This window comes from Perna viridis, chromosome 10, assembly GCF_037379345.1.
Source record: "Perna viridis isolate PV_CMFRI_1.1 ecotype Kerala chromosome 10, ASM3737934v1, whole genome shotgun sequence".
In the NCBI taxonomy this organism is placed as follows: domain Eukaryota; kingdom Metazoa; phylum Mollusca; class Bivalvia; order Mytilida; family Mytilidae; genus Perna; species Perna viridis.
The window spans coordinates 35,287,613-35,402,460 of record NC_142454.1 but is presented as its reverse complement, the minus strand read 5'-3'; the positions used below and the strand labels follow the sequence as shown (position 1 = coordinate 35,402,460).

Genomic DNA, 114,848 nt, shown 5'->3' with positions numbered 1-114,848 from the left:
ATTAATATCCGAACCTCCTTTTTTGTCTTTAACTCAAGGGAGCCTCTTGTTTAAAGTAAAGTATAATGACCGGTACAACCAACTGTTTTAAACTATAGATATGGTCATTTCAATTATAATAAATCCAGAAAAAATTATACCAATATCATAGTTTTAAAAAAATATAGCTTTTCATATGCAGAAAATACAGATTTTAAGCCATTTTGGTACCCCAGGCAGATACAAATGGACCTCAATGTCACAGGAAAAGGACTTTTTCTTTAAAACAGATAGCTATGATGCAAGACATATAGTTTACTGGTATAAATATTATAATAACAATTGTCTGCTTTAGATACTTTTTGAAAAAATTCAGTTTTTATATGAAAAAACACCATTATTTTTCTTGCCGCATTAGAATCTGTCCATTTGAACCACTAAAAAAAGTCCACTAAAAAATTGGCTGATGACTTTTGTGACATTTCTGTGTTTAAATCAACCACACAGTTATATGGCAACTCATTTTAGCTATTTATTTGAAAGAAAAACAAAAAATAAAAAAAATATTCATTTTTTCATATATAAGAGGCAATGTATGGAAAATGACTATTTTCAAGTCCTAACCACATACTTAAAATGTGTTGTAACTTGAAAACTATCCTTTATGCAGGAGTATTACTTGCTTTAGGTTACCTGAATATAGATATGCTCATCATAAATAGTCAAGATAATAATTTTATTGAACTGATATCCTACAAATTCATGAAAACAAAATGCATTTCCAAATTTGGTCAAGATTAACCATAAATGCAAAAAACCAGAGCTACCATAAAAAATCAGGTTCAAAAGTTGGCTAATTCATCATAAAAGTGTTACCTGTATTGGGGTACTACTTTTTCAGCTGGTAAAGACCACTTGCTGAATATCCAACTTTACTTGAAAAACTGGCTTACTAGGTCTCAGTATCGTATTAATTTTCCCATAGACTTCTATAGTGAAGTGCATATTTTTAGGATTTTTTAAAAAATATGTAAATTGATTCAATAAAACTTTCACTTATGTAGCATTTCTAAGGACATGTGAAAAAATAATTTCCTGCAAAGAAAATAGGGTGAGTCCACGAAGATTGGACAGAAAAGTAGTCTTGAACTATAAATAGCCATTTTCCCTACTTTCACTTTCGTTTTGCACTCACCTAACCAACCTTTTCAGTGGAACATTTTTATGATATTATGTTAGATTTTCTTTTAAAAAAGTTCTTCATCTTACAGTGTGATGTTTGCTCTATTTTTTAAGTCATTGTTCATGTCTTTTGACAAAACATTAGTTTGTAGAGAGGCAAAAAGAAAATGCACTATATTTTTATGGCATCCATGTTTTGACGTACACCCGCTCAGGGATATGCAATACGATACTGGTACCTTTATGTAGTACCAAAAACACACTGAACCTAGACATATGCATTGTAAGTGCATTATTTGTGTGTATTATGATTAAAAGTAGTCAAAATGAAGCTGAGAATGTGTACTTTAAAATCATAATTGTAATTAACTACAAAAGTGTATGAATATTGTTTACATGTGTGAGTAATTTGCCTCCATGCTGTCAGTTAGCAGAACAGGCAAAAATGTGGATTTTCAGTATTATTTATTCAAGTAAATTTTGTGAAGAATTTCTACTATCATCGTACCATTAGCATAATGATTTTGGAAGCCTTATTTTCCCAGCTTCGCAACGGTATGCAACTTTAAGATGTCATTTGTCCTGGGAATTCACAGTGAGACTTTGAAAATTACTTTTTTAACATGTAAAGTAATGGAAACGTTAGAAGTGGTTAGTGAGACCTTAACAGGTTAAAATGAAAATTTGACCTCAGATAGATCTCATGATGCCAAGCACTTGTATCTTATGTCAGAATTTAGCTAAACCTAACGGTTTTGGAGATATATGCGAAAAAACTACTGTCTGACCCGTATGTTATAATTTTAGTAACGGCGGTCATATTTTTTCGACAAATCAAAAATCCAAACGCCAGTTCTATGCAGAATTCCCCTCGGAACATTCATACAAAGTTTACTTTCAATTGGTCAAGGAGTGTCAGAGGAGAAGATTTTTGAAAGAAAAAATAACATTGAAAATAGCTAAAAACGTTGAAAAAGGGGAATAACTCTGACATGGCTTAACGGATTCAAACAAAAAATTTATTGCGGATAGATCTCAGCATGCTAAACACTTTTATCAGGTGTCAGAATTAGCTAAACCTAACGGTTTTGGAGATATATGCGAGAAAGTAATGTCTGACCCCTATGTTCTATTTTTAGTAACAATGGCCACAATTTTTGATGGATCAAAAGTCTCCAAAACAATTCTATGCTGCAGGATACCCCTAAGAACATTCGTAACAAGTTTGGTTTCAATTGGTCGAGTGGTGTCAGAGGAGAAGATTTTTGAAAGAAATAACATTAAAATCAGCAAAAAACGTTGAAAAGGACAATAACTCCAACATAGCTTACCCTAATGGTTTTGGCCAATTTTGTCTCCATGAAGACTTTGGTAGGACTTACCATGACGATCATTTCATCATTCGAAAGTTTCATTCTATCTATTATAGTTTTCAAGATATTGACTGAAAACTGCAAAAAAAACCGTAATTTTTTGCCTTTCGAAGACAACAACTCCTATATGGAGTCGTCTGACAACTTTGATCCCTGGAGACTTTTGTAGGCCTTATAATTAGAATCATTTCATTCTATTTATCATAGTTTTCAAGATATAGGCTGAAAACTGTAAAAACAAATGTAATTTTTTCACCTCTCAAGAGTAATAACCCTTACATGGAGTCGTCTGACAACTTTGATCCCTTGGAGACTTTTGTAGGCCTTATAATTAGAATCATTTCAGCAATTGAAAGTTTCATTCTTTCTATCATAGTTAACGTTTTCAAGATATAGGCTGAAAACTGTAAAAAAAAAAAGTAATTTTTTCACCTCTCAAGGGTAATAACCCTTTACATGGAGTCGTCTGACAACTTTGATCCCCGGAGACTTTTGTAGGCCTTATAATAAGGATATTTCAGCAATTGAAAGATATTGGTCAAACCTAATGGTTTTGGAGTTACATGCAAAAATCTGCTGTCTGACCCCTATGTTCTATTTTTAGTACAGGTAACGGTGGTCATGTTTTTTTAACAGATCAAAAATCCAAACGGTCATTTTGTTAAGGATACCCTAAAAAACAAAATTTACCAACTTTCATTGAATTCTGTATAGTAGTTTTTGAGAAGAAGATTTTTTTAAAGTAATAACAATAAACAGCAAAAAACGACCAAAAGGGGCAATAACTCCAGCATGAGACAACAGATTTTCACCAAAATTTAACCACAGATAGATCTCATCATGCTGAATACTTTTATTTCGATCAGAATTTGGTTAAACCTTATGGTTTTGGAGATATATGCAAAAAACTGCTGTCTGACCCCTATGTTCTATTTTTAGTAACACCAGGCATTTTTATCAACCGATCAAAAATTTAAATGGTCATTTTGAGCGAGATGCTCTAAGGAACAGTCATTATAAGTTTCATGCAAATCTATTCAGTAGTTTCAGAGGAGAAGATGTTAATGATGACGACGGACGCCAAGTGATGGTAACAGCTCACATGGACAACAGCCAGGTGAGCTAAACAATATTTGGTTGACTTTATTGGCAAAATAAACATAAAGACTAACTATCTCTAATCAATGTCTTTTTGACACTGACATAAATGTACTCAATAACAAAAAGTTTGGCTAGTGAAAATTATACTTGGATTGGATATACATAAAACGATGTACAGAATGTAGTAGACTGTTCTGGCAATAAGTAAAGATTACAACTACATTAAAACCTGTCAACCAAATACTGAAAAATCCAAAAACCTGTCTAAACCAGACAATTTTTAAAGTCCTTTCATATCAATTTAAATGTATTCTGAACCATGATAACACAAACACATATTTAGACCTACCAAATTTAAAAAAGGGTTTCGGTTTAGAGAGGTTTCACTGTATATTAGTGGCTTCAGTACTTCATTGTTTTATAATGTTTGAGTATTATTATTTAACACTTTGAGTAGAAGTAATATTTGTAAGTACATATGTACGTCATTTATTTAAACATTATTTTAAGTGGCATATTAGGCCAGCATGGAGGTTGCTTAATGTCAACATTTCTATCATAAGTCATTTGGAGAGCGGTTTCCATCCCATGAATCATTGCAGCTCCTTTGCCATACAACTGTGTCATTTCAGAAGTTCTTCTCACACCAGGACGTTCTTTTGGAGCTTCTATAGTTGGTACTTTCTTACTTGCTGCAAAATTATTTAAAAATTACGATGAACAATTAACAGAATAAACAGTAAAAAAAAATTTTCTGCAGGGCACAGCTTGATACAACCACAGTGGCCAAACACTAAACAGTCGGGACAATATAACCATTCAAATTTGAAATAGCTTTGAATTTTCAATATGATTAGATATATGACACAGGAAAAGTGGTCACTTTTTGGCCCTTATTCCTAACTGGTTTCAGTTAAAACCAATCAAAGCAATCCTTTGGGGTATACATTTATTACCTTGTAATCTGTGGCTCTTTTGTGGCCACTTATTCTTACTAGCTCTACTCACAACTCCAAATGTTAAACCCAGTCTTCCTTTTGTTGTATGTAAGTAAAATCTATATGAGATACATTCACTTTTAACTCAAGTTATTGTTTGTACACAGGAAAATGTTTGTTTCAGGCCCATTTTTGGCCCTTTTTACAACAAGGTTCAAGTCTCAATTGCCAAAATCAATCTCAGTCGTCCTTGGTAGTATAGCACCTTGTAATACAATATCAAAAAGATCATTTCATTATAATAATCAAGTTACTGCAAGACATCAGGAAAATGCATGTTTCTGGTCCTCCCTTGTTCCCCCTTATTTCTAAAATGTTTTAAAAAAACAATCTCAATCCTCCCTTTTCCCCCCTTATTTCTAAAATGTTTTAAAAAAACAATCTCAATCTGAGTATTGTGGTGTCGACTATTGTGGAACAATATCATAGACCTTCCTTTTCTTTACTAGAATTATATACATGTACATGTAATTAAATTATATAAAATGCTTGTTTTTGGTCACTAATTCTAAAATGGTTGAGGCCATAAACCCCAAAATCAATAACAATCTTCTTTTTGTGGTTAAGAACTTTGTTATTTAACTTCTTAAAAACCAACTCACTAGTATTAGAATTAGTGCATGACAACCCAGTGTCCGCGGATGATGATGATGACAATAACAGCATCATACTGTTATATGACCGCAAAGTTTGTGCGGTTGTATTAAAAAATTATAAAATACTCTGCAGATGATTACCCAGGGATGATTTTGACCATTTTTAAATTGGTCCCCCATCGTGACAGTTTGGGATTTTTCTACAAATTGTGAATTGTCATGACTGTAAGAATCAATACTTACTAATTCAATTTTGAAATTAAATCACTGCAACTAACACTTCCCCAAGACATGCAAAATTACACACCAACATAAGTTATCGACCAGAAAATATATTCCTTAAATCTGCCTCAATGAACTTTTCACAATAGTTATAAGTTTACTGTTTTCCCCAATGAGACCCCCAACAAGGTTGTTGGATGTTGGTGGGTTACGTCCCTTTGAAAAACTTGCTAAAATGCTTGCATTTTGTAATATTAAAAACGACTATTCCGGTGAAAAATTACATGTTCCACCTACTCTTCTCTGTTCATATATGCATTGCGATTCAAAATATCAACGAAGCAGCGAAAAATGATCAAACCTTCAATAAACAATACACAGTCCCTTATCACTGAATACTACCTTGGATCATCAAGTACAAATGACAAACTGAGGAAATGACCTTGATTTTGAACAGAAGAAGGGATAAGGACAAAGACAAGAATGATGTTAAAATCCATTTAACAGATGCAGATTTGCAGTTTTATGAACAGACAATTGGACAGATATAGTTTCAAATTCCATACCAATCTAAAAGAATCTAAAACGATCTTTTGTTATATTAACATACTGTCCATTGAGATAATGCTAACAGGTTTTCTTTAGAAAAAAGCGAGTAAAACTGAAATTTTGGTATAGCGTGAAAAACTGAAAGTTAGTGTCTTTAGAAAAAATCAACAAAGCGGAACAAAATGTAAACTTGATCTGTAACTCATTAAGGTAGACTCGCATACCAAAAATTCAGCTCAATATTTGCAAGCGTTTTGAACAAAAAGTGTGTAAAACTTAATTTTTGGTAAATTATTCAAAGTTCAAGGGCCATAACTCAGACAAAAAATCAGCAGAGCAGAACGAAACATACACTAGATCTGTAACTCATAAGGGTTGCAGGGTCAGAGGAAATTCTGACTACCTTGACTGATACATGTAACCTTGACCTCAACATGCAACCCTGATCAATTTATGATTCCTTGATTCTCATGTCAGACTCAAAAGAATTATTAAAACATCCCTGTTTTGTTTATTTTTCAAAATTTTGAAGAAACTTCCATACATGGCTTCTCAAAATTTTACTATCACTTAAGGAGGCTTGCAGGTCTTATAATCTATAAAAACTTTATTGAACTTTTTCAAAATTTGATAGCTAAACTAGGAAAATGTGGGGATCCAAGCAATAAAATAACTATAGGGGGTCACCGTTCATATTTAACATCTATAGACCATGAAAAATACAGATTTTGCTTTTATAAGGTGTTTTCTCAAACAATAGAATTTACAAATATTTGAACTTTACATAAGATTTTGCTAAGATATGAGTACCAATAATTCACATTTTTTGATATTATGCGATGAAAAATGATGGGCTACCTATGATTTTTAAAATTCAAAGCCTCCTTGACAACAGCTTCAAACCAGAGAACTTTGCAGATATTGATACTAACCTTGTCCAATGTCAACTATAGAATCATTTCTTCCATCTGAAGTTTTCTTCTCTTCATCTGAAATAATGTATGCAACATTTATATTGAAGTCTGATTATATTATGAGGGGAAATTTAAATTATATACAGTAAAACCTGTATAAACTGAACCTGGATGAATCATTATAAACCAGACATCTTCTCATGTCCCTTGATTTCAGTTTCAATACCTATTAAACATGTGTAAACAAAACACTTGATTTAGCTGAAAAATGTCTCAGTCAAAAAAAAATGCCTATGTGAATCCCAGCCCCACTCCCCTATAGTCGGAAAAAATTAGTTGATTATAAAGGAATTCACTGTGCCATGACAGAGCTGCACCACCCCCCCCCTTCCATGGCCAGTCAAGATGTCCATCTTTTGAGAATCTCTAGATCCGCCTCTGAAATAGGTTAGGTTTAGACAGGTTTCAATATATTGTAAAACAGAAATTTTCCTTCAACATTAGCAACCTAAAATCAGGAAACATAAATGTGCCCCTGCTAAAATGAACATTTTATAGATACCACAGGGTTTTTACTTTAAAATTTGCTTGGAAACCCACAATAAATTTTAGTAACCAATATGTATATAAAAACAGAAGATGATGGTATGATTGCCATCCACCAAAAGTCAAGCAACGAACAATTTAACTTCTACAGGTCACCACACAATCTTCAATGATGGGCAAAACCCATACCATAAAGCAAGCTGAAAAAGTGGCTAAAATAAATTAGGAAATAAGAAAACAAAAACAAATATGAATGAACATAAAAAAACAGCAACAATCACTACAGGTTCCTGGCATAGGACAGGCACATAATGTATGTGGCAGTGTTAAACATGATTTTGAGTGCTCAACCCTCCCCCATACCTGAGATAGTGGTGAGAAAATATAACAATAAAACAAACTATAAAAATCTGTTTAATTTGGATTTATCTCTTAAAATTGCTACAGAATACAAACATTTCAACAAATAGGACAAAAGCCACCAAGTAGTATAGTTCTTAACAATCAATGCTTATTACTTAAAGGTGTGTTTTCACTTGTTGAAGACTTTCTAGTGATCTCTGAAAATATTTACTATTTTAGGATATATGCTGGTGCATTTGTTACATTTTTTTTTCTCTTGACACAGGAAATGCACAAAATCAAATTTCTGGAAATTGTGCTTTAACTCTGTTTCCAGCATGAAAATGTAATGACCCTTACAACAACCCCAGTTCTAAGCCCTAAGATCAGTATTGAAACGAAGGACAATTGAGGTATAATTTTTTTTTTGCAAATTCTGATTCTGTATTCTTGAGTATTCCTATTATGTTGTAAAAGTAAAAATAGGGAGTAACAATTTCTTTTTACAAGTAATGTTTATTGAAATCCATTGTTACCTCTTTCTTTCCTATGTTTCTCTGTCTTAGCAAAGAAATCTACCATGTCTTCAGTTATTTCCATCTCATACACTTCACTATCAGCATCAGATAATGCTGTATCATCACATGTTGTAGCTGAACTGTTAACTTCTTGCTTTGTTTTCTTTGGTTCTGATTCTATGCACTTGGCCATTGGCATTTTAAACATAGGCTGCTTGGAAGTTTTTAAATTTCTATTCTTTTTCTTTCTAGTGTTATGACATGAGTATGGTTTAGATTGTTGTGAATTACAAGTATGTCCATTTCTAAGAAGATTTTGTGCTACAGCTCTGTGGCTCTGACACCAGGCCATGGATTGTGCATAAAGTTTCCAGTATCTTTGAAACAATGGATGGAGATACCAATCCCTAGTATTCATACTTGGCAACTGAGAATCTGTTGATGTGTTGCTATGGTTACAGCTTGTACTGGTGTTTGTCCCAGTAGAGGTACATGCATCAGTAGTAATGTCACTATCAGATTTACAAGTCAATTTAATTGTTTCTGATTCTTCTGTTGATGTAAGCTGTAAAACATCAGAGGTCAGACTAGTTAGTGAACTCTCACTGGAATCTACATCAGTACTGGAGGATAGTAAATCTGAATAAGAGTCTGTCCCTGCAGCCTCTAACTTAATAGTCTCCTCTGCCATCTGTAGTATCAATTAATTATACACTGTAAATTAAAAAAAAGATGTGAATTACAGTGGTTGATAATTTTACATGACCAATAATATAAATGTACTTTAGCTACTATTGTTTAAGAAAGAATGTTTTATTAATTAAGAACTTTTTAGAGTAAAGTTGGGCATCATATGTACATTGTAGATGTGTATGAAGAAATTATTAATGTCTGATGCCTTCAAAATGCTTTAGCCTAGTCAATTTACTGGTTATTAAATCTACTACCAACTACAACACAGGTAGGTTGTCCTTCTATGCCTACATATACTCATTGCAAGTCATTTCAGCCACACTACCACCCTGGCCATAGTCACTTTGACCATAGTTACAGTATGTCAGTCACAGTATATTTCGTCCATAATTTTATTAAATATTGTATAAGGTAATAAATTTTACTTAAATTTATATTTAGGTAAATACATGATTTGATATATTAAAATTAGGGTAAATTCAATATAGTAGTTTATTGGATTTGCTTCAGTGGAAATTCTTAAATTTAAATGAACCAATTATCCGTCATTTTACATCATAAAACTGGGGTCAGATCGATCACCAGTCATTTGTTCAATCAGTCAGCGGTCATCGATCCTTCAAATAGTTGTGCCGATCGGTTTAGGGACTGTAATATACAATGTATATATTTATGAATCTAATGCAAATCAAATTACTTAATTGATTGTATATTGAAAACCATGGCCCACACGACTATGGCAGAGATGCATTATGGCTGAAAAGTACTGTGGCCAAAACGTCCTATGGCTGAGGTGACTAGAAAGCCATGTATTTGAGACCCTCAAATGAACTGTACATGAGTTTTCCTACATCCTGGCATATTGAGAATTTAATCACCTAACAATATTTCTAATACTATGTCCTTGAATGTTGAGTACCTACCATTAATAAGTCAAGGACTTGTTTATTAGTTTTCTGTATAAATAAATCTGATCTGTTCGACACTTTTGTTGTGACACACTTTTCTGATGATTGGGGGTTTGTAACGACCTTGAATACCAATACTGGTCTCTCATGGTTGATGTAAGTACAAATGTAGGTTCCATTTGTAGTAGAACCAATTGGTGTTGGTGGCGGAGCCCAGCCTTCAGGATACTTGACTGAAATACTCCGTCAAAGTATGTCAAACTATCGGCTGGGATGCTTTTTAGAAGTTCTTAGCTACTCATAGACCCCACGTGGATCTAGCAGCATTTCCCCACTCTTAACTCTCTTGGAAGTACATCTATGTACACAATTTCCAATTTGACATCTATTTTTCTATATCACTGGAAGTAGTGTATTGTTAATTCGATTAACCAATGGAATTCCACAATATGTTTTAGTAACAGTTAGTTAGGCCAAATTAATCACTTAATGATCAGTCTTGAATTTTAAAAATACATTTCCTTTAATTACATGTATCCATCAAAAAGGATATATTATTTAAACCAGTTGGTGGCAGTTGTACTAACATTTGCGTTAGCCCTAACTGTGAAATACATGGGTACTATATAACACAACCTCTTACTCTTATTGCTTTCCCTAAATGTCCCAAACAAGTTCTTCCGTTCTGATGGGATGCCTAGGACTGCTAGGACTGGGGACTGAGCTGGTGTTGACAGTATTTCCGGTTTCGCTACTTTCAGATTGCCCTTAAAATAAACTTAACATGAAAAACGTGAATCATATTCTGGGAATAATATGTATTCATGATTTTATAATGATATAACAAATCAAGTCTCCATTGTTTTTTCTTTAAGAACAGTTATAGAGTTATTCTGATATCGATGTAATGTCATGGCAAAATTTTGATTTTCCGGGTTTTAGCTAAAGAGAAAGTGATCATGTGATCGATCGGATGGCAAGGTAAACAACGTGGTAAAATTGTGTACAATTAAATAAGATATGCGTAGAACCTTTTTATAAATAGAACATTCATTTGTTTTTTGTTTTTTTGTTTTTTGTAATCTTTAAAACTAAGATAGTATTTTAAGCAATTAAGGCCATTTTGTACTCTATATATTGGCAGGCTTTTTGCATTGAACTTTACCTTAAATTGTGTTTGGCCACTTGGGATCGCGAAGCATTTTTGATAATTTCAAGTTAAAAAATATTTTCACAAGGAATATGATCACTTTTGTGTATTAATTTAAAGTTGGATGTCTGCAAAGTGGCAGGTCCAGGATTTCAGGTCATGAGCAAAGCAAGGCAAAGAGTTTGTGAAAGGGGTAAAATTTGTGAAGAATCAAGATTTCATGCTAAGGTAGTAAGAAGGAGGGGTGGTTCTACCCTACCCCTATGCATATACGTACTACACATGATTTTATATACTGGAGCCATTGCAATAATAGAATATAAAAAACCACACTGCCAGTGTACTTTAACGACTTACCAGATATTTTAACTCATCATAATCTAAGGTTCCCCGATGATAAAAAATTACTGATCAGTACTATATATTGTAAGTAATGACTCTTACATAATGAATTCAAAAAAGGTATTAATAAACTATGTGATTGGTTGGATAAGGAGGAATCACCATTGTGTGTTTGTAAATGCTGACAGATGCACTTTTGGAAGTAGTGAGAATGACTCATGATATACATGTACATGTACCAAGCTTGATTGTGATGACCAGTGTGTACAATATGTACATATTGTTAATGGAGAAAAGACTTACATGTAGGTATAACCTTCAAATCAAATCAAATATCTGAAATACACATTGAAAAAATTGGATAGAATACTAGGTATGATAAGAAAATCTTTTGAACATATGGAGAAAATCATATCAGTGTTTATACTGTAACAGGAGAGCATGATTTGACTCAGAAAAATTATATGCTGCCACTGAGGATCAAACCCTAGACTGCTCGGTGACAAGCTAGCGAAGAACCGATTCGACTAAAGAATTAATCCTTTAGCCAAGTCAGTTAACTAGCTCTTTAAATCTCACTAACTACTACAACGCAGGTAGGCCATCCTGCCACATTTCCCCCACCTTAAGAGTCTTTGTACCATGAACGACTCTTAACACTAGCTCAATAGCTAACCAAACCCTGTGGGATTTTTAGTTGGGCGCCAAATGTAATGGGAGAGCATGATTTGATTCACAAAATTATACACCGCCACCAAGGACTGAACCCTAGACCACACGTGACAAGCCAGCAACAAACCGATTCAGCTTAAGAATTAATCCTTAAGCCAAGTCATTTAACTGGCTATTTAAATCTCACTACTTACTACAACGCAGGTAGGCCGTCCTGCCACAATACAATGTTCATTTAAGTCAATAGCCAGTTTTAGTTCAGTAAATAAAAGATATTCATTTCACATTGGTATGGAACTTGAAGATGTCATTTGTCCTGGGAATTCACAGTGAAACTTCGAAAATTACTTTTTTAATATGTAAAGTAATGGAAATGTTAGAAGTGGTGAGTGAGACTATAAGCTAATTATGGCATATTTCAGAGAAATGCATAACTTGAGGAAAATTGCCTTTCCTGGTCAGTATTTCTATTTTCCCATAAAATCAGTGTAGTGATAGTGGTAATCTGGGTATATTTGAAGAGGTGCCTTGTGCAAGATATTGTAAAAAACAATATAGCAACAAGATTTTTATCAGTAAAACTGACTAGTAACTTGACATCATCCCTGAAATATGTAATGTCACTGCTTGGGATATTCAAAGTACTCAAATTGTCACACAGCAGAGACTACGTATCACACAGTGATGAAATAAGCATGATATTAATTGTTGAAATTTGTCCTTTTTCATAATGATCAATGACATTAACTACTACAACTTCTTTAATTATCATAGGTATCAGATTGGTATGACTAGTCACACGTGTTCCTAAAATTGTCATTTTAAGTAATTTAGGGAAAATATCACTGAAGAGCATGATATAAAAATGGCCATGTCTGTGTAATCCCATGTCTGATTTTGATAGTTTTTGTATTATTAGACTTGCAATACCTGAAGCTTTCATAAAATGTAAAAAAGAAAAACAGAAAATTTTCTTAAGGTCTCACTAACCACTTATGCCACAAATGGCCAGCCCATTATGTAGTACCAAAAACACACTGAACCTAGACCTATGCATTGTAAGTGCATTATTTGTGTGTATTCTGATTAAAAGTAGTCATAATAAAGCTGAGAATGTGTACTTTATAATCATATTTGTAATTTACTACAAAAGTGTATGAATTTTGTTTACATATGTGAGTAATTTGCCTCCATGCTGTCATTTAGCAGAAAAGGTAGAAATGTAGATTTTCAATATTATTTTTTCAAGTAAATTTTGTGAAGAATTTCTACAATCATTGTACCATTAGCATAAAAATTTTGAAAGCCTTATTTTCCAAGCTACGCAATGGTATGCAACATTAATGTCATTTGTCCTAGGAATTCACAATGAAACTGAAAATCATTTTTTTAACATGTAAAGGAATGGAAACATTAGAAGTGGTCAGTGAGACCTCACATGTTAAAGTCTCATTGCCTAATTCCACTGAAATTGTTCAAGGGATTTTGAGAATATTTTATAATTCTTATTGAAAGGTTGGGCACCATGGAGGAATACAATAACTGTTTAATGACTCTCTAACATGTCTTGAGGGAGATAATTTATTTGAAGGATTTTTACATTAAACTTCATTTGCAGTGGGGAGGGATATTTTTTTTGTGAGGTTGCTACAGTATTACCTATGGCATATGACTCATTCCTTTGAAATAACAAAGCATAAGGTTTCCTGCAAATCAGGATAAATTTTACTTTCTATATGCTTTAAGTAGTGTATATCAAATACATTGTAAGTTGTTTTGCAAAATTAAGAGATAGTTGTTTCCTTGTACATAAAGCAGCCAAAATGTTTCCTTTTTGGAAAGAATAAAGAAGGTAAAGTAACTACATGTACAATGAACATAATGTGATCTAACGATAGAATAGAGATGTAAGGAATAGTCTTGTTACATCGTTTGCCAGGTGGTATATAGTAATAAGTTGTGTGTGTCCTTCCATCCAAACTTCTTTCTGGCCATGCTTTTGTTTGTACTACCTCCTGTACTTCTGTTATGCAGAGCCTGGTTACACATCTCTTAAATGTTAGTCCTCCAAAACCACTGTTATGCAGAGCCTGGGTACACATCTCATAAATGTTAGCAGGTGCGGATCCAAGGACTGGCATGTCGGGCGTATGCTCCCCTAAATTTTTCATCACAAGTTTCATCCCATATTTTTTTTGCCTTGCTTTGCACAGCATTTGATTCAATTAATGCCCCCCTAAACTTAAATCCTGGATCCGCCCTTGGTTAGTCCTCCAAAACCACTGTTATGCAGAGCCTAGGTACACATCGCTTAAATGTTAGTCCTTCTTACACCACTGTTTAACCATCACTTAAATGTAAGTCTTCTAAAACCACTGTTATGCAGAGCCTGGGTACATATCTCTTGTCTGTTAGTCCTTCTACACCAGTGTTATTCAGAGGCTGGGTTCACATCTCTTGTCTTAGTCTTCCAAAACCAGCCTGTGTTCACATCTCTTATCTGTTTGTTCTCTTACACCACTGTTATGCAGAGCCTGGGTTCATATCTCTTGTCTGTTGGTCCTTCTACACCTTCATTTGGAATTTAATGATACTTTCACAGAATCTTTATTATATGTACATTTTGTACTCCCATTGTGCACCGTATGCTTTAGATTTTATATTAAATTGATTTGAAGGTTTAAATGTGGACCTTGTCATTTATGAACACAGAAACTTGGGGGTTCCCGTCCTTTATCAGTTACTTCCCCTGCACCTCTGAATAGAATTTATTGAAAATTTCACTGAATCAATATGACATATTCTCATTGTGCACCTCCTACGTTAGATTTGATTTGATTTTTTTTTTCATTTTTGGTCTCAAAAATGAATTACATTTCAAGAAAGAATAATACAAAATGTGAGGATAAATAGACATATATCAAGGGCCAATGCGATATTATAAAAGGGGCTCTAGGCCATTATTATCCCAATTTTGCCTAAATTTTGTACAAAATTAACAAAATTTTCAATATGAAGATCTACCCCCCAGAATCACTGAATTCAATGTAGTGTATGTTTTTTTTAACAGTACATATCCAAAGTAAACTTAAATGATAGATTCTCATCCAACCTTCAAAATAATATGGGGCGGGTGGGAGGATTTTATTTTTTATTTCTAACCAGACATTTGTTAGCCTAATTTTAGCCTTTTTAAGTACCGGTAAAGATATATTTTAAATCCATAGCCACATCAATATCAGAAAAGTAAGTTCAAGAAACGTCATTTGAGTCACCAAGAAATGAAAGATTTGTGTATAATAGTATCTCAATACTAGAAACTGATGCAAAAAAAATGGTGATTTTTTTGTATTTTCGTCAATACTTTAATGGCGGGAGAATCTACTAAACAATTTGGTCCAAGTGTACTTACTCGTATATAAATTTCCTCTTTTAATGATGGACAGATTTCTTGTTTTTGAGGTAAGCCTTTCAGTTAATGGATATATATTTATGGTTATTAGGCTTCTGTTTGTAAAAAAATTCAGAACCGGAAGAAATTAACTCATGCTGTCTTCCTTTTTTGTATAATTGTCTTATAAATATCACAAGGTGAAATTATTGTCCTGTTCCAGCAATAGCCTGCATATGTTGAAGGGATTAGAACTCAAATCTTTGGTAATCTGTTTTATATTGATTTACAATATAAATGCATCCATGTCTTCCTCAATTTTAAAGTTACAGAATAAATTATTTCCATGTAATGTGAAATCTAGCAGATAATCAATGTTTTCTCTTCACTTGTAATCATAATGATTACTTATAGATTACTTATGTATCCATTCTGTTGATGCTTGATTACTTTTCTTGCTGTCATAAAACTCAGTGCACAGGAGCATTTCTTTGTAGCCAATTTGATACTGGTAGGTACAGAATAATAGAATAGTCATGTAATATAAGGAATACATATTATTACGTGTACATGCAAAGAAACATGCAGATTTATGTCCTGAAGATGTATAATGTGTACAATGATCTATTTGTTCCATTTAAAACTGTCATTTTAGTTTGCTACAGCAATTGGGATAAAAATTTTGGCAATGAGACATTCTATAACATTACTTGTAAACATTTCAGATTTCAATAAGACATTTTCATTTTGAATGTGATAAATGATGCAAGACTCTCTGTAATCCCAGTCATTGTTACTGCTCCAGTAAAAATTTTAATTTAATGTTTTTGTTGGTCTCATCACAGTCAATTGAATTTTAGTGATAAAAATATTAAAAATTGTAGATAAATATGGTATTCAAATGACTGTGGTTATAGAAAGATTTGTAAATAATTTAATTGCTTTATTCATACTCTTCTAATTTATTTTTGTTTGTTCATGTATATAATGTAGACTAACTCTGATAGATGTGTTAACACACTTAACTAAAGTATACCATTTTTAACTATATACATTCTTGTTAACTTGTTATAAATGTATTCTTTAAAAAAAATATTAATCTATTGTATGCACCTCTCTGATCAGATCAAACCAGCTTGTATTAACATAAGTAAATATATAGGTAGAGTGTTTTATCAGCGATAAGATTTCAAGGTACACTAGGGAAATTGATGTGGGAATCATGGATATCCCCAAAGGGAAAAAGGTCTGTACCAGTAACTCCAGAACATATTTATAAACATGTTAATTGAACTTTGACCTTGTATTTAAGTTTGAAAGGATTTATTTGAAGAGTTCTTTCATTGTTATCTGTGACATGAGCATCAGCATAACTGATCAGTCAGGGCTATAGTTACAAAATTTAAATGTAGTTTTCAAGAATGTGTAATCTTGAACCATTTGCAGTTCTTAACAAAAGGTACACCCAATGAACACTAAAAATCCTTTATAAAACATTAGCACTTGGGTAACCATAATTTTGATTAAAAGCCTTGTAGCAAGTCTGCTTCACATGCAATTTTGCATGTTTTACTTAATTCAATCTTTCTGCATTGAATTTTTGATTATAGTGTTTTGCAATTTCTATAGAGTGTTTTTGCTTATAATCAAAATGATGCCACTATACAGGCAATAGCATAATGTACTAAGTACTTGTATGATGACCAAGGCTAGAAGTCTTCATATACAAATGTAGCCAATATAAATTAGGTTTAAATAATTTGCATATGTACTTTGATGTATTCAAGTTTTACAGCTAGGTCATTTAACATTAATTTCATTTACTTTTAGGTTAACTAGCCCTCACATTTATAACATCATGTGGAATAGTTGAGATACTGATAGAATAATGGCAAAGCAGGTAGGAGTATTACCTGCAGGGTGCCAGCCTTGGAATGTTGATGTTGTGGCCGCCAGTGGAGATAGATTTGTGTATTGTGCTACGCTATGTGTCTACATTTATCAGGTATGTCTGAATAGTTTCACAGCTCTAAAGAACTTATGCCATTTATGCTAAACCCCATCTACACAGTCATGTACATAAATTTGATCTCTTTATTATAGAACTACTGTTAGCATTGTTAGATTATATTATTCTAGTTTTTAGTTCTTGTTCTTTGATCATTTGCATAAAATATTATGATATTATTGATATCTTTACTGGCCAAGTCCAATGTAACACAGAAATCATTGCATAGTTAATAATTAATTAAGCCAATGACAGCAAAGAAATGAAATTAATATTGATTGATAGAGGATATCTTTAGATATTGAGAAAAGTAACACAGATTCAAGCAGCATCTATACACAACAGTATTACAGGTGTTTCCACTACTGACAATAAACAGAATCTTATAACCCATCTGTTGAACAATTAATTTTCAAATGTTTGACTGTTATGACTATACCCATATTATAATTATGTTGTAGATTGAGTTCCCCCAGTACCTTGATTGTCAATTTCTTTGTTAACGACAAATAAATTGTTTCTCTGAACCTTATGTAATATTGTGGTATATACTATATATTCTCCACTTCAACCTGTGCTGATTCTTCATATCTGTTTGCTATATGTTAGTATATCTAAGCTTTGTTGGAGTTTTTGCCCTTTTTGACATTTTTTGCTATGTTTTTACTTTAAAAAATCTTTTCCCTTGACACTGTTGCACCAATTAAAACCAAACTTGGTGTGAATGTTTCTTTCTGCCTAGAATTTTTTATCTGTGGAAAAACGTGGCTGCTGTTACTTAAAATAGAACATAGGTGTCAGACAGCAGTTTTTAGCATATATCTCCAAAATTGTTTGATTTAGCCAAATTCTGATGTGGTAAAAGTATTCAGCATGAGGTATCAATCTTGTATTACATATTCCTGAGCAGGTGTACATCAAAATATGGAGGCTAAAAAATATAGTGCACTTGCTTTTTGCCTTTTCCTGTTTTTGATTCGTGGCAAATGATTATCATTTTTCATCAAAACTACAGGGTAAATATCAAGTTGTTTTTAAGGAAAAACAGTATTTTCATGATAAATAATGCTTCAGAAAAGGGGTCTATTTTATGAACTCAAAATAAAAGTGAAAGAAGAAAAAGTCTATTTTTAGTTCGACCTGTCTTGGTGTACCAAAGTTCGTGCCCTTTTTTTGACATTTCCTTATTGGAAAAATGTGGTCAAAAGTTAGACTGAAACTCTTTGTCTATTACATGAAAATCGTGAAAATTTAAGGTATACTATAGAAGCCTATGGGGCAAAGAATACAAGACTGAGACTATGATGAGATCTAGCTGTGGTTAAATTTCATGTAATTTAGTTAATCCATGTAGGAGTTATTGCCCTTTTTGGACATTTTTACTCTATTTTTATTATTATTATTATCTAAAAAGCTCTTCTCAGAAACTACTGTACAGAATTCAATAAAAGTTGGTATAATTGTACCTTTGGGTGTCATGCACAAAATGATAGTTCAGGTTTTTATCTGTGAAAAGACATGGTCACTGTTACTAAAAATAGAACATAAGGGTCAGACAGCAGTTTCTTGCACATATTTCCTAAAACATTAGGTTTAGCCAAATTCTGGCACCAGTAAAAGTGTTCATAATAAGAGGTTTGTATAGATAATTTTTTTATGTGAATCTGTTTAGCCATGTTCCATTTATTGCCTTTTTGTAAGTTATTACTTTAAAAAAAAATTTTGTCAGAAACTATAAGACAGACTTCAATAAAAGTTGATTTGATTGTTTCTTAGGTATGAGCATAAGGACCTTTTATCCAAGAAAAAACATGGTTGCTTTTACAAAAATCAGAACGTGGCTTATCAAGCCAGGTGAGCAATTCGGGCTCTTTAGAGTCTCTAGTTTGAAATTGTTCTTCCAATTTGTTAATACTTACTAACATAGTCTTCCTAAATTTATAATGTTGATTTCTTTTAAGGCTAAATTTTGTTGTGTATAAGACCATTGCCAGATTAAGGTGTTGGCTGCTGTCCTGAATGTATTTTTTTCATAGATTGATTTAACTGGTAATCAATTGATTTAAAAAAAAAGATGTTCTTAACATTTTCAAAGAATCAGATAAAAGTAAAAGTTTGTTCTTTGGTTTGGCTAATTTTCTTTTAAGTTAGATTTGCTTTCCTTCTTCCAGTTGGACAAGAAATTTCAAGAGTTCAAACTTATGTCCATCATGTCAGAACACAAGAAAACAATTACAGCTATATCTTTCAATCCAAGGAACCCTGACCTTCTAGCTAGTGCAGGGGCAGACAGGAAGGTTGTTGTATGGAATGTAGCCAATCAGAAAATAGTAGCCAGAATGGACACAGTTGATACACCTAAGGCCATTGGCTGGTGTTATGACCAATTAGACACCTTGTCCTTTGCAAGTGGTAGAGGACCTGTGCAGATGTGGAAGTTTCAGGATGGGTTAATGATGAAGACCTTCAGAGAAGCTTCTGCATTTCCATCAAATATCTTATTATTACGGTGGCATCCTAAGAACACAGGAAGATTGGCTTTAGGCCATCAAAATGGTTCAATATCTATTTGTAATACAGGTACATGTATTAGCCAAAGTTTTGATTAATATATAACTACCATTATATATTGTAAAAGGGAACAATGGCCTTAAATTTACCAAATCAAACTTGTGCTTTTCCAGGTTTTATTCAGTCCCTTGCTCTCTATCTCTATTTGAATTCAATCTCAGTCATTTTGCTCACTACTTATCTTATTTGTTTAGCATTGGGGCATTTGTGCAAGAAATTTTGGTTTTTGCCAGCTTCCTGTTTGTAGAATTTGGATTTTTGAGTTAATGTAAATGAAAGCAAAGTTTCAGTTGCAAAAAGTCTCAGCTCCTCATGATGGAAATGTTTTGAAATTTGGTTTTCTGTTTCACTTCAGTGATTTATACATTGTAAGCAATTTTGGTTGCTCCCTAGTATCAACTTACTGTTAGAGGAGTGGGGCTATACATACATTAACACTATGTACAGCTGTATTTCTATTTACAGGAGGTAAAACTTATAAAGATATACTAGGACCTGATCAAACTGGAGAGGATTCTGAAACAGAAGATTCTGTATCATGTTTACAGTGGGATCCACTCTCAACAGATTATCTGATAGTGTGTAATTATAGATGTGGGGTGCGTTTGATTGATACTGAGTCCCACTCTGTTATTATGAAGTTTACCCCACCAAGTGCTGCCTCCAGTATATGTTCTATGTCATGGATAAACAATGCTCCAGGGATATTTATAACTGGGGGTAAGTCTATGGATAAACAATGCTAACTGGTGGTAAGTCTGTGGAAAAGAATTGGCGACCTATTACTCTCCTGTGTTTAGATTCCAAGATTGCAACTACAAGTTTGGCTAATAGGTTAAAATCAGTTTTAGCAAATATTATCAGTCAAACACTGACGGGCTTTTTAAAGGGTAGATATATTGGAGAATGTACTAGACTGATTTTTGACCTGATTGAAAAACTAGAAGAGGATGACATTCCTGGGTTATTACTACTGGTGGATTTTGAGAAGGCTTTTGATACTGTTGAATGGTCATTTATTGAAGAGACTTTGAAATTCTATGATTTTGGTCCAACCTTCATTAAGTGGATCAAAACATTATTCAGACATTTCTAGTACAGTTCTGAATAATGGACACATGTCAGAATTTTTTACTTTAGAAAGGTGGGTGCGCCAGGGTGACCTGCTGTCACCTTATCTATTTATTATGGTTTTAGAGTTGCTGAGTGCAGTGATTAAAAATGATCCAAATGTGTCCGGTTTCGTGGTAGGGGACTCTGAGTTCTTACGAAGTCAATACGCGGAAGACTCTTTTTTAATCCTGGATGACAGTGAAATTTCATTAGAAAATTTCTTAGATCTCTTTGACAAATTCTCAGAGTGTCCTGGTTTGAGGGTAAATATTGACAAGACAGAAGCAGTATGGATTGGTTCAAGAAAGAGATGTGGGGAGGAAATTCTTCCTCACAAAAATTTAAAATGGAATCACGCGGGAAGGTTTAAATTACTATGCATATGGTTTGAATTAACAAAGGTTGACAAAACCATTTGCAATTTTTATGATAAAATTCAGAGCATCAAGTCTCTACTAAACATATGGACATATAGAGAACTGACATATATTGGAAGTATAACTGTTATCAAGACCTTAGCTCTTCCTATTTTAGTACAGGTGTTAACAATGCTTCCAAATCTCCCTGATACCATCCCAAAGAAGATTCAAAATATTTTCTTTAATTTTCTTTAGAAGCCAGACAAGATAAAGAGATCTGTCATTATTAATGATTTTGAGGAAGGAGGTCTTAAACTTCCAGATATTGTATCATTCTGCTACAGCCTAAAGTTTAGTTGGCTTCATAAACTATTAGATCCCAAATTACTTCCCTTGGAAAATTCTCTCAAGTGATAGATTATATACAGAGATGGAGTGGTGATAAGATATTGTATGTCAGCTCTGAGGGTCTGTGTCTTGTGGCTTTGGAGAGATGTATTTATCAATTTTTTTCTATTTTGAAAGACACAAAAGATCTAAATGATATGGATGTTGATTCCATTCTTCAACAATCCTTATGGCTTAACCCATTTTTGAAAATAGGGGGAAAACTGTGCATTAAACGTAAGTTCTCACAGAATGGTTTATTTATCATAAATGATCTGATATCTAATGAGAATAGTTTTTATTCTTAGGGTGAATTTAAAAGGGAATTCAATGTAAATGTTAACTTTTTAGAATATTATGGAATTGTCAGTGCCATACCAGGCAGATGGAAAGCATTAAGTGGTAATTGTAATAAATTGTCAAACATTGAAGATTAAGTGATAGATTTTATCAAGAAAAATGCCAAAAATTGTAGATATTTTTATAAGTTATATTTAGAGAAGAAAAAAGACAATAATATTAATTCCCAACAAAAATGGGAAAATGGTTTAAATTCTGAACGATACGATTGGCGAAATTATTATTCCATGGCCTTTTTAGCCACAAAAAAAAATCCTTTTTACAAAATTTCCAGTTCAAAGTAGTTCATAGGATTCTTCCATGTAATTTTTTTTTTTATATAAATGTAACTTAAAAGAGACTGAGCTCTGTACTTTTTACTCAGAAACAAAGGAGAAACTATTTTTTTGGCAGTGTTCAAAACTTTTGGCTTTCTTTAAAAAAATGGTTTGATGAGCTAGGTATTATAATACCTTTCAATACAAAAGAAATTATTTTTGGGGTAGATGAGGAACATCCTTTTAAAAATAAGATTAACCATATGCTACTGTTTTTGAAGTATTATATATTTAAGTGCAGATGTAAAAATGTTAATCCATGTGTTAATGGTGGAATAGAATACTTACAAAATTGTATTAAGATTGATAAATATTCTACTTGTTACCTTTCCCTTATATAAAAGAGAAAATTATTACATAATGGATGCCTTTGGATGCGGTAATAGACTAAATCGATATAGCTTTAATGCATGAACTTTAAATTCTGTAGTATATAATTCATAATTATGATGATTTTCATTTCATCAATTGAACTTCTTTCTTGTTGTACATGTTTGTGTATTGTGTTTGTCTTACATGTTTTCCCTTTTATAATAAAAAATTACAAAAAAAGTCTATGGATAAACAATGCTCCAGGGATATTTGTAACTGTTGGTGAGTCTATGGATAAACAACACTCAAAGTTGTAACTGGTGGTAGGTCTATGGATTAACATTGCTCTAGGGAAATTTGTAACTCGTAATAAGTCTATGAATAACAATGCTTTAGGGAAATTTGTAACTGTTGGTAAGTCTTTGGATAACATTGCTATTGGGAAATTTGTAACTGTTGGTAAGTCTATGGATAACAATGCTCTTGGGTAATTTGTAACTGTTGGTAAGTCTTTGGATAACATTGCTATTGGGAAATTTGTAACTGTTGGTAAGTCTATGGATAACAATGCTCTTGGGTAATTTGTAACTGTTGGTAAGTCTATGAATAACAATGCTCTTGGGTAATTTGTAACTGTTGGTAAGTCTTTGGATAACATTGCTATTGGGAAATTTGTAACTGTTGGTAAGCCTATGAATAACAATGCTTTAGGAAAATTTGTAACTGGTGGTAAGTCTGTGAATAACAATGCTTTAGGGAAATTTGTAACTGTTGGTAAGTCTATGAATAACAATGCTTTAGGGAAATTTGTAACTGTTGGTAAGTCTATGAATAACAATGCTTTAGGGAAATTTGTAACTGTTGGTAAGTCTTTGGATAACAGTGCTCATGAGAAATTTGTAACTGTTGGTAAGCCTATGAATAACAATGCTTTAGGAAAATTTGTAACTGGTGGTAAGTCTGTGAATAACAATGCTTTAGGGAAATTTGTAACTGTTGGTAAGTCTATGAATAAAAATGCTTCAGGGGTACAAATAACTGGTGCTAAGTCTATGTTGCAGTTTTAAATTTTGTTTAAGAGATTGAAAGATAATTTTGTACTTTAAAAAGTTTTTTTGTGTTGGTAAATTGTGGCCTGTAAGTTCGGTAACACCTAATTAAAAAGAAAAATTATAAGAAGTTTGAGTGAGAATATACATTAAAATAGATTTAAAATGATGACATTCAAGTTTCATGGTAGATGCAAGAAGTGGAATATTAAGACTTTGGAATGTCTCCATGTCCAAACCTATAGAAACCATCAAGATAAAGAAGACAGGAATACATGCCTTACAGGCGATTACTGCAAATATTACAAAACCTAAGGTAGAGAGAGAGGGACCTGTGTCATCCACTAGTGCTGCTGATTCTCCGGCTACAGTTAACCTAGCTAACTTTGCTGTTCCTCCAGCCCAAATACTCTGTACATTTCATGATGGTGGTGTTGGCTTGTTTGATCTTGGACTCAGAAAATGGAAGTTCTTGAGAGAAGAGGTAATTGATCCTGCGAATATGAAATTTTATCCCAGTGCTAGTAAATTTCTTGGATTGTAATTGGCTAGGGACACATCTTTACAGATCCCATATCCCTGTATGATGCTAGGCCATATACCTGTGTGTTACTAACCATTTTTCTGTGGAAAATAACACGCTTTAAAGCACTAACACAATGACCATTATTACGATATCTGAGAGATAAAGATCATCTGAAGAATTTTTAGTATTATAGAAAACTGAACTAGGGATGAATTACATACATATGTTTGTATCCATATTTTACACCTTCAGTAATCTGTACACCTATTTGCTATGCCTCAGGGTTTATTTTGGTAATTCAGATGCAAAAAAATCTTTATATATGCATAGAAACAAATTATATTATGCTGTAATTTTGTGGAAATATTTTATTTACATAAGCACAATAAACTACTATGAATATATATCTTTGTTGAAATAATAACATTTGTTTTGTAGGGTCATATAGAGACAATATTTGACTGTAGATTTTGTCCTGATAATATGGACCTATTAGCTACTGCTAGCTTTGATGGAACTGTGAAGGTCTGGGATGTCACTAAAATGGCAGCTGTAAGTCATTCAATCCACCAGATTTCTACAATAATGAGATTTTTTTTTTTTGGAAATCTCTATTGAATTGTTATACAAACAATCACAAAAGAAAATGTTTGCAGTCATGAAAGATCCAATGCTTTCATGATATCAGATAAGCATCCAAAAAACTTAAGCTTTTGCCTTATAACTCAGTACACTGGTTTTATGGAACTGTGATATTTGTCTATTTGGTGAGAGAACTGTTGGGAAAACTATAGAATTTGTTTTTTTTTCATGGTTTTTGTTTTCACAAAGCTTCAGAACACATTGAAACTGATATAAACAGTATTCAAAAAGTGTTTGGTATAGCCATGTTTTTGGTTTATTCAGGGTTTGCTGTAGACAGGTTTTACTGTATATATTTAAGACCATCCCAGTTTATGAGCTTAAACAATTGTTGTTTTAGGTGAAAACTTCCCCCGGTAATGAAGGTGTAATTTACTCCATTTGTTGGGCTCCCGCAGATCTCAATTGTTTGCTTGCTGGAACTTCTAAAAAAGGTGTCTTTATATGGAATTTCAGGGAAAACAGGATCACTCAAAGATTCCATGAGGTAAACTTTAGATTTTATTGCACTGTAGCAATTTTTATAAAACAATCACAAAACATTTGACATACAGGTTTAAATAGTGGTGTTGTAAGAATTAATTTGAATATTTCATTTGTATGTATATAAGAATCAGCTGCCTTGCTGTGAGTGGCCCGTATTAATTTCTTCAACAACAATATCACAATTAATTTATTTCCTAAATTTTGAGACCTTAGCAATTTCGTATTTTTTTTTTCCAAAGGAAAAAAAATTGGGTTATTAGATTGGTGATGTATGTTGGGCAGATAGACTAGGTAGGGGTGGCCAACCTGGCAATTTCCAAACATTGTCCTTGCGATAACTAAAAAGTTTGGCAGATTCTTTCCAAATTTGTATATGATATTATAAGACAGAATGAAGGTCAAGTTTTTACAAATATTGTTTTTGTTGTTTCAGAGTGGTGGCTTTTTATGTTATGAAAGTAGGGACTTTGACCCATTATGTGCAATAACTTCAGTATATTTTAGCATATTCTTTCAAAATTTGGGTGTGTTGTTTCATGCAACAATACTTAAATCAAGTTTGATTTTTTTAGAATATTGCGTATATCTTTTTTTTTAATGAGGGCCATTTCCATTGCAAAAATACTTGGGTCAATGTCCATTCAATAACAAGATTCTTTTCAAGCTTAGAGGCCCATTTGAGCTGTTGCCATCACTTGGTGTCTGTTGTCTTTGTTCATCATCGCCGTTAACAATTTTTCAAAACTTCTTCTCTGAAACTACTTGACCAATTGGAACCAAACTTGGTATGAATGTTCCTGCATAGAACTGTTGTGGGGATTTTTGATTCGTCGAAAAACATGGCCGCCGTTACTAAAAATAGAACATAGGGGGTCAGACAGTAGGTTTAGCTAAATTCTGACACAGGTAAAAGTGTTCAGCATGATGAGATCTATCTGCGGTCAAATTTTAACCTATTAAGCCATGTTGGAGTTAAAGCCCTTTTTTAACTTTTTTTGCTATTTTTAATGTTATTTTTCCAAAAATCTTCTTCTCTGTCACTACTTGACCAATAGAAACCAAACAGGGTTTGAATGTTCCTTGGGGTATCCTGCATAGAACTGATTTGGGGAAATATGATCCGTCAAAAAACATGGCCGCCGTTACTCAAAATAGAACATAGGGGTCAGACAGTAGTTTTTCGCATATATCTTCTAAATCATTAGGTTTATCCAAATTCTGACTGGCACAAAAGTGTTCAGCATGATGAGATCTATCTGTGGTGAAAATTTGGTGAAAATCTGTAGAGCCGTGTTGGAGTTATTGCCCTTTTTGGATGTTTTTTGCTGTTTTTAATGTTATTATTTTAAAAAATCTTCTCCTCAGAAACTACTTTACAGAATTCAATGAAAGTTAGTATTTTTGTTTTAAATGGTATCCTTAATAAAATGGCTGTTTGGGTTTTTGATCTGTTATAAAGCATGGCCGCTGTTACCAAAAATTGAACATTGGGGTCAGACAGCAGATTTTTGCATATATCTCCAAAACGGTTAGGATTAACCAAAATCTGACATGGGGTAAAATTATTCAGCATGAAGAGATCTATCTGTGGTCAAAAATTTGTTTGGTGAAAATTTGTTGACCCATGTTTGAGTTATTACCCTTTTTGAACGATTTTTTCTGTTTATGATGTTATTACTTTAAAAAATCTTCTCCTCAGAAACTGCTCTGCAGAATTCAATGAAAGTTGGCATTTTTGTTTTATAGGGTATCCTTAACAAAATGACTATTTGGATTTTTGATCGGTTAAAAAACATGGCTGCTGTTACTAAAAATAGAACAATGGGATCAGACAGCAGATTTTGCATACATCTCCAAATCTGTTAGGTTTAGCCAATACCTTTCAATTGCTGAAATGATCCTTATTATAAGGCTTACAAAGTGTCCAATGAATCAAATAGAGTCAAAGTTGGAGTTATTGCCCTTAAAAGGCAAAAATTTAACCAGGTGAGCGATTCAGGCTCCTGGGAGCCTTATGTTTCGTAATTCAATAAAAAAAATACCTGTATCATACAGGTCATTACAACAAATACATTTGGGAAATCAAGGTCAAATTATCCTTTCTGTAAAGTTTTTATTATTTGGACTAGTGAATTTTCTGTAAAATAGGTAAAAAGGGGATAAAGACTTATAAAACAAGATTAGATATATATGTTTTAGCATATTAAAACTTTTCCAGGCAGTCATGTATGAATGTACAATGTATTTGCTATCTGTGTTATCAATATCTGTCCATTAAATGTATTGATTATTTTCTTTTGTGTTACATTGTTTTATTTCATGTGTCTTTATTTCAAATCAATTTTAATCAATTGTAAAAATGTATGGGATATAATGGGTTTGAATCACTTTACAGATTTTATCAAAGTACAAATTGCTGGCAGATTGTAAATACTCTGAAGGTAAAGTATGGGTAAGAGCAGATCATATAGCTATACTCTTATGTTCAAACCCATAGCATCTTCAATATATAAAAGATTTTCCTTTGTATAGCTTGATACTAGTTGGTGTTACATAAGAAAACCATAAAATTCTTCTGTATCAAGCAGAAATGTTAACGTTTAATGGCAATCTATGACCAGAGTTCACAAAATGACTGAATATTTTGTAGCATGGTGATCAAGCAGTGTTTGGTGTTGCCTGGAACCAGAGTGATTCTAGGAGAATTATGTCAGCTGGAAATGATTGCTTCTGGTGAGAAACGATTCCTCTGTCACATTTATGTTTGTAATTCACTGAGCTACATTTCAAGTGCTTTATTGTTACACTTATTGCTTCAGCAACACAGTTGTTTTGGTTTTTTTTTTTTAAATATGACGATCTTATTTTTCTTATTTTGATAATATAATTGTAATTTACTTAAATTTGGATAAATCTATTGAGAAAATCTTGAAGAACATCACTTCACGTAGTGCTTGAATTGCATGTGTAAGCACACTGAAGTAGTGATTTTAATTTTTGTCAGTGTGGTAAGATTAGTGAATGGCAACATTCTGCAGAAATATAAACATCCAGAGCCTGTGTTTGGATGTGACTGGAGTCCACATAACAAGTAAGTGACATATTATGATAAATTACCATACAAGAAACGTTCTCTTTCCATTTGAAATATGATTTTGCTATTAATTGATAACTGTCTTTATATAATCATGTACAATTCTAAAAATGACTTACAATTTCATATAGTGAGATGAATTCTCAGTTAAATTTCAGCTTTCACTTATGTTAATAGCCAACATACATGTTTCTATTACAAGGGCAGTCCTATACTCAATTCATAAAGCTCTCCATGATTCATTTATTTTATTTTCATTTTTTACTGAGGTAACCTTAAAAAATGATACATTTATACCTTTCAAAACAACCAATGGTAACATATTTTTAATCAGGTATGTATGATATTTGTTGCCAGACTTTTTACGACTGTTTATATTAAATTAAGGTATTCTTGATTTAGCAGTTAACTTGAATATTTCAATATGCCTGTTTTTTTTTCCAATCGCCCTCCTGCAAGGCTTCTGTCTGTACTTCTGTTACACAGAGGGGCGCACTTCTCTTATCATCTTAATACAAAAAACAATGATTATGGTAAAACACAGAAATGGACCAGCATATAACCAAAATACAAAATAAATTCTTTCAGTGGTCACCAAGTTTATTTTAATCAAACAGAGCATTTAGCAACAAGACAAAACAAATGTATTTCCCACTTGGCAACAAAAGAAATGTAATTATCATATAACTATCAATTAAATTACCTATTTCTTAATAAAGAATTAATTCAGTTATAGTTATAAATAATCTGTAAAAAAAGTTTTCATTTGCTGTTGTTAACTGCTGACGTAGAGGAAACAGTGTTTGAACAACACAAATAACAGGAAATAATATATGAAAACTAATTTTTACAATTCAATTAATGAAAGTCTAGGTAGGGACTTCATATATATTATTATATGTTGTCTCAAAACTAATGCTAGAAATTAAGAAATGCCTTTTCTAAACTGTTTTCATAAATATCTACACAAAGTTCAGGTTGAATAAACAATTGTGCATAAAAAGGCAACATTTAATTTCGATAATGCTATGATAAGTGTATATTACAACATTCAAACAGAATTAAAGTTTTTTATGATATCAAACTGTCTAATTTTAAGTTTGTCTAATAAACAATCACAAATCTTTATTTATTTCAAACTTCAAAGACATATTTATAATGTAGTGTATAAATAAATGTAGTAGGTACTGTTTAGAATTATTCTTCCTGAAATGTATGATTTAAGTTGTACATAATCCATTGAAGATCCAATGGACACCATCTAACATTGAAAACTTTAGCAGTATGACCTGAAATGAAGACAAGGTCATTACAGCATTGTTGTGTGATATTTTGCGTTTCTAACTGGCAAAACTTAATGTTATTATTGAAAACATTCAATCTGCAACTTAAAAATTTGTCAAGCTTGCTTATTAGGAATGTGGTAGGAAGTTGTTGATTTTTTCAGTCATTCTTATCATGCCATTACTCACCACATCGATGGATTTCAACAGAAATTGCATATATTATTCCAGTCTTTTAATTAATTCTGGTTTTTTGAAGCCAACCCTGATTGTTTTATCAACTTTTCAACAAAAGGATTTTTGTGTACACTTTTGTTTTAAAACTCACCTGGCCCAAGGCCAAGTGAGCTATTGCCATCACTTGGTGTCCGTCGTCATCGTCCGTTGTTGTTAACAATTTTTTCAAAACTCTTCTTCTCTGACACTACTTGACCAATTGCAACCAAAATTCGCATGAATGTTTCTTGGAATATCCTGCATAGAGCTGATGTGGGTATTTTTTATCCGTCAAAAAACATGGCCGCCATTACTACAAATAGAACATAGGGGTCAGACAGTAGTTTTTCGCATATATCTCCAAAACCATTAGGTTTAGGTATATTTTGACAGGGCAAAAGTGTTTAGCATGATGAGGTTTATCTGTGGTTAGATTTTTGTTGTAATTCATATAGCCATGTTGGAGTTATTGCCCTTTTTAACATTTTTTGCTATTTTTAATGTTATTTCTTTCAAAAATCATCTTCTCTGATACTTTTTGACCAATTGAAAGCAAACTTGGTACAAAGATTCCTAGGGGTATCCCGTATAAAACTGGTGTGTGGATTTTTGATCTGTCAAAAAACATGGCCACTGTTACTAAAAATAGAATATAGAGGTCAGACAATACATTATCACATTTATCTCCAAAACTGTTTGGTTTAGCCAAATTCTTTCAATGGCTGAAATGATCCTTATTATTAGGACTACAAAGTCTTCAGGGATAAATGTCAGATGACGCCTTGAGTCATTGCCCTTGAAAGGGGAAAAATGACAGGTTTTTTTTAACAGTTTTCGGCCAATATCTCGAAAACTATGATAGATAGAAACTTTCAATTGCTGAAATGACCCTTATGATAAGTCCTACCAAAGTCTTCTTGAGTCAAAATTGTTAGACAACTTCTTGTTAAATTAATTGCCCTTGAAAGACAAAATTCAACCAGGTGAGGGATTCAGGATCCTGGGAGCCTCTTGTTTATTTACCTTTCTAGCTTCAGTTTTGGTACTCCAGCAGTGCTAGAGCTATTTCCTGATGTGGTGCCATTCTTGGTGTGAGGAGAAATGGAATTTCAATCTCTTACATTTTAGGAGTATAATTTTGGATGATGATTTATTTATGAAAGTTATTGCCATGATGTTTCCTGGTTATTAACAGTAGATATGAGAAATCAGTTGCATTCAGGATGCTTTTTTTTTCCAGAGATATGATAGTAACTGGTTGTGGGGATACAAAAGTGAGGGTTTATTACATTCCAACTTCAACGGATGCACCACTAAAGGTCTTCACAGGTTAGTAAAAGCATTAGCTTATTAGAAGCTAATTAGTAGTGTGAAGTCTGTATGTAGCATACGTTCTCTCCTTAGTAGTGTGAAGTCTGTATGTAGCACTTTTTCTCTCCTTAGTAGTGTGAAGTCTGTATGTAACACACTTTATCTCAATTTTTGTCTCCATTACTTGTGAGTAAAAGTGGAATATAAAAAAAGTTTTTTGTTTTTTGTTTTTTAGATATTTATAAGGAGGGCCTCTTTAATAATATTCATATGACTTAAATGTTGTTAGGGTTTTTTTGTACCACTACTACTTATTACATTTGGAATCTGTGTAAGTTATAAGCTCCCAGGTGAGCATCTATGGCTGTCTAAATAATAGTAGACAGTTACAAGAGCTTATAAGATTTTTGTACTATTTTGCTTATCTATATTAGATGGAAATAAATTAATCTTTGTATCAAACTATTTTTCTTTGAAGATTTTTGGAAGTTATTAAGTGGTTACTAGGTAAAATCTGTTTTTTTTCTTGGTGTCCAGGTCAAATTATTAAAATGTACACACTAGCCAGTGGTGTGATGGAACTTATGGGGTCAAATTGCTTGAAAAATTGCATATTGTTCATTCAAACATTTTCATCAATGGCAGATGGATTTTCTATGTATCATCTTCATTTGCATATTGCTGCTTCAGATATTTGGACTAATGGTTTTATTCAATCATGAGTGGTCAACACAACGCAAAATATCACACAACAATGCTGTAATGACCTTGTCTTCATTTCAGGTCATACTGCTAAAGTTTTCAATGTTAGATGGTGTCCATTGAGAGAGAGTATTATATGTAGTGGATCAGATGATGGGTAAGTGTAGAAGCATTAAGTTAATTGTACAGGTAAATGTGACGATGCATCATGGAAAATTTTACTCATCTGGTAATTTAGACACGATTGATGAAGTATCACAACTTCTATTTCTGTTAATAAAACTGAAAATGAATTATAATTTTTTTAGACATGACCTGATCAATTAATTTGACAATTTTGCATTGTTGAGTGATGACAATTAATGTGAGTTTGCTGCATTGGGAAATTATTAAACATATGTGTCAATATGACTTCTGGCCACTTAAAAGCATTGGGATATTCCCATATTTTCAAAAAAAAAATGTTTAAATGTGCATAGAAAGACTGTTACACATCATTTTTATATCACTGCAAAAAGAGAATTGCAGTTGTACAATGGTATAGTGCTGTCTTTGTTGCCATCTATGTGGTCATCTGCAAACTTTTGGGTTTCATGTGATAGCATGCATAGTAGTTGGCTGATTTTTATAAATTTAATTACAAGTTTCCAAACCATAAAAGGAAGTAAAAAAAAACAAACATTTCGTAGAATTTAACATTATAACTTAAGTAAAAGCATATGGATATCAATGATATTGTTCCACAATATTCTATTCATCAAAGGCAAGGCTGGGATTGTTGTAGAGAAAGACTTCAATTGTGAAGGAAGGAGAGGCCAAATAGGGCCCAGACGTGTGCATTTTCCTGATCTCCAGACAATAAATTAACTTTAAGTAATGGTTCTTTTTAAATTTATACAACAAGTTGTCTCACCACCAAAAGAAAGGTTTGATTAATTTGAACAAGTAAGGAATTAGGGGCCAAAAAGTGACCAGAAACAAATGTTCTCTTGATGTGGAGACATAAATTTGTGTTAAAGTGTCTTTTAAATTGTACTACAAGGTGAAATACCTCAAAAGTAGATTGGGATTGATTCTTGGGATTCTGACTTGAACCAATTAAGAAAAATGGGGCCCCTTTTGTGACCCCAAACAATTATTTTTTTCTGATTTGTGGTTGATAACTTGAGTAAAAGGGAATGGACATATCTTTGAAATTCTACCACAAAGTACTTTATCCTCCAAAGGAAGGTTGGGATTGATTTTAGAGGTTGTGGTTAAAACCGTTCAGGGATTAGGGGCCAAAAGGGTCCAATTCTTATTCTGTGACATAAGTCGATCACAATAAAAAAAATCAAACTTTGAATGGTGTGTTCAAACTTGCCCCAACCTTAAGGACTTGACTTCTCCAGTTCTATCAAGCTGTGCCCCACGTAACATTTTATTAATTAAATTACAGAAAATATCATTATGACATGTACAAAATGACTTGGATAATTGCAAATATTCAAATGATAGAAAAATATGGCTAGTAAAATATAAGTCATTATTCTTTATCAGTACTGTGAGAGTGTGGGACTATACCCAGGGTTCCTGTGTTTGTGTATTAAACGGACATTCAGCTCCTGTGAGAGGGATATTATGGAATACAGAATTACCATATTTGTTGATAACAGGCAGTTGGGACTATTCTATTAGAATTTGGGACATAAGAGATGGAGCTTGTATTGATACAATATTAGATCATGGTGCTGATGTGTATGGTAGGTATATAGACACTTTTATTGATACCATGTATAGTCCCTGAATGGATTCATGCAATTATTTGATGAATCAATGACCTATAATTGACAGATTGATGACTGGTGACCAGTCTGATTGCAGTTTAGCCATGTAAAATTACAGATGATTAATTCATGTAAATTTCAGAATTTTCATTGGAAAGAATCATTTTTAGGGATTGATGACTGATTGAGAACTGATCAATGATAGATGACAAATTCACAATTATAGTTGCATGGATCAGTTGAGGTACAGTACTGGTATGTGTGGTATTGTAGAATAATATATGTAGTTTACTATAAGTATACTATTTGCAGAATTTCAGAAGCAGATTTAAGCAAGACATTGAGGTTGACCATCCATAGGTTTGTAAGATATTAAAATTGGAAAAGCAAATTCTCTTTATAGTATTTCTAGTTATGAGTTTGAATATTTCAGGTTTAACTAGTCACCCAGACAGACCTTTTACAATAGCATCTAGTTCTAGAGATTCTACTGTGAGATTATGGAGCATTACTCCTTTAGTACAGCCATTGGAGATGAATATCATTGCCGGAAAGCCATGGTCTGATTTCTATGGAACTGTTGGTAGGTTTATCATTGTTTCCAAGGGCTCTACAAATAATTGGCTGACTCATTTATATTTTATAGGTTGTATTTATCAGCTCATGTGAATGAATATGATCTTTCATCATTACTTTTGGTTCATATGTTTCATTTTATGTGTCTTTTCTTATACTACTCAGTTGATTGTTACTTAACATAATCACAAATACCTTAGGGTTAATAGTTTAAAAATTTTGTCAATTATTCTAATTCTGCATCAACATTGGCTTTCTCTGTTCTTTGGAGAACCAAATTTCAACAATTTCAATTTTAATCTCTATGAGAGATACTGAAAAATAAATTTGACATTCCTTCTTTAGCTTGAAAAGCATTACAGATGTCTCCATTGGGTCTATATTGTGTGCTGGTGCCTTAATAGAATTATTGCCCTTCATGTTTTTTTCATCAATGAAATAATCCTTATAAATTGCTTACAAAAATCTTCATTGGGTCCCAGTTGAATGTTAACTTCTTATTAGATTTATTACCCTAGAAAAGTTTAGAATGATTCTTTTTGTGGTTTTAGCTATTTTCTTTAGAAAATAACTAAAAAAGATAGAAACTTTCATTTGATGAAGTGGTCCTTTTGACAAGTATACACAAGAATCCATGAGATCAAAGTTGCATGATGACTTATAAAACAGCTTGGGATATTAGTTTCATACAATTAATGTGTTATTATGTTGGAAAGAAACTTAAAATAATAATGAGAAGTTATACCTCTTTATTATATAGATATAAATAAATTATTGCATGTTATAATTAATTTCTATTATTCAGATATGAAATAAGATTTGTAATTTCAATCTAGGACTCCCTCCTAGAAAAATAGTCAATGCTTTTTTATTGTAATGTTACTTATTTGACACCACCGATGATTTGGAATATCAATCAGCCAATACACAAAATAAAGAATTTATTTGAAAGTAGCCACACACGAGAAAGAAAAAATCTATATGATTTTAAATAGCTAATAAATACTCCAATCGACAATGCTTGGAGACAGGTCCTGCACAGTCCATTAATCTAGACATTCTTTGGCACTCTTGATCATATTATGGTTATTTACAATTTCCAATAAATTGATAAACATACTTCTCCTGTGAAAGAGAGCTTGCATATCAGTGATATATCAAATGTTCTTTGTGGTATCTGTATAATCATACTATTCCTGTTATTTAGAGACGGCAATGGTACCAGGTCAGAATCCTCTGATGGTTGGTAGAGCTTCTATAGAATGTAAGGTCAAACAGATAGAACCTGTGTCCAATAAACTTCTCAGATCATCCACACTCAAAGTCTTCTCCAAGTTTTTCAGTGTAAGTAATATTCAAGTGAAACTTATAATGCTGTAAGTCCTTTTATTGGATCTGATAAGAGCTATCCATATATTTATGTCTCCCCTGACTTTGGTGGGGAGACATATTGTTTTTGCCCTGTCAGTCACACTTTAATTTGTAAGTGCAACTCCACAGAAACAACTGCACCACATTTCACCACATTTAATGAAACTTTGAATTTGTAGGTAGTAAGGACATATGTATTTGTGCACATTGCCAGGAATTGATTATCCACTGAATTTTGTTGGAGTTGTACCCTTTTAACTTCAGAACATTTTTTAAGGCAAAATCAAACTTGAATTGTTTGCTAGATAATTGTACTGTTTGTTGAAGGCTAGGATGTGTCCTATTGTTTATACATACTATCAGTTAGCTCTCAAAATACATAATAGACTAATAGTACATTATCACTGAGTCTTCATAGTACTGTGAAAATACGAAAGTACTTTTATTCGTGGATACCAGTTTTCGTGGATCAGGGAAGGAACACAAGCTCGTGGAAACTTAAATTCAAGGTTTTGAAGTTTTCAGTATACACATCAATGGGAATCTACTATTCGTTGGGAACCAAATTTTGGGTTTTGACCTACCCATGAAAACCACGAAAATTTGTACCCCATGAACCTTAGAACTTTCACAGTAATTAATACAAATTGTCACTGAGCTTTACATTTTAGAAATATTAATCATTGATCCCATACTAAATACTTTTTAATTGTAAATATGGTTCGGTCAATCTATGGGCCTTGTGTCATGAGTCCACATTAAAGTGTAAATAAATAGGGTTGAAGGTCCAAGACCCATGTAAATGAAATTTTAAGGGTACCACCACTAATATGAACCACTAAATATGTGTATGTATTTTAAATAAGTATTCTATCTACAGCAACCATCAGATACAGCCAATCATCTGGGACTTTGTCTCTGTTTTCTGTATTGACTAGTATTCTTTATACTTACAGCAACCATCAGGTACAGCCAACCTATGGGACCTTGTCTCTGTTGTACAGGGTATGGATGATACATTACTAGGGGACAGTTATAGCCATGGAATCATTCATGTTAAACACCTTACTAAATTTAAAGGAGTAGGTACTTCTTTTCTTTATCTTATTTTGTTTTAATTTTAGTCATTAGTATCCCCATTGTGTAAATTACAATTGGCCTTAATGTTTGAGTTCAATTTTCAATATTAAGTGGTGTAATATACCTGTGCCATCTAATGAAAAGAAAAAGAATCACCTTTGCAAATCTATATTTAGGTACAGTGAAACCTGTCTAAACTGAACCCCTTCTGGACTTTAAAATGTGTTTGATTTAGACAGGTGTTTGGTAAACCAAGGTTCAAACAAATTTAAATTGATATAAAGAGACTTGAAAAAGTGTCTTGTTTAGACAGATTATTTAGAGTCGGTGTGAATGCTTCACTGTATTGATGTTATATGACTGACTGACTGAAGAATTTTTTTATTGCATCACACTATCATTTTCAGCCATTTAAAAAAGTTATTGCATTATATATTTTATTATAGTCTGAAGCTCAGCAGTTAGAAATGGCTAAGATGAATAAGTTTGGTGGTATAGGTGCACCCACTCGAGATGAACTGCTGAAGGAAGCGGCTAAAATACACATCCAGTTAGGAAACATTCAACGGTTTTGTGAAGTACTGGTCGAGTTAGGTCAGGTACTGAACTCAATTAGTAGTTTTCTTCTTTCTTGTAATATATTCGTATAAGCCAGGCTTTAATAAATCCATACTTTCACTTTTACTTCTACTTATGTACGAAAACTTGAGTAAAACATATCAAGTCTTTTTAAAATTTTGATATGTTGTTCCTGGGAAAATGGTGGAGGGATGTATAGTTTATGGAGATTTTTTGTCTTATCCCATTTGGAATTAAGGCGCTATAAGGGGTGAAAATAGATGTTCTCATCAGATTTGATAGAAAAAGTTTATTTTTGATTTGATTTTTATGATTTACGATGTCAATTTGTTCCTTTTGTTTCTTTTGAAATTCTGTTTTGAAAATTTTTCACGGGGTAGGCTTATCTTTAACCTTTGTGCAGTTAAAGTTAAAGCAAAAAGAAAATCTACTTTTAAATTTTGATCTAATATCGAAATTTTTTATTGGATTTCTTATGCAAATCCCTGCCTGCATTTATCAATCAGATTTAAGATATCTCAAAGGTGCCACACCACAAAAAAGTCGACTTTAATTTTTACTCTGATTTTGAAAATTTTTAATCAATTTTCAAATTTTTTGCTATATTGTGTCCATAAACAACTATAAGTCCCTATGCTTAAGTGTGTCAAAAACTAATATTGTGTTCACACTTGCCCAAACTGTTCAGGGTTCAACCACTATGGCTGTATCATGCTGCGCTCCGCAAGGCTCTTTCTTTTCATTTGAAAGTACTCTGGGTATATCATATTGGAAAGAATATGTTAGTGTTATACCCCCCACATCGTAGAAGTGGCCAGTATACTGTTTTACCTCCATCCATCATTCAGTGACATATATTTAGTAACAAAATTATCTGCTTCTGTAAATCACAAGCTGTTGATTTTTTACACAAAACTTCTACTAAATTTTTAGTCTACATTTGTGCAAATGAATTTTTTTCTAATGAGTAAAAATATGGATGGCATCAAGACTTACAAGTTAATGTTAAGAGTTTCTGAAGTATTTCCAACAGGCCTAGTATGCCTGTGTTGGTATACTGATCTGTTTGTTCTTTAATACACTTTCATTGTTCAGTTATATTGTTTGTCTTTCATTTGTTTTTTTCTAGTGGGAGAAAGCATTAGCTATATCACCTGGTGTATCTTTAGAATATTGGAAGTCTTTAGCTAACAGGTAAGTTGTAGTTAAAAGTGGTAAAGAGGTAGCTCTTACTTATAAAAAAGGAGATAAAAGTTACAAATGGGTTGTAAGAATGTTTTGTCAGGTTAAGGTGATTAAGTTGTTTACCTCACTGCTATTTTATTTTTCAAAATACAAACAAAAAATGTCTAGAAGAAAGGCACAGATTGCTTTATGTTCATGTAGCAGTTTCTGAAAGCTTTATTATTTAGGATAGAAAAAAGAACGGATATGGTGAAATATAACAAATAAACCTGCCTGAATACCAAATAGAAAATACTTTGAGAGATCACCAAAAGGTCTCCAACAAGTGTAAACACACCTTTAAATAAGTTCTGAAAGGCCCTGACAACAAAAGGGATAAAATCCACAATAACAAAACAATGACAATTCTTTAAATTGAAATAATAATAACACATAGACACATTTATGACCAACATCTCTTGACTGAAAACGGGGGCATGAAATCTGCATTTGGGTTATACAATTTTTGCAAGGTCTTGACCATCTTCCTTTAATGTACGGTCAAAAATGAACTGAAACAACAAACAAACACACCTCAAAATTCACTCAATAATACATCCAATTCTCTCCATGGAATACTTCAACATACACCATATAAACAATATGTGATGTCCACTTAAAGACAAGACAATACAAAACTTTATTCTCTCAGACAGTTTACACTGTTATAAGAGGCCAACATCTAACACATTTACATGATAATGGCAAACAGAATAGAGTGATACATGTAAAGAATGCTCCCAGTTACTGAAAGCTAGCTCTGAACATATTAAAGAATGATAATACTATCAAATCTACCAGCAATAGAAATAACAGTCTCTACAATTCCATTGGACTGAGTTTGGAGTAGTAATGTCATATACTTAATAGGCAAGATTCAGTGTAGTGGAACACTAAAAAATTACTAAAGTTTTGTGTTTGGATGCAATTCTGGGTCTATTATCTCTGTTTGTGAAAACGAGGTTCAAAGAATAGACAATAATTTGAAAATCATATCCTTTACCAATCAATATATTAAGGGCAGTGGATAAACCCATCAGATTTTGATCATAAGAATGTGTTTTATAGACTATGTTTTTGTAAAAAGATGGATGAGCAATACCATTTTTAATTAAAAACCTGCAAGTGCTATTATATTTTTGTATCAAGTTTTGTAACACTGAAAAACATTGTAATTTTTTTTTTAAAGTTTGTGATATCAATACCCTTGGTGCAAAACTTTTTCTGTGAGGAATTTATTGCATTCATTAAAATCTTATTAAAAATATGAGCAAAACGGACCAGTTGTGAGATGTAAAAACCATAGGAGGTTGCTTAAGCAATATCTCTATCTAGGAATGGGAAATTAACAATAGGAAAATCAAAATCATTTCTTTTATTATTTAGTATGAAGGTTGCATAGTCGTAAATATATCATTTTCATAGTGTACTGTAAACCAACTTGTTTTATTTTGGATACTCTGTAGGTACTTTCACACGTCACAGTAATTACTTTTTCATTTCAGGATATTTCTTTCGATTCTGTTTATTTTTTCTGATTTACAATCTATTTGACATGGATTCCATAACAAAGGGACTTATTCATCGCAGTTTATTTCTCAATGTATTTTTACTTGCCAAACAAATAAAATAAATCACTTGGGAAAATAACTTTGGTTAATAGTAATAAAAGATTTTGTTATTTGTTTAGATATACAACACGACTGCTGAAGGAGGAAAGTGATGAAGTTGTGCCATATGGTGTTGCTATAGGTGATTATCAATTACTAATTGATAGTTTTACTGCTAGAGGACAGTTGTTTGAAGCTGTATTGACTGCTCAGGTGGCCTGTGAAGGAACATTTTTACCACAACTCAATTCATCATCTTCACATGACTTAACTAATGGTACAGAGAAATCCTCTATACAGGAAGAAAGGTAGGAATAATAAATTTATACTAACTGATAATTTTTAAAGATTGGCCTTGTTGGAAACGTATTATTTTGCCTTTTATATAGCCACTGCAGCTGGATGAGTAAGAAAATTAGAACAGAAATCATCATGTTATATCATGTTTTACTAACTCAATAGCGTTCGCTGAGAAAGGCTGGATTATCCAGGCTAAATAATTTCACATCATGGAAGCATTATATTTATTTACAGAAAAGGACATTTATGGGAGGGGGCAATGTGCTTATAAATCCCATCAAAAATGGGCAGGGCACATACTAGAACAGCATGTAGGGAACTTAACTGATACAGTACAACACTATACACTTGGTCATTAGTTTAATAAAGACAACTGGGTTTTAAGCTGCATATTTTTTTCTATAAGTTTATTTACCACTTCAAACATTATTGTAGATGATGGCTGAAAAATGTTTAATTTTTCAAGAATAATCATTGCCTTGTAATCCCAGGTTATAGAAAAACAGAAAGTTGGTTTTTTTTTAATATACAAATATAGTTTAAAAAAATGATTTTACGACAAATAGACATATTTTTAGTAAAGGAGGAACGATTTAAGGAAGAATACAAACTAGATTTAAATATTGATTCTTTAATGTGTGTCACAATCACACTTCCTACACAATTAAAAAAAAAACATAAATGACTTCTTCTCATGTTTTAAAAGATTGAAAGGATTAATCTAAAAATAGACTCTAATGTTTAAACTAAAAAAAAAGACCAAGTTAAATAGAAGACACTTTTGAAATGCAATAGATTATTGTAAAGCAATGTATTTTTGGGGAATATTAATTTTGGCATGTCAGGATTAACATCTGTCAAACATCCATGTCAGGATTAACATCTGTCAAACATCCATGTCAGGATTAACATCTGTCAAACATCCATTCACGGACTTAATTGCTGCATTTATTTTTTTTCTTTTTTGCACATTTTTTTTACTTGTAAAATTGTAACTAATATATATTGCCTGCCAAAATTAGTTGGTTTATAGTATACATGTGTACCAACAAAATCTAATGTTTCAGGTTATTGAAGAAGTGTGTACAACGACTAGCTAATTGGTATTTTTACAATGGATCTCCAATACTATCTGCTTGTTGTTTTCTCTCTATTGATGATGTTAAGGTTAGATCTAGTTGGTTAAATGGAATTTATATGTAAAAATACTTGCACAATGTCATCAGCACAGCATATCTCTGTCTCTTACACTGAAAAGTATATTGGTGTGTGGAAATATCCATGATGCCATGATTTATAGATGGGTGCTATACATTAAATTTCCTACTTTAAGTTAGCAATTCACATCTTTTCAAATTAACAGTAAATTTCTAGCTTTCTTGGTGTGTGTCATTGTCGTCTTTGTTGTCATTTACAATTTTTCAAAACTCTTCTTTGAAACTACTGGATCAAATAGAACCAAACTTGGTATGAATGTTCCTTAGGATATTCTGCATAGAACTCATGTGGAGATTTATGTTGAAACTGATGGCCGCCATTACTAAAAATAGAAAAAAGTTTTTTGTATATATCACTAAAACCAATAGGTTTATCAAAATTCTAATGGAGATAAAAGTGTTCAGCATGATGAGATCTATCTGTGGTTAAATTTTCTTGTGAATCTGTTCAGCCAGGTTGGAGTTACTTCTCTTTCCCAAAGTTTTTTTGCAATTTTTAATGTTATTACTTTAAAAATTGTCTCCTCTGAAACTACTGGACAGAATTCAATACAAATTGATTGATTGTTTTTTTGGATATGTTATCCATTAAAAACAAGGCTGCTTTTGAAAAAAACGAATTTTGCTTATCAAGCCAGTTGAGCAATTCAGACTCTTTAGAGCCTCTAGTCATTGGATACAAACCTGTTCTCTTATAGCACCACAGGTCTTTTCTGATAAGAGATATTACCCTTTTTCAGTCAAAGGTTTGGATTTCACCCTTTTTGCCTTCTTTCTGAAAATTTATTGCTGACCAAAAGAAAATATTATACCGGGTAGGTAAATTTTTCAAAATTATTAGTTCTAGAATTTTCTTATAGCACCAAACACATTTGCAAATGCTTTGAAGTAGCTAAGAGCTAAAGTTAAGCATGTAAATGTCTACATTGAATTTGTTTTGATTTAAATTGTACTATTACAACTTTTAGTAATTTTTATTCTTGTTGGTTAATGTAATCATATCAGATCCATGTTGTGGTTCACCTAGCTCCTTAGAACATTCTGTTATAATGAAAAGCTATCACTATATGTGTAGTCTTAATATTTTTAGGGTGCCATTGGAATTCTCATCAGAGGTCATGAACTAGAACTTGCAGTTGCCATGGGAACAGTTTTGGGAAATGTTCCAGAACAGACATATTCAGCAATAGAATACCTATCCAGGAGATGTGAACATTTAGGCAAATGGTAAGATACAAAACTTCAAAGCAACGTGTTAATTATGTAGAATAATTAAACTTTTTTTTCTGCAGGTTGTATTGTACTGTGAAAGTGCTATTGTTCCTTGGGCACCAATTTTCGTGGTTTTTTTTGTGGATAGGCTAAACCACAAAATTTGGTTCCTGACGAAAAGGAAATTTCCTTTGATGTCCATACTGAAAATCTCAAAACAACAAATTCAAGAATCCAGGAATTTGTGTTTCTTCCCTAATCCACAAAAATTGGTATCCATGAATTAAAGTACCAGTACTTTCACAGTATAATGGTTTGAGTTTCCTGTTATAAGTTCGATATCTTGGATCACTTTATATGAAAGTTTCATTATTCAGGTTCATTACAGAAATTGATTTAGATTGATATTGTTCAATGCCTGCAAAGTTTGGGTTGTACATGTAAACCTTGAGGGTGCAACTCCTTCTTAACTGCTTAATTTGATTTTGATGAAATTTTATAGGAAAGTTAAGTATCAAGTATAGATGTATATGAATCAAGGCAATTAGTGTCCAGTCATTGTAAAGGGATAAAAGGAATAATTACCAGAATGTACATTCATTTGAACATTTTAAGATATATTAAACTAGATTTTTTTTCTGTTCAGTACTGTTGAAGATGAATATAAAAATATCTAGTTAAATTTAAGTTTTATATTTAAATAGTATAATAAAATTAAAATATAAATTAAGAAAACTTAATGGCCATTATCTATTCTATACCTTACTAAAGATGTAATCATCTTAATGTTTTATAACAGGGATTTAGCTGTTACATTACTGAAGCTGATTCCAGACAATGATTTACTGTTGGCTAAATGTTGCTCAAGATGCTCTGCAAGCAAGGATGAAATAAATAACTTACACAAACAGGTAAAGATAACATTATACTGTTAAGTGTCAGTCCCTATAAGAATCAGGCAGTAAGTGAAACATGGTATGAAAATACCATCATTTTGATAGTGTAATCTTTCTATTTGCATCATCAGAATCAAGGAAAACAGACAAGATTTTCCATATCGTGCTGGACCATTAAGTTACAATTTCAATGAAATGCACTGAAATGAACATTTCAAGGGCAGATAATGCTGTCAAACGTCTCATTTTTCTAACATTTTATTGAAAAATTTCTGAGCAAAGCCAGTGATGCAGAGATCAAAAGATGGTTCTTTCAAATAGAGAAAGCATCCTTGAGTGAAGTTATATTGTCAAATCGTTGAGGTTTTGACATGCATGTTCCTGATTTTTCCCATTTTTACAAATACTTACACTTCAGAACTGATGGTAGGAATGTCAATTTTTTAAGCATACTTACCTCCTAAAAACATTTATATTGGGTTATATGACTGAAACAATTAGTCACTTTCTTGATACTATCAGTGGCTTGGCCAGGTACAAAATGTACTAACCATAGTAGATGCTTCAATCAATAACAATCTATTTTGTTTGTTTTTTTGTTTGTTTTTGTTGATACTATGATATTGATGCTTGAGATCATCTAAGCATACATGCAAGCTACCCCACTGATTATACTCCTGCAAAAAAAGTTTGGAGGTAAAGAGGAACCCCCTGTGTATGTCCATTTATCTCATTAGTTCAAATCTTCCTTAAAGTTTGAACATTTTTTTAATAATTTCTAATGCTTAATTCTGTGCATAATCTTTAATTTAAGTTGAAACCTTCCTGGGAATTTTGAGTCCTGAGATGAATAAGATATTCATGGGAGAGTATTTGTTTAGATTTTCCTTCCATTTTGTAGGCAGATCTTCCTTCAACTGAAGATTGTCTGATAGAAGCAGAAAAGTTAAAACATATTGTAAAACCTTTTGAGTGTGCCAAATATTACCTGTTATCTCCTAGTCCAGAGCTAGGTTTAGAAATAGGTTTACAGGATGTGAAAAGTAAGTATTGGTCCTTCTGTGTTGTGACATTGGTGTCTTATATTTTTGTATTTGCCTTCAGTTTTCTGGATTGTCTTTTTGTTTTACAAGGAACAAATATGAAACATTGCCTAGTCAATCAATAAATAAAGTTAAATAGCAGTAATTGAAAATAACTTAATATACAAGCACTTAACTTGATTTTTTATACATGTATTGGTAATTGATCATAACTAAAACTACAATTACTGGACAAGAATCATTTGTACTGGGGTATGCTATAGCCTACAATGGAATATGTACTGGGGTATTTTATAGCCTACAATGGAGTATGTACTTGGGTATGTTATAGCCTACAATGGAGTATGTACTGGGGTATGCTATAGCCTACAATGGAGTATGTACTTGGGTATGTTATAGCCTACAATGGAGTATGTACTTGGGTATGTTATAGCCTACAATGGAGTATGTACTTGGGTATGTTATAGTCTACAATGGAGTATGTACTTGGGTATGTTATAGCCCACAATGGAGTATGTACTTGGGTATGTTATAGCCTACAATGGAGTATACATATAATAAATTTTAAAGATTGGGTCTAATAGACATTAAATATTAAAATTTTGGGTCTAATAAACATTAAATATTAAAATTTGACCAAACAAAAAAAAAAGATTTTGTCTACATGCCCAAAAAAAATATCTATCAATATTTTGAGTCCCTAGTAAGACATTGAATTTTTAGGTGGCCAACTACTGCGTACAATGTATACTGAAATATTTTACATGAAGTTATAATATTTCAGAAAAGTTATCATCAGGATTTTGGGATATTGATGACGTGTTTTCAATGTTACAGTTAGTCTCGTGTATTCGTTCTGATAAACTGGAACAACATAATCAGTGAGTAGATCTAGAGTATTAAGTGAGTCTCTCTTTAGACAACAGATGACATGAGAGAACTGTTTAGAGTTTTAGTTTTCCTGAACTACACCAGGTTATGACCTTGTTCTTATTTTACAAGACAGGGACAGTATATGATAAATGTTATGTATACGTGTGTTGACTACACTGTCCTTGGTTATCTTTATTGTGATGACAAAAGAACACGACAACAATTCATTCTAACCCACCCATTTCAAGTCTTCTGCATCATAATGGTCACATCTGCAAAATTATCCTAAAACTTGTTTTCTCCTGCATCTTAACCGTCACTTTACATGTGTTCCTAAACTCTCCCACATCGGGATATTTGACCTACAAATGACCTGCAATTTCCAAAAGATTTGACAATGAGCTGATCAAGATTTTGGATTGTTACTTTGTATGATTCTAACTCTCTCTCATAAGATGATTGTATACACCTTTAATTAATGAGTTGCATTTATGTGAGAATTTTCTGATTTGATTTAAATGCATTGAAATAAGAACCAACAACAGAGAAAAGAACCTGTGTATATTTGTGGTGTTTTTTTTTCCAGATTAAGATATGAAGTACTATGTCTATGTTCTTACATTGGAGCTTTGATTGCAATAAGGAGAGGATATGATCCTATAGTGTTATTTCTGTTGTCACTGGCAAGGTGAGATAAGTTATGATCCTTTATTAGATAAAAGATCTTTTTATTTTCTGATTTTCCCGCTGCTTGTTAAATATTACATGTTCTTGGGGTGATAAATATTGAATATTACATGCCAAAATCTGAATCAAATGCTCTATCAACATGACTCAAATATCCCCCCAAGGGTCGCTGCCTGATGGGTAATATAGGTTGAGGGTTGGTATCATATGCTGTATCAACCTAAGTCTCCCATATAAAACTATTCATATATTTTGGATTGTTAGGGATTCGAATTATAAGGATTAAACACTGTTATTCCAGAATTTATGGATGTGTAAAATCGGACCATTCACTCACAAACTTGACATAAAAGTCCTTTGGACTTTCATTTGTTTTGTGAGTGAATGGACAGATTTTACACATCTACAGTACCTGAACCAATCCGTGCAACAAAAATTGCGATCAATCTGTCAAATCGATCCATTTAACTGGTGATTGCATCACGTGACCACAGAGTGGTCAATGTATTCTACGGTTTTTGTTGTTTTCGTTGTCAATTTTACACATATTTACATTATGTAATATATTTAAACATCAATTTATACTTTTATTTTACATTTCTTTTATTTAAAACAGATCTTATGTCATTTTACATAACAAAACTGTGATCAGATCGGTCACCGGTCATCGGTCATCGATCAGTCAACGGTCTTCGATCTGTTAAATCATTGCGTGGATTGGTTCAAGGACTGTGTAAATTCTGGAAAAACAATTTTTAATCCTTATAATATATGTGATATATCATGATAGTAACACTGGTATATTTTTATGCTCTACTTCCCATTTTTAGGACTTTAATTCAACGATACAGATTAACTTTACCAATAACAGACAAGATGATAGAGAAAGAACAAAAGGCTTGGAATGTTGTACTTACTTATAAAGATGAAAGAAGGTGAGTAAATAGTACTAGAACAAAAGGCTTTGAATGTTGTACTTAATTGTAAAGATGTAAGAAGGTGAGTAAATAGTGCTGGAACAAAAGGCTTTGAATGTTGTACTTACTTGTAAAGATAAAAGAAGGTGAGGAAATAGTGCTGGAAAAAAAGGCTTTGAATGTTGTACCAACTTGTAAAGATCAAAGAAGGTAAGTAAATAGTGCTGGAACAAAAGGTTGGAATGTTGTACTTACTTATAAAGATGAAAGAAGGTGAATGAATAGTACTAGAACAAAAGGCTTTGAATGTTGTACTTACTTGTAAAGATGAAAGAAGGTGAGTAAAGAGTGCTGGAACAAAAAGCTTGGAATGTTGTACTTACTTAAAAAGATGAAAGAAGGTGAGTACATTTTAGAACATAAGCTTGTACAGTCGAAAAACTGTCGTAACTGTCACCTCAAACCAGTGGTCACCTTGTTCGTTTATAAGGGTTATTTATTTGTGTTAACATTTAGGAATTTGGTTTAAATCTACTGTCTTTTCACCATAAACACCTAAGTATTATGAAAAGTATTACAGGTGTTTCATTGAGGTTACCTAAGAGGTCAATGACTTATTGATTGATTGCCTGATTGATATTGCTAATACAAAAAATACATGTATAGCAAGAATGGGTATGGTGAATATGTCAAAGAGATAACAACCGCACCAGGATTAAAATGTCAACCCAAGGCCACCTATTGGATGAGCCATGGGGCATGTTTCAGCTGGCCCCAAAATATCATTATACACAGGTACAGCGAAAGGGTTACCCCTATATACTCAACATACAAATAAACTAAAGGTGAAAACAAAACCAGACATACAGACAAGAAATTCCTGACTTGGGACAGGCACAAAAAATGTGGTGTGGTTCAAGTACTTTGGTGTGACCACAACCCTCCCCCTTTAAATCTGGCCACTGTGGGAAAAATATTACACAATTAAATACACCTAAAAATCAGTTTAACTGTGTATAGTCAAAGGATTAACAAAATGTACTCACTGATAGGTTATGAATAATTAAGATTTTTTTAGAAAGAATGTCTGTCAGGTAAAAAAATAATAACTGTAGTTGAACGGCATAATGACATAACAATAAATTTCTTTTGCTTAATCGTAAACATGATAAAAAAATAATAAAATAGATACATGCATGCATATTTAGTCAACTTTTCTCTTTGAACTTAAAAAATTAAGTATTTAACTAAACTTCTCTTGAGAGGTCAGTCTTACCATTCCCCAATAGTGACTGCTTAATAGAGGTTGCACTATATTATGTTTTTCACTCCTGAAATTGAATGACTCTTGGAATCTTGTACTCACTCCAGAAGATGAAAGGAGATTATTAAAAAAAACTAAATTATATATTTTGACTCTATACTCACTGTTCTAGTTAAATTGATAGATGTTGTCAAAAAGGCAATGGACAGTGCTCAGATATGTTTAGTGTATGTGGACAAGGGACCATCCTTAGATATGTTCAGTGTACATGGACAAGGGACAATGCTCAGATATGTTCAGTGTATGTGGACAAGGGTCCATGTTCAGTGTACGTGGACAAGGGACAATGCTCAGATATGTTCAGTGTATGTGGACAAGGGACCATGCTCAGATATGTTCAGTATATGTGGACAATGCTCAGATATGTTCAGTGTATGTGGACAAGGGACAATGCTCAGATATGTTCAGTATATGTGGACAATGCTCAGATATGTTCAGTGTATGTGGACAAGGGACAATGCTCAGATATGTTCAGTGTATGTGGACAAGTTACAATGTTCAGATATGATTTATTCAATGGGTCATAGTTTTCCTTTCCTCATTTGTCTACCCCGGACTTGACTTTTTATGAGCAACTCGGTGGGTGTTTCTAGAAAAGCAGAGGACGCTTACCCTACCGGTGCACCTGGTTCATGCTCCCAGTTTTTAGTGGAGTCCAAGTTGCTCATTGTGTTACTTGGTATGTATGATTTTAGTTACTTTATGTTCTTTGCTGTGTATGTCTGTTTTCCATGTCTGGTATTTGTCCCTGGGTTACATTCTTTTGATTACCGCAATAACCAATTACTCTTTCAGTGTATGTGGACAAGGGACAATGTTCAGATATGTTCAGTGTATGTGGAGTACTGCTTATTACTGTAATTCTCTAGTTACTATTACATTATGTAGCACATAGAATTGAAGAGTGTTTAAATGTTTATATTATATTTTTATTTGAAATAATTTAAGAATCTTGAATTAGAAGTTTTGACTTCACCTTGCTCTAGTATGTCCTCTGTTGCTAAAGATATGTTTTCTTTCTTATTTCCAGTTTAACATTTGAGATTGATGTGACCAAGTTAAACGTATCTCCAGACATTTTGACAGATTTTAAAAATTTGATAAAGAAATGTGGAGTGGAGAGAAGTTTAGTTGGTATTGGTCCTGACCTGGTGGCTAGTTCTCATCTACCATCACATTCTGATGTACATGTATCTGTCATCACAGGCACTAGAATTATGGTGAGGATAGTAGGCTGCTTCAATGTTGTTATGTATATTATTGGAAATCTTTCATGTTTTCCAGCCTATTGCCAAGGTCTGTTAAACCATGTGAGCATCTACTGTTCCTTAGCTGGTAATTCACACAATTTTGTATGAGTGCAAAGAATTGTTTTGGTTGTATAATGGTATCACCGTGTAGTTGTCTTCATTAGTGTCTATTAACTTTATGTACAATAAATTGAGTAAAACTAAAACTTTTTTGAAATTTGAACATATGTTCCTAGAGATATGACAGAGGGCCCTACAGTTTTTTGTGTGTTTTTACCCTTCCACTTTTGGAAATACTTGGCTGAAAAAGGGAAAATATGTGTTATCATTAGAAATTATAGTAAAAGTGAACTGTTAATCCAATTTTTATGATCCATGTCAGTCTGTTATTTTTTAAGTTCTGTTTTAAAATTTGTTATAGGGTAAGCTTATCTTTAATTATTTCAAAGATAAAGGGGTTTTGGGTTATGCTCCCAAAAATCAACTGTTTTATTTTTTGTCTGATTTTGATTTTTTTTTAATGGATTCCTTATTAAAATTCCTGCCTGTGTTTCAATCTGATTTCAGATATCTCTTATGAGTTATAAGGTACCAAAGGGCCAACATCCCAAAAAATTCACTTTCAAAAATGCCTAATTGAATTTCAAATTTTGTGTCTTATTGTGTCCAAAACAGTTTGTCAGTCTGTGTCTGCCAGACATGTAGCTGAGGCTAAATTGAAGTGTAGGCAAAATTATGGCAGGGGGTTCGCGGAGATAGCGTTTTAGAGCATCATTTATACCTTTCCTGGATGTATTTTATCTCAAAAAAAAAAAAAACAATTGGCAAAATTAAGTGCAGGCAAAAGCTTTTTTGCCTAACGGCAGCTACGCAACTGTCTGTAATGAACTGCAAGTCCCTATACTAAAGTGTTTTAAAAACAATCACTGTGTCTACACTTACCCCTAGTGAACAGAGTTTGACATGATGCAGTCATATAATGTTGCACTCCACAAAGCTCTTTATTACATTTTTTTTAAAGATATTTAATTGTATCAAACATATATATATCAAACATTTCTTTTTTCAGGGGCTTGCTTATTTTCTTGAGGATGGAAAATCAGCTGTTTCTCCAAACGAGGCCTTGATGTGGGCAAAAGTTAATCCATTCTCACCAACAGGATCGGGCCTCAGGATTAATCCATTCTGAAGTAGTCTTTACCATCTTCCTGGACCATGACGATTGTAACATTTGTTTTCTTAATTTCCATAAATCTGCTTGACAAGTTAGCAGCTTTATTCATCCGTCCAGTATTTGAGGAAGTGTTACCCCTAGACAGTATTTCAAATTTGTTCTGTCACAGCAGTATGTGATATTATGTTCTGCTAGATGGTAAAGATCTCATGATGAAATTATATGTATTAGGTTGAACTTTTGCATAGGTTTTTGCAACATGATAGTATAAGTGTGCAATTAAGATGTTTTAGAAAAAAAAACATGTTACAGCAAATGAATATTGTACTCCTGAAATCATTATAAATAGGAGTTATTGCTCTTTGTTAAGGTTATTTCATTACATTAGGTGTTTCTATCAAGTTTTTATGCACTTTGTTATGTTGTATGTAATTAGATTTAAAGTTTTTTTTTCTTGTCAAAAATCTTGAAGAAATAAATTTCTTCAAATAATATTTTTGCCAATTGATTTATGAGATTTGAAATATGGATGATGTAGCCTTATTCTGTAGTTCTCTTTGAATTTACAATTTCTTCATGCTGTTTTTTTATAATGATTTGTTTTAAGTAAGTGAAACAAAATCTCTTTCAGTTTATTTATTTGTTTGTATGGGACATTTCACCAATCAGTATTGATTTCTTTAAATTTCAGGGTGACTTACTGTGCACAATCAAAGTAAAAAAAATCATGAGTGTTTTTTTCAATTTTTTTATCCTATTCATTTACTTATACTAAGGAGAGTACTAGAATTCCTATTTTGTGATATTTTTGTTTTAATTATTGTTTATGTTGCCTGGACAATACTTGTTAGTTATCTACCTATACACTGGATACACACTGCATACTAATAATGAAGTACTAAATACAATACTTTTTTTAAACATCACAAAGGGGTATGTTTGTTAATACCAGTTTCCGGCCCTATTATTTACTGAAATTTTAGATTACCCACTAAAAAGATTATTAACATATATTTGTGTTAAAAAAGATAACTAAACACAGAAAAGAAAGATTTCGTGTCAAAATGATGTCACAAAGTATTGCTTCTTTGAAACTTTCATTAATTTCATACAAAATTAGGTTTGAAGGTGTTTTTTTTTCCATCTGGACATAAGGGTCACATGTTTTAACAAACTAAATATTTGGTCTGTTGTTGTCTTGATACAATAGGCTTTTATGGTTGGAATATTTAAGTTGTGGCCAAACTCTCATTCAAAGAATAATGTAATAAAATCTAGCATTTTTGGTTCCATTTTGCAATAAGGTTTCCATTTCATGTTTTGATGAACTGCAAAAAAGTTTTATTTTCAAGTAAGCACATATTTAACTAAATATTATGCAATATCCTTACAGATATGACAAACTTCCTCTTTTTAGGGCCAAAGTTCACATTAACTGAAGATTCTCCATTGATTCTTGATTCTTTTGTTCTCTGGTACAGTCCTTGAACCGATCCGTGCAACGATTTGACGGATCGATGACCGTTGACTCATTGATCGCTGACTGATCGATGACTGGTGACCAATCTGATTGCAGTTTTGTTATGTAAAATGACATAAGATTTGTTTTAAATAAAAGAAATGTAAAATAAAAGTATAAATTGATGTTTAAATATATTACATTATGTAATATGTGTAAAATTGACTATGAAAACAACAAAAACCGTAAAATACATTGACTGCTCTGTGGTCACGTGATGCGATCACCAGTTAAATGGATCGTTTGGACGGATCTATGACTGACCGGAAACTGATCAGTGATCGATGACCGATCACAATTTTTGTTGCACGGATCGGTTCAGGTACTGTATATCCGTCTTCTTCTCTGAAAGTATATTGATAAAGATCCAACACCTTGGTGTAATTCTCTTTGTTTCAAAATTTCATATACAACTGGTATCTAGAGAGTATAAAAGTTGAAGTTACCAGAAAGCAGATTAAGGTATTACATTAACTCATTAACACTAATAATTCAAGCCCTCACTGTCATCAATTCTCTCCAACTCTTAATGTAGTGATCAATAGTGAGTGGAATATAACAACTGGGTTATGTTACATGGAATAAATAAGGGATTTCAGGAAATTTTATACCTATGTATATCATATATTTGATATAAATAAAGGCAAAATTTAACCCCTTGATAAATCTTAAAACAAAAATGGTTTCCTAATGAATAGCCACTGGGGGGGCTGATGAAGATGCATTTCTGGAACTTTATCATTGTTTGGAAGCATTATCACACCCTTTTCCAGTCATTTCTGGAAAATTTTTATGATGGAAGCAGTCCTTGTTTATGTTTTCCAAGATATTTGACTTTATTTTGGAGTATTATTACATAGTATTTATCACATCATATGCTTTATCTTTTATCAGCAACTGGGCGGGTGTTTCTAGAAAAGCTGAGGACGCTTACCCTACCAGTGCATCTGGTCCATGCTCCCAATTTTAAGTGGAGTCCGAGTTGCTCATTTGCTTTTGTTACTTTGTATGTATGATTTTAGTTACTTTATGTTCTTTGTTGTGTATGTCTGTTTTCCATGTCTGGTCTTTGTCCCTGGATTACATTCTTTTGATTTCCGCTACAACCTTGGTTCCCTTGATTACTCTCTCTGCCTCATTCATGTTATAATCCTTTGAGCCTGATGCTTTTGGGGCTAATAACATGACCTCTGGTTGATAAAGCATATGATATGAAAATGTTATGTAATAACCTTAATTTCTTCCTGATGAATTGCTTTTAATGTCTTCTGTAGATTGTATTGGGAACACTTGTCAGTTAGGTTGTGTATGGTGTTGCTTTAGTTACAAAATGCATTTTATTTCATGAACAAATTATTGTTTATCCGTCCTTTTATTATATTGTTGTTAGATACTGAATTTATTAAAGCTGATCAAAAACTAGTATTTTACTCCTTTTGTATGACTGAAAAAACGGAGTTCTATAGTGATTTTCATGTCCATTTGTCTGTTCAAAATTACATAAACAGATGGAACACCAGCAACACAGGGATGTTTCACTGTTGGCCACAAAATACAGCTTGTTCCCATTTTATCTTAGCTGTCAAATATGATACATAAAATTATTCCCATTTTGCCTTAGTAAGATGATGTACATGCAGACCTATATATTGTTTGTTCATATTTTTAAATATTTCTTTTGATTTTTTGTGAAATGATTTAGTGAATGTCTTAATTTTTTTCTATAAATTTGACATGCTGATGTTAATCAGCTGTTTTTGTTTGCTGTTTTTTTTCTGATACCATGAATAACAACTTGGCAGATCAAAATTCAGAATGATTTGATATGACTTGTAGTATGTTGGGTGAGATAACCCCCCTCCCCCACTCATCAATATGATTTTCAGATACCCTTATATCTCCCATTTATGAATCAATTTGTCACCAAAAAATAAACTGAAGCATTTTTGTATATTTTTGCCACTTTCTATACCTCGTTGAGGCAAAATTTTTTGGGTCTTTTTATTCTACTGACTTCTCCTTTGTACAAAACAAAGTAGCCTGACATATTTAGATATCATCAGGCAGCCATATATCATAACTTTCCAATGGTACCAAAAAACATTGCAGTAACACTTAGGGACCTGGAGAAAAAATGAAATATTTTTAGCACTACCCACAGAAAAATCGCTTAAATTGACATAATTTAATGTCATAATGGCAAAACCCTTAGAGTATTTATGCTTCAGTAAAAAATGGCTTATTTGGTATTTTCTGTTTATTACTTTCAGTCAATACTTCTTGGGTTCTTTTGATGACCTAGTCAGACAAGGTCTATATAATAAACCCACCATAAACTAATTTTCATGAACATTTTTTTTTTATTTAAAGTGGAAGAAATTTTTTTTATAGTGGAAGAAATATTACCCCTACTCCTAGAAAAATAGTCTCTGTATCAAACAAAATTGCAATTCACGGCATATTGACACTGAAAAACTCATATTTTAGGCATTCATGATGCATAATGCATGATCCAACATATCTGATCAATTCAGATGCTTAGATTTTCCTTTTGGGTAACAATTATTATAAATTGGTAAAAAAGGTAATTTCAGATTTCCTTCTATATCACTCGTTATTGTCATTTTTTCTTCATACTGTAGTTCAAACAAGTTTTTGCATGACACAGTACAATTATTTAATATCTAAGCTTTCAAATACGAGAAAAAATAGCATCCCTACCCAAGTCTAATGCTGTACAAAAAGTCTGAACGGCAAGCCCTGCATACCGTATGTATGAGTTGTGATATGAAAACTCCATACGCAGGTGCTGAAGGTATGTTGCCACAGATAAAAGGAAAGTTGACTATACCGAATGAAAAGTCATAGCGTTTGTCGTATAGTGTGAGGAATCTCTGCCAAGTAATAAGTATCTGTATATAGGTGTACCGTCTCTTCTTGAGTAACAACAATTATGTTCTTGTTATTGAGTCTGGATTTTAACTGAGTATGGGAAATAGAAAATGAAGGATTGAAAAATCATAGGCTTTAATGCTATAGCATTCTGATAATAATCTTAAATTGGGGGTTTCCAGAGGATCTGTCGAATTATTCAGGATCCATATTGAATTAATACCACAACGGGAATGGCAAGTGTTGTGGTAGGATGGGAGGCCCTCTCTTTGACAGCTTTGAGTATAGAAGTTCAGTTTTGAGAGGTTTGGTGGTATATAAGTTTGTTTGTGAAAACTATTGCTTCTATCAAAATGGAATTACTATCAAATAAAAAAGAAAAATCTGTCGAATGGCAAAGGTTTTAATAAATCTGCTTTGTAACAATAAAATGATGACTAAATGAATGTACAAGGACCTTGGACGTGTCTTTTTGGATTGCCCAGCATATGATGATACACGTCTGGAATTTGCAGTTCAATATCTCAAGGGAATGCTGAGAGCAATTTACCCCCCCCCCCCTTTGCACATCTGTTGCCAGGAACTAAGATTAATTTTTATTTTCATTGAATTGTTTTACAATTGATGGTCATTTTATTTCAAGCTCAGTTTTCTTTAAGAATTGTGTTCGAAAATGTTTACATATACAAAGTCCGGTTTATTATTTGTAGACGCAACACTACTTTTACCCTGGTAGTGGGTGCTCGCGCTGTAAAGGCATTACAAGGGGTAGTTATAAATAAAAAACATAAATACAGGGGAACGACCAGATCTTTTCGCCATCTTCAGTCTGACTACTGCAGTGAGATGAACTACATCTAGCATCTTCATTGCTGTACGTTTATAAGAGTAATCAAGGGAACCAAGGTTATAGCGGTAATCAAAAGAACGTAATCCAGGGACAAAAACCAGACATAGAAAACAGACATACACAGCAAAGAACATATAGTAACTAAAATCATACTTACAAAGTAACAAAAGCAAAGGAGCAACTCGGACTGAACTAAAAACTGGGAGCATGGACCAGGTGCACCGGTAGGGTAAGCGTCCTCTGCTTTTCTAGAAACACCCGCCGAGTTGCTCATAAAAAGTCAAGTCCGGGGTAGACAAACGAGAAAAGGAAAACTTTGACCCATTGAATAAATCAGTTTTCATGGTGCAGATGGATACACCATAACGATCCACGAGTTCATGATGACGACCATAAAACTTAGTGATGACTAGTCCTAGCGCGATACAAAAAGTCTGCGTAGTATAGGCAAGCTCTGGCATAACGTATGAGTTGTGATATGAACACTCCATACGCAGGAGCTGAAGGGATGTTGCCACAGATGAAAGGAAAGTTTACAATTTTGAATGAAAAATCATCACGTTTGTCGTAAAGTTTGGTCAATATTTTTCCTTTACCACCGATTTCTAAGTGTAGGTCAAGATATGAGGCTGACTTCACAGTGTCTGTAGTATCCTCTATCTCAAATTCTTTGGGACGTGCTAAGTCATATCATATTTAATTTGAATTTTGTTCTTCATAGCCTTTATTCATAGTATCCGTCAAATTGAAACAGGTGATTGAAATCGAACAAAAAAAAACCAATAATATAAAAAGGCCATTCGTAGCTAGAAAAAAATATAACAGAAACCAAACTAATTCCACTGAATCATTCACAAAATAAAATTAAATTAAATAACCAAACAAACTTACAAACAATATGAAATCCTACATATATCGCTCCTAAACTTACTAAAGCGAAATGGGAATAATTTGATGTACCAAATTAGACAGCTAAGGCTAAGTCGCCTAATTTCAGTAATTTTCCCCAAGGTCAATTACTGATAACTAATTTTGACATTTTTATTATATTTCAATGTTTTGAGAACTCACCCTTCCCTGTATTTTTATCTTAACTCTGTCAAAATCAATTTGTTGATTTTGTTTCCTGGATAATTTCTCTTTCCCCAAGTGATGTATAAACCTTATATGTTTTAAGTTCACCTCACGTGGTTCACCTAGTATAAAGACCGGGGAGGCACAGTTATATATCAAATAGACTTAAAAAAATGTTAGGAGTGACCAGTCCTTGTTATGTATTACGGACCGGTCATTATTTTTATCCAGGGGGCGGCAAAAAAGTAGGGTGTCATTAAATAAAGAGAGCCATTAGAGGGGGCAATCCTTTATTAGTTAATCAATCAGCTAGAGGGATCATGATTTTTATAGCAATATATAAATTATTATGAAATGCACTTGTCACTTCTGACATTTTTCACTCAATAGCTGGTGTCTCAGACAGTTTCCATTTCCATATATTTTTTTAAAATGTCAAGTATTTGGAGATTACGAACAAGGAGAACACTTAAGGGCCGGGTGAAGTTGTTTATCAGCACGTTTATCAGATGATATTTTTATTTTTGCATTCCCATGATCTTTGCGTCTAAAATTAAAAAGAATGATATCAATAAAGTTTTAAAGATTGTCAGCTGGTAAGTAACTTGCATCAAGTCCCTAGTGTCCCTTCCATTTCCCTGTAAACTATTTTTAAAACTTTTAAGTGTGAAAATTTTAATAGCATAACTGCAACATACAATAAAGTTTTAAAAAAATAACCGGATGAATACAATGTAGTTGACTAGATTAATAATAATTTTGAAACAAAATGACCAAACAAAGGAACATGTGTTTTCTGTTACTGGATGAAACTACAAAATGTTTTCACATGACCAGAAATATACGCGCCTTTCACATTATCATAATGGAACGTAGAAAATCAATATACAAACATTTAACAATTTGGTCAAAAGCTAAAATTTATGGATGGGTTTGGTCCAATAAACAATAAAAACAAACATTTACATACGTATAACTTAATTATTTGTCCTTATATACATAAACAAACTCATGATTACAAATCGAAAATAACTTTAGATTCCTACGCATAGCCACATACCCAAGCCAGCATCAATGTCGAACTGCAAATGTCCCATAACTGCTGTAAAAGTTTTTGAATCAGAAATGAAAGTATGTGATCAACTACATATGATAAATTTCTTAAGATCTCTTACAATACAGTTTATACAATACAAACATGAAACCAGAGAAGAGAGGGGATGGGCAGAATATTTCATTGCACTTGTAGAAGGGGGGGGGGGTCAAAAGGTTTTGCAAATCTATTATAGGGTGGTCAATTATGTTACATTATTCCAAAATTACAATTGCCCAGCCGCATGGAGATAAATAATTCATGGTCCCTAAAGTCCATGTATACGGGTAGACCTATTTTATTTTATGTTATTTATTGTAATATTATTCGCGAACCCTGAATAAATTTCATATTATTGATTTTTTTTCAAGAATCCACACAAAGCAGACTTGTCTGGTCGAAACATGGGGTCATCCGTTTTAAAATTTTCCACCCATTCTTAGGCTAAAAACCACTAATTCCACTTCCCATAGGCTTCTATGCTAATTTCACAATATTCAATGGCTTCTCTGGACTTTACCTTAACTTTAACCTGCAGAGGACTATATATCAGCATGATTGTACATATGTCAGCTCACAATCCTCAAAATGGCATGTGGGGTTAGCAGACTTGCAGTGCAGTACTGGTCACCGGAAGTGAAGTGTCTGTAAATAGCATGGGGAATCCCAGTGTTTTCACAAGATAGGGGTATATTTAGAAATCATTATGGAGATTAGGCTTCACATCACAAGAAGCAAAATGCACCTATAAAATGTACAGAAATGTTTTTCCTTTCAGAAACTGTTTAAATTTTTTAAATGAGATGAGAACTTTTTTCACAGCACTATGAGGAACAGGGGTAATTTCTGCATAGGACTATTTTTGCGTACGTTCCAAATGCTCATTGGTTGAATTGGTGGTCTGTAACCTCTTAGTACATAATTTTCCGGAATATTCCGTAACCGAGCCTACACTTCCTCTCTCCCAAGCACATTGCATCGAAAAAATGGCCGGATATGAGGGTCACGTTCCAAAAAGACAAAGAGTCGATGATAATGGACACTTTGACAGAGTAAGTTTTGCTTTTGGGTTTGATTTTTTTTCATTTTACCCACAGACTAAACATTGAAGAATATGCCATGTCCAGAATCTACAATGTGTATTACCCCTCCCGCAAGGCCAAGGGACGCGTTGGTTATGAAAGGGAGATAATTTGAAATAATTTATTCATTTGTATTTGCAAGGAGTTTAATTGCATTTCTCACGTTGAGAACGCACTTATCACGAGTTTTGTATTAGAAAAATTACTGTTTGAAGTAAAAAAGCCTGTTATTCTTGGATTGTTCAAAAGGAATGTCAATCCTTACTTATACTAGTGAAGTTAGTCTAGTCTAGACTCCTGTCTGTTTACTGGATAATCCCTTTTGGGATTTGGCGCTGGAGATATTTTTTTGTTTTAACCACCACTGAATCCCTTAAAATGCCCTATATGTAGTATTTGGGAAAATTTTACAACTCGACTGATTGCACCCACAGCAGCATGCCAAGAATCCGGGACGGTGGATGATTTGAAAGTAGACATATTTTGCTATGTAAGTATATCAATTTGAATACCAAACCTACAGCACGTTTTTCTCGGACGACCGCTTCTTCTTGTCTGGAGGCCACCATCTTCGTGTATATTTAAACTGATCATGTGACACGCATTCTCGTAATTTAAATACTATAGTCTCTTTCATTTTGACATTTTTCTCTTATCAAATGGATCGAGTTAGAAAAAAATGGAAATGGTTTTTATGCTTTAAAAGACTAAAATAAAAAGAATATAATTAATTTATCGCTTCTAAATTATCATTAGAAAGAGGGAAAAGAAGGGGGGGTGGGGGGCAGACAAGCTAATTCTTTTGATCATTTATATAAAGTACAACAGAAATAGGATTAGAAAGATGGTCTTGAAGTAATTAATATGGCCTAGGGGTCAGCCGGCAAGTAATTTATTTTGATCACTTCTATAGTATCTTAAAAAGAAAAGAGTAAGGAAACAATACATAATATGATGAACAAATCCAAGGTATATGACAAAGAACCTTGTGAAAACTGGAAAACAGAGGCAACTTACATACACAATGTAGAGAGCAGAATAAGAACATATACATGTATATACAGTATTAAGGAGTTTTAAGGACGGTTTGCTTCGATGGAATTTTTATTCTAATTTTACATTTTGAGAAATGTACATGTAGATCCTGTGCACAATAGATTTTTTTTAAATACATATATTCGAACAGTGAGAAACCTGGTCTTTTTGTCTTAAAACTTCATCCAAACCCCTTATTAAAATAAAATGGTAGTTCCCTAAAGCACTTGCTTTATGAACCCCCAAAAATAAAAAAAAACAAAAAAAATAATAAAACGGGAGTGCATGACACTGAGTGCTCCAAAAGGGTTTAAAAGCATATACCTACTCCACCAGGGGCACCTTAACATCATTAATTTTATCTTAATTTTACTAAAATCTTATCAACTTTTGCACATCTGCATGCAGTTGAAATCTCTTATGATTTATGCAGCAACACAAATTGCAATAAACTTGCATGAATCCTCATACATAATTTCAAATATTAATGTGTAGATAATAGAAAATAAGCACAGCATGATATGCAGGAAGTCAAACTATGTACTCATGAGGAAATATGGTCACAATATTAATTTTTGACACACCAAACTTAGGGACTTACAGTTCATTATGGACACACAACTCATTGGACACAATATTGCACAATATTTTGATAATTCAGTATATGTATAAATGTCTTTAAGGGTGCAATCGTGTATCACTTTGTACAACGACAACAGCCCCATACCATTTTTCAACCACATTTTTTTTTTGCAGTCATATGAAAACGCAACATTTTCATGTTACGACAAACCCGTTTTACTTTTTTAATTCATTTCTTCCTGAACAATATAATGCTTGTTTTTCAATAAAAAAGAAATTAGTTGTTAAATATAGTTAAGAAGTATATGCAACCTATTTTTTTCTGTAAAAATTGCTTCACTCTTGTCATTCCAATGTCAAATAATAAGTTTAAATATGTGATTGGTTGGACTTCAATCTCTTTTGAAATTTTCCAAGTACTTCCAGCAACAACATTACCATTGTTCAGTGACGTTGTTAGCACAGAAATGAATCTATGGATGTTTTACACAAGACCTTGACAAGTAGACCCAAAATTCCCGATTTTTTAATAACCAAAACGACTTGTTGGACTTGACACTTATGAATGCAAATATGGTATTTTATTGTTTTAACTACAAAAATGACCACTAAATTCTTTAGTTGGTACCCTCCTTCCTATTTGATGATGGAAAGTACATTTGACCATTACATACATGATTTACCTGTTCATAAAAAAGCCTACACAGCTTCATGGCAAGTCAATTTCTATGTGAAATAGAATCGCACCCCACAAAAAATAAACAATGTGTGCAACACACATATTTGATTTCTTTACAAAAAGAAACTTGCTCACCGATAATATATTTTTGTTGCAGATTTAATTGTTCAAATGTTGAAACCAATCTTGTGGTGGACATTTCGTATAGTTTCAATTTATATTAATGCCTCTATAGTATTTTATATTGAAGGTAAACTCTTACTTTTAACTAGTTAACCTTTTCTTCCTTTTGAACAAAGTTAAATAAAAATGTAGGTAGAAATATATGTGAGAATATGAAACTCCAAGATGATTATTTCACTAATTTTAAGTATATTTGAACAAGTAAAGGAAATTTAAATAATTATCACACTAGATCATGGAAATAGTTTTTTCTACAGTGTACAATGTAATATATATAGATTGTTATATTGTTATGTATTTCCAAGTTTAAACATGCAAAATAGTAAACTTACACTGTTCTTTAATACGTATTTCCATTAGGCATTACTTTACCTGGCAATATTTAGCTGATATATTCTATATTCTCATTCCTAAAAGTTGACCTTTTCAACCGTACGATTGGTCAATGTATACTGTGAGATATTTTGCAGGAAGCATGTCTACAAATGAAGATTTTCTTAGCTATCATTAATATTGATGATTTTTTTTCTACAAAATTTATTTCTCCTCATTGTTTTTCTAACATTACCGAAAGTTCTAGATAATCCTCTATGCACATCACTTGTGAATGGTGAGCAATAAATGAGAGATGTCATTTTGGTTTTTATGAAGGTACATATCTCAGCCACAACAGTACATATCATAAAGGGGGTGACTTTTGATCTGTGAATACATATATAGTAGGAAGCATTTGAAAGAATCTAATTAAAACTAGCTCTTCGTTCTGTAGTGAACTAGTTTTAATTAGACTACATTTTAACAGAAATACATCATGACCTCCTTGATATAGTCATACATGCAGCACTTTTTGTCCAATTGGTACAAAGGAACCAGGATAATAAAGGTTAATAAAAAGATCATAATCTAGAGAGGATGACTATAGTCAAAGAAAATAGACGCACACAACAAAGTACCTAAAATAACCAAAATAATACACAAGAAACAAAAGTACATACAAACTAGACATTGCCCCTAACAGTGTAAAATCTGTATATCCTGTAACTTCGTTTGCGGGGTATAATGAGTAACATGAACTTCAGGTGCACTGGTAGGGTAAGCGTTTACTGTTCTTTCAAGAAACACCCGACGAACTACTCGAGCATAAAATTTCAAGTCCCAGGTAGAAAAAGAGTAAGGAAAGCATGATGAACAATCAGTTTTTTATCATGCACTTGGATATACCTATGTTCCATGGTGACTACAACACAGCTTTCGTAGTGATGACATCTTGCAGCAACAGGATCTTGTCCCAGAAGGTTTACATGGTGAAATAAAGTCCATGAATCAAGTTCTGGTATAACAAATTGTAAAATAAAAACTCCATATGGAGGTACTGAAAGCGATAAACTGATCTTCGTAAATACCCATTTTGACAGGGTTTTTTTGTTTGTTTGTTTGTCGTGTATTTCAAAGGAAGATGCAGTTTGCACACTTTCAGGTCAATTTAAGATCATAACTGATAGTCTGTACTACTTGTATAAAAAATGTCCGAAATTTGGTTATTGACTGACTGACACCATTATGGCATAGAACTGTTTACCAGCGTTACACTGACAGAATATTTCCCGAAGAAAGAAAGATAGCTGGATTTGATGTGGAAAACATAGGCACCATAAAACAGCGCACTGTAGCCTGAACAACCCCCCCCCCCCCCCCCCCTAAATATTATGTTGTCCTACAAGTATTTGTAAAAGATTTTATTATATAAATCAATTAGTTTTTATTTAGTTTTACTTTTAATCATCGTTTTTTATAGTAATTCTAACATAAAATAAACGTTGCGGCATATTGCTGTTTTTAATTAACGACCAGTTTTCAGATATCGTTAGGTTTAACTTGGAATGATGTGACACAAAAGGACAAAAGGTCGCGAAAGTAAATAATGACAAAAATTTACAATAGTGACATTGTCGTAACTTTGTAATTATATTTCGGACAGAATGTAAACACAACAACGTACTGTAGGTCATTGAAACACTTTAATCTTACACCTTCACAACTCGAATCTGACTAGCCCGGTCGGGCTACAGACATTTAAACTGTACTAGCCTGAGGCTGATTTTACTAGCCCCAGGCTTCGGGCTAGAGGTCGAGTTGTAAAATTTTCCTGAATACTACATATAGGGCATTTTAAGGGATTCAGTGGTGGTCAAAACAAAAAAAACATCTCCAGCACCAAATCCTAAAAGGGATTATCCAGTAAACAGACAGGAGTCTAGACACAGTCCTGAATGTGACAAATTATTAAGCTTGCATTTCTTTCCCAGCGTTCAGAGAAAAAGGTTGTGACAAAAAAGATACTAATTTAGTATTGTGAGCTACATCATGCCTGTCACACAGGTCACTACTCAACCATCTGGAAGTTACTGAGTGTTCTGAAATCACTTGTGTTCAAATGAATGCCATATCTTCTGACATATCTACAATAGTATTTTTTTCTTCGTTTTTTCACTTCTTGCATGACCACACCTTTTGTACTAAAAAATGCTGTTTGAAAAAGAAAAGAAGGATGAAACAGTTGTTATAAACAAGGAAAAATGTATTAAAATTAATTTCAATTTTCAGTGCCTAAAATCAATTTAAATGTTAGATTCGATAAATAATGTAAAAAAAGAAAATGCTGATCCCTAAAAATCTATTTTTCTTTGAAATTAAAAATATAATAAAAAAATACTCATGATTACACCACTAATTTTAACCAGTAATTGATTACCTGCAGTCATAATTTACAATGATTACTGATTATGCTTACCCCATCCCTGGTTGTTAAATGTAAATTTATTTCAATTCATGCTCTTCTGTAAATGCAGAAGGTACATGTATGGTTAATTTGATCTTCTATCCTTCATTCATGTACATTGTAACAACACCTTGATGAGCTGTCCAATACTATCATACATGATCATGATGCAGGGTTTTTTCCTGGATTTTGAAAGCTTTAGTCACTTTGATGTGAGAAAATGAGGAGCATTTTAATGGTATATTTTTTTAAAGTACGGTAGTATTTGCATCTGACATAAGATATTTCAGAATCATCTGTTATTTACAGCACTTTGTAAAGACATCAAATAAAACTTAAATGTACTTGTACATTGCATATGAAATAAAACACATAATTTTTTCCACTGTCATGCAAGCATGTTTTCCAGAGAATCCAAATAGCATGCCTGAGATTTATTGAAAAAGAAACTCCCCAGCTTTTAAGAATCGTCAAAAATAGAAATCCCTGTACACTCTTATACATTGATCAGGGACATACAAGTGTACATCCCTGGCATAGTTTTAAATGTACATGTATTTCATGTAAAAAATGCTGTTTTCTGCATTGCCACCCTTTGTAGAAACACAAAAATACATCTACATGTAGCACAGTGTAGATATAGAAGGGCCTTAACATGCACCAGTGCTACATTGGACAGATATAAATATTTTCGAATAGGTATTTCCCTTTTGTTGCCTTATGAGATTCTCTTTTTTAGCACAATTTTCAACTGTGCTTTTGGGAACCAGACCGAGTTAATGACAAATTTATGTCATTATTTTGCAGTTATATTTAGTAATTTTCTCTGAGGAATTCATTGATAGCATAAATGATATCTTCAAGATCGTAAATATTGCTGACATGCAACTACAAAATGTAGTGACACTGGGGTAGTGACAAAATGACCCACATTTGGTTTACACTCAAGTTTAATGTACAAAAATAAATGATAAATTACTTTTTATGTCATTTTGAGACAAAGTTAAATGAGAAGTAAAGGAATTTTCAAAGCAGCAATTGTTACCAGCATTTGAACTTTCATGCTTAAGTGGTCAGAGATCGACATTAACTCTGTGTGCGGTGCCTGATTAGTGTAATTGGCGAATTAGGTGATTGTTTACACAAAATTTTGGCACCTGTTGAGAGTTGTAATTAAGTTGGGGTAATTGAATTGTCACTTTTGCCACTTGAACCAATGTTGGGTTTACAGCTCTTAATGTTTTTTTGTACTTTCAAAGATTTCAGGTGACGAAATAAGACTCGATTATTTTCGTCATTCTGAAAAGTCTTTCGTCATTGGTGAAAATGATGAGCGCTAGAAAAATCACTGATGATGTACTAAGTTACATCCCTAGATTAAACATATGAGGAGGAACCACCAGCTACATGTAAGTTCATATTTTTTCACAGCTTAGCTGGTCGTGTGGTTTAGGGTATTGGACTTAGTGCATGTGAATTTCCTGAAGATGTCACAGGCTCACAGCAGTGCAAGTTTCAGTCCAGGAGGGAATAACCTAAAACTTTGAAATTTTAGTTCTAACATTGTTGGGAAATTTGAAGACCCTCTTTACAATTTATATACATTTTTAAAATAACCAAAATATTTCACAGGAAGACAGACACAATACTCAACCATCTCCAGTAGTTCATGTAAGGGGTTTGTCGGAGTATGCTACAGAAGCTGATCTCATGCAGGCTGTTCAGCATTTCGGAGCTGTCAAGTAAGTGCCATAAACTTACAATTAAAACTTGAGAACATTATGTCAGTCACTTAATGAGACCCTTAGAAATACTCAACAACTTTTTATACTGATGACCCATAAAAAGTTTGCAGTTAACTTAAACATTTTTTATCAAAACTTTACATTTGTGATGTGTTTTGTTTGATTGTTGCTTGTTGATGATGTTGATTGATTGGCAAAGGGGATTTTGTCCTCCAAAACTAGGAAATAACTCTAATGAAAATTGACTTCCTGAAGTAATTTTCCCACAATTTGAAGGAGGGGGGGTGAAATTTTTGACTTGCTGAAATAATCTACATACATGAGGCCAGGGACTTTTATGCAGTATTTAAATATAATTTCTATTTAAAACCATTGATGAGTCCCATTATATTTTCCATTGTATTGAAGTCTTGAGGTGACCTCTTGATGACAAAGTTGATACAGTGGATAGAGGTCTTGTACATCCTACCAATCTCCATTTTAATCGTGTACAAATCTTGTGACAATATTTAAACCCATATAAATAATTGTGAATTTCACTGCTGAATTTTATGAAATTTGGAACATATTTCTGGTTCGGAATAGGGCAGAAATTCATACCCAAAGTATGGGTTGGAAAATCACTGGTTAGTTAAACTATGATCATAACTTGGCGTTTTGGATTTATGTATATGTATGTAACTTGTTTACTACATTATGATCTTCAATCAGTTTGATAAATCTGTTTATGGTATAAATGTCAAGTTGAAGCTTATTACTTATTATTAAGTTATAAATCGGGTTTTACTTGAGTTAAGTGCCTGTATGTTGTTTCAAAATCCATGTTACTTGTGACTTTTCAGTTATATCATGATGATGGGGAAGAGACATCAGGCGCTGATAGAATTTGAAGTGAGTGGAATTAATTACTTCTTGTTCAGTTTAAACTTGTTGCCTTAAACTGATTCATTATCTTGTCTTATATTACTACTAATGATGTAGGGAGAGTTGACCACTGCTAGGTACAGATTGAACAGTTCTATATCCAATGTGTTTTTGTTATACTACTTTTTCTAAACAAGACAGATTTTACCATGATGCAAGGAAAAGTATATGAGTAATAAAGAAATGTATAAACAATCAAGAATCTGATAAATGTAAATGGAATCATTGTTTCTGTGTCAGGACTTTAAGTTCATATGACTAAATCTTTTGAGTTTTTAATTTTCTCTTTGCATTTGTGTACATTTTGTACACTAATCTACTGTAACAATTTCAGTCTCCTTAAATGTTTAATTAGACATGGTTTTCTTTCACTATAAAACAAAATTCCACTTTCTCAAATCAATTACTGTCAATTTTGCTTAATTTTTTTCCCTAATCAGTGTTCTAGGATTCCACTTTCCCGTCACACGAGACAAGTACAATTTTGGTGTGGGAAGGTTGATTATTATATCCCACATTCTCTTTGACAAATAGAAAATTTGATTTTTTTTTTTTAAGATTTGTAAATTTTTTTTTAAAGCAAACGTAAGGTGTGGGAAAGTTAATCTTCAATTAGAGTTTTCCCATGGAAACTTAAAATTTTGAAAAAGCCTACATTGTAGAACACTGCATTATATTTACTTTCAATTTTGTTTATTTTTGACTTCGTAAAGTCATGTCCGGTTTTATAGATTATCCATTAAAAAACTAATAGGAATTAGTTGTCTTAATAATCATAGGTTTAATGACCAGCATAACCTCATATTGTCCCATATAGAATCATGATGATGTAGAAAGATGTTTTCTGGGTCTACATCTGATGATAATGAATACATGTATGTTGGAGTGGTTTCAACCAACAAAAATACAAAAATTTACTTGTGTAAAACTTCATTTATGTTACTTTTTTATGTATTTAAAAAGCACTTGTTTCTACAGGACAAAATTATATTATGTCAATACAGTGATACAATGTGTGGAGTGTGCTTATTGATTTTTATATTACTCTTTTAGGATATAGCTGGTGCAAAGAACTGTGTGAATTATTCACTGGTGAGTCATTCAGTGTTATAAGGTTTGAATCAACTCCTAGAAAATCAACCAACTTGCAAAGGTGCCATTACGATAGGATGTTACTTATAAAACACTTGAAATGGTCCTTTTATAATAAATAGAAAGTCAGTGAATAACAATCAATTTTTAGTAAAAATCATATGAAGAAATACTTTGTCTTATAATCTGTCTGCACAGCCAAATGTGACATATGATTATCGTATGTATGTGAGAATCATGTTTATCATAGAGTGCTCAATTCATATGCTAATCATGTATTGCACTTTATAAGCCGATCAGTTTTTACTGATTTTTTTTCTATTCTTACTGGTTTTACTTTATGGAAGCACTATGAAACTTTGAAAAAATTGTGGATTTTTGGTCTTGACCTTTGTAAGCCATTTTAAGGGCAATCTAGGATATCTTTAATGATTCCCAGTTGTTGTATACTGTTGTGTTCATTTCTACATTACAACATTTCAAAGTAGAATTGATTTAACTTAAAAGTGGGTCAAAATTTATGTCATAAAGTGCTTGTTTTCCAATTCTTTCTTCCCAATGTATAGTTATTACTAATCAGAGAAGAATGAGCTATTCCTATCGGTTTAAATATTGTCATGTGGTATTCATAATTTGTGTCACACAGTAATGCCTGCTGTAGGTTCTTTAATGAAATAATCATTATAGTTGCTTATGTACATGGCATTACTGATAAATTGGCTGCCAATGGGCTTACTGCTTGAAGTATTGTCAACATTTCAATGCAGTATCACTATCCTATGTGCAGTCAATTATCATGATAATGCCCCTGTCAGAAGCAATTTAATTATATCTGCTGACATGTACTTGTAACCTTATATACTTTCAGAACAATCCAATCTATGTTGGACAACAGGCAGCATTCTTCAACTACTCAACAAGTCAACGTATACAACGACCACCACCTGGGTACAATGATCCAAATTACATGTAAATTGTAGCACCAGTATTAGCTTTAGGGCATGATTAAATATCAGTTAGGGCTTTTTCTTGGTGCTGTCAAGATGTATTTCTTTAGAATCAAATATTGTTTAAATTAGAATTTTGAATGAAAAAGTAATCTGTTCAATACATGTGCAAATCTATGCATTTGATTCATACTTTAGAAACATCTAGAAAAAAGCCCTGACAGTTATTCCTTTGTACTGTAAATCTAGAAAATGTCAATATTACTATTGGTTGTAAAAACAATAATTAAAAATTGAGCATTTTATCATGTAACTTACAACAAAACTTCATTAGTCACATTTGAAATCAACTCTTTAGTATGTAGCATAATAGGCATATGATTCCTAAATTTACAGTACCAATGTATTTCATTTATCTAACTTAATTTTAAGATTATGTAAAAGACCAAATGTAAATTCAGTATTATATGGAGATATCTTGAATTTCATTTTTCGTTGTGCAATTATTTGCATGGGTAAGATACTTGCGTGCACATTACTTAATGTTGTGTTAATGGCACATATCTCAGTGATTTTGTTAGCCTTAATTTACGTCCAAATTTTGGCTGTTTCCCCCAGAGATAGTTTCCCAATTCTGTGTGTTAATTCCCAAAATTATTAAAAATTTCCAACGTTAAACTGGTAAAACTGATTGTTTACTTTTGGAAAGCCACTGCGTAGATTTCTATTCAGTTAATTTTCATTTCCTGAAAGGCTCAAGTGATTCAGACATCATATATTTTTTGGTCCAAAGTCGGCGTGGGTACGGAATCATGTCTCACAACAGCAAATACTACACCAAAAAGTTAACTAAACATGACCCAGAAGGTTCTAGAACCATTAAGGACCTGTTCTGAACAACCCCATCTACTAGTAGTGATAAAAATGACACAAAGAAGATCATACAGGAAATTTTTGATGGCATTATTCTAAACGTATTTACGTCTTGGCTCCAATCAGTCCAGTGTTGACATTTGTGAATCAGATGACCCTATTGAAACTCCTCCATCAAAAAAGAAGAAACTTACAGTAAATAAACCACCCCTTATGGATACTCTGCAATAAAAAGTCCAGTTGAAAAGTTTCAAAATGCAGCTTTTTATGTTGAGGTATTCTGGTCTGCTTGTCAATCATTTGACTTGTAGCAGCAGTTTAAAAGATTTAAGAATCTCAGTTTACTCATGTTTCATTTTAATGTTTTTATTAACTGTGTTCCAGCCAGGGGTACCTGACTACATGAATCAGATACATGTCAAACTCAATTATTATGACTTTTCCAACCTTTTTACTCAAAATTTCCAAAGTAAATTGTGTTTGTCTTGTAATTGTCTAACTGCTAGAAGAAACCGGCTTACACAAACACACCTTGATTCAATCATGAGAATTTGTCATAGAAGTGAAGAGTTAACAAGAAGAGACCTTGGGTTTAAGGGACTTCAAGACAGAAAAATGAATCTAAATAGTTGACAAAGTGACACTGTACTCCTAAGTGAATTAAAACAAACATCAAACTCACTTGTTCTCCTTGATGTTTGACACAATGAATCAATTTAACATGCATATACATTTTATGTCTATGTATATGGCTGTTATTTTTTTTGGCACTGTCGACATTGTCTGCATATTTTTTTCCCAATATGATGTAAATTTTCCCAATAAAAAGGGAGGAGGATGCTTTAAAAATGAAGTAACAAAATCACTGTATCTTGTCAATTTACCTAGTAGCTCAATTTTATATTTCTTTCTGTATCTAACTTCAAAATGTTTCAGTCCTGTTCTCATAGGTTTAATTTTAGAAATTTAACGTAGATCTAGCCCACAAGAATTTGGTGGTGGACCTTCTAAGGTAATGTGAAACAACCAAACTTAACTTTTACTGGAAATAATTAAATTCTGAAATAGAGAGGTAGTCAGGATAGAAAAAATGTAAACCTGTTAAAGTCTTTCAGCATTCTATTGGCCTATCAATTGAATAGATGATTGTTAGTATTCATACTATATACAAATTTCTGATTTGTGGTGAAGAAGCAAACATTTCAAACACAAATTGTTTGATGGACAATCAACTTTACTGATTATTTTGCTCCTCCTTACAATTTTCTACTCCTAGATATGATGGGTCTGATGAATAAAAAAAACTATTAATATTTTATTCCCTGTTTTACTATGTGTATATAGTAATAATGGTTTAAAATTCTCTACATCACAATTTACATGAAAGTCCTTTATGTTTTATGTTCACCTTCTCATCTTAGCTGCATACTATAAAAGAAATTACCAGTCTTCTATTAAAAGCCTTATGAATGGTGTGATAATGCTTTCAGTGTGCTTCTCACATTATTCTGTTCCTAGCTTATGTGGATCCAGCTTTGCATTATATACAGAAATCTTCTCTCTAAAGTGGTTGTGTTGTGCTAATGACATGATGTGATAGATTTATAATTTCTAATATGTATGTTGTGCTGTTCAGATCTTTGCTTACTGTATAAATTTTAGGGGATAATCAGTTATACCATATCAGGAAATCATAGTTGACAAATATTTGATTTGTAAATTTTATGATACATCAAACTTCTTACATAAAACTCTTTATCTATTTTATTTTTGTCTTGTAACAAAATTTAGGTATAATTAAAATGTTTTTATAATTATCTAAAGCAACTTAAATAGTAGATGATTATATAATATTTTTACTTTAGGATGGAGGGAGACCCTAACAGACCACCAAACCACATCTTATTATTCACGGTACTGAACCCTCAGTATCCTATAACAGTTGTAAGTAGATCATTATTCAGAGAAAATGATACATACTGTATAACCCTCAGTCATTATCAGCATTTAGGGTTCATGCTGTATCATCCTGAGAAATTCTATATAAGCACAAGGGACAGATTTTTTCTGTAATATTCACTTTATCATGTATCTATGTAGGAGAGTATTACAATATACACAAACTATCCAAGAAATCTCTCAACCAAAATGGTAGAGAATTCCAAGTAGAGGTCAAGGTTAGCTCAGTGATAAGTGTTTGATATGGGTAAAATGTTTCAGACCAGATATGGTGAAACAAAATTACACCATTGTCTAACCCCTATAAAAATAGCAAATACAAAGATCACCCAAAGGTCATCAATAAGTGTAAAATACACCCAGTGTTTTCCCTAGGCTATTATAGCACTTCGCAGTGGTATGATTTCTTAGCACTGCTAGCAGTAATTAATTTTAGTTAGAATGCCCACAAGCACTTCTGGCAATAATTGATTTTAGGTATAATGCACTGTGGGCACTGTGCTATAATTTTGGAGGAAGGCCATAAGAGCTGTGTCAGTAGGCACTGTGCTATTTAAAAACTATGCGGAGAACACTGGCACATTCAAGTAAGCTCTGAAAGACCCTGACAACAAAAGTAAGAAAATTCACAGTAACAGAATGATGACACTCCTTCAAATTAAACTGTCAAGTCTAAATAACATCACAAATACACATTAATGAACAATATTTACATTAGAATAAAATCATTTATTACTTGCCAAGTATCATGCTGCAAGTGCAACAGACAACTTGGAAATAGTGGACAAACATCTGAAATTGACAGAATCATATTAAGGCAATGAAAAATCACCAAAAACATGCTTCATGAATTATTTTTTGAAAATTTAAAACTTGAACTTTATATCACAAAGCAATAAATTGTGCCTCAACAAACAATGGAGGGGCAAAAAAATATTGGAAGATACAAAAGAAATAAAATGTAGAAAAAAAATTAGTTTAGTGGAAAATAAAAACATTTATTATAGCCCAGTGGTTTTGTTCCTGTTTTAAAATCAGCCCAACCCTTTATTTTTGGAAAATTGTTGCAGTATTTTCAACACATTGGGAAAATATTTTTATGGGGACAAACGCGTCATATGCCGATGCGGAACTGAAAACCGATACTGAAATGACAAATACTTACCCCCAATATTCATTAGGTAATGACTCACCAAAAAAACGTTCCCCAGAAGTGAACAAAGTACTATGCCAAGAAATCATGTCTCAGGGAACATCACTGGCTTCTTTACCAGGTTTTCAAAAATTATGCCTGACAATTGAGAATTTTCTTCCCTTCGGGAAAATATTTTTTAACATCTTGGGAAAAGTCGCTAGGGGAAACAGATGACATTCGGCTGCAGAGAAAAGGGTAACAAAATCAATGTAGCCGTACCTACGCAAGTATAAGCCACATCAATTTAATTTGTAGGTTCTCATCCACAAGCAACTTTAATTGGGATGGGTGGGAGAATTATTTTATTATTTTTGCAAGATTTGTGAAATCTTGTGCCCACTGACGAATTCGTTGAAGAACTGGAAATGTGTACTTTTGGTTATGTTTGTGCCATACCAAGGTTTTATTTCTTTAATTCCCCTTATAATATGACTAACAATGAAAATCAGCCCGAGATCTACTGAAAAATATGAAGATATTCTGTAAACATACACCAAATTACTTGTTTTTTGACCAGAAGTGTTTGTATTGTGTATAAGTACAGTCATGACTTGATATGAACATAAAAGAAATCTGGAAATTTTAACCACAGTATAAAAAAAAATAAAGAAATTGGGGCAGGGGGGGATAAGAATCTACAAATTAACTTTAAGTTAAATTTAAATTTAAATTAACTTTAATTTAACTTTAAATTAACTTTAACTTCAACTTTAACTTTAAATTAACTTTAACTTTAATTAACTTTAACTTTAAGTGGCCTTTTTTTTGTATCTCAAATATAGGACATATCTTAAGAGCATTTTATTAAATTAAAAATAGATTTAAACTCAAAATAAAATGTGTTATGAAAAATTTTAGCCACAGAATAGATACAAGAGCTAAGTCATTATATGTTGAAGTGTGCTATGATTAGAAAAAAATCATTATCAAACAAATCAACTTATGGTAGAGTGATTAAATGAATCTTACCTCTCCAGAAATGGGCATCTCAACTTGAATAAAAACTTTAGTACATGTAATTTAAACACTCTTCAGGATAGTGATGTGTTTTAACATTGTAAAAGAGACTAATGAAATCTGTGACTTCACCACTTAGATAAATATCAAAGGAGTTACTTTATAATGATTGGAAGGTGTAATGTTTATAATTTATAATGATTGGAAGGTGTAATGTTTGTACTTTGTAATGATTGGAAGGTGTAATGTTTGGTGGGTAGTCAATCTGGTAAGACATCGAATCTTTAAGGAACAGAAATGTAGAAAAGTCAGATAAGAACACAAAGACTCTTTAATGACCAACATCTGACTGTGGACAGGCACGTGTATGTGGTGGGGTTAAACGAGTTTTATAAGGCCTGAACCATCCTCCCTTTAATGTTACCCTTTACTGTAAGGTAAAAAAAGAAAAGAAACAACAAATAAACACCATAAAATTTACTCAGTAATACATTCAATTCTGAATGACGGAATACCTCAACATACAACATATAGAAAAAAAGAGATATCCAAATAAAGAAGGCTTGCAGTAACTGAAAGCTAGTTCAGGACATATTTTAAAAAATGACAATATCATCCAATTACCAGCATTAGAAATAATTAGTTGATATTCAAAAATGCTGTATTTACTACTAAATACTAAATAAAATAGAGTAGTAATTGAACATATTTTGGAATAAAGAGTCTCCTTTTTTATTCTAATGTGGCATCCATATGAATTTGAATACATGTATATCCATTTCAGATGAAATCAGTTTGATATGAATTACTTACGCTAGGTCAATCATATTTGGTATGCAGTTCACATTAGCATCACTATAGCACAGTTCTTTATGCATTTTATGCATATACCTCACATTTACAATATAGTGACTTTCAAAATTCACATTCAGATTTCCTCAAGGTTTCCTGATTAGGTCAGTTTTATATAAACCACTTATGCTAGGTCCATCATATTAGATATGCAGTTGCATTAGCATCACCATACCACAATTCTATATCTGTTTTACGCATTTGCTCCTGCAGTCGCATACCATTGACTTGTGAATTCAAATATCATGTTAAGATTTTCCCTGCAGTCATGGTTTATTGACTGAAATTTTAGGTTACGGAAACATTACTTTGTCACAGTTCCATATATGCAATCAATAAGCTATACCTGAGAAATCTGTCCATTTTCACTGTGTCAAATAGTATTTATATTATAAATTGCATATATACATGTATAAAAGAAGCATCCATCTCTGATTGTCTCAACATTTATTTGTGATAACAGTTTATTCATGTATTTGTTTAATTATTTGTGCTCTATAGTGATGTATTTTAACATGTGTTGTAGGATGTGATGCATACCATCTGTTCATCATATGGCCAGGTTTTAAGGATAGTAATATTTAAGAAGAATGGAGTACAGGCTATGGTAGAGTATGAGAATGTTGACTGTGCTACCAGAGCCAAAACAGGACTGAATGGAGCAGATATATACTCAGGCTGCTGTACACTGAAAATTGAGTTTGCTAATGTGAGTTCATGTAGAAGTGAAAAATATTCAGAATTGTGATGTGCTTTCAAGATATTTTAAAATGTGCCACATCAATGTTTTCAATACAGTTTTTAGTTGTAAGCTACAGGTATAATGAAAAGGAAAATTATGTTTGCAAAACTTTAAATTAAAATGTTTGAAAAAACAACATGCGATCAGAACAATCTATTTTACAGCAAACAAGATTGAATGTGATAAGAAATGATTCTGAGAGCTGGGACTACACCAATCCAAACTTAGGTAAGTTGTTAATCAATTTGTCACACTTTATTTGGCATTTCGCTTTTTTCTACAATTAAATGAGATATAATTTGTAGTAAAGGAAAAAACTTCCCTGAATTAACTGCTTCTGTCAAAAATATGTTTTATATGTACAGTTGATTAGACCTTTTATTTGAGACATTCAGTGAATTATCTGTTAAACAATATCAAACTTACAAAAGTTAAATTTATTGTTTAAAGCCTTCAGTTATATTGTACAGTTTGTATATTTGTTAATACTCTAGAACAGAGTAACCAAGAACACCCTAACAAATATCAAACTATAACAAAGATATTAATATAGTTGTTTACATGTTAAAGAACATGTTTAAATGGGTTTTCCAAGTTTTTAGGTGTGCCCAACAGAGTAAAATAAAAAAAAAAAATTGGAGCACATAATTTTGTTCAACGGTTGCATCTGTTAAATTGTTGTTATGTTGAGAAACAATTGAAACTAATGCTTGTCACAGAATCATATTACCATATACTTTATGTAATCTGTTACAAATATGTACCTTAAAACAGTCACATTTTCTTCTGAACACATCAGAATCAATGTACATGTAGTGCTGTAATAATGGATTAATTTTCGTGGATTCTGTCAAGTGAACATATTCATTGGTATCAATTTTCACAGTTGAAAAATCATTTGTGTATTGTAGTGTATAACATCAAATTTGCAGGTATCAATACTATTTTTTGTGGTAATTTGTCAAAGACTGAAATAGTGAAAATTCGTACACCACAAACCACGAACATTAATACGTTTACAGTATTGTGTCTCAATGCAAATCCATTAATTTTATTATACATTGTACAAATGAACTTGGGTTCAAAACACAAATGATTAAAAATCTATGTCTGACCTTGTGTCCAAAGCATTTATTTTGAGACTTTGATACCATTGTAAATGTAGAGAACTTAACTTAAACAAGATAATGTGTACTATGATATCCAGAATGGTGCTCATAAAAGAGATCATACAAAAATTGTATTGAAAACAAGTTTTTAAATGTCATTTCATTAGAGCACAACAGTGATTATTTGAATGACATTTCAGAGACAAAAATATTCATCACTTCCATGACTTTCCTGAACTCAATTTTTAAATCTTACAATCATATACATTCAGTAGGACAACATGTCAGCTTTTTGTCACCTATTGTATACAAGTTTTAAAAATGATAGTGTAACAATACCCAATTGACTATACAAATGTTTTTTTATTTAGTTTTTGTTGAACACAATTTAAAACACATGTAACTGTGAAATCATTTTTATACAATATAACCTTTTAATTTTTTTCCAATCTTTGAGAACTGTGAAGCTCTTAAACTTTTCTCTGACTGTTTTATTTAACAGATTCTGCCCCTACCTTGTTTGATACATTAAAACTATTATTAAATGTGTTTATTTACTTCACAATACAAAGTGAAGTTTTCCACAGTCAGCATATTAATTTTAAAACAATCTGAGAGAAATAAGATGATGCTCTGAAATTGATGTTACCTCACCCACCATTAGAAGTTGTGCTTATTTTAGGAATAAGTACTGGTACATAGAAAAGTCAGGAGTTTCACAGTGTAAGCATGAAATATGTACAACAATACACCTTATTATGTTATAACACTGTCTACCAAAGGGTCATACAATCAACAAAGAAACTTGTATTACCATCCAAAACAATGTTACTGTTGCAAAATCACAGCTTAGCGTTTTGGTTTTTTTTGGGGGTTTTGGAAAATATTTCTACCACTGTACTGTTTGAAACTCACAGCGTACCATTTCAATATTTACTTTGGAAAATATTTCTTCCACTATTTTAAATTTAAACACAGACAAATTGGTGGCATTGAAACTTAAACTAAAGAATGTGTGATTTGCTGCATATTCATTACATAAACTTGTGGCAAAGGTTATAGACAACTAAAAAAAAAATATTTTCAATCTTTACTTTATGGTACACAGTGTAAATTTATCATTCACCAAAAACCAGATGTAATATTGGAGAGTTTTTACAGAAAATATGTTGTGACATATCAATATTCTGGTGCATTATAAACAATATAGTACTTGACATAAAACGACTTGCCTGTATTTTATGGATTGACTCCTGGAAAGCAGACTTGGATTAACAAAGCATAGAAAAATGGATATATACAACCAAGAAGATTACCATATCATCACAATTAAGAACAATTCTACAGATACATAAGGAACATTGATACATAAACGTGAGAAAATCATGCTCCTAGTAGCATTTCACAATTAAACTATAAATAAGCCAACAGAAAAGCATTCTTACAATGGATTATAGTAGTGTACACTTGGACTTACAAACATGACCAGACCATTCCCAGAAAAGTATTCTGCTTCTTAAAACAGATAAAAGGATATTATTTACCAGTAAAAGAGGAAAAACTGTCACATGAAGACAAAACTGCATTCACCAAAGTTCAAACTGATGTAGACCAATTAAAACTGGGGTTTTAAACCAACAAATATTACTAGCAATGTAATGATAGTTTTGATTGGTTATTTATTGACAGCACTATGGAAACCTACTGGATGCAACCTCAATGTGCCATGTTTTGGATGAAATGTTGATGCTTAAGCAGGCTTTTGGAGGATCAATGTATTTAAAGAATATATAATTGTAGAATTTACACACACCATTTTAATAAACTGGGCAATAGTACACTAATATTGTTAAGGAGCATTTATTTTGATACATGTATTTTAAGTTGTCTTATGATATTATATTATTATTTATGTATGTGCAGTAGATTTCTATAGTCTATAGATTTAGAAATTTTCTACAGAAAAACGTAAATTCAATAACTTAAAACAGGTAACTGCACATTGTGAATATCTAAACTAAAATAGTAAAAATTCTTTTCTGTATGTTGAAGTTCTTTGATTGATATTACAGCCTGAAAAATTAAATATTTCAAATCATGACATTATTAAAAATAAGCAGTTATTTGAATGTAGGTCTTTTTGATTCCTACAAGTGCAGTGGTTTATAAAAATGTTAGGTAAATCATTATCTAAATAGTCACTATCAGTGGTATAGATAGGACAGTTATCACATTCTAGCAAGCCATTGATGTGTAAAAAGGAATTATGTTTTCATTACCACATCCTAACTATGCATTTCTTAACATTGCAAGTATGAAATTCAGCATACATGATAAGTATGTACTTGTTAGTTGTTACCTGAAATACAGCAATTGGTTAAAAAATAAATAAAACAATTATTGGCACAAAACTAAATTATTTCTGGGTCCTTCAGCTTACCAGGGGAGATAACAAATGTTTCTTTTTGCCTACAGGTAATGAGCCAGCAGGACCAGGTCGTTCTCTTTTACCTGCACCATACCAGGGACAACAGGGACAATATGGTATGTTTTACAGCTCTGCTTCAGGAAGAGTTACCGAGGCAATATTTACTCAATGTGTCTTAAGATCTGTTGAGTTCACTTGACAGTTAATAACCATTTCATGAAATTCTGTTATTTAAAAAAAGCTGAAGAGAGGAAATGCATAGTATTTAGAATGTGTACATGTTAACATAATTCCCATACTTTAGTCTTAGGCCAGTCCATGATAAAAAAAAATCTATGTTATAATCTATTTACATTTCAAGTTAACAAAAGTTACTTAATATATGTTCAGTAAACAAGTCACTTTTGTTAAGTTTACAAAAAGTGCTTAAATTAGGAACACCGTATATTACATGTAGATCACACTTAAGTTTTTTTTTTATGATAAAAATGAAACATGGCTTTATTTCCATAGTTCTACCTTACAAATGTATATTTTTTCTATGTATGGTTTCTGTTATCTTTACTTTTGATAAGTGTAAAATAACCTTGTTGCCAAAAACAACTTGACACAATTCAGTCCTGGTAACCTCTATTGATTGTAGGATCTGGACCTCCTCCACCTAGTCAAGGAGGCTACGCACCCCAGGGACAGGGGTACCAGCAGCCACCTGGTTATGGACCCCCCCCACCACAGGGTGGTTATAGTGGAAGTCAGGGTTATGGACAACCTCAGGGTGGTTATGGGGGTCCACCTCCTGCAGGTGGGTATGGAGGCCCACCTGGACCTCCCCAGGGAGGATACGGAGGAGGTGGATACAATGAAGATTATGGTGGGGGTTACAATCAGGGTCCACCACCCAGGGGACAATATGATGATCGTTACCCACCAAGAGACCGCTATGGAGGAGATAGGGGAGGTTATGGTCCCCCAGGAGACAGGAGAGTAAGTTTAGGACTTATGTTTTGTTTTTATTAGCTTACTTGGATCAAAGGTTCAAATGCACTTTAGCTTTTCTTATGTCCATTGTCTTCTTTCAATATTTGTATCACTCTTGTGAAAATTAATTGGGAATGGTGTATGTAAGACAATACAATCTACTTTTGGTTGTGCTTCAAATAACGAGACAAAAGCCAGAGGCTGATAAGTTCCTGATTTGACAATTTCCAAAAAAACAAACTTTATAAAACTGCAGATGTCAGTGTTTTGAAACAGCATGTACATGTAGACGATTGTTGCCACTGAGAGTGTGTTGGGAAACATATTTTGGCATTTGTCTGCCAAAAATTTATTGGGGTTTGCAAATGTAGCAGGTATTTTAAAATAAACCAGTAACTTATGTTGCAGCTTGATAATATATCTACCAAATTTCTTTTTTTTCCAATGAATGGTTTGGCTCTGTTGAGTCTATAGGCCAATTGTTGTGTCAGAAGCATTAATCACTCTCCTTTAGAATTTTATCCTTGATTCCCAAATTAGTCTGTGCCTTTAGCCATTTTCCCAATGCCCATTACCCATGTCTAAGTAAATACTAATTAAGGCTAGTAGAAATACTGTAGGAATTAGCCTAGTTTTGAAATTGAAGATTCAGGTTAGTGCTGAAAATGTGCTTGGTGCTGACTGGCAGTACCTAGTGCTGTGATAATTTGCAAAAAAAAATAAAAAATATAAAGTTTTTAAGACAAAAGAAAGGAGTAATTATCCAATATCTTTAATGATTTTATTAACTATATCTACGGTGCACATAAGTGTAAATGATTAAACAAGAGTTCCAAGGGCTCAACATGTAAATTTATTGAAGTTGAAAATTGTTAAATTCTTTTTCAATATGTCAATCTATTAAAATCTTATAGAATATAATGTGCTAATTTTTATGCAGGGAGATAGAGGTGGATACAGAGGTGGCTATAATGAAGGGCCCCCATCAGCCAGTGGACTGTCTCAGGGAGCTGTTATCATGGTTTATGGTTTGGATAACGAGATGAATTGTGACAGATTGTTCAATCTGTTCTGTCTCTATGGAAATGTAGTCAGGGTTAGTATTTCTACAAATAAAGAGCAACTCAAGTATGATCATCAAATCAAAAGCTGTGTTGTATGATCCTGCATCCAGAAGTGCATATAAGTGCTGAAGTAAAATTTCATTATATAAAAGATCAATTTTTTTTTTAAATGCTGTGTTTTGAAGTATGGGTGTATGTCTGCTTTAATTTAGCGGTAATTTTCTATAGAATTACAACATATTCAATTATTTTTACTCTGATAGTCATGATTTATGTACAGGGTTATCTTTCAGGTTATTTGTTGCAATTTTGTTTCTCTTTCATGCCATATGCTCATTGCAAATCTTGGATCAAAATTAAAAATTTGACAACTAGGCCTATCTTGCATTACAGATTAAATTCTTGAAATCAAAAGACAATGCCGCTATGGTACAGATGGGAGATGCTTTGGCTGTAGATAGATGTATGAACATGCTGAATAATGCTTACTTCTTTGGAAACAAATTACAGTTGGGGTGAGTAAATTCCTACTGAATGTCTTAGGAAATTACAGTTGAAATGAGTCAATACCTGTTGCAGATCTAATCAAATTACAGTTGGGGTGAGTAAATTTCTACTGAATGTCATAGGAAATTACAGTTAAAGTGAGTCAATACCTGTTGCAAGTCTTATCAAATTACAGTTGGGGTGTGTCAATACCTACTGCAGTTCTTATCAAATTACAACTGGTTTGAGTCAATACCTACTGCAGGTCACATCAAATTACAGATGGGTTGAGTCAGTACCTATTGCAGGTAATGAAATTACAGTTAGGGTTAGGGTGAGCATATCAAATTGCAGTTAAGGTTAACCCTCAAAAAGTCATATCAAATTGCAGTTTGAGTGAATTCCTTACAACAGGTCATGTTAAATGTTAATACCTATTATAATTAATTGACACATTCAACAGCTATATATAGAGCTGTATCAAGATTGATTTTTGTGTCTATACTTGCCCCAATCTTCTCCACTCACCTGTAACTACTTCCCAATTTAAAACACACTTCCTGCTAGCTCTGCTATACAGGATGTGATTCACAAGGCATGAATACTGTCCATCACAGATCTGTGAAGCTTTTTCCATTGTATCTTACTGAGACAGGATTTAGTACAAAGTATTGAGTGTGGCAGAGGTGTAAAGCTTTGAAATAATGACTATGCTGGAGAACTCAGCAGGGTTTAAAATTAATAAATTGTTGGTGTGTGAAAACAATGTATGGATTTGAATAAGTAACTAATTTAATAGTCTAGTATTTGAGTCTAGTATATCGCTTTGTTTTTTGCAGACATTCTAAACAAGCATTCCTTAAGGATGTAGCTAATCCTCATGATCTGGCTGATGGATCCACATCGTTTAAAGACTTTATGGGAAGTCGTAACAACAGATTCTCTAACCCTGAGGCAGCAAGCAAGAATCATATCCTTTTATTGAAACAGTACCAAAATTTACATCTACGCAGATGACAGATAGTTGGAAAGGCCCCACAGTTTTGGGGATATTAAATGTCTCTGGAATGAATAATTGGGAAAATAATTATAAAAGGAAGGGCACTTCCTTAAGGCCCCACAGTTTTTGGGATATTAAATGTCTGGAATGAATAATTGGGAAAATAATTATAAAAGGAAGGGCACTTCCTTTCATGGAGATTGAACATAATATCTTATAACTTACTTGAAAAGGGACATGAAAAGTTCCCTCTTTCTTTAAAAAGAATTAAAATGAGAAGGAGATTTTTGGTATTGTGAGAGAACAGAAAATGTAATTCTGTTCAGTGATGTTACTGGGGTTTTGAAAGATCTGAAGTTATTGAAGCTAAGAACACTTAATGTTAGGTGTTTCCTTAATAACTGTTTAAGAGTCATGTTTCCTACCCAATACCTCTACTTTTACAACACCCCTCCATTTTACTCTGAGGATCAAATCTCTGAGGTATCAATCTGTTAAAATGTACCTGCAATCAAATTTCTTATCGATACAAATACTCTGTTTAAAACACAATTCTAATGCAACATCTGTTGGAATGTCAAACTTCACTGGATAACATTCTAAAATTCCATTATAGACACCCTTTGATTTTCTTTTACAAATGTATTGACATTATTATTTATTTTTATTATGCCCCTGCAACAATAAGTTGGGGGGCATATTGTTTTACCCATAAGTTTTCCAGATTTTTTTTGGAAAATCCTTGAAGATATTGAACTGATTTTTTGTATATGAGTCTTTCATGATTAGTTACAGATCGAGTTAAAGTTTAGTTCCGCTACACTGAGTTTTACCAAAATTGTAGGCCCTGGTCTTAAAAAATTCCATGGAAATAACAGTTTTCCACACTTTTTTGGTGAACTCTTAAAGATATTGAACTGATTCTTTGTATGCGAGTCTGTCATGATTAGTTGCAGAATGAGTTACAGTTTCGTTCCACTACGCTGAGTTTTACCAAAAATTTGGGCCCTGGACTTTAAATATTTCATGGAAATAACAGTTTTCTGCACTTTTTTGTAAACCCTTGAAGATATCGAACTGCTTTGGTATGTGAGTCTGTCATGATTATTACAAATTGAGTATAAGTTTCATTCTTCTACGCTGAGTTTTACCAAATAATGGGCCCTGCACTTTAAAAAGTAGTTTTTCACTTCTTTTTTTTTTTTTTTTTGTAAATGCTTGAAGGTATTTGACTGGTTTTTGGTATGTGAGTCTGTCATGATTAGTTACAGATTGAATTTAAGTTTTGTTCAGCTATGCTGAGTTTTACTCAAAACCACATGCGGGGGCATCATTTGTGTCTCACAGACACAATAACACATCTGACAATCTTTTTTTTACGATATAGCTGTATGAAGGTTAAATGCGGGGGCATCACTTTATCTAGTTTTTATTATTTTTTTATTGCCTTTTTGACATTAGTATTCCATAGTTGCATTAGAAGGGAGATAACTGTATTGTATTTAAGATCTTGGTTTGATGTCTGCAAAGTTATGTTCAATGCAGTTATCTCCTCATTGACTAATGATAAGAAAGATGACTGACGGTATAAGATCATTCAAAGTTATTGTTCTGAGAATTGTTTGTTCGTGATTTTTGTTGGTTTGTATTGTTTTCTTTTTTTTTGTGTTAGTTATTATTTGAATCTGTCTTTTCAAGGCAGACATTTAAGAGTTTTTATAAATATTTATTGAGAAGTATGAAAAATATAACTAGATTATTTAGGCTGGGAATATTCCACACATTCATATATATAGTTCTGATATTGCTTTTCCATTAGTTCAACACATTAAAGTCGATTACCGTATTTTGGTGTGTATGGTGAGCATTTATGTATTGTGCGCAGTGTAATTTTGAAGGTCTAAATGTGTGAAAAAAGTTTTTTAGACTTAGTTTGCAGTAAAATTTTGTAAGACACAAAAATGATATTTTGCACTTGATAGGTCAATTTATTTACCTTGATGCGGTATTTCCTATGAAAATGTGAAGGAAAGAAACTTCTATGCAGACTAAAACATCATGTAAACATCAGTAGCTATATAAATTGGATAATTTTAATTTCGAAGCATGATAAAATTGATACAGGATGTATGAAATGGCTTATAAAACAAAATCGAAAGTCAGGAAAATCGGACATTTCCGGTTTTGGTTTTAACTAAAATTTTAGAATTTTTTATTTTAAAACATACTTTTAAGACAGAAAATTGTAAGAAACAATCAAAATAAGTATCAGAATAATCATTTTCAGCTTTAAAAGCATTTAATAAGGAGGGTTTGACAAAAAAAGGAATTAGTTACTTTTTGGTTTTTAGTTGTTTCGTATTAATTTCTAACCATGCTTTATAAGAAGGAAGTATTGTACAACCTTTGTTTGAAACATGTTATGAAGTCATTTGAACATGATTTGAAGAAAATATCACTAAAAATTTAATACTTAAAGATGCATTTGATGATTGGATAAAATTTCTGTCAGTAACATTTCGCTTCTGATTTGTTTGTTTAAATTACACAATGTTTTTTCACGTACAGAATTCTTTACTTTCGTGGCCAATTCTTACGTATTGATGTATAATCTGCACCCCCATGTTCTGGAAATGATCTCTGTAAAAATGTGTGCATAATACACTCCAAAATACGGTAGAATATGAATTTGAAAATCTCACCTTAATTCTTATACATGGTAAACTGTAATTTCAAGATTAGTTACCATATAAGTGGTTAATATGGCAGTGATTTAATTTTTGTTATATTTGCGGTCTGAGTTGGAACCAGGGAATTAAATCACTTAAAATATTTATGAATATAAAATAGAGTTATTCATTTTTGTCTTACTGATTGTTTGTCTGCCTAGGTTACATTACCCTGTTTTTTTTTAAGAAAAAAATTTCCCCACACCAAAAAAAAACACTTATATGGTATTTGAAATGTAAATGATACCTTTTTTTTACTTCTTAGTTCATGCAGAGTAACAAGGATATAATTCAACAGGTTTTAAATTAGTGTTAATGCATTGATTTTTGACTAACTTCAGATTTGACATAAGAAAAAGTCTTTCATTTAACAATATAAGCTTGTTTGTTTCTTATTGTTACGAACAGCACAAATCATGTGAGCAATTACCATCATTTAAAGTTGGTGGACTATGAACTTTTCTATTAAGCATCAACTCTGAAATTGGATGGATTTGTAGTCTTGGTGAAGCCATTTATTTCAAGGTATATCTCGAAAACTATGTGTGGTAGAGAAAAATGAAGGTGACTGACCTTCTGCTGAAAGAGTTCTACTATAGTCTAAATTGAGTCAAAGTTGAAGGATGACTCTTTATAAGAGTTATTTCCCTTGAAAGACAAAAAATTTTTTGCTTTTTTTTTTTTTTTTTACCATACTTTGATAATCGATGGAATAAAACTTTCAGTTGACAGTGAGGCCTACTAAAGTCAATGATGGGTCAAAGTGGTAGGATGATGTCTTGTTAGAGTATTTGCCCATGTAAGGCAAATTATGTTTTATGCAGTTTTTAGCCAATATCTTTAAAAACCACAGTAGATAGATAAAAAACTTTCAACTGATATATTGATTTTTATGATTTTGCCCATTGAGCCCTTCATTTGTCAAAAATTAAGGACTACTCACTGTTAAAGTTAGCCCTTGAAAGGGGAAAAATGAACCAGTGGTGATTCAGGCTCCTTGGAGCCTCTAGTTTTTATATACAGCTACAAAATTTTGTTTAATGGTATTGTGCTCTCTTCATCTGCAGACTTGTTGTTTTCATGTGCTAATTTGAATATTGTTCTAGGATCTTGAAAACATTTTATAACAAGGTTCCATTCCACAAAAGGAAGGATGGTATTGATGGTGTTTTAAAGTTAGGGACCAAAATAAGACAAAACTAGCATTTCTTTAATTTAACTATGTAACTCATGTATAATTATATAAATCTCTGGGATATTGTACCACAGAGTTCTATACCACAATGGGGATTGTAACTTAAAAAAAAACTAAGGGCAACCTCTCTCCCTAAAAAAAACAACAAAATGAAACAAAATCATTTTCCTAGTTACTTAAGGAAAAGTTTAGGTCTCTGTAAACATGGGGTATATGTACAACGCTTCATATCATAAAGGGAAGGAGAAAGGGACCAGAAATAAATATTTATGTAAATTGTTTATTTCTCAAGTCTAATTCTAACTTTAAAATTTCTGTCACCAATTTCTTAAGTTGTTTGGTTATCCAATTTTGTTATATATTACCTTAAATATGATATAATTTTGCGGTGAAGGCTATTTACATGTTCTACAGTATTCTGTGAAAAACTTACATTAATGTCAACAATTTTATTTGAAAATCATATTCATCAAATAATAGAAGGAACTTACCAAAAAGGTAATCCACCTAATAAAGCTATCTTGAGGTGTGGGAGGTAGTCACAGGGTTTGATCCTTGGCCCATTCTTTGCTTTCTTCGCCTAGCACACCATGTTTTAGGGATAAAGTAACAACTGTTTTGTCTCAAAGTCAGAATAATGTGTATAAGTTGGGTGGCATTTGCCAACCTACAGGCTGTTGATTCTGAGAACTAGCACAGTGAAGTCCTGGCTCAGCATGTATGACTAGTACAAATCATGGTCGGTTCATTTGGTCAGTTGTTCTTGTCTTGAAATACATGAAATATCTACAAAATGTACCTTTGGACATAGAACCATAATCAATCAATCAATATGCCTAAATAATGTTCATTCTTCTTTCGTTTTGAATGCCTTCATTTATAAAGCTGTTTCTTTGTACCTTATTTTCATTCAAGAACTAATTTGTGATAATATGCAATGTCCTGTAGATCAAGTCATTACAGACATTATCACTGAAACATGGGGATTTCCTTAACCCTGTTTAAGTATTGTATCACCAGCTGAAAATTTGTATATGTATAACATACCTCCAGGCTTTACTGAGGATGATGTTATAGAGGTAGCCCTTCACATTTTATTCTTTTTTATATTTTATTTTAAGAAATTTCTTTTCATGATCGTTTATTGCAATGGACATACATGTATACAATATTGTTATTATATACATGTATATTAAGTTTCCTATTTCAAAGTACTTCAGTAAATTTTTGGTGTTATTCACCATCAAGTTAATTTTCATTATAAGTGATGACTGAGCTACATGTGGTATGTTAGAGTTAAATTATCATAGGTGAAAATACAATTTCTTTCAAATGATTTTAAAGCATATTTATGATCTGCTTTCAGGTTTGTGAAGATTAGTTTAATAGGCAACTATTCCATTAATAATGTTTTGTTGTATCTTTCAGCTGTTCACTAATGCAGGAGCTAAACAACCATCAAAAGTAAAGATCTTTCCCAGTAAAAGTAAGTCTTAGTATTGTGGTACTAATTAGGGCCCTGCCCACTATCAACTTTTCTGTCTGGTCATCTGTCACACTTGTCAAACTCTGAAAGTGAAAAAACTAATAACTGGTCCTGACCTGCATTTAGTCTGGCTTGAAAAAAAGTCTGGTCAATACATGGATGGGCTTTTTTTTGTTTTTTTGTTTTTTCTTGAATTAAAAGATGACAATGCATTTGCATTACTAACACATAATTTATGCACATGTTCAGTCAGCACTCAGGTGAAGGGACAAATTCCTGGGAGCCCACAAAAATAACAGTTGACAGGTATGGTCACAAAATTGTGTTCGCTGTAAAACATAATCAATACCTTTTTGAGTTTGCCGCTGCTAGAAAGTGTCACACACAAAAAAGTAAACCATAGGTCATCTGTTTTGTCATTCAAATAAGCAGTTTAATGACCTAACCAGTAGGGCCCTCTGTGATGGTTACAATATCTTTTTTTCTAGTCTTAAAAATTAGCAAATGTTTTTGTGGTTTGTTTTGTCTGTTACTCAAAAAGTATTTATCCAAAAATTATTCAAACTTATAATGGAAATTTGCTCTTCCTATTACTGGTACTGATATACATTTTTAATTCCTTCGGGTAATTTTAACAATCTTTCAAACTCGGCAGTTATTTCAGAAGTAAATGCTATTATGAGTACATACTTTACATAAATTGTAACTTGAACTTTTATTTTTAATTAGTTCAGTGGTATACAATTTGAAGGTACTTGCTGACAAGTTCATGATGGTGACACAGGTTTTTAGCTCACCTGGCCAAAAGGCCATGTGAGTTATTGCCCTCACTGTGTCGTCTGTCGTTGTCGTCGGTAAACTTTTTCAAACATCTTCTCCTCTGAAACTACGCAATAAATTGTAACCAAACTTTGCATGAATATTATTTATAATATGTTTAGCAATCTATGTGTGTGGATTTTTGATCTTGTAAAAAAACATGGCTACTGTTTCTAAAAATAGACCATTGGGGTCAAATTGAAGAATTATGCAAACAACTCAAAAACAGTTGGGTTTAGCTAAAATATGGCAGGGATTAAAATTGTTGAGCATGATGGGATTACCTACATGTACCTAAATGCCGAAATTTTCAGAAAGATCCATTGACGAATGAATGAGTTATGGGTCTTGAAATGGATTTCTTTTTTTAAATCTCCTCTTAGACAACTTGAATCATTAAGTGAATATTTGTAAAAATGGATTACCAAAACTAAAGAATCAAATGAATCAATATCAACCAATCAGCAGTCACATGATAGAAAATGTTACCAATCATTGGTTTAACTGATATAGGATTACAATTATAATTGCATGGATCAGTTCAGGTACTGTACATCAAAAGAAATTAGAAACCATTTGACTCCTTTGGATGAAACTTTAATTGACTTGGTTATTATGCTCAAACTGTGGAAGTTGGGTGTACTATTGGTGTGTCACATCATGGATTTGATTTCAGCTTAGGGTGACAATAACTTCCTGTTTGATGATATAGTTTAAATTATATACTGGTACCTGTCTTTGGTTTTTGGGGTTTCACTGGTGGGCATTTATTTGCTCACAGATTTCTTGATTTTATAGTCCCACTGACCTTATTTACACTATTTGTAGGTGAGAGAAGCTGTACTGGTCTCTGTGAGTTTGAGAGTAAAGCATGGGCTATAGAAGCTTTAATCCTGACAAACCATGTCTCTATTGATAATCCAAGTATGTATCTGCATTGTTATACACTATTTCGTGCCTTTAAACATGAATAGGCTACATTTTGTTCAGCTCTGTTTGAAAGTTAAAATGTCATACATGTAAATGATACAAATATGACATTTAACTATTTCTATACTATAATTTTATAAATATTCTGATAAATATGCATCACATTGTATCATTGTGTTGACTCTGGTTTACTATGTAGTCCAACCACTTCTTATTAGTTCAAATAGGAGTATAACACCTATTTACATGAATCATTGTTTTGGGGGGATGTCACGTGACAAGACTTGCAAGCCCTTTTGTCAGAACCTCTTTTGTACATATCAACCTTTAAATACAGTTTGAATGCTCTTTCTTTTCAGCTGGTAAAGCTCCATTTATCTTTAAGTTGTGTTTCTCGCCAAATACCATCTCTGAAGTTGGAGAGAGAAGAGAAAGGTCTGAGCGAATGAGGGGTCGTGGTGGTGGCGACAGAGGACCTGATCGTGGTGATCGAGGAGAAAGAGAATAGAAAATGGTTGTCTTAGTGATAGAGGAGACCGTTGTTCTTGTTATGTGTATGTTGTACAATGTGTGATGACCAATCATGTTGGACATGAAATCTCGGGACAAAATGTGTTTTAAATGATAATATTTTGGTTTACATGTATGACATTACTTTTTCATGTAGGGGGCCATCTGTTTCGTTGTCAATTTCATTTGAACATTTTATAGTAACATATACATGTTAAAAAAACTACTATACATTGTATGTAAGAATAAAATTTAAGTTTTACAGTCTTCATAACTAACTTTCCAGTTCACAGGCCTAAAATACATTTTTCAGAATTTTTTGTGTAGTGTCTGTTGGCCTGTAGTAGTTAATTAAACAGGCCTACCTCCATTTTTACAAGCCTTGGGCTTCAGACTTGCTTAATCGTGAAGACTGGTTTTAAGTTTTTTTAACTCTGATTGGAAGTTGGACAACACACACTTACACAAAATGTACTAGCAGTCCCTGAAATTATTTATACCAGGAACATTTACTCTAGCATATTATACCCCAACTCAAGAACTAAGTCTATCATTCCATCTGGCTTACACCTATCATAACAATGTGCACATTTTCATGTTTAGTCCCAAAAGATTTTTAACTTAAATTAAGCCTATTCATTTTCAAGGCAAACTCTAGTTCAATTTAATGTGTGACTTAGTTATAAAAAATATCAATTGACTTAATCCTGAGGAAAATCTATTGTTTGGAATGATAACCTATGCAATTTTCCAGAGACCATTTAATACATTTTAATATAAAATTAATGAAAACCACCATATATATTTACAATTTTTGGAAGAAGTATTCTTTTTAGTGATACCAATTTTGTTCACTGAATTTATAGTATCCTATTGTTTTTATATTTCAGGAAACCAAACTTAGCAAATTCAGTTTGTAATTTAGGGGTTTTACTTAACTATTGTTGTGTTTGTTGTACTTTGCTTCTATGGGTGCTTATTTTTCTTTAGTCTACTCTAAAAAAGTCATCAGAAAAAATTGCCTATAAACTTTTGACAGGTGACTTATAACAAAAAATATTCAATAATAATGCAAAGGGATATACAAAAATTAGCTATTTCAGGAAGTAAGTATATTGATCCTATTTCATACACAATATTATTTACTGTAAAAACAAAAAAAACAAAAAACCCTGAATCGTTCACCTGGTTAATTTTGCCAGGCAATAAATTTAACAAGTTGTCCAACAATTTTGACTCTTACTTTGGTAAGACTTATCATCAGGATAATTTCAGATATTGAAAGTTTCTATCATAGTGGCTTAAAACTGTTGAATAATCATTTTTCCCCTTTCAAGGGCAATAACTCTTACAAGGCGAGATTAGACAAATTTTTATCCCTGAAGACTTCTGTAGTCCTAATAATAAGGATCATTTCAGCTATTGAAAGAATTAGGCTAAACCTAACAGTTTTGGAGATATATGTGAAAAACTACTGTCTGACCCCTATGTTCTATTTTAAGAAACAGCAGCCATGTCTTTGACAGATCAAAAATCCCCACATTAGTTTTATGCAGGATACACCAAGGAATATTCATACCAAGTTTACATGAACAAAATATGCTTCCGAAGCGAGCCAAATGATGAAGTCGTAAATCGGTAAAATGAAAAGGACAGAGAAAATTTATGTAAAGTTGGTTTCAGTATAGCATAAAACATAAGCTCTGTAGAGCTTTTAGCCGACATACATATTACTAAACATAATAAATAATAAAACAAGACACATACAAGAAGCACAGGACATAAAATTCAGAAGACACACACAGAACAATGAAATAGATAATAAGTGTTAGTTGAGACACTATGTAACTAAAACCGGTTGGAAAAATAAAACTAGAACTAGAAGCAACTAAAAAATTAAGATCTGCAGGAGCTTCCATTCCAGTTATTAATGAGGTTTTAAATTGGTCCAAAATTGACTGAGAACGAATTTCATTTGGCAGTTCGTTCCAGACTGTGGTCCCAGCATACCTTACTGAGTGTAAACCAAATCCTGTTCTTACCCTAGGAACTTTTGCCAAATTGCCCTTCCTAAAAGAATAATTCGATTTTTTTTTAAGTTGTAATGTCATGTAAATAAGTTGGAGACTTTTTATGGATAATTTAAAAAAAAAAAACTTTTATTGTCAAATATCGAAGCCGTCTTATTTTAAAAGATGGAAAACCAGATTTTAAAAGTAATTCTTCATATGTGCATTCATAATTTTCATAAAGCATAAGGCGTGTTCTTGTATTTTATCCATCTATTTTGTATTGCCCTCCCAACAGAAATGCCAAACTACTGGACAGTAATTGAAATTAGACATTATAAAAGAATAGTAGATTGTTAACCTCCCCAATTTGACAAATGTTTTCCTATGCGTTTTAAAACGTTTAACTGCCTTGACGTTTTTTTTATATATTTGTAGTGCGAGTATTAAATTTCATTTGATAATCAATTGTCACACCCAGGCGCTTCACTTCATCTTCACAAACAATTTCGTTCCCGTCCACATTAAATTTTAAATCCCTATTTTTAGTCCTTTTCCCAAAGGCATTTGCCTGGAATTTTTCCGGATTAGCTTTCATCTGATTATTTGAAAACCAATTGATTAAAATAGCACTTTCATTTTCTGTTTTGACAAATCCGTCGATGTCGAAGCCTGAGTATGATAATGTATTATCATCTGCATAATTATTTAAAGTACTATCTGTAACAAAAGTGAAAATATCGTTTAAAATATATTAAACAGTACAAAGAAGGAAACGGAGGAAATGATCTTCTATTTGGGCCTCCCTCCCCAAAGAAATATCTTTACCAGGTGACTGAAAAGGGATTTCCAGCTCATGAATCCTATACAGTCAATTGTAACGAACCCCTGTGTCTGAACCGGAAACTGGGTAATATTACATAAGTATACCTATAATTAAATCAACAAAATAATTTGAACTTTCAAACACAATATTTCTACAATCGCTTGGACCAAAAGACTTATTACTGCGACCTACATTCTAGTGTAATCGCAATTAATTACTTCTCTTTCTAAGAATAAGCAAAATGTGTATTGTAAGTTGCTGCACATAAAAAAAACTCAAGAGATGTTGTTGAATTGCATTATCTAAGTATTTATACCTCGCAACCTTAAGAAATAACCATCAATTTGTTAAGTTTGCCTTTGTATGATATTGATAGTCCAAATTTAGTTGAAATGATCATATGGAAAAATGGTAGGAAAGTTTTCCCACACTTATTCCCTATGAGTAGTAAAAAAATAGGTCACAGCAGGGACTTGGTATTGATTATTACTATTATATAGTCCCCGATCACAGATGCTTCATGATTAGTTGTATTGAATATGCTTCAGTTAAAAAAAAGTTCATGTTAAGAATAGTTATGTTCCACTCATTGCCTGATTCTTGCACAGAATGGTATTCAAGCATTTGTCCAGCTATGTCTAATTCGCAGTAGTTTCACTTTTGGTCCAAGCTATTGTAGAAATATTGAGTTGAAATGTCCAAACCATTAGATGCATTTGATGGTGATACCTGCGTTTATTGTATGGTTGTATCATTTGTCAAGCGATTGCTGAGCAGTAAATGGTGATATATACGGATTTATAATTTGAAAAAAAAACTTAGTGGAAGAAAGGCACCGCCAAATCTGGGATCGCCTTTTTCGTGGTTATATACGATGTATCAAGGGAGATTTTGATAGTGGGGGGCAAGCCCTTGTGGTTATATACTCGTGGCGCTGCATAATTGACAACTTTTCCGAACGCTTTGGCGAAACGGTTTATCATCAAGTTATTGGAATTCCTTTGGGACCAATTGTGCACCACTTTTTGCGGATACTTTCTGTATTGTTACGAATGACAGTTTATAGGTAGAAAAAATAAATACCCTTCCAATCAACATTTTGTAGAAACTTGTAGATATTTGGACGATATTTTGGCTCTAAACAACGATGACTTCAATATTTATACTTAAGATATATATCCTATAGAACTGTCTTTGAATAGAGCAAATATTGATTATAACATCGATAATAGTAAACTTGATACTACAAAATTACGATAAAGGGGATGATTTGTCATTCCCTATTGTCAACTATCAGTTTTTTGACGGTGCAATTCCTTGTCACCATCATATGTTGTTTTCATATCACAGCTGATTCGGTTGGCTCGTATTTGTAACAATGTTTCGGATTTTAACAAAAGGAACCTTTACATAACCAAGAAATTACTGCACCAATGTCTTCGATATCACAAGCTCCTAAAACAGTCACAATTTTTTTTACAACCGATACTAGGAACTTACTTTTAAATATTGGTGTACTTGTAAAGGATTAATACATGTGGGCATCTCTCACTTTTTGTTTTACTGTAATATTCTACACAAAGCATGGAAAACTCGATATTCACCCAATAATTAACTAAACCGTTGAATATGCTCATACGTAAGAGATATAGGTATGACATTGTTGTCAACTCGTTCTGGATGGCATGTGTTTGATTGAACATTGATTCACTGTTGGGTCTTTACATAGACAATAAAACACTATATTTAAAAGCAGTCTTTAGCATGACATTGGTTGTGTCATTATATATTGTCTGACTTATGATGTACAGTGATTCTCAACCCCCATGGGAATATTTGGGATTGATTTTACATACGATGGGGACATCATTTTTGTAATTTTACATACAATGGGGACATCATTTTTGTAGTTTTAAACTGGTTTCGAGCTGGCATGGCAGTTAACTGCTAGCTAGTAGTCCCTATAGCTTGTACATTTGTGTAATCAATATTCAGTTTCTTTATTTCCGTTTTAACAAGGGATTCATACCTTTTTGAACTGATTTTAGGTGTGTAAAATAGTGTACTATGTTTTCCACAGTGGCTAGGTGAATTGCTAAACTCCACAAGAATCCATACAAACAACGTTTCACAGCTGGATCTGCAAAATGTACCACCAAACCTCTTTCAAAACTTTTAACTTCTATACTCACAACTGTCAAAGAGGGTCTGCAGTCCTACCACAACGCTTGTTACTCCCATAGTGGTACTAATTCAATGTGGGTCCTGAAAAATTCGAAAGATCATTTGGAGACAATCAGTTCAAGACTATCATATCTGAATATAATAGCATTAAAACCTATGATTTTTCAACACTGTATACTTCTATTCCCCATACTCAGTTAAAATCCCAACTTAAAAACATTATATATCGTTGTTTTTTTTTAAAAAAATGATGGTACACCTAGATACAAATATATAGTTCTTGGTAGAGATTTTTCATACTTTGTAAGAAATAATTCCAAATCATCTTCCAAATATACAGAGGAAGATGTTTACAAAATGCTGGAATTTTTAATCGACAATGTATTTGTCCAGTGTGTTTTTTCAACAAACGGTCGGCATTCCAATGGGAACAAATTGTGCTCCTTTACTTACTGACCTATTCCTTCACTCTTATGAGGCTGCCTTTATAGCTGATCTGATCCGAAAGTAAGAATATCGTTTGGCTAGATCCTTTAATCTCGGTTTCCGCTATATAGATGACGTATTATCTTTAAACAATCCTAATTTCGGGGATTTGATACATTGCATCTACCCCAAAGAACTTGAGATAAAGGATACTACACACTGTGAAGTCGGCCTTATATCTTGACCTACACTTAGAAATCGATGGTAAAAGAAAACTATTGACCAAACTTTACGACAAACGTGATGACTTTTTATTTAAAATTGTCAACTTTCCTTTCATTGCAGCACCTGCGTATGGAGTGTTCATATCACAACTCATACGTTATGCCAGAGCTTGCCGAAACTACGCAGACTTTTTGTATTGCGCTAGAACGCTAACAAATAGGCTTCTGGAACAGGGTTATGTTGCTACAAGATTGAAGTCATCACTACAGAAGTTTTATGGTCATCATCATGAACTCGTGGAGCGTTATGGTGTATCTATCTGCACCATGAAAACTGATTTATTCAACGGATCATAGTTTTCCTTTCCTCGTTTGTCTAATCCGGACTTGACTTTTTATGACCAACTCGGCAGGTGTTTCTAGAAAAGCAGAGGACGCTTACCCTACCGGCGCACCTGGTGCATGCTCCCAGTTTTTAGTGGAGTCCGAGTCGCTGATTTGCTTTTGCTACTTTGTATGTATGATTTTAGTTACTTTATGTTCTTTGTTGCTTATATCTGTTTTCCATGTCTGGTCTTTGTCCCTGGATAACATTCTTTTGATTACCGCTATAACCTTGGTTCCCTTGATTACTCTTATAAAGGGGAGGGTTGAGATTTAGAACTGGCCTCTGTGTGTCTTTTTTCGTTTTCACCTTTGGTTTATTTTTTATGTTACTTGAGTATATAGTGGCCGCTTTTTTTCTGCTGTACCTGTGTATAATGACATTTTGGAGCCAGCTGCATCTTATGGTGGGAGGGCTTCCTCGTCGTTTATTAAATATCAATGAATGGTTTTTGGGATGACATTTTCATCCCGGTGGGGTTGTTATCTTTTTTACATATACACCATACCTAATCTCGTTAAATTAATTCCGATATCCAGATCCTAATGAGAAATGTTTTGTTCGATCTGGCATAAATATTGCAGATCAATCTGATTAAAATCATCTGTTACGATACGCTACACTACCTTGCAACGTATCGTAACCGCTGATTTGAATCAGATTGATTACAGACATGCCAAACATTATTTAGCCATCACACCATAGATGAACTTGTATCCATAATACACGCATAAGGATCACACTGATGATCTACGTCTATGTTATGATTGATATTCTGTACGGTCGGCATTTAATGTAATAGTGAGATCCTGTATGAAATGTTTTCACGAATTTCTGCACTGAACTTTAAAATTCTAGGACCGATCAAGTTCCATCTATAAAGGAAACCCACCGTCTTGTTCCAGTCAAAAAATTTTAAATGTCTAGCTGTGTCTTCATTAATTAACGGAAAAATAAAAATTAGTTCGAAATCGTCGGGCCTTTTTAATTTTGTAAAGTTGTGCAACAAACTGACTTCAAAATCTCAACTAAATTGTCTGCAATTGACGAAAAATTAGTGATTTTGAGGATATCATAAAAGGTATTTGGTTTTCATATTCCATTGAAGTAAAAAAAGTAATTTTCCTTTTTTATCTAGTTCCTTTATTATTTCAAAATTTCTACTTTTGAAATAAAAATATCATTCTAGAAGTACTCTTACTTTGTTTTATTGATTAATACCGATACATAAGCATAAGCATAGCATAAAAGATTTATTTAAAGTCGGTTATACATGTAACAATACAACATAAGCTCTGATACAGTAGAGCTTTCATCCGACATATATATATGACAAGCACAATACATAAAACACATATTACAGTAAGCACACCATGCAAAGAATAAATAATGTTTTCAAGCACAGCAATTTGTAAGCAAAATTAAAGCATATAAAGCAAACATAAAATGCAGATAAACATACATTCACGCAAAGCTTTTATATAAAGCACTAAAAATATTCAAGCATTTAAAACACAAATAAAAAGTTATGCATCAAAATATAAAAGCCAGAGTATACAAGATAAATAAATAAATGATCTACAACTCACTGAGATCTGTAGGAGGAACATTGGCACGAACTGCCCTCCCAATTACCAACCAAACTTTTAACTGACCTAAAGGCATTTCTTCCCTCATCTTATTCGGCAGTTCGTTTCAGAGCTTGGCTCCTGCATATCTGAATGTAGCCCATGGGTAGTTGTCCTTATCCTGGGAACGTCTGCTACATGTATGTTGTTATTTCTAAAAGAGTAATTACATTTTTTATTTCAATAATTTCATGCAGATATAATAGACACTGTTCATTAATAATTTTATACACCTCTATTGCTATCATTCTAATTCGTCTGATTTTTAAACTTGGTAATTTTTATTTAATTAACAGTTGTTGATAAGTACTACAATAGTCTTCATATATAAATCTTAGGGCACGCTCCTGTATTTTCTTTATTTTTTTCTGGTATTACAATCACCGCAGAAGTGTCATATTACAGGACAATAATTAAACTTTGACATGATAAATGAATAATATATAGTAAGTCTACCTAATTTTGTTAAATGTTTACCGATACGTTTAAGTACATGTAACTGTCTTGATGCCTTTTTACAAATGTTAGAAATATGAGCATCAAACTTAAGCTGATAGTCAATTGTTACACCAAGTAATTTCACTTCTTTTTCACAGTGTATGATATTACCATCTAGATTAAAAGAAGTATTTTTATTTTCAGTTTTCTTGCGAATGGCTATTGCCTGAAACTTGTCAGGGTTGGCCTTCATATGATTTAAACCAAACCAACTAATTAGCTCTAAGATTTCCTTTTTACACCGATACCCGAGAGTAATAAAAGTACATGGTTGTCTATACTCCTATTTCAAATATTTTGGTTTTTAGCTGTTAGGAATGATAATTATCTCCCCTTTTATAATTTCCTTTTCTAAAAACGACTAAGTATGTGAGGCACCGAAAAATTCTATCTTTACCCATCTGGTTTTGTTAGCTTCGGAATCAAGTCTCAACTTTGAATATAAGAAACAATAAATATATGCCCATTTAAATGATTCATTATTTCGTCGCCAAGCTATCGCATTATAGAATATCATGAGCTGACACTAACGTATTATTTTTGACCAATTTTCTGAGCGGAGAAACGTTCAGCTTCTAATTTATCAATAATATATTTTATCACTGTATATTCGTGTGTATGAAGTTACATTATGTGAGATTGTTTCAATGACCATTCTACAAGTTTTGGCATGAAACTTTCCCCATCAATCGGCGAAAACTATATTTGATGATTTGTACTTGCCCAGTATCTCTGTGAAATGGAATGTCTTTTCATTTTCATTATGGCCCTTATATTTTTACATAAGAAGGCTAGGGTTCAGTCCTTATGGATCAATCATTCAGACTTCTTGCATAATTTGTGGCTTTCACTCATCTTGATTAAAAAACATTGATTCCCCATCCTAGTTCCTTCATCATGTACATGCATATATAGTCGGGAAGTGCCTTGAAATAGGGCATTTTTTGTTATATATAGTTGTTTGTGATACATCTTGTTCCACCTAGTCCTTTGGGTTTGATCAAATGGTTTGAAAATGAAAGTCATGGCTTTACAAGCACAGAGCTTTGAGCAAACAGGACTTTGGAGTGACAACTGGTTGGTTCAAGTCTGAGTAATGTATCTGAATACAGGTAGGGTGTAGCTTCTGTGAGCTAGCACAGAAAAAAATTGTTAATTGTGTCAGATTAATTTAGCATGATTCTGTTCGATATAGTAAATTTTGTCATCCTTCAGTGTATGAAGACATAAAACCACACAAGCTAGTAGTCTACACCTTGAGTGGCATGGCCACATCCATCCATGAGATCAAATGTACATGTAAAGAAGCAAAAAAGATTCTGTGAATATGATGGCACAAACTAGACAGTAGAAGTCCTTCAATCAGGGATGGTAGTTTTCTGCGGATCCGTGGATTTCAGCTTTTTTTGGGGGTGATTTTGGTCATTTTTGAGATCTGTGTACATTCATTGAGAAAAGTTTAGAAGGGGGGTTGAGGTCTGATTTTGACCATTTTTCCCAGTTAGGCCATTCATAACGCTTGGTTGTCTTTCCAATTAAATAAAAATCATCCAGAAAATTATGTCAGTAAAATTTTAACGCCCAAGCAGCAATATTTCAGCTATATTCAGGCGATGAACATGAAAGGGATGATAAAATGAACATGAAATGATGATGATGAAATGAACAAAGGGATGGGACACAAGGATAATGGGGTCGACAAATTTTGATTGCCATAAGATAAAAGGAAGGGATGGGTAGGGTTGGGAATTTAGCCTCCTGTGGCAGAGCGCAAAGGTTACTACTCCTATTAAATACCACAGCAGGGTTCCTTAACGTGTAAGGAACGTGGCATCTTTCCCAACACGGTGCACCACTGTTTGCGGTCAGGTTTTCTGTATCGACCTGTTTTCTGGATGATTCTTGGCATATTTTATTCGAACATTCCTTGTGGCTTTTGTAAACTTTGTGAACTGGTTCTGTAGCAGATACCTTTATCAGATTTTGGTAATGACTGAATCGTGAACCAGTCCCAACTGGTTTAAAAACAGAAGTTGTTATCTCGGTGGCGAAAGCGTTATTCGTAAAAAGGAACCAGTTGACATTGTATCTGGTAGGGTCAACGACCTTTCTGAAAGGAACGAACATTAAAAAATTAGAGAAAAGGACAATCTTCAAGTGAAGGAGGTTGATTTTTGTCTTGTTTCTCCAAGTTTCTTGATTTGACACTTATAAAGTGTCATTATTAAATAAATCAGTAGTTTGCATTTTCTCAAATAAATGAAAAAAAGAGAGTTTGCCAATCTCATTAGTAATGTCATATTAACTGATTTGCTTATCATTAAGTGGCAGATTGGTTGGCAAAAAAAGACAATTTTGTGATTAGAATCCCAATTTTCAATTTTGTTATTTAATATCCAATTTTGGTTCTGTAAAATATTTCATTTAGATATAAAAAAAATATTTTGTATATGGGAATTTATAACACTTTTAGTCCAATTACTGAATATTTACTTAAAATTTCATGGATAAAAAGAACTTTGTTGGCAGTGTAGGGAACCAAAAGAATTTTTCAATTTTCTTAAAAAAATGAAAAAGTTGAAAAAGAAAAAAAATGATGATTTAAGGTTGATGCCCTGTGCCACTTAAAGGTTTTTTTTGCCAACCAACACAAAATTTACATCACCAGGAACTATCCTATACTGTAAGTGTAAATCATGCTAAAAATGGTTAAAAAACCTGAAATCTCAGGATTTCCCAGGGTTTTGTTTCCTGGGCCCCCACCAGGGTTGCGCACTTGGATCCTGCTTGGGGGCTTGAGGCAGCCCGCAAACCCCCGTCAGGTCTTGATTTTTTTCAACAGAAGCCACTTTCATATCTGTTCAATACAATCTTATTTCAATTTTTGAACAATGAATTGGATGATAAGGACCATGTGCCATTTTCACATTCCAACTGAAAATGTCCCTTACAATCAGAGTTGTTTACAAAGAGTGTTGAAAGAATGGCCCATTTTCAAAATTTTCATCCCAATCACCGAATTGTACTTAATTATTCAAACGAAAACTTAACATTGATTATTCTGCTTTTGGAAAACCTTTTAAGCTTGGGTTTATATTAAATAATTTTAATATCTAAATGTCCAAATACTTTTTTAAATATATTTTGTATATTCAGATAAAGATGGCTCCACGCAAAGGTGCTGGAAAGGGTGAGAAGAAGAAGAAAGTCACCAATGAGGTCATCACAAAAGAATGCACCATCAATGTTCATAAAAGAATTCATGGAATGTAAGTAAGAACTTTAACAGTTGAACAAGATCCAAGCTGATTAAATAATATATTTTATCATGTAAGTTCGAATGGAAGGTTCAGTATTTTTCATGTCTCAAATCAGTGGTCATCTGAAAAAATCTAAAGTCGTAAGATAAAGTGTCAATGAAAAGAGACCAAGATAAATGAAATTTTAAAGGTCCTCTGTCAGAAAGTGAAGAGTCCCTGGCATTGGAACACCATTAATTTGAACCATTGGACCTTTACAGGAAATGACAAGAAGTTTTTACAAAGCTTGCCCCGTATGGCAGGTAGAAAGTATCTTGCCCAGAAATATAATAAGGTTGTGCGAATTATCTGAACTATGAAATAAAAGAAAAGACAAAAAATATAGACTTAAAGCAGAAACTCTACAAAAAGTATGCAAGAAAAATTATGCAAGCCTTAATATTACAAAAGTAATAGTTCTCCATTCCTGGCATGTAGAAAGAGGTAGTTTATAAAAAGTATTTTCTTTTTAGTGGATTTAAGAAGAGGGCCCCAAGAGCCATCAAAGCTGTAAGAGAATTTGCAGAAAAAATGATGGGCACTCCAGATGTCAGAATAGACACCAGATTGAACAAGCATTTGTGGTCTAAAGGAATCAGGTAAAAGAGATGAACTTTGTCTATTGTCATAGAGGGTTCAGTGCATACATATATCAGAATGACTTATCACCAACAATTTTAAATGAATTAGTTGAAATCCATCCCTCATAGGTCTATCTAATTTCTATAAGACTACAAAAGGTTTGCTCATAATAAGTCATCGACACCCATTAACTTTCAGGTTTTGTGCAAAAACTTGAATGGTCGTCAAAATATTTTGATCATGTACAAACTGAATGAGTGTTATTTTTTTTTTCAATAAGATGAATTGAAATAAACAAAAGTATCTCAGTTGAGAGCTGGTCATATTTAATTTATGTATGTATGTCAATACATTCAAATTATACAAAAACTTGAGAATTAATTACTATATAACAAAATTTTTCAAGATGATTACTGTTTATTGTACATGGTTAATCCGCGCCCAGTAATATGACATATTTTATGCAAACAACTAATTGTTTTTCTTTGTAATTCCACTTCTTTGACTGTAAAACAGAAGAAATACATTCTTTCACTTGTCATATATTGAAGATCTAGGATTTCTTCCACGTGTTTGAGTACTTAATATTTTCAATCATTCTTCTGCACTCCATTCATCAAAAGACTCACACTTGTGGAAGAAATTGTAGATTTTCAATAGAGACTCGTGTAAGAATGTATTACACTCCTACTGTCAAATAAAATACCTATGAGATCCTCAAAAATGGATGTCCCATACAGTCAGAAGGAATGAAAGTGGACCTTTGTATGCAGTTGCACCCTTAAAAGTGCTTTATTCTATGTAAGTATTTTGTCAAATATTAACATAGATTTAGCAGTTGCACTAGAAAATTCTTTGTCTTGTTATTATTTGGTTGTTCACTTTATAACAGGCTAATTCTAGTTTCTATTCTACCTGCTAAGTGCATGTTGAAATTGATTGCAGAAATGTACCATACAGAGTAAGAGTTCGTTTGGCAAGAAAGAGGAATGATGATGAAGATTCAGTTCACAGACTCTACACTCTTGTGACATTTGTTCCATGCACATCATTTAAAGGTTTGTTTGTTATACCCTTAATGTGCATATAATTTAGTTTGCATAGAAACATCATATTTGACGGGCAAATCCAGGTGAGAGGTGAATTTTAAGTTTTCCACACTTTTTTTTGTTATGCTTTTACCAATTGATTTTATCTTTAGTATATAGTCTTACTATGCGAAGTTGCAGATTAAATTTAACTTTGGTTACGGTTGATTGATTTTTATGGAAGTTATGGCCTTTGGACTTTGAAAATTTCAGTGAATTTAAGTTTTCCACTTAAATTGATTTCCTAAGTGTCCTTTCATTAGTTCAATCTTAACTATTAATTAAGATTCTGGGTTTTTGATTGTTCATGATCAAAATACCTTATGTCACTTGTCCATAACTGGAGCTTTCCTGCTGTTTCTGAACACTACACAAAATATAGTCCAAATGTAATTTCTTTTATATCATTAAATACCTCTTTAGTAACCAGTTAATATGTTTTTTTTACAATTAACCAGCTCAATAATTACTAATTCTGCAAATAAAATTAGGATCTAGTCTTCACATCAAATCTAGATTTGTGATACTCCTTTTTGGCCTTGAAGGATATTTAGTAATAAATTTCCATTCAGGGAATTTACTTCTTGCATTAATGTGTCTAGAAACATAAAATGTGTTGAGAATGTTCATTTTAATATTATATTTTACCATTATTAAACAGGAATTGAAGAGAATAATTTAACCAAGTAAAATTGGCATGATAATTCAAATTGATAAAAGTGTCTAATTTTTTAAAATCTTGTTTTTAGGAAATCATTTTCTTTAGCTGAAATTGTTTTTTTTTTTTTTAATATAATTATAATTCAGGATAAATACTTTGTTAATGTATATGCACATTAACTTTTGGATAGGTTTAAAATTTGAAAAAAATGTGAAAAGGAACAAAATTTGTAAATGTGTTTGAAGTTGGCTATGTAGATGATCTACATTGTAGGGGTCTTCTAGATGATCTTGGGTTAATTCAGTTTGTGATACAGATTTTGACATGTAATATTAAGTTTTTGTCTTTTAATGTTATCTGTAACTGGTTTCTGCAACATAAATTTAGGCTGCCTTGATTAAATTGAGGTGAAGGATGCAAAGATGTGTGCTTTGAAAAAGAAAATTAAATTGCAATTGCTGAGAAAAAGGAGTTTTTCAAGAACAGAATCCCAATCACTACTCTTGTATTATTTCTGGTTTCCTGAACTTTAATTTGAAAAAAAAATATGGTATTCCACATTAGTTCTGATTAGTTAATTGTATTAGAAAATAGGAAGTAATATTATTATAATTCTGTTTCTTTTTCTGTTGTAGGAACACAGACTTTAAATGTGGACAGTGAATGAACTCTGAAATAAAAAAAAAAATAAAAATACTGTTATGTTTTTATACAACCACACAAAAAATGTGGTCATATTATGGTATGGTGCTATGTGTCTGTAGACTAGTTGTGATAATGTGAATATTTATAGTTAGTCTTTATATGATTTTACAATAAGGTTCCTGACCACAATAGGAAGGTTGTACTTTTAGTCTGGTAAATGGATTTTTGGTCCCATTTTTGAATTGGGCACCAAAAACAAGTATTTCATAGAATTTATAGAACTCCATTGTCTATAATATTCTATTACACAAATGTCAGACTAGGGTTGTTTTTGGTGTGATTAAGGAATGAGGAACCAGAAACAATCAGTCCTGGTGTCCAGACACTAGTATGCTTGTAAATTAATGGATTTCTTAGAAATTGTGTGACAAGTTGCCACCAAAGGAAGGCTGGGATTTATTTTGGAGGTATTGAATGGAACCATTTAGTAATGAAGGGACCATGTTATGCCAGAGCTTGCCTAAACTACGCAGACTTTTTGTATCGCACTAGAACTCTAACAAATAGGCTTCTGGAATAGGGTTATGTTGCTACAAGATTGAAGTCATCACTACAGAAGTTTTATGGTCGTCATCATGAACTTGTGAATCGTCATGGTGTATCTATCAGCACCATGAAAACTGATTTATTCAATGGGTCATGGTTTTCCTTTCCTCGTTTGTCTACCCTAGACTTGACTTTTTATGACCAATTCAGCTAGAAAAGCAGAGGACGCTTACCCTATCGGTGCACCTGGTCCATGCTCCTAGTTTTTAGTGGAGTCCGAGTTGCTCATATACTTTTGTTACTTGGTGTGTATGATTTTAGTTACTTTATATTCTTTGTTGTGTATGTTTGTTTTCCATGTCTGGTCTTTGTCCCTGGATTACATTCTTTTGATTACCACTATAACCTTGGTTCCCTTGATTACTCTTTGATCCTCATCAATTCTATCATGTAGGAAATGTGTGTGCTCTATCAAAATTTGAATCTGTATCTAGCTTGAATTATGTGTCCATACTTGCTCCAACTGCTCAGTTTTCGAAATATGCAAGCTGCAAAGCATTTAATCCACTGACATTCGCTTAGAATTTCTTGGTGTGTTCATCAGACAATTGTTTGCACCTTGTTAGCACCGCAGTCACTAAGCCACAGATTTGGATTACACAGAGTTGACTCGTGTATATTTGTTTCTAGTTCGAATTGGGGCCTTCACATTTTATTGGTTCCAGGAAAATTGAACTGCATTAAAAGGTTCATTTGTCTGAATGGATTCTGTTGAAATACTCTACCTTGTTGTGTAGGTCTAAATGCTATCAAAATGCACACATTGGCCATGTGAGCTATTGCCATCACTTGGCGTCCGTCGTTGTCATTGACAATTTTTCCGAACTCTTGTCCTCTGACACTACTTGATTAACTAGAACCTAACTTGAATGTTATTGCATAGAACAGATGTTGGGATTTTTGATCTGTCGAAAAATGGCCACCTTTTCTAAAAATAGAACATAAGGGTCGGACAATAGTTTTCACATATTTCTCCAAAACCGTTAGGTTTAGATTAATTCTAACAGTGGGTTAAAGTGTTCAGCATTGTGAGGTCTATCTGGTTAAATTTTCATTTAAATCTGTTAAGCCATGTTCGAGTTGGTATTGGGTGGTTTCGCCCTTATCAATTAACAGGTAAATGATTGATGTTTTAATGAATAAAAGGTATTGTTATTCATGATAACTAATTAGTCCTCTAAAGAAAAATAAAAGAAATCGTTAAAAAAAAGAAGTAATTAATCCTAATTAAGGAGGAATTGCATGTAGGTATTTTAATGAAATTTTGATTGGTTTTTCAATTGTTAGGAAAATTAATATAACGGACATTGTTATTACAGAAATATTCTTCAAATAGCAATTGACAATAGATGTTATTTTCAGCTTTAACTCCGCTTGCAATTTTTTGATCTTCAAACAATTGCCGAAAATGTATAAAAGACATAAGTTCGAACTGGCATATTCATTCTTGAATTCGCATCTTGACATGTCCTTGTGGCAGACAACTTGTGTATTTCTTGTAACCAGACAGTCCGACCTCAAGACAAAATAAACAACAACAAAAAAACAGCAAAAAAAAACCCCCAAAAAAACCAAGACATTATTTGGTAGATATTAATTGGTTGTGCAGTTTTACATTTGACTTAGTTTACTTCAGTATCTAATTTTAATATACAAAAATCGGGGCGAAACCACCCAGGGCGAACCGGAATTAGGGCGAAACAACCCGGATTCGTTCGAGTTGTTGCCCTTTTTCGACGTTTTTGCTATTGTTAATGTTACTTCTTCAAAAAATCTCCGACACTTCTTGATCAATTGGAATCACACTTGGTATGAATGTTCCTTGGGGTATCCTGCATAGAACTGAAGTGGGAATTTTTGATTTGTCGAAAAAACATGGCCGCAGTTACTGAAAAAGGAACATATGGGTCAGACAGTAGTCTTTCGCATATATCTCCAAAACCGTTAGATTTAGCCAAAATCTTTCAATTGCTGAAATGATCCTTGTGATAAGGCTTAAAAAATCCTCAGGGAACAAAGGGCGACTCCTTGAAAGATAATAAAAGACTTTTTTTTTTAGTTTTCAGCCAATATCTTGAAAACTATAATAGATAGAAACTTTCAATTGCTGAAATGATTCTAATGATAAGTCCTACCAAACTCTTCTTGACTCAAAATTGTTGGACAACTTGGTTAAATTTATTGCCATTGAAAGGCAAAATTTAAACAGGTGAGTGATTCAGGCTTCTGGGAGCCTCTTGTTAGTAATGGGAGCTGGTTAGTAAGGAATTTGGTTGTGCTAAGGTCTTCGATATTTCCATGTAACTTTTCGTGAATGTTTGTTGGTATTGCCAAATTTATCTTGCAAGGTCTTTGAGTTTTCTACATATCTGAAGAATGTGTGCGGAGTCTTTGTTTCTTCTTCACCACATTGACACATTTGAGATGGTAATGCATTCAGTTTTATATATCAGTGTCAGATGAAGTCTATTGTATTCAGTTCTGAGTTCGAAGATGATGCAATTCGTCACCCTAAGGATAGATATATGTTTTCTGCTAAAAGCACTCGGCTCTGCATTATCTAAAAAAAATTGTAAAAATTACAAGAACTAGGATCCGATATTTTGATACTCCTTGCAAAGAAAATTCGGGAACCTGTTGTCGGTAGATATTTTATTCAAAACATGCCATTGTGAAGAAATGCAGACGATATGAGTTAAACATGTTTAGGAGATGGTGCCACATACTACACATTGAGTTAGTTTAGGAGATGGTGCACCATACTACACATTGAGTAAGTTTAGGAGATGCCGCCCCGTGCTACACATTGTGTAAGTTTAGGAGATGGTGCACCGTACTACACATTGAGTAAGTTTCAGGAGATGGTGCCCCCATACTACACATTGAGTAAGTTTCAGGAAATTTAGAATTGAAAAACGGATATTTTAGATATATGTTGGGAATACACTAAGCCACTCTAAAAACCTACACGTATTGTTTGCATTTATATCCAGTATTTGCCGGTATTATTGGATGATGGAAGGCAACAAAAGTTTGAAAGATGATATAAAACTCTTTACAATGTATTATCTTCTCTTCTGTTCTATATCTGACCAAGAACATGTATCAATTTTGACACGTGTATTGTAAAGTCATTGTGTTGGAAAAGCGTGACCGCCTGTTCATGTTGACATAAAAATAAATGCATCGGGTATACTAATCTGGCTTCTTTGCCTAGTTAATTTACTAATATACATAGTTCTAACTTAAAAGTTTACACAGGCAAATATGCCACAAATGAGAATCATATGGTTTGTATCATATGATTATCATATAAATCGAGCACCATATGATAATCATGTGTTTCGGTTTACATATGATAATCATATTTCGGTTTACATATGATAACCATGTGTTTCGGTTTACATATGACAATCCCGATGATCATCATATGATAATAATGTTTTTTTTTTTCAAACATGATTGCCATATGTTTTCAAGCCAAAATTAATATATGAGAACCACATGATAATCATATGACTATCATGTTAAATATCATATGATTACCATATGATTGTCATATGATTACTATATGATTATCATAAGAATCGAGTACCATATGATTATCATATGTTGCACATTTGGCTGTGTACATCGGTTGATATAATGAATTATTTAGAATTGTTTTTTCGGGAATTTCGAGGTAAAATACATTCATGTATGATAAATTAATTAAAGACAGGACAGAAAGTCTAGGGGAGAGTTTTTCTTTTCTGTGTTTTTCTTTTTTTTAATCTATTTATTTATTTATTTTATTTTTTTGTTTCATATATATCAAATAAGAATCTTTTTTTAAATATTTAGGTGCCTCAAAAGGTACGTTTTTATTTTTGAAAACTCGGCATCTTTTTCTTGGACTCTGCCACCCACTGACTTTATGGATATCTTTTGGCATCTAAGTTTGGTATCTCCATTTTGAACTGCTTTTTATTAATAAGGAATTGATTTTTTTTTTAATTTATCTAGTTTATTTAAGGATTCTCATGTCACAGAATTAGATAATCTAGAATCTCCATTTTTTTCTTATTCCTATAAAAATCATACTAGAAATTTTATTTTTATCTACACTTCTGTTTCTACTGACACGGACATCAATACATACCTAGACTTGCTACGAATCCCTCTTCCCTCCTTTTTATATATATGACACAGAAAATCTATGTAGTTAATCTCCCTGATAACACCACTACCAATTTCTCTCCTGTAATAATTAGTAGATTTGCTACATGCAATCAATGAACTTTTTCATATATTCTTTAATATAAAGAGAGGCACTTGTAGCAAGTCTAAACTATACCTATCTTGATGTTGGGTCAGTTCTAGGGCATCATCCTTTTTCGCCAAATGGATAAAAAATATCGTAGTTAAATTGCGCCAAAATATTTTTTCCGTGTAGTCCTTTTCCGCCACAACTCTTTTGCGCAATGCAGTTTACTTTTCGATTTTCGTAGTTAAATTGTGCCAATGAATTAATGATCCTGTTGCACCAGAATACAGGTAAATATATATTTGATGTTGTTTTAGTGCTACATTAGATGCGTGGTGTGGTTATTGAATGTCATTCATTTCTCTTTTTTTAAATCTCTTTTTAACTGATTTTTCATCTCTTTGGCAAGTACAATTATAAAATTGAAATTTAAGCCTTTCATTTTAGTTTAGAATTGTAAGTATAGACCCTCCTCCATTTTCCGGGCTTGGGAGCGACAGCTTTCCCTAGCGGTGTTAATGTTCAAAAAAGTTATTTTAATATAGCATGCATTTCTAACTCATTTTCTTTATTTCATGATAGTTTTATTTGAGATTTTTACCTTTTTTAATATTTAATTTCCTTATTTGTATTTGGTGCAAAAGGTAGCCTTTTTCTGGCGCAAAAGGCCTAGTTCTACATTTCGAGTTATGCACCCTGTGGCCATATCATCACCGTATACATAACCATCGTTGAAAACCGAGAAATAAAAGGACCAAAATATCATCTTCCAACTAAAGTTGATTGGACAGAGTTTCACAACACCATCAAAGATTCATTGAATGCTTATAATGCGAACAACTGATTAAAAGATAAAAGGCAGATAAAAGATTCCTTGATAATTATGACAATCGTAGATATAAGAATGGAACACCACGAAAGAACCATGTAGCATTCGACACTAATCTTCCAATTTCTATAATAAGAAAAAGGTTAAAAGATTTGTTTTTATACCGATGGATAAAGCGGCTTACAACGTGGTTATCATATAATGTCCCCTAACTCAATTTCCAATTAACGCATTCTACAGAGGGTAAATAACTATAAAACATCATTGTACACTGACACAGATCATATGACCTTTCCAACCTTATACTGGATATACCAAAACTTCATAAAAAGATTTGTTTTTATTTTATCTTCAAGCAAATGTTCTACTACCAATACTTCTAAATTGTTAACATTTAATCAATTATTGCAATGAATGTTAAGAATACATTGGTGATAACTATTTAGATTCATATGATTCTGTAGAAAATTACTATTTGCACTTTAATTTTCATAAAATAATGAGTTTTTATTCCATTTTTTATTATAAAAAAATCTCAAAAAGTCAGAAATTTTAATTAATGTTATTGTATTTCAATTAAATTAGTTTTTACTCAAAAAGTTTGAAATTTTAATCAATTTTAGCATTATTTTTCTATTATGTTGGAATAACATACAGGAACTTATTTCTTGTCATTTTTTCTGAAGTCACCTATTTAGTGCTAAACATACAACACCTTGAATAACCCAAATCTAAGTTGGATAAATGGAAATAGGTAATTTTCAAAAGTTGGATAAATGGGAAGACACCGGATTTTCTACCCTGTATCCTGCCGCATAAAAAATATTAAGGAAAAGTTGTAATATTTAATTGAATGGTCTTTTGACAAATCTGGCTCTCAATTCATTTCTTATCATGACTATAATGCTCTTTTCAGTTATTTTAGAAAGGATAAATACACCAAATGGACATGTTTAGATATGATCAATGCATCGATTTTTTTAATTGACAATATTTTTATTCATTATGCTAACACCCTATACAGACAGGATGTTGGTAATGGGGAATGATTTTACTCTTCTCATACCCGACATGTTCCTCTACTGTCATGAATCACAGTTCAGGGCTAAACTCTTCAAAAGATCCTTCAAAAATCTGTTGCGTAAATTTAATAGTACTTTTAGGTATCATGATGATATTTTGGCCGTAAAGAATTCCAAGTTCGAAAACTAAGAGTATGTTCTAGATATCTATACCAAGAGAACTTAAATTGACCAAGTCTATCATACACAATACACATAAACCTTTTTTTTATTTAGATATAACACATGAATATGACAGCCTTCATACAAAAATATAAAAAAGAGACAATTTGAATTACCCTATTGTTAATATTCCATTTCTAGATGGTGATATTCCAGAACGGTATCTCCTACGGTATCTACATTCCACACCTGGCCCGTATAGCTCGTATTTGAAGTAAAGTATCAGATTTTAGCGAACGCAACTTTGCAGATTTCTTTCAGAGAAGGTTTTGTATCGATATCACAAAGTTATTAAATTTTTTTTCAACGTTACAAAAGTTTGATACAAAATATGATAGCAAATCTGATGTTGCTCATCAATTTAAAAAAAAAATGTATAGTCTATAAAGCACATTCTTAAAAAAAATCCGATAGATTTATCAATTGCCTTTATCAGAATTATCCGTTGCAGGGCCGGATCCAGACACTTTGAAAAGGAGGGGTACCAGACGAGGTTCCCCAGAAAAAAGGGGGGTTCTAGGACATTATATGTATTTGCCATTTTTTGTCTCTTTCAATCTTGAATCTTGGATCCCTTTATTACTTTTTCACACAAGAAAATGTCAAATTTTCCAATAAAAGGGGGTGCCAACCCCCTGCACCCTGGATACACCACTGCGTTCGTGACATATTCTAATCCTTAAACCGTCTTTTCATCAATACAGATATTCGACCCATATTTGCACCCTACGTAAAAACTAAGTCATTTTTAGAAATCTTATCGCTATTTATTACTTGACGTAACTTCTCCAAATTCTGTCCAGTGGAAATATAGTGATGCCTTGTAATAACCCTATGAAAAAACTTTGTATGAAAAAATACACGTAACTTTCTGTTTACTATGACATTTTACACAGAATATCAAAAATAGAAATCAGTAGGCTTTCTAACCATGAATCAAATTTTGCATGTTTTTTGTTGTTGAGTGCTACTTGATTATTAAACATTTAATATTACAAATTAATAACCAAAAATCCTTTTGTATTATATCATCGTTATTTCATTAAAGTTGATGAGAAGTTAGTACAAGTCTTTGTATAGTTTTAAAATGAACCTATCCATTTTCTACTTTTATCCCAAAGTTACGAGAATCCCAAGCTTGAAACCACCAATTCTTTTTTTCATGTAGGCAAAAATCTCCTTTTATGTAGGTATAAACCTCCCATCTCGTAGGGAAAAAATCTACTTTCAGCTGTTTAAGGTTCCGCTTAAGTCAAAAGCTAGGATATTACTAGACCAACTTTTTGAATTACTGTTTCACTAATATAAATTGTACCTCCTTGAAAAATTGCTAAATACCCTTTAATACAGTAATCATAGTCATCATAGTTAATTGTTTAATAAAACACGTTAAATAAACAACATAAGTGTAAACATATTTAAAAAAAATAATAAATCTATTGCTTTACCTGGACATATTTTTGTTTTGAGGTGCACATATTATGTAACCTAAACATCTAGTGCCGGGCAAGTGGGCACTTATTATAAAATAATAACTGGATTTTAATGAAAACGTTGAAAATTTTATGATTATTGATGTTGGTATTTAGCTGAACCACAGCAAAAGCTATCATAATTTATCAAAATTTGAAGAAATGACAACCATTTTATGGAAATCAATACCAACTTGCCCAATCGGAATTACTCGGCCTTTCTGGTCACACAGAGAAAAAAATATTCTATAGCGTAGCGGAAAAAGCCGAATAGTTCAGATTGGAGCTATGTTTAATGCATACTTTAAATAATGAATGAAACTTTCAACAAGGAATGTCCTAGATATTGATTTTAGTGGAACCTTAACTCCTTGAAATCATGTGTCTTTTTAAATGACCACAGAGTTACTAATCCATTTGCAAACACTGGTATTTACCTTGTTCCCATCTCTACAAAGTCAGAGGTCATGGTCCATACACTGTAACATATTTATTGTATATGAAATTTAGCTCCCTGGAAACATCTGTTTATTTCCTTTTTTTCATGATTCCTGATCATTGTCACCAAAGAGTTGTACGTAAAATTTTGTCTACTCTCGACAGTTCATTTTCGTTCTCGCAGACGACGCATTTGCAAAATTTAGTACATGCACTTCAATAGAAACGATTTTTTAACGACGTAAAAGGAAAATGGCAAGTACATATTCAGTTGCAAAAACGGTCAGTTTGGAAAGAAGTATCTAACCGTTACCATCGACATTTAATGGCATCGAAAAAAGTGTCCATATTCTGGACTTGCAAGTCAATATTTCATTCTGTTTTTAAAACTTATGACTATCGCTGATGTAATATACAAATACCATCAGTTATACACTAACTATAACCGGTTACCTATGA

General features: G+C 32.6%; 4 protein-coding genes across 12 annotated transcripts; 3 read left to right on the top strand and 1 right to left on the bottom strand.

Annotated features, from left to right (window-relative positions):
* Positions 1–3,661: 3,661 nt before the first annotated feature.
* On the bottom strand, positions 3,662–10,719 carry LOC148605571 (gem-associated protein 8-like). Of its 3 annotated transcripts, none has more exons than XM_088550318.1 (4): positions 10,565–10,719; positions 8,339–9,034; positions 6,933–6,989; positions 3,662–4,327 (listed from the first exon to the last, which is right to left on the bottom strand). In XM_088550318.1, the coding sequence occupies exons 2-4, from the start codon at positions 9,009–9,011 to the stop codon at positions 4,125–4,127; spliced, it is 933 nt and encodes a 310-aa protein (XP_088406444.1). In that variant the 5' UTR covers positions 9,012–9,034; positions 10,565–10,719; the 3' UTR covers positions 3,662–4,124. The 3 variants fall into 3 exon arrangements, with proteins under 3 accessions (XP_088406444.1, XP_088406446.1, XP_088406447.1); XM_088550320.1 differs by having other exon boundaries at positions 10,558–10,676; XM_088550321.1 differs by lacking the exon at positions 10,565–10,719 and adding an exon at positions 9,937–10,516.
* Positions 10,720–10,763: 44 nt separating this feature from the next.
* On the top strand, positions 10,764–54,252 carry LOC148605570 (WD repeat-containing protein 17-like). 3 transcript variants are annotated; one of them, XM_088550292.1, is made up of 27 exons: positions 10,764–10,902; positions 17,307–17,481; positions 19,656–20,064; positions 20,521–20,775; positions 24,144–24,436; positions 24,917–25,030; positions 25,461–25,607; positions 28,257–28,339; positions 28,611–28,697; positions 31,440–31,528; positions 32,294–32,369; positions 33,752–33,954; positions 34,412–34,561; positions 35,762–35,898; positions 36,882–37,007; positions 37,452–37,604; positions 38,714–38,778; positions 40,499–40,726; positions 41,786–41,885; positions 43,026–43,162; positions 43,947–44,058; positions 44,945–45,086; positions 45,871–45,967; positions 46,546–46,647; positions 47,477–47,581; positions 49,918–50,107; positions 51,207–54,252. In XM_088550292.1, the coding sequence occupies exons 2-27, from the start codon at positions 17,365–17,367 to the stop codon at positions 51,324–51,326; spliced, it is 3,837 nt and encodes a 1,278-aa protein (XP_088406418.1). In that variant the 5' UTR covers positions 10,764–10,902; positions 17,307–17,364; the 3' UTR covers positions 51,327–54,252. The 3 variants fall into 3 exon arrangements, with proteins under 3 accessions (XP_088406418.1, XP_088406417.1, XP_088406419.1); XM_088550291.1 differs by having other exon boundaries at positions 49,918–50,197; XM_088550293.1 differs by lacking the exons at positions 31,440–31,528; positions 32,294–32,369 and having other exon boundaries at positions 49,918–50,197.
* Positions 54,253–59,653: 5,401 nt separating this feature from the next.
* LOC148605569 (heterogeneous nuclear ribonucleoprotein L-like) lies at positions 59,654–91,366 on the top strand. Of its 5 annotated transcripts, none has more exons than XM_088550305.1 (17): positions 59,654–59,791; positions 66,712–66,821; positions 67,667–67,715; positions 68,802–68,840; positions 69,709–69,788; positions 72,526–72,604; positions 76,150–76,332; positions 76,530–76,593; positions 79,950–80,018; positions 80,546–80,886; positions 81,821–81,976; positions 82,338–82,459; positions 83,270–83,400; positions 88,360–88,433; positions 88,783–88,840; positions 90,488–90,583; positions 90,949–91,366. In XM_088550305.1, the coding sequence occupies exons 1-17, from the start codon at positions 59,726–59,728 to the stop codon at positions 91,095–91,097; spliced, it is 1,866 nt and encodes a 621-aa protein (XP_088406431.1). In that variant the 5' UTR covers positions 59,654–59,725; the 3' UTR covers positions 91,098–91,366. The 5 variants fall into 5 exon arrangements, with proteins under 5 accessions (XP_088406431.1, XP_088406433.1, XP_088406429.1 ...); XM_088550307.1 differs by lacking the exon at positions 88,360–88,433 and adding an exon at positions 83,840–83,913; XM_088550303.1 differs by having other exon boundaries at positions 69,709–69,809.
* Positions 91,367–100,552: 9,186 nt separating this feature from the next.
* LOC148605568 (large ribosomal subunit protein eL31-like) lies at positions 100,553–105,603 on the top strand. The gene is made up of 4 exons (XM_088550335.1): positions 100,553–102,548; positions 103,052–103,177; positions 104,106–104,218; positions 105,545–105,603. The coding sequence occupies exons 1-4, from the start codon at positions 102,397–102,399 to the stop codon at positions 105,574–105,576; spliced, it is 423 nt and encodes a 140-aa protein (XP_088406461.1). The 5' UTR covers positions 100,553–102,396; the 3' UTR covers positions 105,577–105,603.
* The last annotated feature ends 9,245 nt before the right edge of the window (positions 105,604–114,848 follow it).

Bases quoted from the DNA above. Each gene is read 5' to 3' on its own strand.
- LOC148605569 (XM_088550303.1), top strand. From the start codon at position 59,726: ATGGCCGGATATGAGGGTCACGTTCCAAAAAGACAAAGAGTCGATGAT. The intron at 82,460-83,269 runs GTGAGTAAATTC...TGTTTTTTGCAG, and splicing joins GGAAACAAATTACAGTTGGG to ACATTCTAAACAAGCATTCC. The intron at 88,434-88,782 runs GTAGCCCTTCAC...TGTATCTTTCAG, and splicing joins CTGAGGATGATGTTATAGAG to CTGTTCACTAATGCAGGAGC.
- LOC148605571 (XM_088550318.1), bottom strand. From the start codon at position 9,011: ATGGCAGAGGAGACTATTAAGTTAGAGGCTGCAGGGACAGACTCTTAT. The intron at 6,990-8,338 runs GTAACAATGGAT...ACATTATTTCAG, and splicing joins GAAACATAGGAAAGAAAGAG to ATGAAGAGAAGAAAACTTCA. The intron at 4,328-6,932 runs GTTAGTATCAAT...ATAATTTTGCAG, and splicing joins TATAGTTGACATTGGACAAG to CAAGTAAGAAAGTACCAACT.
- LOC148605568 (XM_088550335.1), top strand. From the start codon at position 102,397: ATGTCCAAATACTTTTTTAAATATATTTTGTATATTCAGATAAAGATG. The intron at 103,178-104,105 runs GTAAAAGAGATG...AATTGATTGCAG, and splicing joins TTGTGGTCTAAAGGAATCAG to AAATGTACCATACAGAGTAA. The intron at 104,219-105,544 runs GTTTGTTTGTTA...TTTCTGTTGTAG, and splicing joins TCCATGCACATCATTTAAAG to GAACACAGACTTTAAATGTG.
- LOC148605570 (XM_088550291.1), top strand. From the start codon at position 17,365: ATGGCAAAGCAGGTAGGAGTATTACCTGCAGGGTGCCAGCCTTGGAAT. The intron at 20,065-20,520 runs GTACATGTATTA...TTCTATTTACAG, and splicing joins AATATCTATTTGTAATACAG to GAGGTAAAACTTATAAAGAT. The intron at 44,059-44,944 runs GTAAAGATAACA...TCCATTTTGTAG, and splicing joins TAAATAACTTACACAAACAG to GCAGATCTTCCTTCAACTGA.